The sequence below is a fragment of the Medicago truncatula genome, chromosome 3 (assembly GCF_003473485.1).
Source record: "Medicago truncatula cultivar Jemalong A17 chromosome 3, MtrunA17r5.0-ANR, whole genome shotgun sequence".
NCBI lineage: Eukaryota > Viridiplantae > Streptophyta > Magnoliopsida > Fabales > Fabaceae > Medicago > Medicago truncatula.
Genome location: NC_053044.1, coordinates 46480268 through 46589742, shown reverse-complemented (window position 1 = coordinate 46589742; position 109475 = coordinate 46480268). Strand labels below are relative to the sequence as shown.

At 32.9% G+C, this 109475-nt stretch overlaps 12 protein-coding genes, 1 long non-coding RNA gene and 1 other non-coding gene across 16 annotated transcripts; 6 read left to right on the top strand and 8 right to left on the bottom strand.

Annotated features, from left to right (window-relative positions):
• The first annotated feature begins 10417 nt into the window (after window positions 1-10417).
• LOC25489853 (phosphoglucan phosphatase LSF2, chloroplastic) lies at window positions 10418-13851 on the top strand. Its single transcript, XM_013606084.3, has 5 exons — window positions 10418-10717; window positions 11675-11880; window positions 12355-12525; window positions 13198-13409; window positions 13526-13851. The coding sequence occupies exons 1-4, from the start codon at window positions 10438-10440 to the stop codon at window positions 13399-13401; spliced, it is 861 nt and encodes a 286-aa protein (XP_013461538.1). The 5' UTR covers window positions 10418-10437; the 3' UTR covers window positions 13402-13409; window positions 13526-13851.
• Window positions 13852-26628: 12777 nt separating this feature from the next.
• On the bottom strand, window positions 26629-28800 carry LOC112419991 (uncharacterized). The gene is made up of 3 exons (XR_003010201.2): window positions 27997-28800; window positions 27844-27915; window positions 26629-27692 (listed from the first exon to the last, which is right to left on the bottom strand). It is a non-coding gene; the product is annotated as an uncharacterized lncRNA (long non-coding RNA).
• A 1970-nt stretch (window positions 28801-30770) lies between these two features.
• LOC25489851 (pentatricopeptide repeat-containing protein At1g79540) lies at window positions 30771-31682 on the bottom strand. Its single transcript, XM_024779011.1, has one exon. The coding sequence runs from the start codon at window positions 31680-31682 to the stop codon at window positions 30771-30773; it is 912 nt and encodes a 303-aa protein (XP_024634779.1).
• Window positions 31683-34033: 2351 nt separating this feature from the next.
• LOC25489850 (UDP-xylose transporter 3) lies at window positions 34034-37655 on the top strand. 2 transcript variants are annotated; one of them, XM_039832374.1, is made up of 8 exons: window positions 34034-34352; window positions 34485-34621; window positions 34886-35070; window positions 35172-35239; window positions 35983-36115; window positions 36642-36803; window positions 36887-37159; window positions 37261-37655. In XM_039832374.1, exons 2-8 carry the CDS (start codon window positions 34501-34503, stop codon window positions 37354-37356), a joined length of 1038 nt encoding a protein of 345 aa, XP_039688308.1. In that variant the 5' UTR covers window positions 34034-34352; window positions 34485-34500; the 3' UTR covers window positions 37357-37655. The 2 variants fall into 2 exon arrangements, with proteins under 2 accessions (XP_039688308.1, XP_013461535.1); XM_013606081.3 differs by lacking the exon at window positions 34034-34352 and having other exon boundaries at window positions 34363-34621.
• A 3695-nt stretch (window positions 37656-41350) lies between these two features.
• LOC25489849 (UDP-xylose transporter 3) lies at window positions 41351-45202 on the top strand. 2 transcript variants are annotated; one of them, XM_039831702.1, is made up of 8 exons: window positions 41351-41660; window positions 41799-41936; window positions 42839-43023; window positions 43110-43177; window positions 43521-43653; window positions 44155-44316; window positions 44407-44679; window positions 44792-45202. In XM_039831702.1, exons 2-8 carry the CDS (start codon window positions 41816-41818, stop codon window positions 44897-44899), a joined length of 1050 nt encoding a protein of 349 aa, XP_039687636.1. In that variant the 5' UTR covers window positions 41351-41660; window positions 41799-41815; the 3' UTR covers window positions 44900-45202. The 2 variants fall into 2 exon arrangements, with proteins under 2 accessions (XP_039687636.1, XP_013461534.1); XM_013606080.3 differs by having other exon boundaries at window positions 41351-41697; window positions 41802-41936.
• Window positions 45203-47591: 2389 nt separating this feature from the next.
• On the top strand, window positions 47592-52851 carry LOC25489848 (superoxide dismutase [Mn], mitochondrial). The gene is made up of 6 exons (XM_013606079.3): window positions 47592-48008; window positions 48878-48924; window positions 49008-49133; window positions 49254-49310; window positions 50637-50714; window positions 52425-52851. The coding sequence occupies exons 1-6, from the start codon at window positions 47699-47701 to the stop codon at window positions 52512-52514; spliced, it is 708 nt and encodes a 235-aa protein (XP_013461533.1). The 5' UTR covers window positions 47592-47698; the 3' UTR covers window positions 52515-52851.
• Window positions 52852-57381: 4530 nt separating this feature from the next.
• Window positions 57382-59951, bottom strand: LOC25489847 (60S ribosomal protein L10). The gene is made up of 4 exons (XM_013606078.3): window positions 59798-59951; window positions 58044-58545; window positions 57868-57949; window positions 57382-57637 (listed from the first exon to the last, which is right to left on the bottom strand). Exons 1-4 carry the CDS (start codon window positions 59805-59807, stop codon window positions 57557-57559), a joined length of 675 nt encoding a protein of 224 aa, XP_013461532.1. The 5' UTR covers window positions 59808-59951; the 3' UTR covers window positions 57382-57556.
• LOC112420607 (small nucleolar RNA SNORD18) lies at window positions 59618-59692 on the bottom strand. The gene has a single exon (XR_003010780.1). It is a non-coding gene; the product is annotated as a small nucleolar RNA SNORD18 (small nucleolar RNA).
• A 4609-nt stretch (window positions 59952-64560) lies between the features above and the next one.
• Window positions 64561-66701, top strand: LOC25489846 (40S ribosomal protein S26-2). Its single transcript, XM_013606076.2, has 5 exons — window positions 64561-64719; window positions 64816-64908; window positions 65000-65084; window positions 65172-65305; window positions 66415-66701. Exons 1-5 carry the CDS (start codon window positions 64717-64719, stop codon window positions 66490-66492), a joined length of 393 nt encoding a protein of 130 aa, XP_013461530.1. The 5' UTR covers window positions 64561-64716; the 3' UTR covers window positions 66493-66701.
• Window positions 66702-74154: 7453 nt separating this feature from the next.
• LOC25489845 (uncharacterized) lies at window positions 74155-80527 on the bottom strand. The gene is made up of 9 exons (XM_024777946.2): window positions 80365-80527; window positions 79418-79648; window positions 78557-78721; window positions 77454-77546; window positions 76689-76871; window positions 76458-76560; window positions 76180-76359; window positions 75149-75654; window positions 74155-75058 (listed from the first exon to the last, which is right to left on the bottom strand). Exons 2-9 carry the CDS (start codon window positions 79619-79621, stop codon window positions 74567-74569), a joined length of 1926 nt encoding a protein of 641 aa, XP_024633714.1. The 5' UTR covers window positions 79622-79648; window positions 80365-80527; the 3' UTR covers window positions 74155-74566.
• A 197-nt stretch (window positions 80528-80724) lies between these two features.
• On the top strand, window positions 80725-84499 carry LOC25489844 (tRNA (guanine(26)-N(2)/guanine(27)-N(2))-dimethyltransferase). The gene is made up of 6 exons (XM_013606074.3): window positions 80725-81452; window positions 82018-82218; window positions 82317-82416; window positions 83100-83300; window positions 83397-83459; window positions 84014-84499. The coding sequence occupies exons 1-6, from the start codon at window positions 80878-80880 to the stop codon at window positions 84125-84127; spliced, it is 1254 nt and encodes a 417-aa protein (XP_013461528.1). The 5' UTR covers window positions 80725-80877; the 3' UTR covers window positions 84128-84499.
• A 2448-nt stretch (window positions 84500-86947) lies between these two features.
• LOC25489843 (alpha-galactosidase 3) lies at window positions 86948-90705 on the bottom strand. The gene is made up of 6 exons (XM_039831701.1): window positions 90684-90705; window positions 89921-89955; window positions 89754-89812; window positions 89164-89199; window positions 87686-87744; window positions 86948-87425 (listed from the first exon to the last, which is right to left on the bottom strand). Exons 2-6 carry the CDS (start codon window positions 89923-89925, stop codon window positions 87207-87209), a joined length of 378 nt encoding a protein of 125 aa, XP_039687635.1. The 5' UTR covers window positions 89926-89955; window positions 90684-90705; the 3' UTR covers window positions 86948-87206.
• Window positions 90306-96578, bottom strand: LOC25489842 (uncharacterized). The gene is made up of 9 exons (XM_024779586.2): window positions 96097-96578; window positions 94828-95056; window positions 93921-94097; window positions 93431-93523; window positions 92674-92856; window positions 92474-92576; window positions 92194-92373; window positions 91379-91884; window positions 90306-91289 (listed from the first exon to the last, which is right to left on the bottom strand). The coding sequence occupies exons 2-9, from the start codon at window positions 95029-95031 to the stop codon at window positions 90753-90755; spliced, it is 1983 nt and encodes a 660-aa protein (XP_024635354.1). The 5' UTR covers window positions 95032-95056; window positions 96097-96578; the 3' UTR covers window positions 90306-90752.
• Window positions 96579-99223: 2645 nt separating this feature from the next.
• LOC25489841 (alpha-galactosidase 3) lies at window positions 99224-104057 on the bottom strand. Its single transcript, XM_013606070.3, has 15 exons — window positions 103694-104057; window positions 103452-103510; window positions 102969-103025; window positions 102847-102881; window positions 102291-102394; window positions 102112-102184; window positions 101331-101389; window positions 101178-101243; window positions 101009-101092; window positions 100771-100835; window positions 100600-100682; window positions 100433-100523; window positions 100215-100273; window positions 99814-99954; window positions 99224-99660 (listed from the first exon to the last, which is right to left on the bottom strand). The coding sequence occupies exons 1-15, from the start codon at window positions 103906-103908 to the stop codon at window positions 99550-99552; spliced, it is 1302 nt and encodes a 433-aa protein (XP_013461524.1). The 5' UTR covers window positions 103909-104057; the 3' UTR covers window positions 99224-99549.
• Between the last annotated feature and the right edge of the window lie 5418 nt (window positions 104058-109475).

Genomic DNA, 109475 nt, shown 5'->3' with positions numbered 1-109475 from the left:
CTAAAAGTATGTGTTGGTCCCTCTTAAATTGAAATTTGTTTAATTATACTTAAACTTTTATATTTTTAAATAATTTTTAACAGACATGTTAAGAACATTATAATAATCTCTTTTATAAAAAATTAGAACTTTTTAACATGTAATGAATTAAATATAATTTTTTTAAAACGCCAAAAATTCAAGATAGAACTAACGAAAATTTGGATCTAAAAATAAAATTTTGAGCTAATTTATTGTGGTGGAACCTTTTATAATGTTTTAAACAAGTATGTAAAAAATCATTAAAAAATTTAAAATTTTAAGCATAATTAAAAAAAAAATTAATTTAACATGGATTAAAAACACTAACGGAAAATTTTGTAGGGACTAAAAAATGTGATTTATTTTTATAGGAATTAAAAACAAAACTGCAGATATTTATAAGGACCAAAAACTTAATTAACCCTTTCTAATTTTAATTTTAACCATTTCATTCTTTATTTAAAAAACCTTTCAAAAAAAAATCTTTATTTAGAAAAAATAATTCATTCTTCATTTCTCATTGATGTTAACCATATAATTTTTTTAACAAGAAAAATGATATACATTAAAACTCACAAACAATCTCTTCAACACAAATCCCAATCAGCCAATGTTAACCATATCATGCTTATTGACTAACAAATTTATTTTTTAGACAGTAAAAACAGACAAAAATAAAAGAACTTAACAACAAACTAGTGGTGGACGGCATTTCAAATAAGTTTGGCCACAAGTTAGAATTTAGGGCTATTTTAAATGTATGCAGGAATTTTTTTTATTTATTTACGACCTTTAAGTTAAGTTTTATTTGAAGGAAAACCAATGTTGTCCATTTATTAGCTAGAGCGGTTTTGTTTATACTAATCAGTAATCACCACACATTTGATTACAATTTAGTCCGTACTATAATTACTTTGATGAATGACATGAGTTAAATTTATTTATGTAAAAAAAATGAAAACAGGGAATTAGGCTTTTCCACGATATTAACAATTATAATAAGGATCGAAGTATTAAAAAGTAGTTAATTTTATTCAATTTATTTTGTAAGATGATAAAAAATAATTTTATGTTTAAACTACATACAATTAAAATTTGATTCTTTGTAATTGTTGTATTCGTATAAAACAAAATTGTTATTTATTTTTTATTTTTAAAATTCAATGCAATGTTTATTTTAGTTTTATTAATATTCCGTTTAGTTACTTATTGCATACCAAAAAAATAGATAAAATTATATAATATTGAAAGATTAAGGATACTATAGAAGAAAAAAAAAAAAAATAATTATATTAAAAGTAAAAAAGATTATTGATTATCTTGATACGTATAAAGTATACTAGTTAAATCACGTAAATCGATGAAATTCACATCACAAATGTACAATAATTGAAAATGAATTGATAGAGTATTTGGTATAAATTGGGTATCTTTTAAAATATCTATAATAAAACATGCTTATCTTTTTCAATGACACCTATGATATAAGATATTTAATAAAAATTCTTGTTTTTTTTTCAAAAAAAACATGTGAATCTCAATTTAATTTCTCAAATTTAAGAAAAAGTTTGTCTAAGGATATTTCATAAAGGAAAGAGGCACACCAAAATTTTTTTTTTTTGGTACAAGCACACCAAAAAAGTTTCTATTCCCTTTACATATAGCAAAAGAAAATAAATAATTGAAATAGAAATAAATTAAACGTTTGCAAAAATAACAACATACGAGCTTCTGTTCTGTTTACACATGATGCAAAACGGATAGTGTGCAAAGACCACGTTCCTTGTATGCATAATTTGGATAAATTTGACTTTTTTTGTTTGATTGGATGAATTTGACTTTGAACACATAAATGCACATGTTTTCTATAAGGTGACAACTAGGTACCTATAAAAGAATGGTGGGTAATTTACCCCAACCAATACACATTAGTCACATAAGCACATTTTTAAGTGGTATCCATGAACTATCTTGACCCCACCAATAAATTGCTCATTTTCATTGATTAGTGGGTAAATTACCCACCATTCTTCAAAGGTAATCTAGAAAAAACCTTTCTATAATATTTTTCATTCTTAAAGTTTTTTTTTCCCAATTTGGTCTTTGAATCTCAAAGTCGCACAACATTGCCTTGTTTCGAATTTTTGTTAAACTGTTTAAAATAACTCAAGTGGCTATTATGATGCTGACTTTTTATTGAAATTATAATTAACGATCTTCAAACTCATTTAAATAATGAATTTCTCATTTGAACCTAGAAATTGAAAGAGAACCACTCTTATTCTCATGCAAAAGAATATACTGTATTCGTGAACTTAATATTTCATTTCATATTTCCAAGCTCTCATAATTCGTATGGAAAATTAACACAAAAGCAAAATAGCTTCTATAATGTGTGCGTGAATATAGCACATGTATGATAACTCATGAATATTGCATCAAAATTTCATATGTTGATTTATTGTACCATGTTGATGTTTTACTTCAATAGTTTTGTCTTAACTATTTGATTTAAAAAATCATTAAATAAAGTCAATTAAGGGATATAAGTCATAAACTTCTTGTGGATGTAAATCTTAATTGAAATCTATTAATTATTAATTGAGTTGAATCACGTCATTATTCTACTATAATTTATTTTATAAAGTTAAACTACATGATAGACAAAGATAAATCTAACGAAACGAGATAACTCTTATAACGTGACAGACAAATGTTTGAATCTCGACTGAGAAAAATACTCACATTTAGTATCTGAAATATCTTGATTAAATTATCTCCACTTGAATAAACTTAAGAAAAAAAAAATATTAAAAACTCTAAAATGCTTTAGTTTTTTTTTTTTTTTTAAGGGTCTAAAATGCTTTAGCTAGCTTTGTTTACTTTTGCATAATGCAGCCTGCACTGCATGGCCGCAAAAACATTCTCAAACATAATAATTTATAGTAGTTTAGAGCCGTCTAGTTGGCTTCCTTTTGTTTTGCATTTTTTATACAGCACTAGCAGCTGTTTTGTTTTTCTTTTGTCGCTTACACATACAAACTTTCTATGAAGGTATGAGAGGGCAAGACTTTGAGAAGAAAAAATGACTAAAAAAACGTAAGAAATGATAATCTTCCAATTTTGAATGTGAGAAAAAAAAAAAAAATTAAATTCTTATTATAATTATGATTAATTAATTTATAAATTCCTTAATTTTTACTTGGATGAGTTGGAGCAGGATTGCTTACATTACATTCCTCAACATTTTTCATAATATGGAGTGTGTTGTTTCTTTTGAAATACGATATGTATTAGAAATTCGACACTGACATGGATGCTATATATGGGTTGTTGAAGTTTCGTCAAAAAATATATGGATTGAAGTATTCCAATTTCAACAACTATTGATAGTGAATGGCATTATTACTGCATTGAACAATACTTATGCTAGTATGTCACGATAGTATAGTTTCACACTGAGATTTGTATATTTTTTCGGCTTAAATTTTCACAAGTCAAATTCAGCACCTATATATATTTGGCGGTAGCCTATGGTTTTATATCTCTTCGTCAACTACTCTGACGGCATATAAAACGAAATTAAAGCAGCTAATAAATCATGTGTATACGTTAATTCAAAATTAAATATATTCTTTTGACAATAAATGTTTTGTTTGCTTGTCCAAATGGTAACACGACCATAACATAATTACTTAATTAACTCAAGAGATGAAACTATAATACAATGACCAATTTTAGTTCGCAATGAAAACTGTTAGGAATCCTCACTTTCACATAAAAGTTTGTAATACGTTTTTCAATTTTTTTAATAAACCATTTAATGGAAGTTGGTTTCTTCACGTATTAAGATTGGGTTAGGTTTGTGCACTACATTAGAGCTTCTTGTACGTTTTTGTGGATTCTACCGCCTAACTTTAGGTGCTACAAGATCATATTTTGAGAGACACTGAGATACATGGTAAGGACTTTGATTTTAATGGTGTTTTAGATGGTTATGATTCTAGAGTTTGACTTTAACAATTTTACTAGTAAAGATGCCGTCCCTCCTAAAGTACAACATGTATTGGTGAGTGTCTTTTTTAATAAAAGTGTTCAACATATTGAAATAAAGTTTGACATGACCACAATACCGAAAACATTTTTAGGTGTTTGTAAGCAACACATGCTCAAAACTTTCCTCTAGATACCCCTCCCTGTTGATGGGTTACGTCGGCATATGTCACTAGCAGTGTACCTTACTACATATCCTCATATATCGTCTCATTATTCCATTATTTTCTATTGATGAGGCGTGTCTTGTTTGTCGTAAGGCATGTCTAGATACCACTGGGAAGCAAGCAATTCATTGTAAGAAGCTTTCCAATTTCAAATACATGCATGACTTTGTTAGGGATGTCCTTTTTTATATATTTAGGTGGACGAGAGTATCTGTGTAAAAGGAGACGCCTATGAACTTCTTGTCTGACCCACAAGATGGAAGACCGACACTTAGGCCAACAAATGTTATGGTGTACGGGTGGGCAGAACAAAAACAAACATGTGTGGACTTAATTGGGGTTTCACCTCTTGTGGGATTGAGGATTAGAGCTTTACGGTGGGACATGCAACCATCAAAGTCGCATCAAGCAAAGTGTCTAAACATGATAAAGGATGTTCTGACAATCAACATGTTGTTATACTATTTACGATTGACACTTTTGATTTTCTAGCACCATAGTTTGTTGACTTTCTACAAAAAGTTCAAAGGGTCGTGCATAGAAATATTATGTCTTATAGGTCAATAAATATTGTGTTTAAAACAATTGATTTTTCCATCAAAAAAAAATTAACGAAGTCATTTGTCTTGCATTCTAATTTTCTATAAATATTAATTTATATGAAAAGTTTATGCAAATACAATAATTATTGGTCAAATACCTCCCCCGAGTCCTTTAAGTTTCATGTTTTTTTCAGATAGATCGTTTAAGTTTCTAAGGTTTCAGATAAGTCCTTTAAGTTTGTAGTTTGTTTCGGATAGGTCATTTAAGTTTCTAAGGTTTCAGATAGGTCCTTTAAGTTTCGAGTTTGTTTCATATAGGTCCTTTCTATCAACCTCCGTTAAACCAAAGTTGATTTGATAAAAAGGACCTATCTGAAAAAACTCGAAACTTAAAGGACCTATCTGAAATCTTAGAAACTTAAAGAACATATCCGAAACAAACTCGAAACTTAAAGGGCCTATCTGAAACCTTAAAAACTTAAAGGGTCTATCTGAAACAAACGTGAAACTTAAAGGACCCTGGAAGGTATTTGGCCTACAATAAATTACTTATAATTTTTTTACTTCATAGCATGTCCGAAGAGGTAGTTTTCTTTAAATCAAGATAACTTATATTATAACTAAGAGCATCCGAAAAGGAAGTTTTCCTTAAACCAAGATAACTTATACATGACACACATTAATTTTTTTTATTTTTTAATGTTACTCCTTAATAAGTAAGTATTCAATCTCTTTGACCCGTCATCTTTTTTTTTTCTTTGTTTTTCTTTTTGAACAAGCAAAAATGGAATATATATTAACCACAAAAAGCAACTCCTCTAGCATAAGATGTGCCAAAAGAATTACTAAAGGAACATAGTTTCAATTACACAACCATCAAACAAACCATTATGTGATGCCCAAGCATTGAAACGGGCTCGAACACCACCTATCGGCACCTATCGGTGCCAAACCTAAAGGCAGCCTTCTTGGCTTTCATCTAGGCTAAAGACATATATTTCACTTTATCCAACAACCTAGGAATAGGGGTTACAACATTATTGAAAAACCTATTATTGCGCTCATTTCATAAGACCCAAACGCACAATAGCCAAATAAGCTGAAGGAATGACCGTTTTGCTCTGCCACCACCTGTTAAATGCACGAATTGAAGAAAGTGATCGGCTATAACATTAGTGTCGATACCTGTAATGCCCAACCAATGATGCACTAGGGGCCATAACGATGAATATATATTACAAGATAAAAACAAATGCTATGATGTCTCCACTAAGCCACACTCTAAAACACACAAAGAAGCCTCTGAAGAAATAACCCGTCTATGAACCAGGTTGGACTTAGTTGGTAATCTGTCACGAAGCAACCTCCAGGCAAAGATAGAGACCTTCAACGGCACCTGATTATGCTAAATCAACGATGTTGCAGGATCCGTAAGAGGAGTATCCTTTGTAGTCAGCAAATGATAGGAACCACGAAATGAGTACCCTTCAGAAGGCTCCGGCAACCAAACCCACTTGTCTGAAACATTAGCATGCAGAGAAACATCAAGCAATAAAGTCCTACATTCCTTTAACTCCTCCTCCTCCCACGCCCACAATCCCCGCCTCCACTTCCACGCCTCCCTTCCCTGCTCAACACCAAGAGAGCACAAACTCGCCACTATAATGAATTTGTTCTCGTAAAGATCAAATAGGCGAGGAAACCTCACACACAGAGATGCCGACCCTAACCACTTATCAAACCAAAACAAAGTATCGGAACCATCCCCCAACTTCTTTGACACACACTCCCCAAACCAGCCTCCACCAATATCACAGCCCCATCCCTAATCCTCGCCACCTCCCTCCACCAAGAAGAACAACTCCGGCCCCCAACCTCCTACCTATTTCGCCATAACGGGCGACTAAAACTCGATACCAAAAACCACTCCTATCAACAAGCATCCTCCAACACCATTTTCCTAACAAAGCCTGATTAAACTTCTTCAACTATCTCACCCCCAAACCTCCAAACTCCTTATGGAGGCACACATTATGCCACCCTATCCAAGATATTTTCCTATGATCCTCACTCCCACCCCAAAAAAATTTATTAAACAAAGATTCAATGGAAGAGATTATACCTAATGGAGCTTTGAAGAAGGAAAACGCATAGACAGACAGAGAGGTCAGGACAGATTTTAAAAGAACCAGGCGACCGCCAAAAGATAAGAAACGACTATTCCAACCAGACAGTCTAAATTTAATCTGATTCACAATAGGATCCCAAAAAATCAATCGCCGAGGATTACCTCCGATAGACATACCCAACTACATGAATGACACCTTGCCCACTTTGCAGCTTAAAACAGATGCCGCCTCATTTAACCACGAGGGTGCAATATTGACACCAACCAAATTGCTCTTATGAAAGTTCACCTTCAAACTTGACATAGCCTCAAATAAAACAAGTGCAGCCTTTAGAGCACGGACATTTGCCCAACTTTTAGTTCCCAATAACAATGTGTCATCCGCAAATTGAAGATGAGACACCACCACCAGATTAACCGCTCCAATACTATAACCAGTAAACAACTGAGTCTGAACCATAGAATTCATCAGAATATTAAGACCCTCTGCAGCCAACAAGAAAAGAAACGGTGACAAAGGATCGCCTTGCCGTAGCGGGAACTCGTCTGTCGGACTACCATTAACAAGTACTAAAGCCGTAGCTGTACTAACACACTCACAAATCCACTTTCTCCAAAGAACCGGGAAAGACATACGACCCAACATAGAGTCCAGATAGCCCCAGTCAACAGAGTCATAAGCCTTTTGAAAATCACCTTAAACAACATAAGATCTTTCTTTAACTTTCGAGCTTCATCCATGGCCTCATTAGCTATAAGAATACCATCAAGAATTCGTCTATTTTTAACAAACGCTGACTGAGAATCCGAAATTACAGAACCAATCACCCCACGAAGTCTATTAGCTAATAATTTTGCAAGAATTTTATACAGACCCCCCACCAGAGAGATTGGTCGAAAATCATTAAGGCGTTGTGGGCTATCAACTTTCGAAATGAGAGCAATAAAAGTAGTGTTGATACCTTTGGGTAATTTACCATTGCGGTGGAACTCAGATACAAAACGCCAAATCTCATCCTTCAACTCTAGCCAAAAATCCTTGATAAAACCAAAGTTAATTCCGATAAAATTCATATCGTAATTTTATTGATAAAATTAATAGACTCCATTTTTTTTTTTTTAATAAAATGGATCCCACAAATAATTTAATATCGTTGCATTTTGATAAAAATTCATTTATTATGATACAATTTATTTGATGAGGCCTGCGATAAATGAAATAAATGAAGAGAGAGAGAGAGGGGATGTCTCTATAATCATCATTTTCTATAAGTACCAAATTTTTTTTTTTTTTTTTGTACAAGTACCAAAATATTTTACTCCGTAATAAAAATACTTATTTAGTTTGGTGCTAAATAGGTAAAACATCCTTTAGTATGGATGTTTTAAGAGAATCACAATACAAGGAGAGTGGAAATCACTACAGAGAACATGAGAGAGAAGTCTATGTGTCGCCCAGTGAAAACAACTTGAAAGTTGTTGTACCTAGAAAAAATAGATTTATGACTATGAGTCATATTCCAATAGATTGAATTTTACATATTGAATATCATCAACTACTTGTTTACAATCCAGGTCAAAAATAACATTACTCAAAACTGAAGCTAAAATTTATTGCATAGCTTTATATAAACTCCAAGATTCACATGTAACATCTTAAAAAGTTAAAACTTCATACAATACCAATTCCATCTTGCCATCACAAGTTGGCCTTGGTCATCTCTCACACACATATCAGCACTTGAACATGATGTTGTTGAAAAATAACTCTATCAACATTACATTTGAAGAAGTCAAATGGAGTTGATTCCGAAAAAATGTTAGGAGTGTGTGAATTGGACTTAGTCTAGTGATGATATTGTGATGCGAAGAGTGTAGCAAGTCTTAAGCTCAGATAATAACACCATCAATCGATTTAGTTTTGCAATCTCAAAGATTTTTATTTATTTTTTTCCAAATACTTCATGCTACAATAGCAAACATGCATGGACATTTGACTACCATTCAGAGATGTGAAACCTGCACACACAAAACCTGCAAGTTTGCTCAGTTTGGGAGACAATTACTCCCAAATCTCCAGATAAAATAAATTATCTTTGGACTGAGTCCATTCTCCTTGAATTTTAAGCTCCTTTATATTGGCCAAGATCTTGTACTGTTATCTATCAATTTATCAACAATTTGTAATAGACAGACCACTGTGATTAAAGATTCTAAGTTTCAACTACTACTATAGAATTTTGACAATTTCATGGATCAATCACTACAATTTCAGCAAACTAACATTGGTGATTCATTCTAAAGATAGATATCGCTAAAAACAGAATGTATACATGTGTATTATTTTTGCTTCTGCATTGAATGAGACCTCTAATAAGTGATGGGTGTTCAAAGTTTGGGGTGGGGGCTCCGGAAGTATTGGGGCAAACGTGACACTTACGGTTCAACAGTTATAATGTGAAATTCTAATTATTTTAAGTCTAATTTTTACTTTGCTCATAAAAAAGTCTAATTTTTCCTTTTAGAGTAAAAACTTGTGGCTCAATTAAGTACTCGATAAAAAATAATATAAATTAGTTCCTAAAATTTTAAAAATGGGTACAAATAATCTATTTATTATAATGAGTTTGAAACTAATTCATCTTACGTATAAAAATATTAAAAACTATTTTGAATATTATTTTTTTGTTCGAGAGAAAATTTTCATTGGACAAATTGAGTATTCACTCTTATTTTTATTTTGAAAATGAGAAATAAGCAGTTGTAGCGTGTAAAAATAAAAAAACTAATGGTCCACAACTGAACTACTTTTGGAAAAGTTAATATTAGAAGAACCCAACTTTTAGCAGATACTTTTACAAAATATTCTGTCAAGTATGGATTTCTAAAAGAATAATAACTTACAGTATAAGTTAAAATTATCTATACATCTGAACTTTTCTCCAAACACCAATAAAATTATATAATAATATTCTTCAAAAAAAAATTATATAATAATATTTATAAATAAAAAATAATAAACTTTTCCTAATTAAAAAGTTATTGTAAAAAGTTAGTTCAAACTATCCCAAATTGAACTTTGGAGTCCTCTTCAACTAAACAAAACACACAATTACGCTTTCGCCCATTTCCTATGAACAGTGAACACGTTCTCAATTGCCTTGAGCCATATACTTACTCTCTATTACCTATCAATGTATCATCAGTTCATCACCATTCAACTGTGTTTTAAAGTATGAAGCACTAACATCGACATAGGATACGATACTACTCTAATGCATTGATGCCGGTAATAATTTAATAAAATAAATTATTTAAATGCAATTATATATATTGATGTTTTACATTAACACGTGTTGGACACTATATACGCATTTATTTAGAGGAGTTGGTTCTAGAGAGGTTTTGATTGATATCCAAGGGCTTTTTGGTCAAAACAAGCTCATCATCAATCATGTGTTCTAAAATAATCTAAAACATGTGAGATACAAAAACAAAACAAGATAATCAAACAAGCAAAAGAACAATGGAAAGTGTAAGTAACATTGGTTTCTCTTCAACATTGAGAACTTCTTTGTACACAAAACTACTTTCAAAGCAGAGGAAACAAAAATCGCCATGCAGTTTTATGATTCCTCTCAACTACTCTATTAGGATGAACAAAATTTGCTGTACACTATCAGAAAGTGGGATTGAAGAGAATCCTACCAGCAAAAGGGTATCTAAATCTAATGATTTGATGGAAGAATACAATATAGCTATGAAAAAGATGATGAGGAACCCTTATGAGTATCATCACGATCTGGGTCAGTTTCATCTCTCTCTGCGCCTATTTGTTTTGCCAATTTCTATGTAAATTCAATTGCTACTTTGAATGTTTGATATGATTATCAATATGAATAGTATACTCTTGAGAGATAGGAATGAATGAAATTGTTGGTTACTGTTACATTAGATTTAGGTGGTGCTTGATAAAATAGAAGTATAGAACTATAAAGGTGTCATTTTTTTTCTTTCATTGTATTTGGTTTATGTTGGTTAATCTTCAACTATTGTATTGAGTATGTGCCTTTTAAATTTAAACCGGAAGGGTGTTGTTTTGGCTGTAGGAGTTTCAGTAGAGATCCTCTTCATTTCTGAAAAGCTCCAATTTTGAAAAGAAATGGAGAGATTCAATACTATAGTTTTTCGAGTTTATTATAAAGGATGTAGAAAGACATATTTTGAAATTGGTAACATTTATCGAGTCTTTATACACTAAAATTGTGGTAATGCAAGTATGAATTTCTTTTAAGAAATTGAGAGAATCTCTTCTATACCCCTGTTATGTTCAGTGGTAAAGATTCTATGTCCACTTCCCATTCCAATAGTATCTTGTTTGGATAAACAACTTAATTTAGTGTTTATAGCATAAATGTTTATCATACAAGTGTTTATGTGTAAGCTATTTCTATAACAAAAGATAAAATCAAATCAAACAATTTTCATATAAGCTATAAGTCGTTTTCATAAGCTTATGCAAATAAGTTGAAAAGAACTTAAGAACATGTTATAAGTTGTTTTCATAGCACTCCCTAACAGATCTTAAAATGCAAACTTTATGTTTTATGTTACTTCATAAAGTTTAATTTGAATTACAAAGCACTTCACTTTTACAATTGATGTGAATAGCCAAAAGAAAACCATTTACTTTTCATTAATTGTTGATTTATTTATCCACAGTATGTCATTCAATTGATACTATCAGTGATGCCTAATTTCAGGTATGAATTATACAGTTATAACTGACAATTTGATTGTGGGGTCCCAACCACAGAAACCTGAAGATGTAGATCACCTTAAGAAGGAAGAAGGTGTGGCATATATTCTAAACTTGCAACAGGATAAGGATGCTGAGTTTTGGGGAATAGACTTGCAGTCAATAGTAAAAAAGTGTCGCGAACTTGAAATTAGACACATGAGGAGACCTGTAAGCAAACCCCTTTTTAGTACATTAATTTAGAATATACAAAACGTCCATGCATTATGTGATAACCTAGACAATGCTCATGAAATGTTAGCTCAACAGTAGGAGTCTCTGGCGTTGTAATTTCTAGGGACAGAATCCAAAACTCGTCGAGGATGATTGTAAAATGGCCCTTAGTGCCACTTTAAATAATAATAATTTCCCCTTTCCCCAATTTTTTTAAAAATGTGATAATCTAGACAACATACTAAAATATGTTTGTAGCTTAGATTGTATTAGGAAATAAGGTTTTGAGTTGTCATGTTTACCACTTTATATGCACACTTCAAGGATCAATATACTTTTACTGCAACTTTGACAATATAACATGTCAGAAAAGTTATTCCGACTCTTGAAATAGTTTCAAGTTCGCTGAATCTGTTGCCTACTTGTTTTTGATTGAATTATCATTTACATGTTGTTTATTTACATTATTAGGCAGTAGACTTTGATCCAAACTCTTTGCGAAGTGCACTACCTAAAGCAGTGTCATCCTTAGAATGGGCAATTTCTGAGGGAAAAGGAAGAGTTTATGTGCATTGTACTGCAGGACTTGGAAGAGCTCCAGCAGTGACAATTGCTTATTTGTTCTGGTTTTGTGACATGAATGTAAGTCTTAAACCCTCACCTTGTCTTTGAATCAAAAAACAATTTACATGCAACTTATTTAACATTTCATATGAGTATTATTGTTGCACAAAACCTCTTGGTTTGGTGGGAACAATTAACAAGGTTTTCCTTGAGCTGCTAAGAGTAGAAAAGACACTATAAATCAGGGCCTGTTTTGATTTGCTTATATAAGGTTATCTATTGACATAATCACTTGTGAGATTGTTTGGAAGAGTTTATGGAAACAACTTATGACATGTCCATAACTTGTTTTCAGCTTATTTCCATAAGCTCTCAATGATAGTTCATGAAAACAACTTATAGCTTATATAAAACAGTCAAAATTTATTTTATCTTTTGTTATAGAAAACAGTCAAACTTATAGTTCAAGTCCTGGAAACAGCCTCTTGTGTAAAAAAACAGGGTAAGGGCTACCTACAATACACCAAATGGTGGGACCCTTCCTGGACCCCTGCGTATGCGGGAGCTTTAGTGCATTGGATTGCCTTTATTTTTATGAAAATAAATAGTTTATATATATAAGCACTTATATAGTTTAGTTAGCGCTTATTAAGTTATATATCCATACAGAGCCTCAATCTGACATGGATTCAAATTTCTTTAAGTGCTAAAATTTTCACAAATGAATATGGCCTTTTATTTTTTGCACAGCTAAATGAAGCCTATGATATGCTAACTTCAAAGAGACCTTGTGGACCAAATAAAAGAGCAATACAAGGAGCAACTTATGATTTGGCTAAAAATGATCCATGGAAGGAGCCATTTGAGAGTCTTCCAGACCATGCTTTTGGGGATATAGCAGATTGGGAGAGGAACCTGATTCAAAACCGTGTCCGTGCTCTTCGTGGAACCTGACGAATTAGGTATGTTTCTATTGTGAAAATCAGCTCCAGGATATTGGATTTTGTGTGTGTGTGTGTGTGTGTATATGTGTGCATTATGTGATGTTGAGATGCAATGCTATACTTGTGATTGACAGGTCAGTGCTTATGGAGATTCCTACACAAGTTGTTGTCCTTTTGCAGGATTGGTATGAGATGCCATAGTGCTCAAAACTTGAGAGACATTTTCAAGCATATTTATATAGGTATATTGCCTGTAAATGGTACGAAATATTCCATATAGTATTGATTGGCAAATAATAAATCAACTTTGTGGCTTATGTACCATGATTGTAGAATGTAGATTTAGTAAATAATATCTGAGCATTCCTCTTCCGTTGGATCTAAATTCTGTTCTATACACAGCTTTGCTAGCTATTTCATGTCTCTAATTCAAAGCTGACACATTGTGTTGTGTTAAAAATTGAATTGTCAAGGAAAGTTGTTGCAAATTCTCTTAGACAACTTTTTGGGGCCAAAAAATTTGTTGCAAATTTGCTATTAATTTTTTTTGCTCTTTCTTTATTTTTTTAGAAAATGATCGCATATCTTATTTATATATAAAAGTTCTTAAGACTCTTAGACAACTTTTTGGAAGAAAAAAAAAATTGCAAATTTTCTTCCTAATTTTTTGCTCTTTTTTTATTTAGTTGTTTTTTTTTTTTAAATGATATCATGTCTTATCTTATATATATATATAAGTTCTTAATTATCTTAGACAACTTTTTGGAGGCAAAAAAGTTGTAGCAAATTTCCTATTAATTTTTTTGCTCTTTCTTTATTTATTTTTTTTAAGAAAATGATCGCATATCTTATCTTATTTATATATGAAAGTTCTTAAGACTCTTAGACAACTTTTTGGAAGAAAAAAAAAATTGCAAATTTTCTTCCTAATTTTTTGCTCTTTCTTTATTTAGTTGTTTTTTTTTTTAAATGATATCATGTCTTATCTTATATATATATATATATATATATATATATATATATATATATATATATATATAAGTTCTTAATTATCTTAGACAACTTTTTGGAGGCAAAAAAGTTGTAGCAAATTTCCTATTAATTTTTTTGCTCTTTCTTTATTTATTTTTTTTAAGAAAATGATCGCATATCTTATCTTATATATAAAAGTTTTAAAGTCTTTTAGACAACTTTTTGGAGTAAAAAAAGTTGTAGCAAATTTCCTATTAGTTTTTTTTGCTCTTTCTTTATTTTTTTTCGAAAATGATCGCATATCTTATCTTATGAATAAAAGTTCTTAAGACAACTGTTTGAAGTCAAAAAAAATTGTTGCAAATTTTTTTTCCTAATTTTTTGCTCTTTTCTTAGTTTTTTAAAAATATGATTCTCGTATCTTATATATAAAAGTTTTTAAGTCTCTTTCCTAAAACAAAAAAGAGTTCTTAAGTCTCTTAGACAACTTTAAAAAGTTGTTGCAAATTTTTTCCTAATTTTTTGCTCTTTTTTAAGTTTTTTATAATAAAAAAAAATTGATCTATCTTATATATAAAAGTTCTTAAGTCTCCATATCTATTTTCAGTAATTGAACCTCAATTTACTATCATGCATAAATTTGAAAAATTGTTCTTTAAGAGGTAGTTGATGTATTTGTTTTTTTATTTATCTCCATTTTTGGATCTATTATATTAATTGTGATGGAGTCAATAAGAGATTTTAAATAATGGATTACTAGGCCTTTACCCCCTGTAATATAGGTCACTTTTGGTTGTCTCCTGTAAAAAAAAAAAATTGGATTCGGTCCTTGTAAAATTTTTTTGTTTTGAAAAACCCCCCTAAACCAGCTGACTATGCATTTTTGTTGATGTGGCATGCTGCGTCACCTTTTTTGGTTGACGTGGCGCGCTGACTGTATAATTTTTAAAAAAAAAAATTAAAAAATTTAAAAAAACAAAAAAATATTATATAAAAATGAAATAAGAATAAAAATATTCTTAAAAACGAATAAATTCTAGAAAAATAAAAATATTAATAAAAATGATTAAAAAAACGAAAATAATTATGGAAAAATTAATATATTTCAAAAAATTCATATTTCCATAATATTTTCAATAGAGGAAAAATTTAAAAATTCTGGAAAAATAAAAAAAAAATCATTTTTTTTCGAATATAAGAAGTTTTATTTTATAAAAAAATAAAAATTCAGCAACTTACAATATTTCGAAATTTATGAATCTAATGAGAATAGAATTAAAAATGAAAGTTCAGATTTTTCTTTCGAAATTAAAAAGTTTGTTTTTTTATTTTTTATACAGAAAATCAAAATATTGGAAAGTATATTCATAATTAAAAAAACATAACATTTCAGATTTTTTTTTTAATAATTTTTTTGAAAATTTCGATATATATTAATGTTTTTTTTTTATTAAATTTTCTAGATTTTACTAGAATTTTTATATTTTTCCAGATTTTTTTCATTTTTATTTATTTTTCCGTAATTATTTTCGTTTTTTAATCATTTTTATTAATATTTTTATTTTTCCAGAATTTTTTTTTTTAAATCATAAATGCTACGTGTACCCCATAAAAAATAAAAATAATTATACAGTCAGCACGCCACGTCATCCGAAAAAGGTGATGCAGCATGCCACATCAGCAAAAATGTACAATCAGCTGGTCTAGAGGGGTTTTCCAAAACAAAAAAAAATTATAAGGACCGAATCCCAAAAAAAAAAATTACAGGGGGTAAAACCAAAAGTGATTTATATTACAGGAGGTAAAGGCCTATTAACCCTTAAATAATTCTTATCTACAATCTCGCTGATGGGATAATATAAAGTCTAAATTACGTAGAGGGTTTTATTATTTGTCTTCTGAAACCATTATCAATGATTTTTTCATAACAAGGATTGGACCAAGGGTCGGCCCTAATCCCTTATCTTTTTTCATTGGTTTTGGATGTACTTACGAAACACGTCCAATTGCTAGCACCAAGATATAATCATTTTGCAGATGATATAGTTTTAGTTGGAGAGTCGGGAGATGAATTGAATGGAATTTTGAAGACTTGGAGACAATCCTTATAAGAGTATGACTTTTGTCTGAGTAGAAGTAAGACATAGTATATGTAATGTAATTTCAGCAAAAGAAGAAGTAGTTGTACCTTAGAGGTGACAGTTGGAGATCATATCATATAAGTTACACAATTTAAATAAAAGTATATGTAAATTATCGTATTCAAGTTGAATTTGAAATGGAGAAGAGCCTCATGTGTTTTATGTGATACAAACATATCGTTTAAGTTGAAGTGAAAAAATATCAGACAGTTGTCAGACCAGTGATGTGTTATGGAACAGAGTGTTGACCGATTATGAACCAACACGAGAATAAAGTAAGTGTGCGGGGATGGAGATGTCGCGTTGGATTTGTTGTTGTTGTTGTTGTTGTTGTTGTTGTCTTTTGATCCATGTACTCGACCATAAAACAATATGACGTATTTATGTCCATTGAATCGACCTCACTTAGTGGGATAATGTTTGGGTGTTGTTGTTGTCGTTTTTTGGAAGCATTAATGCGTGTTCAACAACAACTATTATTTCATTTCATGATCAACCACCATATTTATTAGTCAACGAGATATCAACTTCTCGTGCATCGAACAGGTCCAAGTACCGGTTAGACATTAAAAACCTAACGGAGTGGACCAATATGATTAACGACAACTAAGATAAGGGACGAATTTACAAATTTTAATAGTTATAGGACCAATTTAAAACAAAGAATTAAATTAAGAGATCGTGTGATTAATTAATATATACTTGATTGTCATATTCTACAATCCGCAAGAGTCTCTTTTTGTTTTTGAAATAATTTAATTCATTGTTTTTTTGCTGTTAGAATTTAATTCATTGTTTATGACAATACCTTACTTACGTTTTGACTTTTGAGCATAAAAAAAAAAATGTCCATAGTGACCTCAACATTCACATAGATTTAAAATTACATTTAATATCTTGACCAAAAAAAAAATTACATTTAATACATGATAATATGTATGGTTAATAGTGTTTTATCCCCTGTAATATAGGTCATTTTTGATTTTCACCCCTCTAAATTTTTTGCTTAAATTTCATCATTGTAAAAAAAAAAAAAACAAAGTGTATTCATTGAAGATTTAAAGTGTATTCAACTATATTTACTCTTTTTATATTTCTATAATAATTTAATGATTATTATGCTACATGCTTATTTTTCATACATGGATAAAATAAATATTTAGTTTTGGTTCACCAATGTCTATATAAACTTGGTTCTAACAAAAATTATTGTAAGAAAAAGATGGAATCTACAAGAAAAATTTCTCTAACAATGGTATTTTTATTGGCTTTTTTAATCATAGCATCAGGTCTAAAACCGACAGGTGATTTGTGGTATTGTGTAGATATTATAATTTTTGTCACCTTTTATATTTTATCATTCAAATCTTAAATGTTTTGCGAGCAATAATTATTCTTATATTTAAGTATTATTTGTCTACGCAGATATTCGTATGGAATCACGAAGTAGGAGAAAGGTTCATGAGTTCGACCCACCAAATTGTAAATCAGATGAAGATTGTAAGAACTTAAAATGCCCACCCTCATTACCATTCCCATCATGTGAAATAGATAGGTGTCGATGTAGTAACTGATTTAAACTAACCACAACCAATAAAATCACTAGTCCAAGACCCTCTTTTAGCAACTGAGCAGTGGATTATTGGGAAAAATCATTTTGTTTGGACGGTAATAATATATAAAATATGATTTTGAAGAGGTTATCAAATCATATATTATATTGTGTCAAAAAAAAATCATATATTGTACTAAAATCTTACAAAAATGAAATAAAAATGTTGGCTACTTTTAATTTTGATTAGCTTAGTCAACTTTATTTTATATAATACTCCTTCCGTCCTAAATTGTATGACGTTTTGGCCATTTCACACGTATTAAGAAATGTAATTAATATTGTGTGGGGAAGAGAAATTATGAGTTGTTTTACAAAATTATCCTTAATAAATGGTATGGAAAAGATAAATGAAATAATTGAAAGAAGAAAGAGTAATTAATAGTTAAGGATATAATAGGAAGAGTAACATTAATATTTCATTGGTATTGTAAAGCGACGTATAATTTGGGACAAATTTTTTTTCCAAAGCGATATACAATTTAGGACGAAGGGAGTATGTTAACTTTATTCTACACTTTAATTATAATAATGATAGGAAAGAGATTGGGATGTAGGACCAACTTGCTGCTTATCATTGCTTGTCTTAGATTTTAATCTCCTTCAATTACTCCCTTCCTTCAAAAAAAAAATCTCCTTTAATTACTCCCTAAAAAAAAATTCCTTTAATTATTATTTTTTAAAGAAAATTGGTAAGGTTATTTTTTAAGCAATGATCAAATTGATAAAGTGATTCAAATATCTTTCACTTGTGTTACACTATGGTAGTAAATAATTCAGAAACTCATGATAAAGATAGAACTATCAATTATCACCCAAAATTTTTCTCAATGCCTTTTTTTATTAAAATTTACATGCGAGTGATTTGTAAGGGCTGGACAAAAAACTGTTAACCAGCCCAAACCGCCCGGTCCGAATGGCCTGTTGGCGTGCGGATCGGTCTAAACGGGTAAAACAGTTTTGAGTGGATATGTACGGGCGGGTTCGGATTTTTGAAATCCAACCACAGTAACCCACTTCCGACCGTATATACTGCAGTATGCATATATACTCAAGTACTTTGAAATATCCGAAGAAACTGTCCGAATAAACCGTCAACCGACGAGACCGACACCGAAATAAACCACAAGCTTAAACGGACGGAGATGGGTGCTATATTCCCACCCGCAGTTACCTTCGGATTGGGGTTTTTCACCCGAAATCCGACCGAGACCGCCCGATGTCCACCCCTTTTACATTGCATTCTTTGAATGGAATTTTGTGGAAATATAGGTATTAACCAATTTAGATTTATGTGGTCCATACTTTTTGTTTAAGACGGCTCGCACCTGAATCTTCGTCTTGTAGACTCAAGAAATATTGAAAGAATAAAGATAAAGAATGGACCAAATTCCCAAAATACCATCATAATGGAAAGAGAGAAAAAGAAATAAAGCAAAAAACATAAAGACTAAACATGTATTTGCATAAATCAAATAATTGAGATAAATGTTTAATGAATTTCTCTTTGAATTTGATTGCTAAGTAAAATAAATTTTGATGAGACTTTATTTACCTCTCATCCAAACTCAATAACCAAAATAAAAAAAATAAAAATTTTGCATACATAGAGGACCACTAAAAGAATATATATTAAAGGAAAAGAAATTGGGTTGATTTTAAAAAGGTGGTTATGGTGGGTTGATTTATATAAATACCACCATCATTGTAAAATACAAATATTTTCACTAATAACACATGCTAAGCTTCTCAAAAAAAAAATACATGTTAAGTTTAAACTAGCTAGAATCGATCATGTGCACATGTCAGTAGGTGACACAAAAACAAAAGAGAGAGAGAAACCAAAGAGTCTTAATCATTTTTCTAAAACTTGCATAAAGTTACATTAAACATATATTCTTTAATTGGTTCCTCTATACATGGAAACCTCGTCTATAAACAACAAAAAATCATGTCATCTCCTTAAAAAATAAAAATCATGTCATCGTAAACTTAACTCAGTTGATAAGGATAATGTATAATATAAGTAAGATTTAGGGTTCAAATTTCGGACACCACAAAAAAAAATTATGAACCAACATATATTCTTAGTTATTATTAGGGTTGGGAATAGGTCAAGCCGCCCCTCAAAGGCCTATGACTCGGCCTACTTAAAGATCGGCTCGGCCTAACTCGTTTATTAAATAAGTTGAGCTCAAGCTTTTTAAAAAATTCATTAATTTAAATAGGTCAGGATAAAGCTTATAGAAAATCATACTAGACTATCAGATCTGACCATATATGTGTAATTATATAATATATACTTGTATTAACCTCTACAAAATGAATGTGATATAACTCTATAGAATTTTATTGGATATATGCGCGCGCACGCACGGACACATCAATAAATAAAGTGAGGAAAAAATGAATGTGCATACTTTAGTGTGTTCCCACTCAACTTCCTTATTTCTTGTTCTCTTCCATTATCTCAACAACAATGAAACCTTTACTTTTCCTTCTCTTCACATTCTCCTTCTTTTCTCAAACACAGTTGCTAACACTAGTTTCCTCAGCCACAATAACTCGGCACTCTCCTCTCAATAAAATCCACCCTCATTGACCCTCTAAATCATCTCAATGAATGGAAAAACACTTCCTCAAACTCATATATATTTGAAAAACAACACAACATAATTTTAGATAAGAAAAACAGAATTGTAGATTTTAGATATATACAAACATTTATCTGATAAAAAAAAATAAAAAAAAACAGAGAATCCTAATTCATAAATAATAATAAAGTACATTAATTTCACCAATATGTTCAAAAGTGTTATTAATCAAATTTAAATGTAAAGGATAAATTTGTACAAAAAAAAAATGTAAAGGATAAATAGAAAAACCTAAATAAGAGTTTGTAAAGCAAGTTATTAAAAACTGACATTACTTTTCTCTTCCTTTATTATATGCTCCTTCTCTTATTTGTATGTATCTACGTCTCTTTCATTTCAACCCTCCAACTCCACATTACAATGGGGATATTATACTAGGTATAAGATATCCTTAGGTGTGGCACATAGAATCAGTTATCTTCATCATGACTGCAATCCTGTAGTGGCACACATGGATATCAAACCTCGCAACATTTTATTGGACGGTCAGATGGAAGCGAAAGTAGCTGATTTTGGGATTGCCAAGTTAATTCAAATAGATGAGCTTGAGTCTACGATTATTGGTATCCAACTATCCATGGTTACATCGCTCCAAGTCAGCACAACTTTGATTATTTTTATTATTGTTATTTATCAAGAAATGTTCTTTTCTTGTTATTCCATTTTCATTATGTGCATGCATTATTAATTTATCTTATATAAAGAGTGCATAGATATATGAAGTGAGTGAGAGCATGAACTAGAATTTTATTGGATACTACATTATATAATACACGTGTATTAGCTTCTATAAAATGAATGTGATATAACTCTAGAATTTTATTGGATATATATGTGTGTGTGTGTATAGAGGCTAATACACGTGTGTGTGTGTGTGTGTGTGTGTGTATATATGTGTGCGCGCGCGCGCACGCACTAATAAAGTGAGGGAAAAATGGATGTACATGCTTTACAAAATTTTATTGACCTATTAGTCTTTTAAAAAATATATGTTAATTAACTTCTTTTATAAATAAACAAAATGCTATATTTAAAATTGTTAGTACAAAAGTTTTTAGACAGACTTTTGTCAAAAAAAAAATAAAAAAATTTAGACAGGCTAATAGGTGAGGTCCGGACTTTTAAAAAGGTCAGGTCAGACTTAAAATAAAGTCTTTGAGAGACTAATAGACTAGATTTGAGCTTTAATTTTTTCAACTAGATTTGACCTATTTAAGTAAAATCTGGCTCGGCCAGCATATACCCACCCTTAATTATTACCTATGTGTCTCCAAAATTCCATAGCAAATGCATGTAGTGTACTCTCATTCACCAATAAAAAAAATTAATGACAAGAAAGAAAACAACAAACTAATTAGAAGACTTTGGGATTTTTGTTCAGAGCTTACGTAATTATTCAAAATGAAGAAAAGAGAAACACTCCCTCCGATCTTATTTATAAGAAAAAGTCACAACTTTTAAGGTTATTTATTGTTTAAAAGACTTTTCTAACCCTCATTTAAGGGAAAAATACGTTTTTCATCCCTGTAATTATAGGCCGTTTGATTTTTCATCCCTGAACTTACTAATCCTTTCATTTTGCCCCTGTAATTACTAATCATTTGAAAGTTCGTCCCTCTTCTCGGATAATCACTACCACGTCATCAAATTAGCAAAATGGCATAGGAATTGACAAAAATACCCCTGGCTTATTTTTAAAATTCTGAAAATTATTTTTATAAATTAAAAAATCTGAAAATAATTTTAAAAAAATTCTAAAAATATTTTGAAAATAACTTTTTCGAAAAAAAATGAAATAATTTTTCACATAATTTTAAAAAATATATAATCAGATTTTTTCGAAATTAATATTCTGATTTTTAAAAAAATCTTTAAAAAAAATCAGCTTTTTTAATAATTTTCGAAATTATATATTCTGATTTTAAAAAAAATATATAATTTTCCATTTTTTTTCATATTTCAAAAAATATATTTTTAAAAATTATATAATCGTAAATTTTTTCGAAATTATTATTATGATTTTTAAGAAAATCAGATTTTTTAATAATTTTTGAAATTATATATTCAGATTTTAAAAAATTATATAATTTTATATTTTTTTCATATTTCAAAAAATTATATTTTTTTAAATTTTTTTTATTTTTTAAAATTATTTTCAGATTTTTAAATTTTTAAAAATAAGCCAAGGGTATTTTTGTCAATTCCCATGCCATTTTGCTAATTTGATGACATGGCAGTGATTATCCGGGAAGAGAGACGAACTTTCAAAAGATTAGTAATTACAGGGGCAAAATGAAAGGATTAGTAAGTTCAGGGATGAAAAATCAAACGGCCTATAATTACAAGGATGTAAAACATATTTAAGCCCTCATTTAATGTTGATCTTTTCAATATTAGTGGGTATATTTGATACTTCACAAATTTTTATGAGGGTATATTTGTAAAAACATTCAAAAAAATTACAACAATTAATGATTGTCTTAATTTTGATGATTTTTGGTTTTTTTTTCTTATATAAAGGACCGGAGGGAGTAATTACTAATTCTTCTGAAGAGATTTTTTTTTTGAGAAATTAAAATTTCATGTAACCCATTACTAGTGATAGGTTGAATTACTAAAGTGGAACACACTATCCCGAAGGGGTACACATAGCAAATAGAGGAAAAGTTTCACATGCTCTCACTTCATACCCTCATAATTCTTGGTTTATAAAAATAAAATGAAGCAAAGAGAAATAATTCCTCTAGTACTATAAAGTGAAGAGCTAAAAAACAGGTGAAGTTTAGCATGGGAAATGCTAATTTTTCCCATAATGGGAAAGTTAGTTTTTAACCATTAGATCAAACGAAGAACACATCTTTACCATACTCCCTCATCATTAGATTTTGTAATTTTATTATTTTAAAACCATTTTTAAAAACAAAAAATATATTTCGAAATTAAAATAAACATATAAAAATAAAAAATAAATTTAAAAATATGGAAATTAATTTTCCAAAATTTTAAAAAATATAAATAAACTTGTTTTCATATGGGAAAGGTCAATCCTTTCCCATCATGGGAAAGTTGGTATTTAACCATTAGATCAAATCAATAAAATAATTTTATCATACTCTCTCCACACTAGATTTTTGTACACACTTTTACTACCATTCCAAATTAAAAAAGGATCAGATTATTTTTTTTCAAACATTCTAAAAAGTTTTTTTCAAAATAAAACTTTTTTTTAGTATAAAAACAAAAAATTAGATAATATTTTTTGAAAATAAAAAACTTATTTTCCAGAATTTTATTTTATTATAAAAATAAAAAACTTTAATTTAAAAAAAAAGGATTTTTATTTTATTTTTCAGAATATCTCATTTTATTACGAAATTAAAAAAAATTAGAAAAATAAAAACTTATCTTAGTTTCCAGAATTTTAATTTTATTGAAAAATAAATAAATAAATTTTCAATTTTTCAAATTTTTTTCTAACATTCAATAAATGAATTACAGAATTTAAAAAAAATATATTATCTGAATTTTTTTCTATTTTTTAAATTTTTGGAAATTAATTTTAAAATTATTGGGAGATAGTGTGAAGAAAAATATAGTATTGAAAGAGCATGTTAAGAATATGTTATTCACTTAATCCAATCGTTGAATCCAACTTTCCTATGGTGGGAAAGAATTGGCTTTTTCCATGTGAAACGCCAAATGCTTATTATCTGCAAAATGATTGCAAGTGGAACTATGGTTGGAACACAATAACATTAAGTATTTACTTTTACCTCATGTTACTTTCAAGCATAGCTTTCAAACATTTTCAGTGTTCCCTTGAGGTGCTAGCTCTATTCAAGCGAAGAAAATCAATAAATGAGCTGGAGAGGGCCATAATCTTTAACAACAAAAGTTTCTACATCAAAATACAAGAAAAGGGAGCAAATATTCTACAATAAGGGAGGCCTGAACCATCTCTAGAGAGAAAAGGAAGGATGAAACTTGGGGGGATTCCCACCATTGAGAGGAGTAGGTGGACAGACTCTGCGCATTCCTAGCCATAACATCCGCAACAGAATTCCCTTCCTTGAGTATTGTATGAGAAGACACAGTTAATTCTCTGAACCAGCTCCGTGCAATTCTTCCCTATAGTCTTCAACTGTCGATTTATATGAATGGATTGTTACCGATAAAATCAAGGCTTAATATATTATTTGATCCCTTAACTTATTTTTTATTTTTATTTTGATCCCCTAACTACAAAATATCTCAATTTGGTTTCATAAATTTTCTGCCGTTTACTATTTTGGTCCTTTCCGTTAGTATTTTGCAAAATTTGTTAACTCCTTTCCACATGTCAGTTAAGATTCTTGATCGACGGTTGGATTTAAAAAGCACACATAACATATTGTGGACTCCCAACATATGATCATTCTTATTCTTATTCTTATTATTATTATTATTATTATTATTATTTTTATTATTATTATTTTCATTACCAAAAAAAAAAAACACAACGATTTCCTCTTTTCTTCTTCTCCATACGCGCATCAATTTCTCCTTCTTGAACCACCATTACTCCACTGTCTGACATCGTTTTACCACACCACCACCACCACTGAACTACTCTCATCTTCCCCATAATGTCTGCAACAAAACCCCTAAATTTATTTTGGGATCGAAAAACTTTCACCGACGATCACCGCGTCGGAAACTAGTGCGACCTCGCCGGCGACCACTACTTAATTTCTGCAAAAACTTATGAACCATGGAAAAACAACACAGTGTTGCAACAGCGCCGGAAATCATCTACGCAACACAACACAATGCTGTAGAAATTGTTAGGGGATGTTCAATGAGACAATCACTTAAATTGTCAGGGGAGTAGTTTTCATTTTGCCATTCTCATTGATTTTGTGAGAACTTGTGCATTTGATAGCAGGAACCCACTTCTTTGTAATTATTTTTATGATTTGGATATTGAACATTGCTTTATTCATTCACACTGCTAAAGCTACTTGATTTAATGAGTAGTAATTGTGTGATATTTTTTGCAGTTTGCGTAAGTTGTTTGTATTACTAATTGATTTCAGTACTGCGTTGGAAGAACAAGAAAGGGAATTATTAAACCATGGAAGAACAAGAATGAGAAGAAAATATATCAGAAGAAGATGAAGATGGAGTTTTGTATTTTTTTTATTTTTGGGTTTTTATTTCTAGTTTTTCATCTTTTATTGTTATTGCTGTCCGTAGAATTTATTGTTGTTGAAATTGGGATTGGAATGTTTGTGGTTGTTGAAAAGGTTGTTGTTGTTGTTGATGGTAATGAAGAAGTTGTCGTTGATGGTGATGAATAAATTGTTGATGGGGATGAAGAAATTGTTGTTGTTCTGTTTATGGAACTAGATTCATAAAGAAAGAAAGTTGCTGAACAATTGTTTTTTGTTTTGGGTATGAAGTTAGAAGAAAAAGAGGGAAGAAGATGACAATAAAAATTATCGTATGTTGTGAGTCCACGGTATGCTATGTGTGCTTTTTAAATTTATCCGTTGATCAAGAACCTTAACTGGCACGTGGAAAGGAGTTAACATATTTTGCAAAATACAAACGGAGATGATCAAAATAGTAAGCGACAGAAGAATTATGGGACCAAATTGAGACACTTTATAATTAGAGGACCAAAATGAAAACCAAAAATAAGTTAAGGGACCAAATGATGTAAATAATAATAATACAAAATACAAAATACAAAATCCTAATTTGTAAATAATAATAATAATATCCTAATTTGTAAGTAATAATAATAAGTACATTCATTTTATCAATCGATTGAAAAGTGTCATTATCCAAACAGAAAAAAAAAAAAAAAAAAAAAAAATTCAAATGTAAAATATAAAGAGAAAAATCTAAATAAGAGTTTATAAACCAAGTTACTAGAGACTAGCATTACTTTTTCTCTCCTTTATTATTTGCTCCTTCTCTTCCAATGTCAGATATATATTGCATCTTAATCTCTTACTGTGTTCCCACCTGTTGGAAATTCTGCCTTAATTGAGGTCCGTCCCTAGTCGCCTAAATTGCGACCTTTGGTTGGCCTTCATTGCAGCCTCCAACACCTTCATTGTGTTGGCTTTGAGGGGGTGGATTTAGTCCCACATCAGATAGATAGGACTCTTGAGAAGAGTTTATAAAGAGGAGGCACTCCTCACCTTACAAATCGGTTTTGTAAGGATGAGTTTGGCCCCAAATTTCAACACCACCCAACTTCCTTATTTCTTAACAATGAAACCTTTTCCTTTCTCTTCACATTCTCCTTCTTTTCCCAAACACAGTTACCACCACTAGTTTTCTTTGCCACAACAACTCAGCACTCTCCTCTCAATAAAATCCACCCTCATTGACCCTCTAAATCATCTCAATGACTGAAAAATCACCTCCTCAAACTCATATATATTTGAAAAACAATACGTCTGGCTCACGAAACGCATCTTCAAAAGTTAAAGAAAGCTGCAAGCACTGATTCAGTGTCGGTTAATCTCACGCCTGCACCTTCTGCTGGTGACATGTCTGTATCCCAAATTGTGCCTCACTCTTCTGAATCTACTCCTTCAGGTTCTGGTTATCCTAATTCAGGTCGTGGTCGTGGAGGAGGACGTTTTGGCAATATTCAGTGTCAGGTCTGTTTTGAGTTTGGGCACATTGCATCCTATTGTTACCATAGGTTCAATCAACAGTTTCAACCTGCTATACCTCATGAGTGTCATGGTCAAGTTGGCAGACATGGCCTCTATGAGTTTCCAAATCTCAAGTTCCTTCCAATCCATCAGCTCAAGCCAGTCCCGCCTCTTGTTTTAATTCTAGTTCTAATCCTAGCACTGGTATACACTCCTCTACTGATGTACCTAAACATTTATCTTGTACTGCTTAATTCAATCGGCACCTAAGTTTAATCGATAAGAGAAAAATTATCAAATTTGGCACAAAAGTTTGTCTAAATTTGGTTGTACAAAATACTCATTTATCCTTAAATCGATAAGAGAAAGGAAAAAGGAAGAAAAAAATTGTGTTAGATAGAATTTTTTTTTAACTACCTTGTCATGACTTCTTAGACAAGTTATTGTTGTTGGAAAATACTCTGCGGCCTTTTTAACAGCAGCACACATCTGCAGACCTTACCAGATCAGAATAATTATAGGAAGAATAGAAATTAGACAGTAAAATTGAGTAGAATATCACACACATACATTGTCCGACATGAAAGCACAGTAAGGATTAACCACAATTGGTGAAAAAGTTCCATCATAGTCCAAAAGCAGTGCAATTATTTTGCCTTTTGCAAAGTTCCTAATTTGATCAAAAGTTGTAAGTGCTTATATATTTTAGCTGCAAAATGAACAAAAATAAAGGCAAATAAAATAGGAGGCGTTAAACAAAACACCTGCTTTTCCTATTTTTCATCGTAAAGAGAATTCAAGTCATTTATCGACATAAATAACACCATCCTAAAACTGCAGAACTTGGATACGGGATACTAATTGAAATAGGGGGTGATTTCTTGGTTTGAAGTAAAATTCTAAAAGGAAGCATGCAAGGATATACCTCTCAATCGGTCCTTGTACTATTCTACAATAACTCTGGAAACACATTATTTGAAATTTAATATACCCATAAGGACTGCTTCAAGAAAAAACATATACAGAAGGGATAAAGGGCACCTTTGGTTCATCAAAAAGTGTAGTGGTCTCTTGATTCACAACCATTTTCGTAACTGGGGATATTCATTGAAGAACCACATAAAGAAACTCGGTCATCTAATTCAATCAGTGTAATTTAATCTTTTCTGAGTGTTATTTTTCCTCTCTTTCCTTTTCAGTATTGGTGTTAAAAGTGCCAATGTCGTTGCAAATTCTTCTGAATTTAAACGGTATCCCAAAGATTCCATCCCACCAATAAGATCAACAGCACACTCCTTATAAGCTCGGGAAGAAAGAAGACACGTGAGGAGGTAATTACAAATCATTGGCTTCAACATGAAAACCTTCTCAAGATTTTAAGAAAATATTTTTACTGCGTCATTTTTCGGAGATTAAAGCTATTTGATTAGCTTTTGACTCACATATTATTTCACAACTGAACATTTAATTTTCTTTTTTAAGAAAAAGGGGAAAAAAAGTTCAAACTACCCCTATTTGAAAATATTTTTTTATTAGTTTTGAAAAAGGTTTTAAAATGAAAAGTCAAGTGGCAAATGAGTATTCGTTTGTGTTTTTTAATATTGAAAAAAAAAAAAAAGACTTGAAGTAAAGTTAAATTGATTGGAGTTTGATTAAAAAAAGAAAATAAAAATGCGGTCACTTGATTTGGATCAAGGTTTATTATAAAAATATATATTTTTGTAGTTTTGTACTATTTGTATATTTTTGTTGTTTTTGAATAATTGGACAAATTAAACTAACGGAATATAAAAATAAAAACGTAGGTACCTCGTGGTGGCGTTGGACCACCACAACTAAGAGGCATTATAAATCTATGTAATAAAACAAATGACGAAAATAAATATGTAATATGTGGAATAATAAAGAAGCATGAGAATTAAAAAAATAAAATGCTAAAGAAAAGAAAAAATGCATGAAGAAGAAATTAAAAAAAGAAATGCGAAGGGGCCACCGGTTCTCTTTATGATGGAATCTCTTTAACTTTGGAGAGCAGTTACGGCCTTGCAATTGGAATGGAATAGAACAGCCACGGCAAACACCTGTTAATGATGGAAGCTTTAACTAGAAAGAATAGCTGCGGTTAGAAATCAATTCTGAGCAAATTGAATTTAAAATAGAACAGCCTTGCAGCCATAATAATGAGAATAAAGTAAACAACACATCTAACATGTAGCAACGAAAATTATCGCACAACCGCATGTAGCAGCACACAAATAGAGACACAATAGCAACCAAAAAAACACTCAATTGGAATGCTATAGAATACGTGTAACAGAATAATTGGAATTGAACATAATGAAAATAAATGTGTAGTAGCAATAGAATTTAAATGGAATAACAAAACATGAAATTGAAATTGGACTCATGGATTGAATTGCAGCAACACAACTGAACTCAATCAGCAACTAATAATATAACAAATAATATGTAAAAGCACGGCGGCAATGGATTTAATGGGATTGGGAATGAATTAACATGGCAATCAAAACTAATAAGATTTGGAATTAAATAAACGTAAAACAAGAGTTCTCAAGGTTCTAAATGATGCAATAGCTATCGTGAATTAAATGTTAAAAACAAATGAGATTATAAACGTGAATGAGTAATAGCAACGTGAATGAGCAATGACAATGGCAGCATGAATGCAAAGAATAAAGAGACAATTGAAACTGTGAATTAAATTGAAAATAGTTTGGAGAACCTAAATAAATAATAAAAAAATAAAAAAAAAGCAGACTAAGATTTTTCTAATAAAACTGAAACTGAAATTGAAATAAGACTCTGTTCTCCCCCTTTTCTTGATGAATTGGCTTTCTCCCCCCTTTTCTTGATGAATTGACTCTTTCTTTTATAGCATCTTGGGTAGGGTTAGGGTTTGTTAAAGAGAAGCAACAAAATTGCCTTGGCTTGGGGAGGAATGAACTCTGCAGATTGAGTGTGATGCGTGATAGGCTGTTTGGATTTGAACTTGGACCATTTGGATATTATCATTGGACAAAATAATAAAAAAAAAAAAAGAAGGGATAAAGACTAAAAAATAAAATAATAGTAAAAGGGATAAAGACTAAAAAAAAAGGATGAGATTAACATAGAAATAAAGAAATATTTTTTTAAAACAAAATTAAAGTTAATTAATTAACAAGAAAATCTTAAATAAAAGATGGAATTAAAAAATGAAATAAAAAATAAAAATAAAGAGAGAAGAGGGCCCGACTCGGAACCAACTATGAGGTATTTTAAAATACCTCCCTGCCTAATTTTTACTGAAAAGTTAGAGATTGATCATGGTTAAACGACACGTGTCAGTGGGACCTTAAGTCAAAAATTGGGGTATGACACCTTTGTTCCTTACAAAGACTTCTGATCAAATGTACACAACTTGTAGCATTGATTTTGATATTGAACTCATCAAGAACAGAGAATATAATTAATGCTTCAGATACTTTTCCTGCCTGACATAACCCAATAAGTAGAATTGTATATGGAACTAATTTAAAATCTCTGGCCTTGAAGTCCACTTCAAGTAAACTTCGAATCACTTGTTCTAATTTTTCTCCGAATAAATATTTTTCTAGAGTACTGATTGAGTCGTTGTCCCGACTAGGAAGGCTCTTCAAATATTCCAAATAAAGAGTGAATGCCCGTGAGACCTTGCTCTTTCTACATAAACAAGTCATAAGTGTTCTATAAACTGAGAGGGTAGGTTCAGAGCCAGTCTTTTGCATACGCTGAAAAACCTTAAAGGCATCATCTTCTCTGTCAACTATGAACAACCCTTTGATAATTGTCCCATATGTAACACTATCGGGTGAGAGACCCTTCTTTTGCAGTTCCTCAAAAAGATTATAAGCAGCATTAAATTCACGATCCAAGCAAAAGGCATTGATTAGAATGTTGTATGAAATGATGTCAAGCCTAAGGTCGCCAGCATGATCAGTGATTAACTTGTAAGCCTTCAAAATTTGTCCCGCCTCACACATTTCCTTCACCTTTTTCTGGAGACTAGCACCATCAGAAACTTGACAAGAACCTTGAGAAAGACTGAAGCGAAACGAATATTTTCTCCCGACGTCCATCTTGTAAAATAAATTCATTGCTTCCTCAAGATTTTTAGCTTTGCACAGTCCATTTATAAGCGCATTGAAGGTCACAATCGAAAGTTCACATCCAAGCTTCTCCATCCGATTAAATAATTCTTTTGCCTCAACAACCATTCCTCACTTACACATTTCACATATGAGAATTGTGTGCGTGCAAACATTGCGCTCGGAAATTTCAAGATGAAGAGACTGTGCTCGATTCAAAAGACCTACATCACATAAACCTTGAATTACAACATTGTAGCAATAAGCATCATGAGTTAAACCTATTTGATTCATCTCCTCTAACATCTTACCAGCTTCACCAACCCTTCCCTCCTCCGACAAACCACGTATCATAATAGCGTACAAAACAACATCAGGCACAATCCCCTCCTCAAACATCTTGGTATACCACACACGTGCTTCCCTATATCTCCTAGCCTTAAAAAATCCATTAATAAGAGAGGTATAGCTATTTCGATTAAGTGAGAAACCATCTTTCTTTATTAACCACACAAAAGAAAGTGCTTCCTTTAGCCTCCCCGTCTTGCAAAACCCATTAAGAACAACATTACAAGAAATCATATCCGATGGCGGAAACCCTTCTTTTTCTTTCATCATATTATCAAACAACATACATCATATTATCAAACAACATATGCGCCTCATCCACATTGTTCACTTTACAACACGAATAAAGAATCGAAGTCATCGATAGGACACAAGGAACAATACCAACTCTCTTCATTTCATCGAGCAGCTCCTGTGCACCCTTAACTTCACCCCTTTTACAAAGCCCATCAATCAACATATTATAAGTATAAAAATTAGGCTCAACATTGGATTTAAGCATGGTAGTATACAATGCAAGAGCAAGCTCAAGTAACTTTTCATTCAACATCTCTCTCAAAATTGTGTTATACATATGAGCATCAGGTTCAACACCAAATTCGCGCATTCTAACGAATGATTCTATAGCTTTTTTGGTATAACCCATATAGGAATAAGATCTAACCAAAGCTCTAACGGAATCTGAAGTTACTAAAACACCTTTTTTCTTGAGAAGCTCAAGAGCTTCCTAGTAAATGGAATACTAGTTTTTATGGAAAAGGATACGGTTAACCAAGCAATAAGGTTCAAAGCTAAGATTCTCAAATTTGAGAGCTACCCAAATGCAGAAACGAATACCTCGTTGATCGGAACTAACGGAAGAGGTTGTGAGAGAATTGTTGTGGTTGCGGCGGAACCCGAAGAAGCAAGGGGTTTTGAAAACTTTCTTCAACATTGCTTCTGGTAGTGTTAATCAGAATCGAGATTTAAATTCGATAGAAAAGAAACAACGAATGTACATTCGTTGCATTGTGGCTTTTGAGGTTGTGTGGCTATTGAGGTTGTTTGTGTCGCCGAATGTCAGTATGTCACACGATTGTTCTTCGAGGTTTAAGGGTATTGTTTTGGACCTTTGGTGGTGAAGTATGTGTACAGTGTACACCGGTAATTTAATTTTTCTTTGTCTTTGAAAGAGGTAATTTTAATTTTTAACATTGGTATTTGGTAAGTAAATTTTTTTTTATCGCAACTCCAGTAATTTCAACGTGTTGACTCAGACAAATATGTTGACGTACGCGAGTTTATATTTTTTACACAGCTTATCGAGAGTAAGTATTTAATAATATATTGGCTTTGAAGTAACGTCAGAATAAATCTCTCTAAAATAAATATTTTTTTAGACGAACTACACTAATTTTAAAATAAACATTTGCACAGATAAACATTTAAATAATATATAGATATGCATCATTACGGTGAGACAATGTAAAAAAGATTCCGCGTAATTCAATTAGATCGAGCACAAACATCAATTGGAAAGAACAACTAGGTATGATACGTTCAGCTGAGATTACAAAAAGATGACTGCATTCACCAGTCGAATCTATATCAAATAATAATATATTATGACAAAAGAATATACTTCTATTAAATATTAATGAAAATCTCCTTAACAAAATATCTATGTAAATTTGATTTTCAAAAAAAAAAAAATTAATATTCATACATCACCGGTTTAAAAAAATGTTGCATTGTTGATAAACCTCGTACTATGACTTTCAAAAATTTATATATTACAGTCAAACATTTTTAATAATATGACGAGTATGGTTCACTGGCAATATAAAAAATATATGTGTGTGTATTAAATCATAATACATTTCAATTGAATTAATACAAAATTTTAAAATTAAATACATTTGATAAGATAAAATTTAAGATATAATACGATAATTATATGGTACGTGATAGTTGACATACATTGAGTAAAATTGTGCATTAATGTTATTACCACCTATATGAGAAATGCTTAACAAAAGTAGTAGAGCAAATGACATTTTTCACGGATCATTAGTTTTTAGGTAGAAAAACAAAAGGTTGGCATCGCAAAACCATAAGTATTTTAGCAAAGTTTCAATAAAATATATACTTGACGTTGATTTTAATTAGCTTTCATTTGTTTGGAACTAAAATTACGCCTTTTATTCTCTTATTTTCTCTTTTCCTCTTTGCAAAAACTACAACAAACAAGAATGCAGCGCAATCCACCCAATTCATCTGCATTTTTCATTCACCTTGACAAACCTCAACCATTGTCACCTAACTTTAATTTTTGCTTTGTCTGGTTCTGTTTTCATTAACTTTTTTCCCATTTCATTAACCAGCCTGCGTTTTCTCCCTATATAATTTGTGATTTGACCATAAAATTTCATAGCTCAAAACACCCAATTAGTTTCACTTTCTTTTTCTTGTGTGAGTTTGTTCTGTTCTCAATGATTTTTTTTTAAATTGTTATTTTGGTTAATCCTGCATCCATTCACGTTGTTTCTTTCAATATGTATTTTTCATGTTATCAAATTTTTATTAATTTTTGTTTTTGTTTAGAACAACAAAGAACAAGATGGGTGATGGAGAAAAATTTCAATTGGGAACTATCGGTGCACTGAGTCTATCTGTGGTGTCATCTGTGTCGATTGTGATTTGTAACAAGGCGTTGATGAGTACATTGCATTTCATTTTCGGTAAGTTCATAGATGTTTAATAGTTTTTTATTTGTAATTTGATATGGTTGGATACTTATATGAATATGAGTTTTTTTTTCTTTCTTTTTCCGTGGTGATTGTTACTAGCATGTTTCTTCCATGTATCTGTTTCTTCCATGTGACGACATCACATTTTATTAAAACTTCAAAATTCTATATCCTACATAGTTAAAGCTTCCTCATACTTGTCTTAAATATGTAGACGTCTAAAGTTTTAATGGACATCATTGAATTTCTATGCAGCTACAACATTGACAAGTTGGCATCTTCTTGTTACATTTTGTTCTCTTCATGTGGCACTAAAAATGAAATTTTTCGAGCACAAGCCTTTTGAGCAGAAAGCAGTGATGGGATTTGGAATTCTAAATGGAATCTCGATTGGGTTGTTAAATTTGAGTCTGGGTTTCAATTCTGTTGGATTCTATCAGGTGTTTTTTTGTACGTGTTCTATTTTTCAAAGCCTTTATTGTTGTTGTTTGGGCATTTTTATCAATAATTTTTTAACAGACTCTTTTACATATGCATTCAGATGACAAAGTTGGCAATAATTCCGTGTACTATTCTACTGGAGATTCTTTTTCTTGGAAAGAAATTCAGGTCTCATTTAGCCTCTTATCGTTTATATACATATGGTTGATCTCTTGACATATATATCAAACATTTTGAGTTGAGATCCTCCCCATTTAAAATTCTCGAATGATAAAGACACAAAAATTTTTGAAAAGAGTATACAATAATTAATGAAAACATCCACTATATCTTTTTTGTGTTTATCTTTCTCTTGTATACTCCATTTACTTTAACAAATGGAGAGGATCCTTAATCAAACATTTTATAGTTTATATTTGTTTAAAATTTGTAAGACATCGTGTAATCGACAACATGACAAATGTTTGTGTATTGTCCTTTATGATATTCACAGGTCTCAACGAATCTATACAGTTTAGTTTGACATTTTGACCAAAATTATCATTATAATTTTTTCTGGTTTTTTTATTGGCATAGTTATTTTGATTGTGTTTCTTTTGTCTCATTTGCAGAAAAAATATGTTCTTATCTATTCATTAATTTTAAAGTTTAATGAAACATCCATTGTTATTTTATCAATGTTACTTTTAGTTATTCACTGCAGAGATAAATGTATGATACAATATATTAAATTATTAAGGTTATTAATGGAAAAGGACAAATAATTATAACAAAAGTAACAAAGTTGATTGGTTACTTTGGTATGTTTAAAAAGTAAAAAAAAAAAAATACAAAATATTAAAAAGGAACAAAGGAAGGACTTGTAAACAATTTCAATTGTATTGACTGTTCTCTTGTTTTTGTAAATGCAGTAGAAGAACCCAATTTTCTCTTGTAATCCTACTTTTGGGTGTTGGAATTGCAACAATCACTGATTTACAACTCAATGCGTTGGGCTCTTTCTTGTCTTTTCTGGCAGTGATAACAACATGTGTTGCTCAAATTGTATCCTTAAAGAAAATTTCACTCCTGTTAACTGCTATGGTTTTTAAAATGGCCGATATTTTGTCAGTTGTGTTTTCGTGTGTGTGCAGTGATGTTCAATCTTATGAATTTATTTTTAACGATGAATATGTTGCTAACAACACAGGGAAAAGTGTTACATAAATGCATATTCTTATTCCTATAAATTTGTTCTTGAGATAATCATTTCGCCAACTTCATAACAACAAACATTTTACCTAAGCTTCCCTTTGTATGTGAGATGACAAATATCTTCTACATTAATGCAACTTATATTTTCTCTTATTATGGAAAAGTAAAATTCTGCAAACTTTACATGTCTTATATTATCTCCAGTTTTATGTAAAAGTTTGCATGCATATATTCATTTCATTTGAGCATAATTTAGAAATGTATATTTATGTTATTTTGACCACTTGAAAAGGACGATAAGTTTTTTTTTTTTTTTTAGTGTTATAATTGCTTGTGTTTGTTATGTCTTGTTAAGATCTTAATCAGCTGATTTCAGATGACAAATACCATCCAGAAAAAGTTTAAGGTTTCTTCTACTCAACTTCTATATCAATCATGTCCATATCAGGCAGCAACCTTGTTGATAATCGGACCATATTTGGATAAAATTCTCACTGATCTAAATGTTTTTGCTTTCAAGTACACAACACAAGTGACGGTGAGATTTAAAAAAGACATTTGTGCTTATTGTTGAACTTAAACTCTTTCTGTCTACTAATATATTAATTTTATGCATCGTAGTTTGCCATCGTTCTTTCATGTCTTATTTCTATCTCGGTCAACTTTAGTACATTTCTTGTAATTGGAAAGACATCTCCAGTTACCTACCAAGTCCTTGGACATCTTAAGACATGTCTTGTACTGGCTTTTGGTTACGTTATTGTACGTGATCCTTTTAGTTGGAGAAACATACTAGGAATTTTGGTAGCCATGGTTGGGATGCTTATGTATTCCCACTTTTGCATTCTTGAGAATCAACAAAAATCAATTGAAACTGCAGCACAAGCATTACAGGTCTGTTTATTTATAGAGAGCATTTTTATTCCTCGTGTTTTTTTATTGATAAATTGACATGAGAAACTACTTTGTGATTCACTGTTTTCTAATGTTTTCAGGCAAGAGAAGGGGAATCTGATCCCCTCATTAACGTGGAAAATGGAAGTACAATATTGAACAAGAGACCCCCTATTTGGAATAAGGAAAAAGACTAACTCTATAAGAGTACATTCAATCTCCACTAAGAATAGTAAATCCTTAGTGGAATTATATCCTAAGTTAAAAAGTTTGACATACTCAAAATTTAAATACCATGGTGATTTGATTCACTCGTTACAATTAGTTTAGTGTTGTGTGCATTAGTAGTCAACTAACAATATATTATTAGCGGAAAGAAGTTCATGGTATTATTCAAGTTTGGGCCAACAAATTTGGCTCGATTTAACTTGTACTTGTATATTTTAAACATCATATTTCATATGTATATAAATGACAAAACTACATCTTACAATTATGTCGCGAAATTGTAGCAACACACTCTTTAACATTCGCTTCTCAACACACTTCTTTTAGTTTGTTGAAATTTGCACAAGTTCTCTTGAAATTTTTGGAGACTTACGTAATTTGGATTTACCCATTTGAAATTTAACTAATAAAAGGGAGTGTATTGAAAATTTTATGTTAGAAAGTATATTGTCGACACTCCTCGGTATCTATTCTCAATCTTTATCGCATTATTCTTGTTTGTATAGCTACAATCAATGGATTTCTCTTTTGCAGCCAAATTCAGAATCCTTGAATGATGACACATTTTACGACCTTTCTTGAAACTATCATATTGTAAGTTTTGTAGTATTACGTTGTTTTTTTTATCGCACAGTATATGATTCAAATCTCATGTCATCAATTATTATTTTCACTCGATAAAATATTGCCAACTAAGAAAAATGTCCACGTTTTCCTCTTATTTGTCAACATTTCATCAAGGGATATGATTGTAGATAAAAAATGAGGCATGATTTAACACTAGGATTATACAGATGAGTTGCTAGAATATCTCTTAGTTGTTAACATTTTTTTTTCATTTCCTTAGTTTTCGTTTATACTTTATTTTGGAGTTTAGAAGAAAATGTCAGGGAGATGTTTGAGGGAAATGGAGGAAGAAATAAAAGGGGTATGGAGGATTGTTAAACACCTAGCATGTGAGTTTCTATTTTGTCTATATAAGATTGTTAAAGATCACCATGTGTCTTTTTCTTTAAAATCTTATTATGCATCCAAACGTTTTATTTTTTTGTATTTCATAATGATAGTGATGTTTTGGGTCGTCTAATATTATAAACATGTCTCGAAAAAATTGTTTGTTACATTTAATGATGACCACATGCACGTGGATTGGGTTCACCTCGTGGGGAAAAAATCCGAAGTGGAACAAATGTTTAAAGATTTATTTCAAACGATTGAAACCTAATCTCAAACCAAATTAAGCCCATGTTTGGTTACCCGGTGAGAAATCAAAAACGTGCGTTCGTCCAGTCAAAAGTGATTTTTTTGTGTTTGGTTCTCCTCAACCTCTCTACCATCACCGCACGTTTTCCTTTTCATAATCAATTTTAGGTGAAGCTACAATCTCTAGCTTCTTGAAATCGATTCTTTCAACCTGACATATGGAGTCAACCAATTTCCCCTTTTGCCCTTTTACATACGAGTGAAAAGGGTTTGATACAGGGGTTTTAAAAATTGGTCATTCCTTTATTTGATGTTCTCATTTGCAGTTGCAGTGATTCTTTTTTATTGTTACTGTGAATTTTGCAATGAAATTGTACATACTCCATGGATAGATCATAGATGTAGATCGGCCATGTTGAAGATGAACATGTCAATAAATGGATAAGTAACGAAACAGAGAGAAAGAGGGAGAGATACAATACATGTACATCTGACTCAATAAGTGGTATTTTTTTACAAAACAAGTGGGGTTTTAATTAGGGGTGGCAAAACGGGTCTGACCCACCGGCCCGACCCGTTTGGCCAGCTATTTTTGGCGGGCTGAGTCGAAATTTTGAACTCGCTTTCTATAGTTGGCTCGATTCTTCTCGTCTCGTTAAAATACGGGACGGACACGGGGCGGAGCGGGCCGACCCGCTTAACACGTTGGAAACTGGACGGGCACGGGGCGTGGCGGGGCGGCCCACTTAACTCGTGTTTCAATTTGTTATTTTTTAGTTTTATTTTATGTTTTTGGATTTGTTTTAGTTGTTAGGTATATTTTGAGACTTATTTTATGTTTTTGGATTTATCTTGGTTGTTGAGTTTATTTATTTTGAGACTTATTTTATAATTTGGTTGTTGGATTTATTTTATGATTTGTTTTATGTTGCGCATTTGCCTTAATTTGCTATTAGTTATGATGTTGAATTCGACAATTTGATAATTATCTTGTTTTTCACAAATTTACTTGCTACCTTTTCTTTTATATGTTTTTACGATAAAAGCAACATAGTTTTTTTTTTGTAACAATTAAGTTGTAAAAAAAAGTTTGTTTGGCGGGCCGGCCCGCCAACTCGCAAGCCCGCCACTAAACGGGGCGGGGGTAGCGCTGTCAAAACGGACGGCCCGATCCATTTAGGGCCGGGTCTAACGGGCTTCGGGCTTTAGCGGGTCGGACCAAAAAGTTCGGTTGAAAAAGCGGGCTTGAAATATACTACCCGAGCCCGGCCCTACACGGGCCGCGGGCCGGCCCGTATTAAAAATTATATATTTTTTATTTTAAAAAAGTACTATAAAACACTACTATAATTTTTTTATAAATAATATTTTTAATATATTTAAATAATGTCTAGCACAAAAATAAATTGTAAACATTTTCGTACAAACGTCGTAAACTAAAACGACGAGGAAAATGATTTTAAATAAATTAGATACGTTATGGTTATAGATATTTATATATTCGATCTTTAAAACTATAAATAACGAAACGAATAAATATAATTTTAATATTACATTTATATTTGTGTTAATTCACTGAATTTTCACTTTTGTTTTTTACTTTGATAATCAACTAAGTGAAGAATTATTTGAAAAATATATATAATTTATAGAATTTTTTTTTGTTATGCGGACTAACGGGCTACCTGCGGCCCGTTCGGGCTAGCCCTAACGGGTACCGGGCTTTTAAGGGCCGGGCTAAAAAGCCCTATTAAAATTTGGGCTCAATATTTTAGGCCCAAACCCTATATTTATTTGGGCTAAACGAGCCGGCCCATACAACCCGACCCGTTTTGACAGCTCTAGGCGGGGGTGAGATTTTGGACTCGGTCACAAAGTTTGACTCGGCTCGTTTTTAGCGGACTTAGACGGGACAGGTCTAAATGGGGCGGGCCGGCCCGCTTTGTCATCCCTGGTTTTAATCAAAAGTATTTTACTCAAAGACAATAATATCCTCTCATTCTGGCATCTATATATATATGACACATATACTCCTGAAGAAAAAAAGAAAAAAATATGACACATATATTAAAACCCATTTTAGTCATTTAACCACCGTAAAATCAATTTTGATACAAAATATCCAAACAACATAGAGTATTTCATAAAAATCATTTTGTAACAAAAGTATCCAAACATAACTCAATTTACACTAAACTCGCTTTTATGTAACATCAATTTTGCAAAATCAATTCAAATAGAATCAATTATAACCACCGCATAACCAAACACACACTAATATAATAATAGGGCCGAATATTTCAACAAATATTAAAGTACGTTCGTAAAAGAAAAGCAATAATTCATGAATCCATTTGTTGTGATACTCCTCAACGTCACTAAAGCTATTATGTTTGCTATAAACATACCAAAATATATTTTTGAAAAATGCTATATTAACTTTTTGTTATTTTATCATGAAAATGTAATTTTTTTGTTTTAAAATATGATACTCCTTTGCAATCACTACTAATCTTTCCATAGAGTATTCGGTTGTCTTTGTTACATCTACATCCCTAATAGTATATGTTGTCGTGAATATAACTTAATTAATTAATAGAAATATTATCGAGTATTAGATTTTTCACTTGTTCAAATTACAAATCAATAAATTATTTAATTGAATGCACATGTAAGATTATGATGTCGGTCCATAAAATGAAAACGGAAGCCATTTATTATTATGCTAGATTACCAAACCAAACCCATTTCCCATCCCATCACACATCTCATCCCATCCCATGCGTTCATTTTTGTGACCAAAAGCGCGTATACTAAAACAAATAAAAACTGCAGTGTAGTGTATTACAGTACTACTACTAACTAAATCACAAAAAACTCTTTTCTGCAAAAAAATGAATCACAATGCTCTTCTTCACGGTTTTTAAGTGCAACATTCCAAAACCATAATCATCTCAATTCCCCAACTTGCTTACTTAATTATTTACAACTTGATTCGATCTAAATCTCTCGCAAATCACAAACCCCTCTTTTCTCTTCAATTTTCAATATCTACTTCTCTCTCTCTCTCTCTCTCTCTCTCTCTCTCTCTCTCTCTCTCTCTCTCGGTAAATTTCCGATTTTGTTTTATGGGTTTTTCTCTGATTCTGTTTTTCAATGTAATTCATATGTTTTTTAATTCACTTTCTGGATTTTTTATTTTTATTTTTAGGTAATTGAGCAAAGATGGGTGAAGGAGAACGTTTTCAGCTGGGAACAGTGGGAGCTTTATCTCTTTCTGTGGTGTCTTCTGTCTCCATTGTTATTTGCAACAAAGCCCTCATGAGTTCACTCCATTTCATTTTTGGTAATTTATTCTATTTATGCTCTTTTATTTATTCATTCATAATCATAAACATGTTAATTAGTAATTACTAACCCTTTTGTTCAATTAGCTTCAATTCAACCTTTTTTTTGTATTATTTTTTGTTATAATTAAATGTTTTGTATGATTTGTTGCTATCTTATTCTGTGATGATGCTTGATATATGCTATATTTTTTTTTTCCTGTGGAAATTTTGGGATGAAAGTTACGTTATACTTGCTTGGTTCAACAGAAACATGAGAAGGTGGAAAATGAAATGTACTTCATTTTCAATCTTGTTTAACAATCATTTTCCACCAACTCAGCGCGTAGTATAACCAGAACTATTAATTGGATTTTTCGAATTTTACAATTTATCATTTGGCTTTATTTTTTGGAATGTTGTTTCATAGATATGGATTAATCAATTTGTTGGCATGCCTTCCTTTTCAAATTAAATGTTGGCCCTTTGGAAGTATAAATTATTGTCGTTAACCTGTGGCCCTTTGGAAGTATAGACTATTGTCATATTCGTTAACAGGTGGCCTTTTGAAAGTAAAGATTATTGTCGTATTCGTTAGCCGTTACCAAATCTAGGATTATGCCATGCTTCTCAAAATTGACACTGCAATTGAGTAATTGGAATAATATTTAAGTTTCCTCATAAATAATAACGTTATTGATTCAATTTTTATAAGTTCCTGAACATTAATTCCTTGACATTGATCACTAATTCATTTGCCAATTTCTGGACCTACCCGTGAAGTAGGTAAATTTATTGCCTCCTAAATGGGTGTATATGGTGGTGGTTTGGGATATTTCTCAGTTATATGAAAATTTGAGCCTTCCCTTTTATATTCAGTGCATTGCCTGGGATTACAAGTTAAAATTGTCTTTTCATGCAGCTACAACTCTGACAAGCTGGCATCTACTTGTCACATTTTGTTCCCTTCATTTGGCACTCAAAATGAGATTCTTCGAGCACAAGGCTTTTGAGCAGAAAGCCGTAGTTGGATTTGGGATTTTAAATGGAATCTCAATTGGACTTTTAAATTTGAGCCTAGGGTTCAATTCTGTCGGCTTCTACCAAGTATGTTTTTTGTTTTAGTTCTGTTTTTTTCTCACGTGTTGATTGGACTGTTGTTGACTTTGAACGTCTCTGATATTTGTATCCAGATGACAAAGCTTGCAATCATTCCATGTACTGTACTGTTGGAGACCCTTTTTCTCGGGAAGAAATTCAGGTTTTATTTAACTTCCTTTCCATACTATGATTTTTATGTCTGTTTGTCGTTATATACTTAAATATCTTAACGGTGTCGCTTTATACTTAAATAAACATCTTAACGGTAAAGTATGAATCAGTCAATAATTGTTTATCAACCTACCTATTTTGTCGGCTTGCTTTTCTTGTTCTCTATTTTTCCATGCCCTCCCTGGCTCATTGTTTTGACCTGAATTATGGTATCCATTAGCCATCCACTCATTCTCATTTTTAATGCCTAAGCGTTGCTGCCTTTAATAGTTTTTTCCATTAATGTTAATTTGTAAACAATATTAATTGTTCTCTTTTCATTGTCATTGCAGTAAAAGAATTCAATTTTCCCTATCTATCCTCCTCATGGGTGTTGGAATTGCAACAGTCACAGATTTGCAGTTGAATGCTCTGGGATCTTTCTTATCTCTTCTGGCGGTGATTACAACATGTGTTGCTCAGATTGTATCCTTAAAAATAATTAGTTTCACCTATATTTCGTACCAATACTATGAGATAAATTTTTGTGATAGATAGAATACAACTATATATCACAGCACTTAAAGTTTTGAACCTGTTTCTCTGCACCATTTCTTTGCCAGTAAGATGGTTTTTGATGATATAGTCTGCTAACTATATAGGGAAAGAAACATCGTGAAGTTGCCTTTGGGCACTTGAGACGATAACCTGTTCAAGGTACATGAAAGGCAGAAAGGGTTAACATGCAGGCCATCCCTTACCCCTCTTTTTAACCCGCAAGCTCTCTCTTGCGCTCACTCTGATTGGCTTTGAGCGAGTGCCATTTCTTTACCTGGAGACTATCATTGATGTCATTTGAACACAATTAGGAGAAACATATCTCCTTATTGTACTTGAAATGTTTACAAAAAATAGTTGACCGATAATTTTTCATGGTTAATCAGCTCTTGTTCTTTAAGTGTATTGTCCTTAATTAGCCGCTTTCAGATGACAAATACTATCCAGAAGAAGTACAAGGTTTCTTCTACCCAGCTTCTATACCAATCATGTCCATATCAAGCAGCAACCCTGTTAATCTCTGGTCCATATCTGGATAAACTTTTAACCGACCAAAATGTATTTGGTTTCAAGTACACAACGCAAGTGACGGTAAGAGTTAAAAATTATTCTTTAGCTTCCTTTTTTTTCCAGACTTTCTTTTAGTTTTTCAAGTCTTCATTGTTTCTTTTGGCTTTGCAGGTTTTCATTGTTCTTTCCTGCCTGATCTCAATTTCTGTCAATTTTAGTACATTTCTTGTTATTGGAAAGACATCTCCAGTCACTTATCAGGTTCTTGGACACCTGAAGACATGCCTTGTATTGGCATTTGGTTATACTTTGCTCCAAGACCCATTCAGCTGGAGAAACATAATGGGTATTTTGTTGGCCATGGTTGGGATGATTCTCTATTCTTACTATTGTACTCTTGAGAATCAGCAAAAAGCTGTTGAAGCCGCGGCACAAGCATCCCAGGTTGGTTTTACTCGACTGATTTTATGAGTCTATCACTCTACTGTCTTTGCACTTTGCATTATCATTTACCACGGGAACATTCTGTGACACTGTTTCCTCTGAATCTTTCCAGGCAAGAGAAGGTGAATCTGATCCTTTCATTAGTATGGAAAAAGGAAGCGATGCTGTGATTGACCCTGTAGGACATAAGTCCCCTGTCTGGAACAAAGACAAAGACTAGTATGCTTATGTGCTTTGTTAAATCATTGTCGAGAAACAGTTATAGTTTTTATAGAGGGTTAAAACCCATAAACCATATGGAATTTAGGAAGTGCTGCCAAATCCGTCGTATTTTTTAGTCTAGCGTTTTGTGAATCGTTTTCCAACTATCAATATTAGGGAGATGAGCAATTATATGGTCATGTCGCAATTCTCTTGGCCACAAATATGGCTCAGATTAGTAGCAGACATTTCTTGGTGATGTTTTCACATCATGTTACATTCATAATTTTATATACATATCCAAACTTTTTTCTTTTGTTAACGCTTCGGTTTGCTTTAGTTTATATCTTGTCTTGATTGTGCATTTATGATCCCAACTTCCTATACCCAAAAATAATAAGCTGCCAAGAGTTCGTATGCACCTGCTGAAAAAGAGAGTTTCTTCCCCACTATTTCTAATAAACCCACACGTTTTCGAAAATATACTCACATGGAAAAAAACGAGTTCTTGTTCGAAAATAAGTATACTTACGGAGGGCATTTAAACTGTGTTTTCTGGTTTGGCCGCTGTAAATCCAGACTGGGTAAATGTTTTTGGAGTTGCTTCTTGCACCCTTTGTTTTGACATTTTCACATACACTCACTCCTCCTCCGTCCCATGTTTTTCTCAATCACAAAATACCTCTATCTAGAAGTTTATTTCTGGAATGCATACTTTTTATGAACTTCCAACAGTTTGTCTATGGATTGTTTAGCCTAGAAGTTTAATTTCTGCCGCAAAAAAAAACTTTCAAATTCTATTTTCTAGGGGTAAAAACTTAAAAAAAAATAAAAAGTTTATTGTAATATATGTATATTTTTGAACGTAGAGTGAAATTTTCTTTTTGAACAGAACGTAAAATGAACTAAAGTAGGTCATGCTACTAATATAGATATTTTCATGCACAATCATTGGTCATAAACGTGCCATTGAAAAGCAGTAGAAGATAGCAAGCACCAATCTTCCAAAAAGACCTGAAAAATTAATCATAATTTAACAATGTTAGCTATGCATTTTTAACAAAGAATTCATTAAAAGGATTTTACATCATATTTTACCTTTACACAGTGGTAATTCTTGACAAACCCCGATAAAGATATCGAGATGACTTGTCTCAAACATCAATAAACGATCTATGAGCGGCTAAAATACTATCCACAAGTAAAATCCAGCTATATTTTGAATAAGTTACATAATAATTCATACATGGTAAGGTCATCCACTTATATGTGTCATCTTTTTGCTAGGTGGACTCCGTCACTAATCTCCTTTGAGTTTTGTGGTCGGTTGTGGTTCAGAAGCATCATTATCCTCAAAAGTGGTAGCTTCCATCTCTCTGAGTTGAGCTCATGCATTCGTCACTCATCGGTGCAGCCTTTCGAAGGTTCAACACTGCTTCTAAATCTGACTCATTGTAAAAGAGTTATTAGGATCCGCTCACACCAATTTGAGTTACACTAAATTTCAATCATTCAACTAATTAATCTAACAATCAATTAGTGAATTGAAATAAATGTCATGCTAACCGGTGCCTCTAAGACACTGATTAAGAAAGTAAAAAAAAAATAAAGTTAAAAATATCACTTTTATATTTGTGAAGAGTCAGCACTCAGCACACCTTTTGATGTCATATTACTACGTGTTTATATCTACTTTCTTAACTAGTGCCCTAGAAACACGGGTTAACATTTTCCTTTAAATAATTAGTCATTCAATTTCATACCCTCCAAATTGGTGGAGGGGAACCAAAATAAAGGCAAGCAATGGAATATGATGAAATGCATACCATCAAATATCATTTCATTTTTTTTAGGGTTAAATATGTTTTTGGTCCTTATAAATATACCAACTTTTCGTTTTAGTCCCTCTAAATTTTTCCTTCAACTTTTAGTCCCTATAAAATTTTCAATCACTACTTTTGGTCCCTATTTTTAAGTTAATTTTTGTATTTTTTAATGAAATTGTGCAAAAATATGTAGAATATTGTAAAAAATATCAACCCAAAAAATTAGAATTTTTTAACAAAACATAAATTAATTATGAACATTTAACCGTCAAACATATAAAAATTCATATTAAATTCATGTTTTGTTAAAAAATTCTAATTTTTTTTGGGAGAGTTTCTTATAATATTATGCATTTTTCTGCACAATTTTATTCAAAAATATGTATTCTACATATGAGTTTACTTTAAGAGAGGGACCAAAAGTGAAGATGCAAACTTTTTGAGGGACTTAAAGTTGAAAGAAAATTTTAGAGGGACTAAAACGAAAAGTTAGTATATTTATAGGAACCAAAAACATATTTAACCCTTTTTTTTAATATTCAAATAATGCAACACAATTACATTTCTTCACATATAATTTCATTTCATCCTATATCATCAATTCAAACAAAGATTTAATATGAATAAAAAAAATTGTTATCCAAAACCCGACTCCACCATACTACAACATTCTAGCCAATTGAGTCACAAAGACCAAATCTTTATTTGTGATTAAGTTGTTTGTTTATTGAGGTGCTCGTGGTTCAAACTTACATATGTTATATATTGTCTCTACAAACTGAATCAGCGCACGGGACATAAAACTACTTTTTGGACGATTGACCTTATATATATATATATATATATATATATATATTTAATGAAATTTTTGAGAAAATATTCCATTTACAAAGTCCACTCACTCACTTCATCACCGAATTATCGAATCCTCCACACACACACACACACTAGTATATTTACGGAACCTCCGTTCTCAATCATCATCTTCCACCATGGCCGTTCGAACCCTACTGAGCAAAAAAACCCTAACCACCGTCCTCCGCAATGATCCAAAGCCAATCGGAGCAGCCATAACTCAATCCCGTGGCTTACATGTCTTCACACTCCCCGATCTCGCTTACGACTATGGCGCTTTGGAGCCTGTCATCAGCGGCGAAATCATGCAGATTCACCATCAGAAACATCATCAGACTTACATTACCAACTATAACAAAGCGCTTGAACAGCTTCACGATTCTGTTGCCAAAGCTGATTCATTAACCACCGTTAAGCTTCAGAATGCTATCAAGTTCAACGGTGGAGGTTAGTTCCGTCATTTCTCTTTTTTTTTTTTTTTTTTTAATTTTTGATTATCTGGTTAATTAGACGACGGCGAAATCGTCATTTGTTATTGGTAATCGTAGCTTAATTTTTAGGTTATTGTGAATGATAAGTTAGTTCACCTTATAGCATAAGATATTTCTATAAGAAATGATAAAATTAATAAAATTGTTTTTATATATAAGCTATCCTGGGGGAGTTTATGGAAATAAGCTGAAAACAGCTTATAGATGTCATTAGCGGTTTATATAAGCTCTTTCTCAAGCAGTCTCACAAATATTTATGCCACTAAGGCCCGTTTTTGGATTGTCTTATTTTTTAGCTTATGCAAATAAATAAGCTTTTATGTGTTATTCATAAGCTTGTCAAGGTAGTTTATGAAAAAACAGCTTATGAAGATACAATTTTCGTGATTGAGAACTTATGAATTAACTTAAAAGCTTATTTATTTGAATAAGCTATTTTTCATAAGCTCGTAAATAAGTCAATCCAAACGGGCCCTAGATGAAAGACCTGTTTGGATTGACTTATTCTAGCTTAAATACTGGCATAAGCACTAGTGAGATTGTTTAGTTGAAGTTGTGAAAACAGCTTATAACTTATATGAAAACGATTTAACTTCCTTTTATTTTTTGTTATAGAAATAGCTTACACATAAGCTGCAAATTAAGCTGTTTATCCAAACAGGGACAAATTCAAATAAGCCAATCCATATTGCTTGTAAACTGGACGGGGTTTCACATTTACCTTTTGAGAGAAACTATGATAGGTTTTGAAATGAACTAAACAAAATTTTCAAAAGAGTAGCATGCAACGGTTTTCCATATATGATCAATTATCATTTATTGCAGGTCATATCAACCATTCTATTTTCTGGAAAAATCTGGCTCCTGTTCGTGTAAGTTTTTGCCTTGATTCCGTTACATGGAAACCATTCTGTATTCAATGGTTCTTTTATCTGATACTTTACACCTTGTGCAGGAAGGAGGTGGTGAACCACCAAAGGAAGCCCTGGGATGGGCCATCGACACAAATTTTGGTTCTTTAGAAGCGTTGATACAAAAGGTTAATGCAGAAGGTGCGGCTCTTCAAGGGTCTGGATGGGTGGTAAGTTTTGTGGATTTTGAAATTTCCAGCATGTATTCTATGTATATCATTAGAGCTCGATGATTGTTTTTATTTGAAGTGCCCTTGTTTTGTTTTAATCAATTTGTACTGCATTGCCAGTGGCTTGCTCTTGACAAAGAATTGAAGAGGCTTGTGGTTGAAACCACTGCAAACCAGGTAAACTTCCTCTCTTCCCCTTCCACCTCTAACAAACCTTGTCCCTTTTCCAAGATGCTAAGAGGCAACATAGATCAGCCATAGCTTATTTAAGAAAACTGATAGCAAGTTAAATTTGCTTCTCTGTTTTTGTTTGATTACAAATTCTGGTTTTTTTTTAGCTAAATTTGTATTTCTGTTTTATCTCATTTCACACCATTCTAGATCTTTACACCTTACATCGCTATTACCAATAGTTAATATATTAGTTACATTAAATCAATGAGATCAAATTATTGCTATTGTATCTTCTGATTTTTCAAAACAATGGGACAAGCTCTAAATAATGCTCCATTGTTATAATACGGGTTTGATTTTGAGACTTTGATCTTGTCTATAGTGATAAATTCATAATTATACATTCAAACTCTGTAGTTTTGCTATTTGTATTGATTTTCCCATTTCTATACTTTTCTTGTCTGTGGGTCACGACATACATTTCAAAAAATGTACAGTGAAGTCCCTAGCCTACCACCATAAATTCTTCTATATCCAGCTAAAAAATGTCCTTCCCGTGGAGAAGATGCATGTTATGAATACCAAACAATTCGTAGCTGTATACACCAATAAAGTTCATGTATCTTGCCACAATTTATTTTGGCCTCCTTTTTACATTGAACTTTTTTTAGTTTCATCCGAGACAGAGCACCTCTTTGTATGAACTCTTGGTTCTGTGTCTTTTTCATTTCTTTTTATGATCAAACTCTTTAATTGCTGCACTTTTTTTTTTTCTACACCCAACCCCCAGTTAATCAACATTCAACAGGCCTCAAGTGACCAAGTTCTCTCTAACTCTATTTAACCACTATATCTCTGACTCCATTGCTGATTTATAGTGCAATGATGCTGAAGCTATCTGGCATTTTTCTTATTTTTTTCTTACATATGATAGAAGTATTCTTAGTCATATAAGTTCAATTTTGATGATGCTATAATGGTTATTGATTTCAGGGACTTGATTGCATTTTTTCTCTTAAAATGCCAGGATTGAATTCCAATTTCTATTTTCTAGAGAAAAATGGTGCAAGGACCCATTTTAAATTTAGTGATATTGTTGGGACTTGGGATTGAATATATAACTAAACGTTTTCTATATGCAATTTTCTTCGTATCTGGACTCTGCATGTTGATGGGATTTATGTTTAAAAATGGGTACTTGTTAACAGTTTTCCCCTTCCGTCATGCTCATTATTTTTAACTTTTGTAAATAATGTTTATCCTCTATGCATACAACATCATTTCTGGTTTGTTTAATTTCTGTTGTAAATTTGAACATTTTATTTGCAGGACCCATTGGTTACTAAAGGAACAAGTTTGGTTCCATTGCTTGGTATAGATGTTTGGGAACATGCCTACTACTTACAGGTAAAATTTTGGACTTAGGTGTTAATTTGTAACAGCATAATTGCTGTGGTGACATAATATCAAAGCTGATTATTTTCTCAGTGTGTTGATTATAAATTTATAACTCATGAGATTCCAAGAAATGTTGACTGCTCTTTTCCGTGGCAGTGGCACACACTCCTCAGGGGTTATTTTCCTCCTTTCTCCAATTCCTCTCTCGCCTCTCTCTCTGTCCTCCTCTCTTCATACACCTGTAGCTAAACATTTCAATTAGCCCGCTCTTCTTTAGTTCAGCCTTTTCATTCCCTGGCATTAACATGTATTATGGGTCTATTAAAAACCTGAATTAACATAAACTCACATGACCTGAAGACATACAAACACGACGTCTCAAGAAAACAAACCGAGGACAAGGAACTAATCCTAGCTTTTCACAGGGGTTTCTATGGAACAGATACTATCTGGAGAGATAGTAAGATAGTAAGATCAAGACCTCGTGAATTCCGATTGTTAAGACCCATGCCCGCAGTGCGAGAATTTATTAGAGAAAAAATAAGAGGGATGAAAGAGAATGCTGATGTGGTAGGGGGTGGGGAAAGAGTGTTGCCCAACTTATGGGAGTCAGTTATATAGGGATTGAGGAGAGAAAGAATGGGTATCTTATGAAAATTATTCTTGTGTTAGTTATCGGCAGAGAACGTTGTTCTCTGTAGGAGCTTGGCTCTGTGGGCATTAGGATATTCGTTATTGTGCAGTTATCTTTTTATTATTCAAGCAGTCTCATATTTTCAGTGACTTCCTCATTTTTATGCTATGTACTCTTTATATGATTTATGGTTCCTATCAAATTCTTACAAAATCATTAAAGGGGTAGAATATCTTTTTCTTCAAAGTAGAAGTGACTATTCATCATGAAACTTGTCCTTCAAATATTTTTCCACTGCATTGTAGAATTTATTTGCATCTTGATATTCCTGACCGGTTGTACTGCATCAAAATGTGATTGTGAAAATATCTTGCTTTATGAACTCAGTGTAAACCTAAACAATAACGATGGGGCAAAAAGATGCCATAACTTCTTCTGCAGTTTCAGAGCTTCATAACTAAATTAAATTAATTTTGAATAATGGAATAGAAAATAATTGCTAAATTGTATCATATTTTACTTGTAGTGATTACATTTCTTTGCCAGCTTCATTGATACAAGAATAAATAAATCAACAGTTTACTTAAGCTTCAGGTCAATGATTTGTTAAAACTACCGTATAATATTTATTTTTCTCCTCTTATGGTTGCTAGAAGTTAGATTTTTAAAACTCACTTCCTTTTCCTCCCCGTGTCTTTACCCCACCATCTCTGTGTGTGAAATCATAGATTCAGTTGTGCTTTACCTCCCCTTTAGAGTACAATAATCAAGTCTTTCCTCACTAGGCGAAGTTGGTTATATGAATTGATGAAATGAAACAATGTCCAGTCATATATTAGGTTAAAAATATATTTTTTACCTCCTCGCAGCAAAGAAATGTATTCAGCACACTTCAGTTCCTTAAGTGCAAATTTTTTGAAAATATATTTATCTCATTTTGCGTTGCTTATCAATGTAGAAGCTCATATCGTGTTGTTTGACAATCATTAAGAAAGAAATCAAAACATACAGTGTTCTGAGATTTCTAGTGGCACATTAGTTTTCTAAGGATTTTCTTATTTATGCTTTTGTTTTTGTTATTGCAGTACAAGAACGTCAGACCAGACTATTTGAAGAACATTTGGAAAGTTATTAACTGGAAATATGCCAGTGAAGTGTATGAGAACGCTTTCTAAAGTGCTGCTTGGTGTGGAACTTGAGATGACAGGTTTGCAGCGCGGTCAGAGATGGAATAAAATAATGTGAAGTGATAGATAAGACTTTCCTTAGGGCGCAGGTCATTTTCTAAGAAAACAGTTTATGTACTTAACTTTAGAACCTCGAGTGGTATATGGCTGCATTCCTTGTAGTAAAATACCTGTGATTTCCTCGTGCCTTATGGATTTTATATTAAGACAAGACAAGATTTTATTTTTTGCTTCTAGGGTTTACTACTTTGTTTGAATGAGAATCTTGTGCGAAATCCTGCCTCCCTGACCATGTTTCTTTTGTGAGATGAATAAGTCGGAGTTACTGGTGCGTGTTTGGTTGGAATTGTTCATATGCAAATAATCATTTTTTTTCGAGTTTCACTTAAAACTGTGCATAAGTATAAGATCTTTTTCAAATTGTTAGGTGATTTTTTCTTGCAAATATATTTGTAACTAATACCACTAATTATATCGAAAGATGACAAGGTGGAGTTGAATATATTTATATATAACAACGGTGTATGGGGATGATACTATTTGTATGGGGAAAGCAACGATGGAAAATCTTTGGACTTTGAAGGCTTTGCTTAGAGGCTTTGAGATGGCTTCCGGGTTAAAGGTGAATTTTTATAAGAGTTGTTTGATGGGAATCAATGTCAACCCGGATTTTATGAATATGGCGTGCAATTTCTTGAATTGTAGTCAAGGGAGTTTCCCTTTCCGTTATTTGGGGTTGCCGGTAGGAGGTAATCCGGGTAGAGTTGTAACTCGGGATCCGCTTTTGGAACAACTTACTAAGAGGTTATATTCTTGGGGTAACAAATATATTAGCCTTGGTGGGAGAATTGTCCTTAATTCCGTTTTGAACTCTATTCCGATATTTCACTTATCCTTTTTCAAGTTGCCTATTAAGGTTTGGAAAAAGATAGTGAAAATTCAAAGAGAGTTCCTTTGGGGAGGTGTGATGGGAGGAAGGAAAATTAATTGGGTTAAGTGGAGATTGGTGTGCCAACCAAAGGAGAAGGGGGGCCTCGGGGTCAAGGATGTGAGGTTGATGAACTTGAGTTTGTTAGCTAAGTGGAGGTGGAGGTTGTTGAATGGTGAGGAGGCTCTTTGGAAGGAGGTGCTAGTGGAGAAATATGGTAGAGAGGTTTGTACTAAAATGGAAGGTGGGGAATCAATTTGTCCTTATAACGCTTCCAAGTGGTGGAAGGATTTGGTGAACTTAGATAAAAGAGGGGAGGAGTCTTGGTTGAATGAAGAAGTGGTGCGGTGTGTGGGGAATGGGGCGAATACTTTGTTTTGGAAGGAGGTTTGGAGAGGGGAATTTACTTTTAAGGAGAAATATAGTCGACTTTTCTCTATCTCTACTCAACAAGGGGAGACGGTGGAAGCGATGTGGAATGGTGGGATGTGGAGTTTCTTGTGGAGGTGGCGTCTTTTCGTGTGGGAAGAAGCTCTTCTTCATAGTCTACTGGGAGAGTTGGACGGCTTTGTGCGGAGAAATGTAGAGGATAGGTGGAGGTGGAAGTTAGAGGAGGGGGAGGTTTTTACGGTCAAATCAATGTATGTGAAGTTGGAAGAAGGGGAGGTGGGTGGGGGAGCCCACTCCCAAGATGAGAAACGTGTTTTTGGGAATATATGGAAGGTTGGGGTTCCTTCTAAGGTGTCCGCCTTGGTGTGGAAGACACTTTTAGATAGAATTCCAACTAGGGTGAATTTGGAGATTAGACGTTGCTTGCCTCCGGATATTGGTCCGAATTGTGTTTGGTGTACTTCGGTGCTGGAAACTACCTCCCATATTTTCCTTCATTGTGATTTGGCTACGAGTGTTTGGAAGAAGCTTATGGGGTGGCTTGACCTGAACTTTATCATGCCACCAAACTTGTTTATTCATTGGGAATGTTGGAGTGGTGGTGTAATGAACAAGAAAATTAGGAAGGGTTTGCGTATGATTTGGCAAGCGGCAATTTGGTCAATTTGGAAAGCTCGGAATGATTGTGTATTTAATGGAGGGGTGACTAGGTGGGATGAGGTCGATGAAGATATTAAGGTGTTGTCTTGGAGGTGGTTGTTGGGTAGGCTAAATGTTACGGCGTGTATGTTCTACGAGTGGGAATGGAGTCCACGGGATTGTTTGTTGAGATGACTGATGTTTTTACCTTGATTTTCTGCTGCTATTCCTCCTGCTGTGCAGATTTTAGGGTGTTGTCATTCTCCTATTTCTGTTCGGCAGTGGGTTTGCAGGCTGTTCCTGCAATTGTTTTCGTGGTATTTGCGCTTCTAGATGTGGCAGTGGGGTTTTTTTGGAGCTTGACAGTTCGGTTCTGCCTTCGGCTTGGTCGGCTGCAGCTGTGCCAACTTGCTGTCAGTCGGGTCTTGCTGCTGCCAGCAACCTTTGTGGTGTTTTCAGTGGGTGGCTGGGGCTGATGTGGTAGTATGCGGAGGGTCCTTTTGAGCCTTTGTATACATTTGCATCAGACGCTTGCTTGTAATCCTTGGGGTGCTGTTTTTGGTTGAGTGGTGCAGAGGTCAATGGGTTCTGTTCAGAGGAGTGAGTCTAGAGGGAAGCTGGATGGCAGCGCTGCTGCTTCTGCTGCATAATTGCAGCTGCTGTTTTACATTTTTGGGTCATGTGGTTTGTTCTTTGGTTTTTGGGGTGGTTTTTAAGGGGTTTTTGTTCGAGCCGGTGTTTTAAGGCAACCGATTTCCCCTTGTATTCTTTTTTTTCCACCCAAGCTTATTAGTGCATCTTGCACGGGCTTGTTGGTTAATAATATTTTGCCGATTCAAAAAAAAAAATTATATATAACAAGTTATTTTCAAAATGTATACAGAGTAGACAAATTAAATATATTATATTTTTTAATATAAATGTGAAAATTGTTAGAGGAGCTTATATACTATTTTCAATGATTGAATTTGTTTGGGTTATGATAGTTCTTTGTTTAAAAAGAAATAGTTTCTATTATGAATATTTTTTAGGACATCTATTTTCTAATAAGCATTTTCATTTTTTCCAAGCATTTCCATTGTCTATTTTCTAATAAGCATTTTCATTTTTTCCAAGCATTCCCAGTGCTATATGGCACGACAACTTTGTCGCACCATTTGCAAGAATAATGTACCATATGTATATATAACTCACGCCTCATGTTGTTTAGCAATTTTTTGACGGAAGATAAAATATTGTTTTCTGACACAAGTAAAATAATATACAAACTAAATTATTTCTCAATATGAATTGCATTAACTTTGTAATGGATTACCACAATATTCTCCACCAATAGTTTGCAGAGGTGCTTCTGCCACAAAGCATCCTTTGGAAATATTGTAGTGTAAATTCAACACATAACAGCTTAGTGATTCCATTTTTCTTCTATCAAAGGCAAGTGTCCTAACCAAAACAAAAACGTTGAAGTGATAAGTTAAATTAAATGGAGAATAAGAAAGGGAGATATGGCTGGAATTAGACTTTAAAAAGAGATAAAATTGAGAATTGAGGAATTCGTGCAATTGGTGCGACAGCTTTTGTCGTGACACAGAGAATTTTCCTTTCCATTAATAAGCATTTTCATTTTTTCCAAGCATTTCCATTAATTAATGCTTAAGTTGGCGATACGTTATATTAAACCTTTTTTTTTTTTTTGAAGGACGTTATGTTAGACCTTTGATGTGCATGTAATTTACAAGATTAGTAGTTCCTGTAAGACTGGTTGGTATGTCATTGGAATGTGAATTTGAAGAGTATAGTGCAAAAAAAAAAAAATTTCTTTTTTTTATCTCATTCATTTTTTTGGGGACTAATTCTCTATTTATTTCATTCATCTTATCATATATTGCTGTAACTTTGATTTATTTCGTAACAGTTTCGATTGTTCACTAAACTAGAAAAGCAAGATCGATAATGCTAATGACTTGCAGCAATCTGAAACTGAGGGCTTGTTTGTTAAATTAAAAAAAGGATTAATTGCAGTTTTGATCCCATATTTTTATCATTTTGTGAAATTGGTCCATCTATTTTAAAATTCGACAATTTTGGTCCTTCTATCAAATATTGTCTAAAATATTGTGATATGATATGTTTTAAACGAAGTTTTCAAGAGAATTTTGTTACAATTTCATCGATGTTAATCTTTTTCCATCTTCAAATCATATTCCACGACATTTAAAAATTTATCACATCACATTTTTATAGTTCAAAAATACGATCGAGGGGTCAAAACTGTTGAATTTTAAAATAGGGGGCCTAATTATGCAAAATGGTATTGCATTGACACTAGTCTGCCTTTTTGAAATCTCTTGAAGCCATTAATGACTTTGTGACGCATTGCATTGACACTAGTTCCAGCAAGTTCATATATGATAGCTGCATCGTTGTGGCTGTGGCCATAGTCAACGATAATGCATCAGTTTCAGCCAGAAAACACCCTCACTGTAATTGAAAGATGAAGAAACAAATTTGTGAATTGAAAAGTGTATAACACCACCACTGTTTCTGGGCGGTGCTTGTTGTGCCAAGAGTAAACAAATAGGCATTGAGTTTTGAGCATTAAGTAGGGTTGGAATGAACCGAGGACAATCTCTTTGCCCTTGAGGAAAAGAAAGAATCAAGGGCAAAGAGATTGATTGTACTTGTTATGACAAATTAAAACATAACAAAATCTTATCAATCTTGCTGTTCCATCACCAATTTTCAAAGAAACTGAACCCATTTCATGAGAATCACCGAATCAGTGAGATTTGCAAGTGAAGTAAATTTGGATGAGTAAGTAAGAAAAGTTTGGTTCCAAATAAACCAAATCACTATGGAACCTTTTTTTCCTCACACATCAAATACTAAAAGGAGAAATAGAAGTCAACCATAACAAAATATAAGATTAATCATCAACTCAAGGTAGTCTTCGAAACGGAAGCTAACTGAACTCAGTTTAATATGAAGCGCAGACTAAATAATAGCAAATTCAAAGTTGCTCTTGCAAAACAAATGTGATTCAAATACTAAAATTTCAAAATAACAAACAAGCCTAAGCCTCATCATTACAGCTGGCAGTCAGGAAAGCTCTTCCGGGTTGACGGTTGGCCAATGGTCCATGGCATCCAAGAAGCTGCAAAATCACAAAAAGAACTTGTAAGTTGAAAGGCCAATTACTTAAACAAAACTAACTGAAGAAAAGTACCAAATGAGTGTTCAAACAGATTATATTCACAGATCAGATACATGTCCAATATATTCCAAACTAACATGATTCAAGTTAGCAAAAAGTATATGTCTTTAGCAGGAAGAAACAAATATCCAACATGCGGTACAATGAATTCATATGCAGCTTCACATTACCTTGGCATTCACACCATCAGGCATAATTCTGTTCTCAGACTTTAGCTTCAGATAATCAGCTCGGTTAATCTTAGTGAATCCCCTAAAAAAGCATTTAAACAACAATGAATATAGTTAAAACATGGATACAGGGTAATATATCATTATTCAAATCTGCCAATAGAACAAATACTTACCACTTCCTGCTAACAATGATCTTTTGACGGCCAGGGAACTTGAACTTAGCACGACGGAGAGCCTCCTGAGCATGATGGCTGTTGTTGTCCTTGCAACGAACAGAAAGAAGAACCTGCCCAATAGCCACTCTAGCACAAACACCTTGTGGCTTTCCAAAAGCCCCTCTCATACCAGTCTGAAGCCTATCAGCTCCCGCACATGAAAGCATCTTGTTGATCCTAAGAACATGGAATGGATGAACCCTAACTCTCAAGTGGAATGCATCCTTTCCTGCAAACTTTGACATGTATTTGTTGCAGGCAATCCTAGCAGCTTCAAGTGCCTCACTGGACACATTTTCCTTCTCCCAACTGACCAGATGAACACAGAAAGGAAACTCATCAACACCTTTCTTCTTCATGCCAACATCGTAAATCCTGATCTTGGGATCAGGAACACCACGACAGAAACGGGACTTTGGATATGGCTTGTTCTTAATTTGACGGTAACACCTTGCAGGTCCTATAAATAAAACAAACATGATTACAATCACACAAATAGTACCAATAGACAAAAAAATGAATCTGGTCTATCATAGCCTTGTTCCATAATTACAAATGAAAACAAGAGAATTTAAATTCAGATAAAACAATAGACATTAAAAATATCATAGCTTTGTTCCACAAGTATAAATGAATAATGAACACAAATGAAAACAGGAGATTTTAATTTCAGATGAAACCATAGACATTAAAAATAGACTCCATTATGTATTACGGATACTAGAAAGTTTACACATAAACATGACACGATACATATTGGTTCATCGAGTGTACAATCACATAAAACATGACAAACAATGGCTCATACAATATAAGCGTTGAACAAAAGGCAGCCACTACCGTCTACCACAATAAAAAATCAAAAAGGGTTTTAAGAAAACATGTTAAGGTATGAAGAGTGGTTAGGTTCCTGAAATCACCGATGATAAGCAACCTTACAATCCATACACAAGAACTAATAACAAACTACGACTATGGCCACAAAATTATCGTATAAACCTAATGTCAATTTCAAAAGCATCAAACAGAATTTCAAATCTGAAACAAATTATATAGTTAGGATCCGTTTGAATTGGCTTATTTTTTAGGATATGAAAAATAGCTTATGCGAATAAATAAGCTCTTATGTTAAGTGAAAAGTTCTCAAGTTGTATCCTCATAAGCTGTTTTCTCATAAACTATCTTGACAAACTTATGAATAAGTTGTTTTGCATAAGTACAAAATTAAGCTAATCCAAACGGACCCTCAATCAAAACTGATTTGGTTTACAAAATATTTTAACAAATTATGAAACATTGGAAAAAACAAACTTGATTCAAAACAAATCATTCATTCTAATAAACTCATCAAATTCTCAATTAATATAAAACAAATAAAACATCATTTAGATTCAACTTACAGCAACACCAAATCAAAACAGAAAATAAAATTAATGCAATAGCTGTCGTAAATATAATGAAATTTCAGCTCGTGATCTATAAACCCTAAATCATAAATCACGAATACAAAAAAAAAAAAAATGTTTGAAAGAGAGATCAGAAATTGGAAGAGGTTGTCTGTCAAGGTGAATCAGAAACACGGACCAATGTAAACATCATCACATCTCTTTAAAAATGAAATAAGAATTCATGGATTCATCAGAAACTTAAATTATAAAAACGAAAGAAACAGAGATATGAATGAAAAAATGAGAAGGGAATTAGGGTTTTACTTCTTCCCATGGCTGCGTTGGTTATTTGCCCGTCTGCTCTACGAGATAGAATTGAGGAAAGGTATATATACTCGCTGTTACTTTTGCCTCTATGTGTTTCACCGTGTCTTGTTTTCCTCTCCCCAAAATACCCCTTAAATTATATAATCTGAAACTTTTTTTTTTATAATTTTTTTTCTTTTCGATTATATAATTTAAAATATACGAAAATCCAAAAATTGATATTAATGCAAGATATTTTCCTTCTCGAAGTTATCTCAACCACATTGGACCATAATCTGAGTTCTGTTCGGGAAAGTATTTTGCGAGCATGTTTCATTGTTCGAGGTGGTGCATCGGTGCATATGTACTTCTATCCATGTTCTGATGAACCTCGGATGCAAAATGGTTGATGTGTTAATGGTAATATACTTGGGGCCCCTTTGCTTCAAAACTACACGGTTAATAGCATGATTGATATTGCACATCAAAGGTGGAATGCGAGCCTAGTTCGTCAAATTTTTAGTGAGAATATTGCAACGAAAATTTTGAATACATTGTTGATATCTGGGTTGTCAAAAGCGCCCGCTTTGACCCGCATCGCGCCCGCTTTTGCCCCGCAATTGCGCCCGCTTCATCCGCTTTCTCCAAACGCTCCGCGTTGGAGCACAATGTCGCGCTTTGTTGGTTTTGGTCGCGTCGCCTTCGGCCGCTATTGACAACAGAGGTTGATATCTCAAGTCACGGATGCTCGTTTAGTTTGGAAAGCATAAAATAATGGCTTTTATTCTGTTAGGAATGCTTGCATGTTATGTATGGAAGAACTGGTGGACACCTCACATTTACGTCGTCCAAGATTTTGGTCGGATATATGGAAGTTAAAGGCACCACCAAAAATTAAGAAGTTCCTCTGGCGAATGTGTCATGGATGTTTGCCCACTAGAGTATGATTTCAAGACAGAAGTGCAATGTCCGATATTTTATGTTACTTGTGACGGTGATGCAGAGGATCTAGCTCATGTTTTCTTTCATTGTCCTTTTGCAGTTCAAGTATGGCATTTAGTTGGGACAACATCTTTACTGGTCTCTAAACATTATTTATGCGGAGGAAGCCATTTTTGCCTTGATTCATAATTTACATATTGACATGCAGTAAAGACTGGTTGTCGTATTATGAAGCCTCCTTTGGAAGCACTGTAACCTCAAACTCTGGAAAAATGAAAATGAGCTCTGTGTTCATGTCATGGACTAAGCAAGACGCCTTGTTGACAAGTGGCTGGCATCGAATGCTCCTCGCAATAATCCCTGCATGCAATCCGATTCGGCACAAACTATCATTACTTCTCATCAAGTTGATCCTCATAACGTGCAACAGGTTGGTCACACATCAACAACCTCAGATAAGTGACAAAAACTGCAATCGGATAAGATAGAGTAAAACATGAATGCTTCTTTTTCCTCTTTATGAAACCGCCGTACTAACATAGATATATGTTTATATGATGAAAATGGTGTACAGGTGCTTTCTAAAACTTTGAGTTAGTTTCTTAGGCACAGAGTTGAAGCCAGAGAAGCTCTTGGGTTGTTTTTTGCATTATAGTGGTTAGTAGACATGCATTTCGACAGTGTGGATTTTGTGGTAGATTCGAAGCTCACAACAGATGCTTTTACCTCGAATCGACAATATGTAACTCAGTTTGGCCACGTTATAACATGTCATAATAGTTTTTTAAAAAAAAAAAATTGAAATGAAAGGTCTATGTTGATCACATTATTGTCTCCAATAAACTGTATAATGGTTTTACAGATGTTATGAATAGTCAACAAAGACCATGATATCATAATCTACATCCAAAACTAAATTGAAGAAATAATTGTTTTAGAAGGAATGATAATAAAGAATAAATTAAAATGTTGAAGCTGTAGAACTACTTATAGCTTTATAGCATTATAATGTTCATAAACCATAAGTATGCTGAAAGGAAACATGCTTACCTTTAAAACTCAAGTTGCACACCACACACTATCTAAACCTTGGATGTAACGCTACAATCTTGATTTTGAGATGATTCATATTATATTATCAGAATTCATTCCCATAATCTTTCGGAATATATAGTATGAACCATCCCATAACGTGTTAAAGCTTATAAGATGATTAATGATAAAATCAAATGACTTTGATTTCACTTAAAAAACAGTTTTACAACTGGTCAAAATACCAAGCAAAGGCCGATGAAAAATTCAACAAGTTCATAATAATCACTAATTCATGCATGGAAAACTAACGAGTTAAACTTTGAATGAAGATAAAATTGCTAGGTAGTTGAATTAGATTTCCAAAGGTACAAGGATCAAATTAAGTACAACTCAAGATATACATGTTCTAAACACTTTTAAAAGGAATGAAAATAAAGAATAAATTAAAATGTTGAAGTTGTAGAGCTATTTATAGCCATATAACGTTCATAAACTATAAGTATGCTGAAAGGAAGCATGCTTAACCTTTAAAACTCAAGTTGCACACCACGTATGTCTAAACCTTGGATGTAACGCTATAATCTTGATTTTGGGATGATTCATATTATATAATTAGAATTCATTTCCACAATCTTTCGGAATATATAGTCTGAACCATCCCATAATGTGTTAAAACTTATAAGATGAATAATGATGAAAGAAAATCGAATGACTTTGATTTCACTTAAAAAACAGTTTTACAACTGGTCAAAATACTAACCAAAGGCCGATGAAAAAATTCAACAAGTTCATAATAATCACCAATCCAGGCATGGAAAACTAACAAGTTAGACTCTGATTGAAGATAAAATTTGTAGGTAGTTGAATTAGATTTCTAAAGGTACAAGGATCAAATTAAGTACAATTCAAGATACATATGTTATAAACACTAGTTATTGGTTGAACCGCATGTCTAAATCGGATGACTCGGTCGTAAAAATTAGTTTTTTTAAAAAAATTGTACAAGTACTAAATCAAATTGGATCTATTTATATTTAAAATTTTAATAGAAATTCATATTTTTTTTTTTCACAGGAACTACAAAGGATCAATAAACTATTGTCTAAATAGAATAATAAGATACAATTACAAGAAATACATAAATTAAAAATACGCAAGGTTACAAAACTAATATGAAACATAGTCATGAAAAATTGCAGGCACAATTATAATAGCACCCACTACTAGGGCTGGACAAGGACCCGTGGCCCGGTCTAACCCGGAAAAAACCGAAAGAAAAAAACCGATCTGAGTGGGTTCAAGCGGGTCCGCGGGTCAACGGGTCACAATTACGGGTATCTAAGGGTTCAAATGGGCAGAGGCGGGTAAAGGAACTTCACCCGAAGGTACCCGAACCCGCCCGAGATTCATAGTACATAGTGTAGTTTGCTGCTTTACGTGAGTAGATTCTGGCGTTCTAAAAACTAGACATTGAAAATATGCAAAGACTGTCAACAATTAATTAAATAAACATCACTTCCAATACTCTCTCTCTTCTTTTTATCAATTAAACACTTGTTTATTCCCAATGCTATCTTTATGGAGTACTTTTCAGATTCTCTCATCTACAACACACGTTTTCAAGTATACTAGTAGTAACCATAGAAAAAACCTTTAATATTCTCCCTTTTTCTTCAATTATTTTCTTTTCCAATCCTCTCTTCCTAATTTAATATTTTTGGATCAGATCATAAAATTAACCTTTCTAATTTCTTTTACTCAACAACTACAATAGTTCAAAGTTTATGTTTCTTTTAATTTCGTCACAACCCATGCATGTTTACAGTATTGTTAATCATCTGTGAATTAAACTCGTTGTGGATTAAACTCGTTGTGGCATAGTGAAACAAGGAAGACAAGCATGAAAATAGATCTCTTGACAATGATTTCGGCAAGTTGAGAAAAAGTGATTCATGAAGAGATCTAGACAACTGTTGATGAAGAGATCTAGATCTAGATGATTGTTGATGATGTTTCTTATAGATCTATTGATTATATTCACTCTTTCTTTTTTTTGGATTGTTTGATATTTTTTTTAAGAACCGGATTGTTGATCTTTGAAACTAAAGATGACGGCAATTTCACAAAAAAAATACTGATTTTTTTTGTTAAAACCCGTCTAAACCCACCCGAAAATCCGACACCCGTTTCACCCGAAACCCGTCTAAACCGTGTGGAATATTGGGCAGAGATGGGCCACTACATGACACCCGCGAGTTGGGCTGGATTGGGGTTTTGGGCCCGAACCCGCCCGAACCCGCCCGTTGTCCAGCCCTACCCACTACAGGGGTTGGCTATGGGTGCGTGCAACCAGACCTATAGTTTAAGAACTAAGAACCCACGTTAATTAAAATAAAAATTACAACATCAAGTGATTAAATTTTTTTAATGTAAGAAAAGTGATTAATTTTTCCATTTTGTCGTTAGCGCTGCTAGATTTATAATTCAAAAAGCTTTTGTATCAAAAAATATTCGAATTGAAATTGGTTTTTTGTCCATACGACCATGTAAACTAACAAATGTAAATATTGTTAGAATGAACATCTTCATCCGTGTCCAAACTCATAACCTAACATAGTTTCTTTTCCATTTTAAAATGAAATAATGTTATAGTTTTTGTCAAGGAGAAAATAATGTTATAGCTAAACCAAAGCAAGACAAAATAATGATTTTATTTTCTTCAAAAAAAAAAAAAAATTTATATATTCATGAAAATGTGATTTTATTCGAGAAAAAAAAAAAAAGAAACAAAAAAGGGTTGTAAAAGAAATAGCAGGGGTGAAAAGTGGAAAACAAAAAACAATCGGGTCAATTACAAAAATAACATTGATATATATTCACACACATCTCATCTCAGTGCATCAACTCGAACGTAACCCTAGAGGCATTGCGGCTGCTGAAGTGATCGGAGCTTGGCAACAATGGTAGGTTTCGATCAATCGGAATCTCAATCACTCATGTTAATCTTCGTATCTGATATTCTCAATCTCACCATTAAATTTGTTTGTTAATTGTTTCAGACGTTCAAGCGTAGAAATGGAGGTCGTAACAAGCATGGTCGTGGCCATGTCAAATTCATCCGATGCTCCAACTGTGGAAAATGCTGTCCTAAGGTATTTCATCTTTTCTCTTCACTACTTCAAATTTGTGTATTTGCGTGCATCTTTTATTGAATCGATATTTTTTTCTTCTGTTGTTTAATAGGATAAGGCTATCAAGCGTTTTCTCGTGAGGAACATTGTTGAACAGGCTGCTGTTAGAGATGTTCAGGAAGCGTGTGTTTACGATCGTAATGTTCTTTACCCTCTTTTCATTTCTTAATTTATTGAACAAAGTTTCAGATTTGTGTTATTGATTTTGTTATTGTAAATTGTAGAATACACTCTTCCAAAGTTGTACGTGAAGATGCAGTACTGTGTGTCATGTGCTATTCACTCTCATGTTGTGAGGGTCAGATCTCGCACTGACAGGAGGAAGCGTGAGCCTCCACAGCGTTTCATTAGGCGCAGGGTAATTCTCCTTCTTTCCCTTTTTATTTTTGCAGTTTTTGTTTAAGTAAATGTTGTTAAAAATGCGTGGTTAGCTTAAAATGCTGAAACCTTGCTTTTTTATATTATTATAAATGATAGAGTCACACAGTTGCCTTTGAAATCTAATGTTGAGAGGTTTATGACAATAAGAACTGAAATTGGACCCCTAAATTTATCACAATTGTATGTTTCTTTATTGGATCGGATTTTGGGTCTGTTTGGATTGGCTTATTTGAGCATATCAACTGGCTTAAGTTTTGCTTATGAAAACAGTATATGGCAATTTTCACAAGCTTTTTTCAGCTTCTTTTCATAAGTTCTCCAATATACTTGTAAAAACAGCTTGTATCACACAAACATTTAAACGATGTTTTATCTTTTTCTTTAAAAATGGCTTATGCATAAGCACTTATCACGATAAGGGCTTGTGCTATAAGCTGCTAATAGGTCGTTTTTCCAAATATGATATTGGTTTATATAACCAGTAGTATAAAAGTAGTGATCATGTAGCTGCAGATAACTATCTAAATAGGCCCTTGGTTTATATAACCAGTAGAATGAAGTAGTGTAGAATGAAGTAGTGATGATATACTGTGCCACTATGGCCAATTTGTGTAGGATGGTGGTGCAATGCCTTGTTCTACATCAATAGCACATTTGGAACAATGTTTTCCTATCCTTTCTCAAATGCCAACTCAATAGCACATTTGTTTTGTAGACCATTAATGTTATTTTTTTCCATGTTGTTTGAAGGTTATTGTCATTTGATAATGTGATTGTGAATGCCTGTTATCATTTAGGATGGCTTTCTTCAAAATATCCCAATTTAGATTTCATATTTTGATTATCCTCTCTTTTGGTTGAAGATATATCTTGTTGCTTGAGTGGGTAGTAGTGTATATGTATGATATATGATGCATGTTTTACTTTTTGAGGATATGCTATAATTATACCTAGACTTTTGATTCTTTAGCTATGAAATTGTTGGAAGTGCTTTATCAGTAGTTGAGTTTCTTCTATATTTCTTAATTATGCTATTATATATTTTATTTGGTGGTGTCTAATCGGTTTATTTAATTATTTTTCAAGGATGATGCACCCAGGCCCGGCCAGCCCGGTCAAGCCCCACGCCCTGCTGGACCAGGCGCTCCTCCAGCCCGTGCCTAGAAGCTAATATGAAGTTTTTTTTTTCTTTTTTTGTGTTGTTGGATCAGATTTATATCATGAACCTCATTTGATTTGCTTAATTTTAGATTCCAGTTGTGTAGCAACATTATGTTATTGTCTGATGTTTTGCTTGTGTTCTTGGGCAATACCTACATTTTGGATCATTTTAATTTGATGCTTTTGAATGAGTGGACCTTGATATTTAATAATTGTTGAGTATGTGCAAGAGTAGGTGATAGATAACATCAAACCTGTTATTATTGAAAACTATAAATGTTAAGACATACTTAAAGTATAAAAATCCCAAGCTCTTGCAATAGTGTATTTGTTTAACAGGGGAAAATAAGGGGTGGCAAGTATTGTGTTTTCAAGATATTTTAAAAGTTCAATGTTTGCTGAACTCTTGTATACCCGTTAAGGGTGACAGGGCATTCCTTCTGCCCCTTCCTTTACCGTCCTTCCAAGCATAACCCAAGACCATGCTTGTCCAGCAATGCAGTTAGGTTTGAGTTTTTAAGTAGGATTGTTAGGTTGGTTAAGGATGGTAAACACGAGTGTTGCAACCCAAATTGTAAGTAGGATTGGTATGTTGTTGATAGAGTTAGAAACAGGGTAACGACAGAAAAACAGATAAAAACATAGCAAAGAAGAACAAACATGACCCCGGCTAATGTCAAAGCACAGTTGAGGTGTAGTTGATTCATACAATCCTACGTACCAGCACTCGACCCTGACTACAAGCTGTCCGGTCAAACAAAATTGTCTGGAAATTGTGACCATATAATCATTAGGTGTAATTTTATTGGTGAAGGCAGCTGCATCTCTACATTTTGTATAGCTCTATATTTTTGTAGTTACATCATAGGGGGGTGATTAAAATATTTGAGTCTGCCAGGACTACTAACAAAGGAAGAGTCTGTTTGTTGTTGTTGTTTGGTTTCTCACTAAATGCTGATGCTTCTTGCTTTTAACATTTGAAAGATTGCTTCCAGGCCTTGTCCTTCTTTAAGTTAACCAAAAACTCTTATTCAAAACTTTTGTCAATATTTGCTCTTAACATCTCTCACTGCCAATTTCCTTGTCAGTTTATAAACGCATACACATTGACATTGTTGGCTAGCCCAATTTCTCTCTCTTCCCCATTTTAAATTTATTTGATTATGTTTTATGTTTGTTTCAATTTAATAAAATCTTTCAATTTTATGTTTGTTTATTCTTTCATAGATCTCTTCCATTTTACACTTGAAATACAAGGAACCAAATTCAACCCAGCTGCTTTCTTTTTCTATCTGCTTCAGAGGCGATTGTGGTTCATCTGTTGTAGTACTTGAGTAAAAGCAAAAACCAGTCATTTGTTGCCTCCGGTGGGTAGAAATAAAATTTTACAAGAAAATGGGAAAAACAATGGAAATGTCTAAACAGGGGTTGCTAAAATACTATGGCTTGAATGTTATTTACTTTTCATAGAATCATTGGCTGTGTCTCACTCGACTCAAGCCTTTCAAAATTGATTCATTTGGTAATGAATACCTGCCAACACCGGCAAAAACAAATAACAAAATTATAAAATATAGACCGTTTGATCTTGATAAAAAAAGCCATGATTGTTCTAAAGTTTTGGTGCAATTAACTAGAAAAACTGATTGAGTTTGAAATTGGAATTGCTCACCTGTTCCTCATGCTAGAACAAAAACGATTATTGTATCCTGTTTTTGTTTTGATTTGATGATATAGGGTGAAATAAAGTGTACTGTCATTCATTTTTTAAAGTCTCAGCTCTCAGTGGTACCCCTCAAATTTGGATGTGTATGCACCTATCATCAAATTATTAAATGATAGTTATATTTTTGTGTTCATTTATTTAAAATTAAAATAAAAACATATTTTGAATGAATTTTACCAAGAAGAATTTTTACCGTTATCACTTCAGACTACCTAAAAACTTGCTGCTATATTCTCATAATGTCACACTTGAAATGTTATAAATGGCAAAATGTCACACATGTTAAGTGTATCATTTACCCTCAACAAGTGGCCATGAGATGAAGCTCCTTTGGCTTGGCATCGGTGTTACTAGTTGCCGTTGTTCTTTTTTATTTATTTTTTTATTTTGATACTAGTTGATTTTACAACAAAGACAACGATAATGAAACAAAAGTGGTGGCTCTGTTGTGTTGCTGAGGGAAAACGATTGAGGGAGAGAACGGGGGATTCTTTGAAAAATACTTGGGAGACTTTTGAGTTTTGGTGACTTTTGCATATTTTAGATGGGAGAGAATGATAGATCAAAGATAATTATTGATTACAAAAGATATAAACAAAGTCACAAAACTCAAAATCATCCAAGTAAAACCCAAATTCTTTTTATAACTTTCAGAAAATTACAACCTAATCTATTTAATAAAATTAATACTGATACATCTAACTATAAAAATTAACATCTTCCGGTAAAAAGAGACTGTAAAAATTTCTCCACGTAATTCACATTTGTTTACTTGGAATTGCAGAGATTTACACTCTCTAAGAGAAGATTGTCTTTTTGAAACATAGTGATTGAGATAATTCATGAAGTCTTCATTTTTTTTTTTACAGAAACACAGTTAACTAATTTCATTCATAATACAAGCCACAATACATATGATCACAAATTTTCTCTCAAAAACAAAATAGATCATGAATTTGGAAACTAGCGTGTAACAACGACACCTTGTTAATAAATAAGCGACATTATTTGTTTGTCTTATAATGAAACTTATCTTAAAATTTTGAAAAAAAAAACAGCCACACAAGGTCGAGTTTCAATGTCATTCCACAACTTACCATTATTGCACTTCTAGATACCCCACAATGTCATTGAAAACAAATATAGATTATGTTGCGATAAAGAATCAAGGATCTAAAAACTCAAGCACAAAACCATCTGCTATTCGGACACAAACCCACTTCGGTCCAGTCTTCTTCTACTTTAGGACACTCGAAAAACACATGCTAGTCATTTCGTAAGATCTGTCATAATGAATACATTTATCCAGACACTGAACTCCTCTTGTTTATAACCAATCTCTAGCTGGTAGACAACCCGGTGCTGTTCGTCAAAGGAAAACTTTAACTCTCTACGAGATTTTTAATTAAGCTCCACAGTTCCCTTCAACTCCCTTCCACTAGAAGCTACATGTTAGCAATCAGAATTTCCATAATACGACGGTAAGCCGACTTAACGTTGTAGTTATCGTGAGCAGTAAACTTCTAGCTACACTTATCCGTACCCACATCACTAAAAGTGGGTATAGATAGAATGCAATTTGCTTATCTAGCGATGCAAAAAATATCTTACCATTTTCTCCTTCTACGTGCTGCTTGTGTGATCAATTAGGTCTGAAACTTTAATATCTTCCAAACCATTGAAGACCAGACTAGTAATATATATATAAGAGCTATCTTGATCATGTAATGTAATCAAGGATCCCTCCACACTCATATATGTGATCCATCATCTAATCGCCATCTTAGGCCCTCTTTGACTACTACCTATGAACAATGGATACTACGTCAAACAAAACTCGAATTGCAGTTCAAAGATACATCTACAAGATCCTTCCTTGGATAGTGTCTAGTTTTGAAGACCCTTGACCCTTGCTAATATAGTATCTTGGTTGGTAGTTAATCCTCAACCCTACTTCCCTAGCATTGCCAAATCAAAACCATAAAGATATAGAAAACCCATACTATCATGTTCCTTTCTCATAACTAATTTCTGCCATCTCAACCAATTGACGCCCTTAGCGTTTTTCCTATTTCAACCCTACCAGAAAGAATTCATCATTTTCTAAATTTCCTCCCTTAACGTCGTTGGTATTTGGTAATAGAAAACAGCTCATACCCATAACCTACTTTTGACAGATACTTTCTAGACTAACTTGAATTTGTAAGTCAAACCATATATATTATTCTTAGGAGGGTAGTGATAAGGTGTGTAAGGTTCATTGTGTTAAGTGATATTTAGTGTGTCTTGATCATGATAAGGAGTTTAGGTGTACATAAATTACACATGTTTAATTTTGTATTATTAGGAAAATGACGTTGGAGTTTGAAAATTGATATCATAACTATGGTTTAGTAGATAGATATATGGTGAGAGGATTTAATAGGAATTCCATTTGGTAGAATGGTGTGGGTATAGGTTTCATACAACTTGGTTCTCTTGTAAATTGTTTGAAGTTGCCGAGAATAGTAGTGGCACATCTTTTTAACTTGTCTCGTGGGTGAAGTTGTGAGCAATTTAGTAGGTTATTCATCTGATGTCTTATAAACATGTTAGTGCATGAGAGATTAATTATATATAGTTGACATGTATTTCATCTATTTAAAAATAAAAAAAAATAGTGTCATGCTAATCAGTTACTAGTCGTTAAATCTTGTTTTGGTGTTAGAACAGAGAAAAAAAAGGAAAATATCTTAGTTATGACTTAGATAAGTGGTGTTTACAACCCAACTATTCAAAATTCATCAATCCGTGTCTTTTTCACTACTTTCATGCTCACATATTGTTTAGCTATTTTATTTTTCATTTTTAAAAAAGGTCCCTATGATTCTTTTATAAGGAATAAAAAAATACAAACTTTTTTTGTTTGCGTTAACCCTCCGGTTCCCAGGAGAAAGGGATCCTAGTACTGACAAAAAAATGTTCCATCCAGAAATCAGGTTCTTTTGAATAATATAATTTCTGTTGTAATTATAAGAAATATTTATCAATTTTAAAATGCATTAAATATCTTTGATTCTAAAATCCATTAAATATCTTATTTTCATTTATTAATTTATGTGTAAAATAAGATTTGTATCATATACCTATTTTTTATGCAATTAACTTGGTTTAGCCATTTCATAAGAGATATATTTCTAAAAAAACAATAAATTTTCAAAATTTTGAATAATTGTTTATGTCAAAAAAAAATAAAAATAAAAATTTGAATAATTGTTTTTTTATCTTCAATGGTTTTCCCGAGTTTGCATGAATTAAAATTTTGTTATTCATTATAAGATATGATGGAGTAACAATAATTAGGGGTTCAATAGGGTATTGTAATATGAGTGATGCTATTTGTCTTGAAAAAATTAACCACAAACTTATCACGAAGAAAGCACATGGATTAGATCTTGTATTATTTGGAATACATGTGTTGATGGCAATGATAAAAGTCATGTTAATGATACACTTTCAACTATCTAGATGTTCTTGGGATGAAAATTATCGCTACAACTAGCAATATCCTTGTAATATTGAAATAGATTTATTGTAGTAATTGTTTTACCAAAATTTTAATCTCGATTGTTTAGTCTAAATTAATGTTTTTTTTATGTAACAAGAGGAAAGAGAGAAAAAAGAAACAAGAACAACAAGGAACTATTCTCTAGGGAAAACAATTATAATCCTATCGGCAAGTAAGGAAGATTTCAGCTCTACGAGATGCGCAGTAACAATCTTGAGGGGGTCATGATGCAAAGATCCAATCTTGGTGAAGAAATCCACACACTGGTGTATGGCACAATTGAACAATACAATCCAAATTTAGCATGAGTCTGATTTAACGCAAGACAACCACAAATATATGATAAAGTTGAAAGCCGTTCATGTATGTAAACACAAGATAGTTACAATCGATGAGCTGCTTAATGAAATGTCATAGGAGGAATTCTAACAACACTTTAGTCTATTCATTTTGGCATTCTTTTGAAACATTGATACCATTTTAGCTTGTATTCAATGAAATGAATGACATAGTTTTGGTTTAATTTTTTTTCTTTTCAAATAGTCTATTTTTTATTTACATTTTATTGGGACTCATAGTTACAAAGTACAGTGATAATGACAAATTGCATTTCTTAAAAAAGGGTTAAAATCAAACCATTTTTCTTCTTCTCAATTTTGAATAGAAAATCACCAAAGGTTAGACGTTTGTTGTTTAGAAAAATACACCTGTATAGTTTTGCCAAATATATAATTTTTTTTTTTATATCCAAACCATGTCATTCCATTCTATAATGCTTTAATATTTTTATTTTAGGTACAGGCTTGCTACTATAAAGGCATACAGAACGCAAATAGCTTGTCAACTTCATCATCATATTCACATTCTATCTATCTCTCTTCTTTCCTATCATATTTCCAACCTTTTTTCACTTCATCCACTTAATTGATAGTTTGTTGTTGCAGCAGGAGCGGACCCACTGTGAAACATGGTGTGGCAGTTGCCACACCAGATTATTTCCCAAGCATATATATAATATAAGTCATCAATTTATTGAAGTTTCTTCATTAGCCTAGTGGTATATGTTTGATAGTTGGTATGCTGGTCCTGTGTTCAACTCTCAGCGAGTTGCAGTTTTTAATTTTTTCTTTTTTTTAAATTATTAATATTAAAAATGATGTTGTAGGGAATCGAACCTGTAACACCATGCTATAATGCTCTCACCCAAACAACTTTGCTGTAGTTTATAAGTTGTCAAAGATTTAATTTATTAATATATATAGTTTCTTTGCAAATTTTGCCACACCAATATCAACTCTCTAGATCCGCCCCTGTGTTGCAGTAATGTCACATATCAACATCAATATGGAATGACTTGAAAAACCGATAAGCCTAAGGCACAACTTTGTCGACGTTGATTTGATTGATATAAAGAGCAGCCAATTTTAATAGAGTAAGTTGAGTGTGGTCTAAACATATCAATCATACAACTATAAAACGATGCATATATCACAGGGATGATTGGAGGTCTTCTATAGTCGGACACATCAAAAACTCGCGTTCAATGTGCTCAGAAACATGAGACTTCCAATCATTTTCATTTTTCATAGAGGATGCAGATTAGATGTTGTCCAATAAGTTCTCACAAATGGGTTCCCAATTGATATACGATACACTAATGACAACATGACCATCATCAATGCAGTAATGAGATGAAAATCGATTGATAATTGTTCGATTGATAAGTCTAGACCAAACCTAACTTGTTATAAGTAGACGACTCTTGACAAACCACCAACGACAAAGTTATGTTGGGCGAATAATTTTTTCAACATCATTCTATATCGATGTTGATCTGTGATGTTGCAACTGCAACAACGATCCATTGAACGAGTCTACTCAATTTTTCCTATCTATTAATTAAGAGAGAGTTGAACGAATGTGAAGATGAGAGTGAAGTTATCTTATGACAAGCTATATACATGCATATGCCTTTATAGTAGCAACTTGCCCGGAATAAAACATTAAAGATTTATGGTAGGGAATGCATGGGACTGTCTGATAAATTTTTTTTTGAAATATTATGGTATGGAATGCATGTTACTTGATAAAAAAAATTAGGACACAAGTTAAGGAGGTAAAATAAAAATTGAAAGAGAATTTTTGTTTTGAAAAGATAAATTTTTAGCTTTCAAGATAATGAATGAAGTAAAAAAGTTGAAGTTATGTGGCAAAATCATGCATGACACCAACGAACTCATGCCAAACAAATCTACTGAAATTTTTTTCCATAAAAAACGTTGTTGAAGAAGTATAATGCATGAGTGTGACCAAGTTTGATATAATGGAAGAAATGTATAATGCATGAGATTCAGGCATTGAAAAATTCCTATTGAAAAGAAAGAACAAAAAGTATCATAAAAACACCCTTGCTTGTCAAAGATAAATATTCATAGAGGTCTGAAGGTGAAATATCCACATTATTGTACCACATAAATTATAAAACTTAAGAGTCATCTAAAAAAGAAACCAATGTACAACAACATCACCGGACTTCAGACGCAGAAAGGATATGATACTGTTCCAACAGAAATGATAAACTCTTCCTACAGAAAGAGGAGAGCAAGGGGCATGAAGTCTAAAGGCAGAACAAAATTTGTAAACATCCTTACCAAGACTCAATCCCACGAAGTCTATATCAATCAGTAGCAACCGATTATAGTTTCTCCCAAAATCTACATATAGTCAGAGAAGAACCTGCAGTAAAAAGCACAACACTCAATGTTATCCACGATATCTTACAAATGCCTATAAGTTATATACTGTCAACCCATCTTCTTCTCCATCCGAGTACATTTCTCCTTTGTCTGCACTGCCCGACTTGGAACAACTGGTGTAGTAGCGCATTTAGAGGATGAACCACCGGAATCCTTTTTCCGATCCTTTGTTCCCAAAGTCTTAGAGGATGAAACACCAGAATCCTTTTTCTGATCCTTTGTTCCCAAACTCAGTTCTTTCAGGGATTTTGAGGCACTGTAAGTTCCAAACTCGATATATATTTGAGGCGATGAAGAATTCTGGTCCTGCTCAGATTGATGAGATGCTGACAAACTGCTGTTGCCAATGCTTGAAAGAACAGGAAAATCTTCCTTTGAGAGCTCAAAGGACTTGGAATTCTTATCATTCATGACAGTCTCAGGAGGAACCTCTTCTATTTGTTTTCTCTTGGATGAAGCATTATTATTATTATTATTCGCACGGCTGGATCTTCTTGGCCTGGACCCTCTTGCACGGGCGTTCCAGTTGGTAGTAAGAGTCTGAGTCAGAAACATCCAAAAAAATTTAGGATGATATACTGAGTTATCATAATATAATATAAATAAAGTTTGAAAACAAAAGCAATTTACCATGTCAGGTATGTAAGTGCCTGTTCCTCGCGATTTCCTTATTTCGTCAAGGCCATAAGTTGGTTGTGGAGGAACATTTGGATGAAAGAATGTCTGACTCGGCACATAATAATCAGCACTTCTATGATGATACATATACCAGTTTTGTTGTGGTGCAAGCATATCAGCATCAAATTGTGGTCCAAGCATATCAACATCAAATTGTGGTGATGGGGGAATGGGCTGTGCAACGAGCGGCATGGCATAGTTACGATACCACTGTACGTATTTTAAGCCACCATAGTAACTGTCACAGTCTCCAACGAGGACAGGCTCTTCAGATTTTCCAGTACCAAATGCAGGAATAGGAAAATCAATATCTGGCCTTTGTCCTTTACCATTTCTATTCAAGGTGTTCATGAAAAACACCTCAAGTGCTCCACCCATTCTTTGTCCTGGAAGCTTAAGGATCTCCTTAAGCTGTCGAGCACCAAACCTTAGAGCGAATGTAATTCGATGTAAATTCCCTGCAGGAAGAAGGTAAAAGGTTGACAAGTGTATGTAAATGTTAGTGAAGTATTCCTTTTGAAAAAAGTAACCATCACGAACTTCAAGTTGTTATACAACATTAATCTCTGATTTTTTCAGTATCATACATAAAAAATTGAAGTCATGACAGGAGCACATGTCAAATATAAAATGTCTGTTTGGTTCGAGTGGAACTGGACTTGGATCCCCTAAGCAAGGTCTAGGATTCAAACCATGTGGAAGGAAAAAACGTGATTAGGAGGAGAGACCTCACTAAAGGTGGTCATCCAGGTTTCCTAATGGAGTTTTGTCATCGGCAAAGTCAGTGGATACTTCGCACCAATGACATGGTTACCAAATATATATATGTTTGCAGCGAATGATATTGGAGGAAGCCCTGATGCATTTGTCACTAGCAATTAAAGATGTTTTCACAGTAAGGTGTGAAGTTGGCTTATTAAGCAATTAAAATACAGATAAAAATATTCACCGTAATCAATTGATGCTTTAATGTGCAAAATTACCTATGTTGACACTGCGGCCTAGGTTGTTGTCATTTTTTAGAGGATCCAAGATGTTAATGAACTTGATGGAAAATTCACGGGGCGAAGTCACGGATGCCTTTGGAACAAAGCACATATCCTTGTAATGTTTTAGAAGCTCTTTACTGAGCAAGAACTCACCTCCATCACATTCTGGTTTCTCTGCGACAAGCAAGTTGGTATCAAGGACCGAAGATTATAAACAATCTAATTAAATCGTTAATGCATCCAATGACTTGTGCAGCACCAATAACACTTACCAACAATTTCTGGTAGGGAGGATAAGGCTTGTGGACCATATATGGTGACATAATTCTTCTTCCAGTCAAATTTGCTGTAGTAGTCCAAAAATCTGTACAGCACCTGCTAGCAGCAGTAGTTCAGTGGTTTATTTCTTTATGTAGATGTAAATACAAATGCTGCTGACCACCAAGAAATAAAATACAAATGCTGAAAGGGTTCAAAGAATATCAACGGAAGTAATAACTCACCTCTAGAGGACCGCGCACTGATGAATGAAAACAATTGATAATATATAATACCAATATTTCAACTGCATATGTTGAGAGCAGGCCATGGTGTGCACCAAGAATTCGGCTCTCATAATAGCACCAGGCTTTGACTAAGATTATACTGCGTTTGAAGACATGGTTTTTCCCGACAAGTTGGTCAACCTGAGAATTTATTTTTAAATGAAAAAAAGAATTAGCAAAGCCTGAATATGATCAGGACATTTTTTTTTTTAAATTCAATGGAAAAAGAGAGCATAAAGAGGCTAAATAAACAATTAACTCTGATGAGTTGAGACCATTGCAAATCGATCTGACTGAATAGAAGCACACAATTTAATAGACGGTATTCTCTATGTGAATATTACGGAAAATGAGTCAAAAATGACAACAAGAAATTCAAGTAGTAGAAACTGTAGGAATGGAAGGGGAAGCAAAATCAAATAATCAAATATAAAAAACATCACAGGAAAATGAGTCAAAAAATCTAAATGGAGGAAAATGTATATAAAAATTTAATCGGAATCCTAACACGGCATATAATATAATTTCATATATTTACTACTTAGACCAACTAACCACATATTAGTTCTACTCAGCAATCAAGGGCCAACTTTATATAAACTGTACAAACTAACAGTAACACGAGGGATATTTAAGCTATAGATTTTAAGCACATGGTATATTGATCTTGATCTCAGAGAACATAAACTAGTTGTAAAATTAATTAGCAAAAATAATATTGACCTGCTCCAGAAAGCGCAGCGCACAGAGTCCAGCCATCTGATTAAAGGAGATGTCAACTGCAATATTTTTCACTGTGCATTTGACAACCCTTACCTGCAATCCAATTGCCAAACATAAAAAAGGAAGTCTTATAAAGTTGAGAGATATAATTATACTGAAAACATTAAACACAATTTTCCAATCAGGAAAACCAAGAAAAGGAAAAAAAGTAAATATAAAAAGTAAAGCGATAACGGCAGTGGAAACACTTCTTTTTCACTACGATGTAAATGTAACATTCCAAAAATAATATATACGTAGCGTTATAGCACCGCTATAGCCACCATTTAACAACATTGGCTGCACTACACGGGTATCATGGTATCTATCTAACAGGCCAAGACTCTCTTAAATTTTAAATTTTTTCCCTATTCCCTTGTAGGGAAGCAAAACTGTTGCTGTCATGTTCCTCATTTGACAATGCATCTTAAGTCAATCAAATCTAGAGGTTGTATGTACAGGAAAGGGTAAGGGTAAGTTTCTATTAGTTTACAACACATAACCAAACTCCATTGGCAGCATCCGTCAGTACATGAAGTCAATTGAAACAGTTTAATTCGTAGTTTAAAATCATATTTACCCCACAAGATTGAACTGCTTGGCTAGATAGCAGAAACTCAAATGGGGAAAAAATTAAGGCCTCAGCTCGATTGAACCTAGTATGCAGTCCCAAAAGAAATAGAAACCTAATATGGTTGAAGTAGTAGTTGCAAATCTCAATTTTCCAATAATAAATGAAACCTTACTTTCATATAGTTGTCATTTCTTTTAATTATTTCTACTAATTTTCCTATTAAACTCAACAGTAGCATGATCTAGGGTGACTATTCCGAATGTTCTAGAGGCATGGATATACTTAAGATTCTTCTGATTGCAGTGATAAAGGAAAACAAGAAATACATTGTTGATGCTAGATTGCTAGGTAAACAAGATATAGAACTTACAATCCAAAAAAAAGCAAATGAAAAATCTTAAAAGCAATTTCAGAGTTTAGATAAATGAAGATTCTAAGAAATCAGAATTCAATAACTATAGCAGCTTAAATAGAGATGTTGTTTATAAACCTGCGCACGTATTTGTTGTACGTCTTTTACTTCCTCTCTACTTTCAAGTAGATTGCATACAGCTTGTACCAAATCATCCTCAACGCTTTCATGGCTGAGAACTGTCAAGTCAATATCTCCATCTGGAAGATAGGTTTTCAGTGGGACTGATCCAAACACAAATACCTGCAGTTAACCCATAAAAGATAAAATGTTTATTTATGGACACTACTGCAATGGTATACACATGTTGAGACCAATTTGTTTTTGGCACCTTAAAGCTTTTGAAATTTAAAGAGACAAAACATCAATAAATTTGGAATTGAGGCAAGTACTTTTTTTCAAATTAGTGTCAAATTCTTCAAATCAACAAATGTTCACCAGAGTAAACAAATAATTGTGAAACTAAGCTCAATATTATTCAATTCAGGCATTTCAAACATGATAATCAGTAGACAGAATTAAAAACCATATGTGCTGAGAGCCAAAAAAACTATGTAAACATTATTAAGATTTGCACCTTTACAAGGTATGGGGAGGGAGGTGGTTGGGGGCTTTAGGTTTGACATCTTTTGAAGTTCAGCTACAAAGTTTAGGCTGACATGGGACAATATTTGCTGGCATGCTTCATATTATATGAGTTGGAAAAAGGTTGTTTCCCGGTCAAGGTATGAGGAAGTGCATGGTGTAAAGGAAAGGGAAAAGGAGTTTCAACCAATCAATTTTAAACACCAATCAAAGCAAAAAAACATCAAAAAACACCCAACAAAATCCATGGGAAAGATAGCAACTTTGATTAAAAGAAGAGAATACCAAATACATAACCCACTCCTACAACAATCTAAGGTTAAAAGTACGAAAACTGAATCAAAATATTCAAACCTCTCCCCCATAGTAACCTCCAATCAGCCTCTGAACAAAATCAATAATGCGCTTTCTGTTCACCTCAGAAACAACATTAGGTTGAATTGTATATAGTACTTCCTGGGCCCTCTCTTCAGCCATAAACCAAAGCTCTTCATCCATTAAGAACAGTTTTTGGTTAAACAAGGAGAACGGTAACACATTTCGTTGTATAGTACCCATTGTTGCCAATCTCAAAACTCAGATATCCTGCAAACAAAACCAAAATAATTAAACCAAGATTAAATAACACTACAAATACAACAGTGAGTGTGCTAGCTACAAAATGTTGAAGAGTATTGTAGCACTAACACAGAAATGGATACCAAACACTGACATCGACCACGTAGACACCGGAAGGAAAATGTAAGTAATTTAATGTAACCATTTGACACCGAACCGACATATATAAGATACCGGACACAAGTTCGATCTGAAGTGTTGGTAGAACAAAGGGAACTGCCCTTGGTGTTTTCTTTGGCAGTAACTTCAGTTCATAAACCCTAAATTGAATTAACAAGGCTTGTAACATAAACTAATCAATTATCACTAAGTGAATAGATCCAACTACAAAGCAAGCATAGGTACAGGAACAAAGTTGCAAAATCAATTCTAACAAGTTTCAATTTCAGATGTTACAGCATATATCACAAACATGACATAAAAGAGAATAACACCAGAAATCCTAGCTCCAAGCCAAATAAACAAAAACTAGTTTTTTCAAGCAAAAAATCAGTTTTTTTTTACACAATCATCCAAACAATGAGAATGACATAAGAAGCTACATTGAACAACAATTAACAAATTTTTTAATAAAATAAAAAAACAAACTTTTAGGTCAAAAATGAAACTCATTAAGTCCAATCACAAGAATTTTGCCTCTGAAACACAAGTTCATAGAATCATAAAAAAGAGAGTGAATTTACCTCAAAAACCAAAACAAAGGTTTCAGCTTTTGTGCAAAACTCAACTTGGTCAGAAGCACTTAACTTAAAACAAGTGATTACCAACAGCTAATAAGAGAATGATCAAGAAAGAGGAAGAAGAGATCAAAACCCCTAAGCAGAGAGAAACTCTCAAACTTCAAAGTGGGTCCCACAATGCAACAAGGTTTCTAGCTGCTGCTGCTGCTAATTCTCATTAGTCACACAATCAACACAGTTCACTACCTTATATAATCCCAAAAAAGGAAAATCCAAAAAACAAGATAAGAACGAAGAAAAAAATTAATAAAAATAAAAACCAACTTCAATTTTTCAAATTTCATTTCAAAAAACTCATCTTTAATCCTTAAATCCGTAAAAATATCCCTCATTTTAATTAACTCACAAAACACGTGTAACGGTTCACAGCGTTTTCTTTTTCTTTCTTCAACAGTTTAGGGGGAAAAAAAAGACAAGACAAAAATTCAGTTACTTCTTTTCCGTCTTCGCTTTCCGATGTTGTTGTCTTTGTCTTGGTCTTTCACTTTTTCTCCTCATTCTCCGCAAAAGCATTCTCGGTGTCAATGTTGTAATTTTGTTCCTGGAAACGTTTCTCAAAAGGAACGTGGTTTGGAATTCAACACCGGCGGTGCATTTTACCGGCAAGAAAGTGCCACCGGACGTGACCTCGGAGTTCTTGCAGCTTCCTTGCAGAAGAAGGCTAATGGAAGCTTGCGTGTTCTTGATGCACTTTGTGGTTGCGGGATACGGTCGGCGCGGTATTTGAAGGAAGCTGAAGCTGATTTTGTTGTAGCTAACGATGGCAATGATAGCTATGGAAGGATAATTGAGGAGAATTTGAGTCGGGTTTCGGCGAAAGAGGAGGGAAGATGGGTGGTTACTCATTTAGAAGCTAATAGAGTTATGACTGATTATTACATGCAGAAGAATTTGTTTGATTTCATTGATGTTGATTCTTTTGGAAGTGATTCTTCGTTTTTGAGGTCTGCTATCATTACTTTGAAATTTGGTGGTCTGCTTTATGTCACTTCAACTGATGGTTTCTCTTCTGGTGGACACAGGCCTCATCAGTAAGAATGCTGTTCTTTCTCAGTGTTTTGATTATTATGTTTTGTTTTGTGATGTAAATTACAGTAGTTGTCACAGTCATCATCGTGCTAAGGGCATGTTTAGATTGACTTATTTGAACTTATCTATTACATATGTTTTGTGAGACTGTTTGGGAGAACTTATGAAAACAGCTTTTGAAATGTTCATAAGTTCTCCAAGATAGCTTATGTAAGTTTATACATAAGCCCTTATCATGAGAATTGTGATGGAGTATTTTAATTGCTGTAGTGTAATTTGTTTGGTCTGATTATGAGAATTGTGATGGAGTATTTTAATTGCTGGCACAGAATATTGCAGTGAAACAAATGCTGCAGATTTGGCTATTGCATAAAAAAATGTTGATGTTGATGTGGAAGACCGTATTTTAAAACCCTTTTGGTGTACTGTGACTATATTTTTTTTATTGGTGTGCTGTTTGATCTGTGTAGTTTAATAGGTGATGGCATATATGTATCTTGGGTTGTATATTGTAATGATTTGGGACCTTTGGTTGGTGGTTTGTAACTTTGACTTTTTCTTGTGTAGTTCTTTAGCTGCTTATGGAGCTTATGTGCGCCCTATGACATATTCGAACGAGATTGGTTTGCGAATGCTTATAGGCGGGGTTGTCAGGGAGGCTGCATTGTTGGGGTACCATATAACTCCCTTGTTTTCGTACTATGCTTATCATGGACCTGTTTTCCGGGTCTTGCTCAGATTGAATCGCAGGAAGCTTCATGATAGTAGGTGATAAATCCTTATGTTTGTGACATGCCTTGTGTTGTTTTCATTTGATTGTTATGTAGTTAGTCTCTTATTTGTTGCTTCCATTGTGATTTCTGTAGACATTATGGTTTTATTGGCCAATGCGACCAGTGTGGAAATTCCCATGAGTTTTCTTGGGACCAACTCGGTCAGATGAGTTGCTCCTGCAGTGTGTCAAAGGTATGGTGTGGTTTGTTTGAGATTACCTCATCGAGGTTTTTTAGTGTTTATTTACTGGCAATCTATCTTTGTAAGTTGTAACTAGTGTTGGTAAGTAATATTGCTAGATAATAACTTCTCAGATTAATGTGATAACTTGTGTGTGTTTTTAACCCTAAATTCCTATTTAAACTGTTGCTGCATGAAACATGGTCAGTTCCAACTTCCAAGTATGTTAATTGCTTTTCCCTACTGAATTTGCTTTTACTTGGTAATTGTACGTTATTTATATAACATGTTGCTGCATGAAACATGATTAGTTCCAACTTCCAAGCATGTTAATTGTTTTTCCCTGCTGAATTTGCTTTTACTTGGTAATTGTACGTTATTTATATAACCTGTTGCTGCATGAAACATGATTAATTACAACTTCCAAGCATGTTAATTGTTTTTCCCTACTGAATCTGCTTTTACTCGGTAATTATAAGTTAAAGAAGCACCCTTTTGGATTCATATTTTTCATACTTTATTTTTTGCTATTTCTGTCAGTTGTTTTAATGAAATGATTTATGGAACAGGAATGAGGAAAACTATCGAAGCTTGTATGATCTATCTGTGCGATTTATTTTTCCAGAGTTCAAATTACGGAAATATTGTTACTTCCTATGACTGTATAAAATACTCTATTTCTTTTCATTTTCCAGGTTTCAGACTCGCTTAAGGTATCAGGACCTCTTTGGACAGGGCCTCTTCATGATGCTGCATATCTTACGGATATGTTAGATCTGGCCAAACAGTGGGGATGGATTGGTTGTGATGGTAAAGACAGTCTTGAAAAGCTTATAAAACTGATGGTGGATGAAAGTGACCCCAGGTTGCCATTTGGGTATATCAAGTTGGATGAGGTGATTCTTATATCTTTGTTGCATTGTAAGTACTGTTAGCTACTTTGATGAGAATAATGAGTTATGGTACTTTTATGTTTATTTGTACTTATCCAGATGGCAAGCCGTGCAAAAATCAATAGTCCACCTCTCAGGGCCTTGATGAGCGCCATGCATGAGGTACTCTAAAAATTCTTTAATATGGTAAAAGAATCAAGTCATAAATGTGTGCTTCATTGAGTATGTGTTTCATGAGAGCAAATTTAACTTCATTCTATTTTAAAATTGTGTTAAAGGACCGTCGATAATTGCATTTAGATATAGGTAAGGGAGTAAAAGGATATAGCTCATATGCATCACGAAAACTGGCAGTTGGGAGAAACTACTAAAGAATAGGCTGTATTTCGTCGATAGTTGCATTTATATATGATTAGGCTGCATAATTCTATTTTATACCATAATTGCTTTCATGGCATAAACCTTCTTTGCTGCTAAAAAAAATATAGAATTATGTCATGAAAGCAATTATGGTATAAAATACACTTATTCACATTAAGTAGGTATAAAAACGAAGGGAGTTGCCTTTTGTTCTATATCATGTCATCATTGCTGATTTGTTTACCATGTTTAGTTTGATGAGATATTTAGTCATAGATTGTTCATGTACTCATGTTGACTCTAGATGAAGCTTTAGAAACCAACCATTCACTTACCTTGTACTTTGTTTATTGCAGAAGGGTTATGCTGCCAGCAGGTCTCACATAACCGCAAATGCAATTAAAACAAATTGCCCCATGACAGAATTCATTAGTATAGCTAAAGAACTAGTGCTGATATCTGTCTCTTGATGGTTTGGCCTCTAAAGGTTCCTCTGAGCATTTGTTAATGTTCGCATGAGTTGAAGGTCATATCTCAATTTTTTTGTTAAACAATAGTTGTTTTATGATAGTAACATAATGAAAGGTGAGCCACTCCGTGGGGAAATGGAATGACTTTGATATAAATAGGAAGGGGACATACTTCATATTTTGGTTGATGAAGTTGTTGATCTTGCAAGGTTGCAAGTATATTTCCTTTTGACATTCCACTCAGCTGATCATGCATTATCTAATCATTCATTTCTCTGGTGTGATGTTCTGTACTGCTCTAAATTATGCATTTCTAATGGAGGCTTCTTTGGGCTCTTTTGGATTAGTGAATAAACAAAGTTCAGTCACAAAGCAGCTCTACGAATGTTATGTGTCTTTGATTTGCGCAAATTAGCCAAATTTGAAGTTGACTTATATAAGAAAAAGTTGCAAATTTGAAGATGTATTTATTGCTTCTGTAAATAAAAAAATAAAAAAGATGCGTTTAATATTAATGTAACTTTTGGAGTAAAGTTTCACCTTGAAATCTCATTTTAAACAAAAAAATCTTTGAACAATGACATGCATGCCCCATATTTTGCGGATGGATTCTATTTTGATGCTTTAATTAATACAAAATATAATGTTCTTCCTAATCAATTGAGGAATAAAATACCAAACTACCAACAATGATTAGGTCTAGCCAAAAGGACTAAACTCTCACAAAATAACACTTCTCAGGTAAGATTACCTTCAACGGAGGTAAACTATGAAAATCAAAAGTAGTATCTTAGTTATGGTCACTCAAATCACTAAAATAGATTTACATTTTCAATTTTTTTTAGAAAGGGTTAACGATAATATTGTGTTAATAATTGTTATTACTATGTTGAAAATGGAGTTCGAACCCTTGACTTTCATATCACATTGCTTATGAACTCTTCGATTTTGGCCACCAAATCATCGTTATATTTCTCTTTTAAGATTAAAGTATCAAAATGTTGAAATAAACTTAGAATATTATTTGATGTTACCAAATTGTTTTAGATGTTAATTTGTACAGTACTCAAATTTTATGGTGATATATTGTCTTAATCCCCCGAAACATAGAAGACAATGGAAGTCGCATTACAATTAAAATTATACTCTTTAGCAATTAGATTCACTATCCTTAAAAAAAAAACAGAAGTAATTAGATTCAATAGAATATTAATTTTAAAAATTGAACAATAATGTTTTTGAGAACAACGCGGGTTTTAGTATAGCGTTGCCTCAATGTGTTAATTAATTAATTTAGTCAAATGTTGCTTTTATACAATTGAAACCTATTCCAAAAATGCTTTTTGTAATTATTGTGTTGTTGACTTATAATTATTTTTGTATTGACATTGAATTAATATTTATCATAATAAATATATTATTATTTTGGTAGATATCCTTGTATTGTCTTCCAGATTAAACCATTTCTTACCCATATGGAATAAGTTTCATTTTTTTGGTCAAAATTCATGTTTTAATTAAATATATTTTATTCAATTGTTAAAAACATTATTATAATAAATATTACTTCAATGTCAATGAAAAAATAATTGTAAAAGTCAACAACACAATAATTACATAAAACATTTTTGAAATAAGTTTCAAATGTATAAAAGTAACATTTGACTAAATTAATTAACACATCTATAAACTTTGAGGGAAGACCCGCGTTGTTCTAAAAAAAAATTATGCGCAATTTTTAAAATTAATACTTTAGCGAATCTAATTGCTTTTTTTAAGGATATTGAATCTAATTACTAAAGAGTTTAACTTTAATTGTATTTTTTGGATTAATGGTTAAAATTGACCCAATGATATATGTGATTCTTCTTATTTTTGACAATATAATATACGCATAGTCCAAAAAAGTGATCTACATCTTGAATTTTTTTTTTCTCATGATTTTTCTCATGCATGTTTAGGACAATAAAATAAGGTTTTGCACAAAAAAAAAAAGATTTTTCTGACTAGGGATGGAATAATTAACTCGTCACTGGTTTAAAAAATCTAAAATTTCATGGTGAAAGTTTTTACGATGTTCTAACCATGTCTACATAATTAGGGAACACTTTTTGACACGTGAGTATATGCTTACTCGGAACAAAATGACATTTTGCATGATTTGATTTTAAAAAAAATAAAAATTGAAAAGTTCTTGAAATGCTATGAAAGTTTGCATACCTTTTTTTATGTATTTTTATAGATATCTCTACAAACAAGCGGCTCAAAATTCAATTTTTAGGTCGAGATTTCGGTTGTTTTGTTTTTGAGTTTTTGACGCTTTAAAAATTCGACCATAATTAATTCAAATTTTAACGTCTTCAACATGTCTGAAAAAATTATGAAATATTCAACATCTAGATATTTTTTTTGGACTTTGCGTATATTCGAGAGTAAAAAATAATAAAAATCTCAGTTTAAAGGGTTTACATTGTCACTTTTCAAATTTTAAAGAGGACAAAGTCTAGTGTAGGCACAAGCATCTAGACACAAAATTTAAGTTAAAATATGCGTATTTTAGTTTACATCGTCACTTCTCAGATTTCACATAACTTATAGGATCTATTTCAACAACCAACCCTAAATTATTTTATATTGTAAAGAATAACAACCAATTATATATGCGACCCTTTTTTAAGGGAATTAAATATGCAACTTTTTAAAAACAGTTATGATTAATTGACAATCAATAGTACCTTTTAAGAGAAACTAAAAAATCATGCTAAAAAACTCTAATTATCGTGTTCTCTCTTTAGTTTTAGCATAATGTTCATACCATACTTTTTTTTTTTGAGAAAGTTCATACCATACTTTTTTAAAAAAACGTAATAAAACCATTCGGGGCCTCATTTTGGTCATAAATCATGTGATCATGATTCATGAGTAGACACACCATCATATATACAGTACACAATTTATTTGAGATGGAAGACCTAATTTCTAGCAACAACAAAAGACTTGGAAAACAAAATTAAGAATAGACAATAAACAAGCATAGATTCATTGAGTTGATGAACATCCTGCGATGCTCATTTTGGATTTATCGACCAAAACCCATCGATGGGTGAAGTTGATCTACTGTGCAGAGAAAGATGCTGTAGATGGAGTGAAAATGTACAGTCCACAAATTCCTTACGGAAACATGAATTCCAGATTCAAGCCCGAGTGCTGCCCATAATGCTGTTATAGTCGCAACTCTTGAGCATCGATTCCAAAGAGCAACAGCCAAACAATTACCTGATAAAGGACCTGCCCAGACCTGTAAATAAATATGCAAAACTAAGGTCAACATACTTCAAGCTCGTAGTACAATAACTTTAAGCTGGGCAAAGATCCAGTTTGGACTAGCTTCTAACTTCTATACTAGGATATTTTCAATTAAAATAAGTTTATGGCCAGTTGTGGAAAAATAATTTCAGACTTCTAGATATTTATGGAGAAGTCAAATGAGATATTATAAACCAAAAGACCCAAAATTTATCACATAGGTGCACTATGAAGTGATACTTAATAGATTACCTGACTACAACCATCTATTCCAGCAGCTTGAACTTTCCTTCCTTGGACTCCATGTGAGTCTGCAGAGAGACATACAATCAGAAACCTTACTCATCCGACCTTTTTGAATACGATAATTGAAAAAAAATTATACACCAGGTAAAAAAGAATAACACAGAAAAGACTTAAGCATAATATATAGGCTTAAATGCACTTTTCACTTCCTATGTTTCAAAAAGTTGCGATTTTGACCCCCTTATAAAAAAAATGGATATTTCGACCCCCTAACTTTTGGGCCTCTTTTGATTAGCTGATTTTTGATAGAGATTATGCCAATTTCTCAGTATCTGGTGGTGTAAACTGGCATGGGGATAGAAGGATGCTGAAAAATGGAGTCCAAACTGGCATGGTGTAACTTTTGGCCCCCTAAAGAAGGATCCACTTATCAGTTTGGACTCCACTTATGATGCTAGTTTGGACACCATGCAAGTTTGGACTCCACTTATTAGCATTCTTCTATCTCCATGTCAGTTTACACCATCAGAGACTGAGAAATTGGCACAAAATCAGCTCATCAAAAGACGGCCAAAAGTTAGGGGGTCAAAATATCCATTTTTTTTATAAGGGGGCCAAAATCACAACTTTTTGAAACACAGGGGGTGAAAAGTGCATTTATATATATATATATAGGGAGTATATCTGGTGAGAACCAATATCTATTGTGAGAAACGAGAACTATCTATATCAACCATCAGATTTAATTAACGCGTCTGATTTAATTACTAACTTCAAATCTTGCATGTAGTTGACATACACAATTAAAATGTTTTGACACAATTAAATTTTTTGAAATTTTGTTCTCGGTTGTGCTACAATTTCGCACAGATTACTCTACTCCCTCTTAAACATAGAGGTTCTATGCGTCTCTTTTGTTTGTTATTTTTTGACAGCACTAACCGCAACATGCCTCTTCAATACTTTGTTTTTACATCTTAATTTGAGGTTTTTTTTCAACTGAAACATCAAATTGATATATAAAGGAAGCATCACATGATAATTGGCATGAATAGCAAATAGCAATGTTGTTTCATGATCATAAAAGAGACAAAAGGGAGAACGATCAGAAAGAAATGAAGACTGGCTGCAACAGACAAGGAAACAGAGAGTGTAAAACCTAATAATGATTTGGACCAATGCAATTTAATTTAATTAATAAAAAAAAAAAGTAAATGAAAATGAATGGTTTTAATGAATGATGAATTTGGGAAAGTGAAGAAACTAGGGCTGATTGGGTGGTAGCAAACACAATTGATACTATTTTAATCCTCGCCGTTAAATTGAATCATGTGGTTCTAATTAATAGTTCTCATTTCTCACAATAGATAAGAGTTCTCACCGGATACGCTCCCTATATATATATATATATATATATAGAATAGGTGACCTACTGTTACAATTTTAATATTGGACATATGAGATTAGTACCTATATTGACGTACCCAACTTGGCCAACCCTGTTGATACCAGTGCATCAGCTGGAAGGATATAAAAGTTATCAGTACAGTAGATATCAATTGCATAGAAAAAAAAACTGAATTACTGATTGCATTAGCAAACATATATATATCACTCGTAACGGCGAAGATTTCCTTTTGACTTCATAAATAAATTTTTCATTATCCTTCCTCAAGATTTTATTTTGCATTTGAAATTCTTGATGAAGGATAATGAAAAATTTCTTTACAAAGTCAAAAGGAAATCTTCACCGTTAGTCATCATCACAATCCATGTACGCACTTGACACTGTTCGAGTAAACAGCCTAATTAAGCACTTATAGCATACGCTCTTACTACATAAGTGCTTATGTACAAGTTATTTCTATGACAAAAAGTAAAATTAAGTCAAACTATTTCATATAAGCTATAAGTTGTTTTATAAGCTATTTATGGAGAACCTATTGAAATAAGTAGAGAACATATTATGGTGTCCGTAAGACTTCTCAAAAGAGGTTATGTTAATAATAAGCTTGAATAAGTCAATGAAAACATGTGTGAATTAGCTATTAGCAAAGGAGCAAGAAAAGAAAACCTGTTTCCTTAATAACTGTTTCATTGATATTGCATGCAAATAAGTTCCAGCTGTTCCATCTACACAACACCAAATCATTTCACATAAATCATCTTCCTAATTTTCCTATTTCATTAAAAACACCATAAATTTATTTGATAAATTGAAAGAAAAGGAGAGAAACAAACCCCATCTGAGGAGTGAGAGCCAAACCATTACTAAGCTGAAAAACGCATAGTTTGAAGTATCATAAATAGAGTGAATATTTGATCTGAAAAAGGATTTTCCGTAATTTTGCAAGAGAGGTTGTGCAACTCTTGCTGTTACCGAAACAGAGGAAGTACAAAGGAAGATAATCAACAAATGAACCAAAACACTTTTGTTGTGTTTGTTCAAACCCATTAGTAACAGTTTCAAAGCGATGTAAAATGAAAAGTGCAACACGGTCACAGAATATAAATCCAAAACATAATTGAATCTTAGGAATTGTCTGAAATGGAAGACAACAAGTATTCAAACTTGTTTCTCAATGACTTGCCGGTTGCCGCATAAGTATCATAAAAACACCCTTGCTTGTCAAAGATAAATATGCATAGAGGTCTGAAAGTGAAATATCCACATTATTGTACCACATAGATTAAAACTAGAGTCATTTAAAAAAGAAACCAATGTACAACAACATCACCGGACTTTAGAAGCAGAAAGGATATGATACTGTTCCAACAGAAGTGATAAACTCTTCCTACAGAAAGAGGAGAGCAAGGGGTATGGAGTCTAAAGGCAGAACAAAACTTGTAAACATCCTTACCAAGACTTAATCCCACAAAGTCTATATCAATCAGTAGCAACCGACTATAGTTTCTCCCTAAATCTACATAAAAAAAAGAAAAGAAAAAAAAAAGAAAGGAGGAGCTGACTATTATCTTCAAGTTGGTATAGTCAGAGAAGAACCTGCAGTAAAAAGCACAACACTCGATGTTATCCTCGATATCTTACAAAATGACTATAAGTTAGATACTGTCAACCCATCTTCTTCTCCATCCGAGAACACTTCTCCTTTGCCTGCACTGCCCGACTTGGAACAACTGGTGTAGTAGCGCCTTTAGAGGATGAACCACCGGAATCCTTTTTCCGATCCTTTGTTCCCAATGTCTTAGAGGATGAAACACCAGAATCCTTTTTCTGATCCTTTGTTCCCAAACTCAGTTCTTTCAGGGATTTTGAGACACTGTAAGTTCCAAACTCGATATATATTTGAGGCGATGAAGAATTCTGGTCCTGCTCAGATTGATGAGATGCTGACAAACTGCTGTTGCCAATGCTTGAAAGAACAGGAAAATCTTCCTTTGAGAGCTCAAAGGACTTGGAATTCTTATCATTCATGTCAGTCTCAGGAGGAACCTCTTCTATTTGTTTTCTCTTGGATGAAGCATTATTATCATCATTATTATTGTTGTTGTTGTTGTTGTTGTTGTTATTGTTATTATTATTATTCGCACGGCTGGATCTCCTTGGCATGGACCCTCTTGCACGGGTGTTCCAGTAGGTAGTAAGAGTCTGAATCAGAAACATCCAAAAACATTTAGGTTGATATAATCAGTTATTATAATATAATATAAATAAAGTTTGAAAACAAAGCAATTTACCATGTCAGGTATGTAAGTGCCTGTTCCTCGCGATTTCCCTATTTCTTCAAGGCCATAAGTTGGTTGTGGAGGAACATTCGGATGAAAGAATGTCTGACTCGGCACATATAAATCAGCACCTCTATGATAATACATATACCAGCTTTGTTGTGGTGCAAGCATATCAGCATCAAATTGTGGTGCAAGCATATCAGCATCAAATTGTGGTGATGGGGGACTGGGCTGTGCAACGACCGGCATGGCATAGTTACGATACAACTGAACGTATTTTAAGCCACCATAGTAACTGTCACAGTCTCCAACGAGGACAGGATCTTCAGATTTTCCAGTACCAAATGCAGGAATAGGAACATCAATATCTGGCCTTTGTCCTTTCCCATTTCTATTCAAGGTGTTCATGAAAAACACCTCAAGTGCTCCACCCATTCTTTGTCCTGGAAGCTTAAGGATCTCCTTAAGCTTTCGAGCACCAAACCTAAGAGCGAATCCAATTCGATGTAAATTGCCTGCAGGAAGAAAGTAAATGGTTGACAAGTGTATGTAAATGAACTTCAAGTTGTTATACAATATTAATCTCAGATTTTCTCAGTATCATACATAAAAAATTGAAGTCATCACAGGAGCACATATAAAATATAAAATGTCTGTTTGGTTTGTGTGTGTGTTTGTGACGAATGATATTGGAGGAAGCACTGATGCATTTGTCACTAGCAATTAAAGATGTGGTTTTCACTATGAAGTTGGCATATTAAGCAATTAAAATACAAATAAAAATATTCACTGTATTTAATTGATGCTTTAATGTGCAAAATTACCTTTGTTGACACTGCGGCCTAGGTTGTTGTCATTTTTTAGAGGATCCAAGATGTTAATGTACTTGATGGAAAATTCACGAGGCGAAGTCTCGGATGCCTTTGGAACAAAGCACATATCCCTGTAATTTTTCAGAAGCTCTTTACTGAGCAAGAACTCACCTCCATCACATTCTGGTTTCTCTGCGACAAGCAAGTTAGTATCAAGGAGTGAAGATTATAAACAATCAAATTAAAACACATTAATGTATCCAATGACTTAAGCAGTCCCATTAACACTTACCAACAATTTCTGGTAGGGAGGATAAGGCTTGTGGACCATATATGGTGACATAATTCTTCTCCCAGTCAAATGTGCTGTAGTAGTCCAAAAATCTGTACAGCACCTGCTAGCAGCAGTAGTTCAGTGGTTTATGTCTTTATGTAGATGTAAATACAAATGCTGTAAGGGTTCAAAGAATATTAACGGAAGACATAACTCACCTCTAGAGGACCGCGCACTGATGAATGAAAACAGTTGATAATATATAAAACCAATATTTCAACTGCATATGTTGAGAGCAGGCCATGGTGTGCACCAAGAATTCGGCTCTCATAATAGCACCAGGCTTTGACTAAGATTATACTTTGTTTGAAGACATGGTTTTTCCCGACAAGTTGGTCAACCTAAGAATTTATTTTTAAACGAAAAAAAGAATTAGCAAAGCCTGAATATGAGCAGGACATTTTTTAAAAAAAATTCAATGGAAAAAGAGAGCATAAAGAGGCTAAATAAACAATTAACTCAGTGATGAGTTGAGACCGTTGCAACGATCCGACTAAATAGAGGCACACAATTTAATTGACGGTATTCGCTATGTGAATATTACGGAAAATGAGTCAAAAATGACAACAAGAAAGTCAAGTAGTGGAAACTGTAGGAACGGAAAGGGAAGCAAAATCAAATATAAAAAAAATCACAGAAAACTGAGTCAAAAAAGACATCTACTAAATGGAGGAAAATGTATATAAAAATTTAATGTAAATGGGAATCCTAACACGGCATAAAATATATATATATTTACTACTTAGACCAACCAACCACATATTAGTTCTACTAAACAATCAAGTGCCTGCTTTATATAAACTGTACAAACTAACAGGAACACGAGGGAAATTTAAGCTATAGATATTAAGCACATGGTATATTCAACTCAGAACATAAACTAGTTGTAAATTAAATAGCAAAAATAATATTTACCTGCTCCAGAAAGCGCAGAGCATAGAGTCCAGCCATCTGATTAAAGGAGATGTCAACTGCAATATTTTTCACTGTGCATTTGACAACCCTTACCTGCAGTCCAATTGCCAAACATAAAAAGGAAGTCTTATAAAGTCGAGAGATATAATTATATTGAAAACATTAAACACAATTTTCCAATCAGGAGAACCGAGAAAAAGAAAAAAAGTGAATATAAAAAATAAAGCGATAACTGCAGTGGAAACACTTCTTTTTCACATAGGATGTAAATGAACATTTCAAAAATAATATATATAGTGTTATATAGTTGTCATTTCTTTTAATTATTTCTACTAATTTTCCATTTAAACTCAACAGATATAGAACTTACAATCCAAAAAACAGCAAATGAAAAATCTTAAACACAATTTCAGAGTTTAGATAAATGAAGATTCTAAGAAATCAGAATTCAATAACTATAGCAGCTTAAAAAGAAATGTTGTTTATAAACCTGCGCACGTATTTGTTGTATGTCTTTTACTTGGTACTCATGGTCCTCTCCAGTTTCAAGTAGATTGCATACAGCTTGAACCAAATCATCCTCGACACTTTCATGACTGAGAACTGTCAAGTCAATATCTCCATCTGGAAGATAGGTTTTTAGTGGGACTGATCCAAACACGAATACCTGCAGTTAACCCTTAAAAGATAAAATGTTTATTCACGGACACCACTTTAATGGTATACACATAATGAGACCAATTTGTTTTTGGCACCTTAAAGCTTTCGAAATTTAAAGATACAAAACATCAATAAATTTGGAATGGAGGCAAGTACTTTTTTCAAAATACTGTCAAATTCTTCAAATCAACAAATGTTCACCAGAGTAAATAAATAATTGTGAAACTCACCTCAATATTATCAATTGAAGCATTTCAAACTTGATTATCAGTAGACAGAATTAAAAACAGCAAGTGCTGAGAACCAAAAAACTGTAAACATTATTTAGATTTGCACCTTTACAAGGTATGGGAAGGGAGGTGGTTGGGGGCTTTAGGTTTGACATCTTTTGAAATTCAGCTACAAAGTTTAGGCTGACATGGGACAATATTTGCTGGCATGCTTCCAATACTGTCCAGTATCATATTATTTGAGTTGGAAAAAGGTTTTGTTTTCTGGTCAAGGTATGAGGAAGTGCATGGTGTAAAGGAAGGAAACATAGAAAGCAAAAAGGGAAAAGGAATTTCAACCAATCAATTTTAAATTGCAATCAAAGCAAAGAAACATCAAAAAAACACCCAACCAAATCCATGGGAAAGAAAGCAACTTTGATTAAAATAAGAGAATACCAAATACATAACCCACTCCTACAACAATCGAAGGTTAAAAGTATGAAAACTGAATCAAAATATTCAAACCTCTCCCCCATAGTAACCTCCAATCAGCCTCTGAACAAAATCAATAATCCGCTTTCTGTTCACCTCAGAAACAACATTGGGTTGAATTGTACATAGTACTTCCTGGGCCCTCTCTTCGGCCATAAACCAAAGCTCCTCGTCCATTGAGAACAGCTGTTGGTTAAGCAAGGAGTATGGTAACACATTTTGTTGTATAGTACCCATTGCTGCCAATCTCAACTCAGATATCCTACAAACAAAACCAAAATAATTAAACCAAGGTTAAATAATACTACAAATACTTTAGTGAGTGTGCTAGCTGCAAAATGTTAAAGAGTAATGAAGCACTAACACGGAAATGGATACCAAACACTGACATCGACACTGAACGTAGACACTGAAAATAATTTAGGAAAATGTAAGTAATTGAATGTAACCATTTAACACTGAACCAACACAAGTAGGACACCGGACACAAATTCGATCTGAAGGGTTGGTACTGCATAAGTAAAAACAAACCAAAACAAAATGGAAAATGTGTTTGTTCACAACTTGAGTGAGGTTTAGAGGTGGAGCAACAGAGATGGGGGTTAATATCAAGGATGGGTTATTTCCGGAACACACTGAAATCACCTAGTTTGACCCATTCTACAGGAGTTTGTGTAAACAAGTTGACTCAATTTTCATACCTAGAATTATAATTTCATAACAATTGTACAAGTCAGCTCAAGACTTTGACAATCACAATTACAAAATCATTAGGGCATATATTGAACAGAAACCCTGAACCAATTCAATTGAAGAATCTCATAGCTAGCCATACAAACCTATAAAATCAAGCAGTTCATAAACCCTAAAGTGAATTTAACACGGCTTGTAGCATAAACTAATCAATTATCAGTAAGTGAATAGATCCAACTACAAAACAAGTATAGGCACAGGAACAAAGTTGCAGAATCAATTTTAACCAGTTTCAATTTCAGATATTACAGCATATATCACAAACATGTCATAAAAGAGAATAACACCAGAAACCCTAGCTCAAAACCAAATAAACAAAAACTGGTTTTTTCAAGCAAAAAATCAAATTTTTTTACACAATCATCCGCACAATGAGAATGACATAAGAAGCTACATTGAACAACAATCAACAATTTTTTAAATTATTTTTTTAATAAATTAAAAAAACAAACTTTTCGGTCGAAAATGAAACCCATTAAGTCCAATCACAAGAATTTAGCCTCTGATCAACACAAGTTCATCGAATCGTAAAAAAGATAATGAATTTACCTCAAAAACCAAAAAAGGTTTCAGCCAAAGTAGAAAGAATCGCGATCCAACTCGCCGGAATCGTAATTCGGTGGAAGCAGCCGGAATTGCCTCGAAAACGTGTGGGAACGGTGGAATCGAGCGTTTTTCTGTGACTCTTCCTCACAAATTCCGGGTTCGTGCGTCGGGGCCGGTTACTTGAAACCAGAGCAAAAATGTATGTTTTCTTTGATTGATATTATGTATTTGTGTAACGTTTTTGCTGAATAATTATTTCAATTAATTGCCGAAAACTTTCCCAATACTCCCATTAATTGTCAATGTTTTTTTTAACAAATTAATATGTCGTTTTGCTTCTTTTTTTCTTGGTTGTTTTGAGTTTTTTCTATGTCGTTTTGTAGCTAGCACACTCACTGTTGTAATGTATCTGTGGTGTTATTTAATCTTGGTTTTGTTTGCAGGATATCTGAGTTTTGAGATGGGCAGCAATGGATACCATACAAGAAAATGTGTTATCACACTCCTTGCTTGACCAACACCTGTTCTCAATGGATGAGGGAGCTTTGCTTTATGGCTGAAGAGAGGGCCCAGGAAAGGAATTACCATGTACAATTCAACCTAATGTTGTTTCTGAGGTGCTTTGGTTGGGTGTTTTTTGATGTTTTTTTGCTTTGATCGGTGTTTGAAATTGATTGGTTGAAACTCTTTTTCCCTTTCCTTTACACCATGTACTTCCTCATACCTTGACCAGAAAACAAAACTTTTTTCCAACTCATATGATATGATACTGCACAGTATCGGAAGCATGCCACTATGGGACAAAACTTTGTATCAAATTCTTAAATTGGTTTCTGATTCTATTAATAACTTAAAATGATCATTGTCTTTGTCAAATGTTTTTTAGATTGATCCCGTATTAATTGTTTTGTATTTTGAATGTTAATTAATGGATCAGTATCTTTGCGATATTATTTAGTGGTTAATAGCATAATGTCTTTTGAATTTTATTTGATACTTTAATGACTTAAAATGCAAAACAACTAATAGAGTCAAGGACCAATCTGATAAATGTTTGACACAAAGACCATTTTAAGTTATTAATAGAGTCCGTGACCAATTTAAAAATTTGATACAAAGTCATGGATCAATTTAACGATTTACTCGAGCAAATATTGTCCCATGCATTCCATACCATAAATCTTTAATATTTCATTTCATACCAGCAGAGTATCAAAGACTGTCCCATGCATTCCATATAAATCTTTAATATTTTATTTTGGACACAAGTTGCTATAAATAAGGGTGTTCAAAACTGAACCAACCTAATAAAAAATCGCAAACCAAAACCGCAAAAAACCATACTTGATTCGGATGACTTTTGCACTTAACTACGCGGTTCGGTTTGCGGTTTGCATCTCAGCAACCGAACCAAACCAAACCAAAACCGCAAGAATAATGAATACTAGCCAAATTACATAGCTCAAGAATAATCTTTTTCGATTCGATTTTTCCATTGTTGCACCATCAAGTTCGATTCTAATTCCTTTCCATCTCTTTCAATTCATCTCCAGTGATGAATTTTTTCCTTTATTTCCCAATAATTTGTTTCATGCTTATGTTTCTTCTTAATTTTACCTATTTTAATATAAATTTTACCTAATATTTTATCATATAAACAACAAAATAAAAAATGTCTTATGTTTATTTTGTAACAAATTGGCAATATTGTAGTTAATGTAATATTTTTTATCTCGCGATAAACCACACAAACCGAACCAATTCAAACTGCATTGGTTTGGTTTGGTTTGGTTTAGTTTGGATGACTTTTTAAAAATCAACCGAACCAAACCAAACTGCATACTTTTTTATCTTGCGATTCGCATGACTTTTATGCTCAAAACTAAATCAAACCGCACCGCGAACACCCCTAACTATAAAGACATATGCACCTAAATAGCGTGTCATAAGATAACTTCACTCTCATCTTCACATTCGTTCAACTCTCTCTTAATTAGTAGATAGATAGGACAAATTAAGCAGGGCTCGATCAATGTATCGTTGTTGTAGTTGCAACATCACATATCGACATCAATATAGAATGATGTTGAAAAAATTATTAGCCCAAGGCGTAACTTTCTCGATGGTGGTTTTTTTTTTGACAAAATAAAAGATATTCATTCATTCAAATTGATAGAGTACATCGATATAATGCAAATTCGCTAAAAACAAAAAGGATGAATATGTGAACAGGCTCACATCATCCATGTTAATAGCATAAAATGGCAAAGTACAATTGCCTACACATATGACTATATTTAAATCTCCGGAATAACCATGTATCCGGATCTGCAACGTGGATGACTCCAAAGTCATTGATTGGATCTGCACTGGATCGAAGCTGATCTGACAATCTGAACTGATCAAATACCTGAGAGAAACAAGAAAAACAAACAACGTCGCACAAAGACGACGAACAAACCAACGTCGCACGAAGACGACGAAATCACAAAATAAAAAACAAAATAGATGTGAAAATCACTTATTTCAATAAAAGGGAAAAGGAAAAACAAGTTAGAGGGGTGATTTTGGGTCAAAAAATGATCCTAAATCACCCCTCTTTGATGGATGAAGGAGAAGAAACTAGGGTTTTGGTGACGACTCACTAGAGAGAAGAGAGAAGGGGAAGAGAGAGATTTTTTATTTTATTTTTTAGGTCGTACAGACAAGCCTATTCTCGATGGTGGTTTGTTAGATGAAAGAGTCGTCAACTTAATAACGAGTTGGGATCTGTCTAGACTTATCAACTGAACAATTATCAATCAATGTTTATCTCATTAGTGTATCAAACCGATTTGTGAGAACTTATTGAACAACAGTCTAATCCGTATCTTCTATGAAAAGTGAGAGTGATTGGAAATCTCATGTTTCTGAACACACAGGACGCACAAGTTTACTAATATAGAAAAATTACAATTAAAATTAAATGTGCGACCTTTTTTACTTTAAAAATAATTACGATGAAAGTCAAATGTTTTGAATTATCCGACAGTAATGATTAATTGGCAATGTACCAAATCAAAATTACACTCACTGAGCATATGAATTAAATTTATATCAAATACCTTTTAAGAAGAGAAACTAAAAAAAATCATGCTAAAAAACTCTAAATTATCATGTTCTCTCTTTAGTTTTACCATAATCTTCACACCATATACGTTTTAAAAACACCATAAATCCATCCAGGGCCACATTTTGGACATAAATCATGTGATCATGATTCATGAGTAGACACACTTATACACTACACAATTTATTTGAGATGGAAGACTTAATTTCTAGTAACAACAAAAGATTTGGAAAACAAAATTAAGAATCGACAATAAACAAGCGTAGATTCATTGAGTTGATGAACATCCTGCAATGCTCATTTTGGATTTACAGATCGACCAAAACCCATCGGTGGGTTAATTAGATCTACAGTGCAGAGTAAGATGTTGTAGATGGAGTGAAAATGTACAGTTCACAAGCATGAGAATCAACTCGAGCACTGAATGATGACACTGCATCGCCATTTAATACCTTGTGCTGCAAGATAGTGAAGGGACAAAAACTTTTGAGACAACAAGTCCTTAAAATACTAAAAATAATTAGACGGTAGAAAATAAGTAAACTGTTTAGCCTAATAAGAATAAATTGAAAGGCTGGTTAGAGTGGTTTCCCGGAACTAAGCAAGCTTACCTGCCACAAATCCCTCACGGAAACATGAATTCCAGATTCAAGCCCAAGTGCTTCCCATGATGCTGTTATAGTCGCAACTTTTGAGCATCGATTCCAAAGAGCAACAGTCAAACGATTTCCTGATAAAGGACCTGCCCAGACCTGTAAATAAATATGCAAAACTAAGGTCAACATACTTCAAGCTCGTGGTACTGTAACTTTAAGCTGGGGAAAGATCCAGTTTGGACTAGCTTCTAACTTCTATACTAAGATATTTTCAATTAAAATAAGTTTATGGCCAGTTGTGGAAAAATAATTTCAGACTTCCAGATATTTATGGAGAAGTCAAATGAGATATTATAAACCAAAAACCCCAAAATTTATCACATAGATGCACTATGAAGTGATACTTAATAGATTACCTGACTACAACCATCTATTCCAGCAGCTTGAACTTTCCTTCCTTGGACTCCAAGTGAGTCTGCAGAGAGACATACAATCAGAAACCTTACTCGTCTGACCATTTTTAATAAGATAAATGAAGGAAAAAAAAATTATACACCGGGTAACAATATAAACAAGAATAACACAGAGAAAAGCCTTAAGCATCAACTTATATTAAAAAGAAGGGTGGTGTGACCTTGATTTATAGCAATGACTTCTTTATTGCTTAAAATTTCAAATGTTTCGGCGGTCATATTTCTTACATCGCAGCCAATCAAAAGAGGAGCCTGCACACACAAGTTCACAATTTTTAACATAAAAAAATTCAGCCATAGTATTGTTATTATGAACAAAAAACAACACCTTTGCTAAAGCCCATATGCTGAAGTGACCACGGTATTCCTGGTAAGTCATGCCACCATTGCCAACTTCCAACATATCTGGGTCTGTCGAAGAACCATAACATGAGGAATAAGTAAGACTGTTTCTGGTTAGCTCTATTTTTTTAATTAAATTTCAAAAAGATAGGTGTACCATTCCATCCTCCAGGACCGGCATATGCAGCCCACCGATCATTAAGATCGGCAATAGTTGTCATGCTAAACATGCAAAAAAAAAAAAAAAAAAACATCATTTTCAGAATTAGGCTGCATTATAAACAAAATTTGGACAGGAGAGATGTTGATAATTTGTTAGAACTCCCTATTGATATAATTAAACTATAATAAAATGTTGAATGAACCATCTAAAAGTCAAAGTCCAGGATTTTAACCTTGCCCATGTATCATTGATGTCATCGGTTGTGCGCCAACTATTACCAACCGTGCCTGCCCATAAAGCAGGATCGTCAACACCCCTGCAAAAACAATAGTATAATGGAATAATGTATGTCATGTTATCCATAAGTAAACTCATAACAAAAAACAGACACACCTTATTACCATTCACAGATTGAATAGAAAATTTTACGACCAGTTTCATTGAGGGCATCGCGCATAGGTGGATATCTGGAATACATGCAACCACATTGATTCAATTTATATGTACTAGGTATTGTTGCTTTTGCAAAAACTGAGACAGAGACGAGAAAAAACCGTTTTTTTGGAGGGATGCCCAGATTGTAACAATTGTCATACTTCAAATAATCTACGCCCTGATAAAATTATAGAATGGGAGGTGAAAATCTCATTTTTTATATAAAAAAAAAAAAAAAAAATGTGACTCAGATACTTAGGTATTTATGAAGCAGCGGTTCCGAAAAGCGCCTCAAGATAAGTCACTAAGATGAATCTGCTAATTACAGTATAAAAATATCCATCTACATACTACGAAGAGTGCCGATTATAATATTTAGTCAAATTTATCATGCAACGAGACTAAGTTTAGGTATCATTTTACTGTTTCCTTTTGAGTTGTGCTGCTTCTAAGAATCTAACTATGACACAGTGGACATAATATCTATGGAGGCCTGGGTCACAGCAAAAGTGTGAAGTTCCAAGAAGATCATCTTTGCACAAATTTCAACCGTTTCAATGATTGATAACTATTAAGGCATAATTTTCCATTCATTTTCATCTAATAATTCCATTAAACGACTTAACATCGTATCTAGGCCAAATTCAGTTCGGTGTTAATGATGTCTCAAATTAGAACATCATATCCAAAGGTTGGTTTTATTTCCTTAAAAAATCCAACTGAGACCACAGAAAGATATATTAGGCTGCAAAGTTAAATTATTTACATCAGATGTAATTTAAACCTGATGTAACCTTTGCAACACACACATAGAATAAAAGCGAATGAACAGTTCTATTCTTAGGACCTCCACAAAGTCCAGGACAAAGAGTATCTGTCAATGAGATATTAGAATCTAACCCAAGAGGCAAATAAATCTGCATCATCATTTTCGTGGAAAATTGATCCTGGTCGGACTTGACATGTAAAAGCCCTAATAACAGTAGGAAGTGAAAAAGTTAGTCACAATGAACATGGGATTAATATATTTTGAATGAGTAAAAAATCTGCCATGTATAATATTATGAAAAGTATTCTACCCAGCATCAGAATATATGCCAAGCTTGAGTCCCTTCCCATGCACATAATCGGCAAGTGCTTTGATTCCTGATGGAAATGTCTTACGATCAGGGACCAGGTCACCCTACACTTCCAAATCAAATATAGTAAGGAACAACATATATTTACTGAGAGAATGTTCGAATAATTGACTTTTAAGCTTTGCAATAAAACAACTTATTTACGTAGAAAATGAATAGTGCATGTAATCAACAAATCAAATATAAGATTCGGTCTTTCACACTAGATTAAACATTAAAGACAAAAAACACACCAGCACGTTGGAAGCATAAAGTAAGTATTCAAATTGACACGCATAACATTTTATTTCTTAAATATATCAAAGGACTTGCTATTTATATCTATTTTCTGCAATACCACTTGGCCAAAACATAACACATGACAATTGAAAAAGTTTTCCTCGTCCAATTGAAAGTCGAGATAGACAACATTAAATCCGACAAGTATATACGACAAGAGAACATAATAGCCCTAAAGTATATCCAGTGATATCAAATGGAACAGATTTTAGCTGACCTTTAAATTTCTTGTCACAGAAGACCAGCAATCGTCTGCACGTTGTAAATTGTAACATCAAATATATATAGAATAGGTGACCTACAGTTACAATGTTAATGTTGGACATGCGAGATTAGTACCTATATTGACGTACACATAACCCAACTTGGCCAACCCAGTTGATACCAGTGCATCAGCTGCAAGGATATAATAGATATCAGTACAGTAGATATCAATTACATAGAAAAAAAAACTGAATTATGGATTGTATTGGCAAACATATATATCACTCTTAACGGCGCGAAGATTTCCTTTTGACTTCATAAAGAAATTTTTCATTATCCTCCATCAAGATTTTATTCTGCATTTGAAATTTCTTTATGAAGTCAAAAGGAAATCCTCACTGTTAGTCATCATCACAATCCATGTACGCTAAGACATTGTTCTGATAAACAGACCAGTTAAGCACTTATAGCATCAAGCTCTTACTACATAAGTGCTTATGTACAAGTTATTTCTATGACAAAAAGTAAAATTAAGTCAAACTATTTCATATAAGCTATAAATTGTTCTATAAGCTATTATGTTACTAATAAGCTTGAATAAGTCAAAGAAAAGAAAACCTGTTTCCTTAATAACCGTTTCATTGATATTGCATGCAAAGAAGTTCCAGCTGTTCCATCTACACGACACCAAATCATCATGTCACATAAATAATCTTCCTAACCTTTCTATTTAAGAAAACATCATCGCAAACACGTGATTACGAAAAATAAAATAAAATAAAATTCTGGATGAACTGAATTGAATTGAATGAACCGTAAATTTATTTGATGAATTGAAAACAAAAGAAATAGAAACAAACCCCATCTGAGGTGTAAGAGCCAAACCATTACTAAGGTGAAAAACACCATAGTTTGAAGTATCATAAATAGAGTGAAAATTTGATCTGAAAATGGGTTTTCCGTAATTTTGCAAGAGAGGTTGTACAACTCTTGCTGACACAAAAACAGAGGAAACATAGATGAAAAGAATGAACAAGTGAACCAAAACACTCTTGTTGTGTTTCTGGAACCCCATTAGTAACAAAACAGTTTCAAAACGATGTAAAATGAAAAGTGCAGTGCAACACGGTCACAGGATATAAATCCAAAACATAATCGAATCTTAGGAACTGTCTGCAATGGAAGACAACAAGTATTCAAACTTGTTTCTCAATGACTTGCCGGTTGCCACATAAGTATATTCATGTTAATGTTTTTTCTATGTAATTTTTTTTTTTTGACAGACTTACTATTATATTTAGTTGTAGAGGTGAATCATGATATTGTAATTTATTTATCGTCTTGTTAATCGGTGTCCGTTAAAAAATTTATAAATAGAATTTCAATCTTAAGAATATAAACCGTCATTTTTCATCAAGTAATAATTACATTTCTCTCAAAAAAAATAATTATATTACATTTTAATAAAAATTTATTTTTTTGTGCTTAATCAAGGCCCTGAAACACCGGTTAACATTCTTCTTTATTTATTTATGAATTCATTGTGAATAAAAAAAAAACTTTGGTAGTTTAGAAAATGACTATAGAACACGTCTTAATTGATGACATGACGATATGCTTGCGGATAAGAATCCTCTCGTGTAATATTCTCCGATTCTACGATCATTTTGTCAGTAGGTATAACGTGTCAGTGCCTAAATTTATGCAGCATAATTAAATGGATTTTGATGAATACCAAGTTGTCAAACCAAAAAAAAAAATTAAATATCTTGATTTGTCTTCTAATCCACTTAAATTAAACTCACACATAAATGTGAGGTTCCGGATTCGAACCCAGAAAAAAAATTAAATAGCTAACTTATTGTACATGGTATTTCACCCAAAAAAAATAAATTGAAAAATGCTAACTTGTGCCTAAAGATAAGAATTTTAAAACAAGGATCATGCTAACCGGTGTTCCGAGTCCGGAGCGCAGGTTAAGAAGTCAAATATGGGTATTTGCATTAAGTGCTTAAATAATGATCAAAAAGAGTAAATTAAAAGAAGTAAATTATCTCTATTCAAAGTTTTGTAATTAATGCATAAATGTTTCCTCTTTTGCCTAAAAATTTTCTCCTTTAACTTCCTTAACCATTGCCCCGGCACTGGTTAACATTACTATATATATATATATGGGCATATCACATGAGAATGACAATCTTATGTGAAAATGATGAGAATACTTATCACCCATTAGACCATGTGCAATGGTGTTGAATGGTGGTGTTGAAAGTAAGGTTCAACACTTGAATGCAATGCAATGGTGTGTTGAATGAGAGGAGAGAGGAGAGAGGAGTTGAATTGGTTCAACTATGTTGAATTCTGCCATGCGGGACCCGTAGCCGTCACGTGGCAAATTCTGATTGACTGTCTGGATTTTACTCATTTTAATAATTTGAACTCAATTATTTTATTGCAAATTATTATTTTTAATTTTTTTTTTTACCAAAATTCATGATTTTATTTTGTCTATAAATAGAGACTTGGTTCATTTGATTTGGACACAGAAAAAAAAACCAAGTTTTTCACTATCTTATTCTTAAGATTATCTTTCTATTAGTTTTTTTTTTTTTGTCGTGCGCTTAGATTGTTGTATTGCATTTTAAGTTAAGAAAATAAAAATAAATTGTTAAGTGTTTATTATTTTAATTTAATTATAATCGAGAATTGTAATTTTATGTACTCAGAGAAACAAAAATATAAAATTAAATAAGAATATGAAATAAAAAATGGTGGGGTAGAGTGTTGAATGAAAAAACCATTGAAGATAGTAAAAGTTGAATGAGTGTTGAATAAGAGAGAGAAAATGATGTGGAGTGTTGGGAAGAGAAAAAGTGGGTGTTGAGAGTGTGAACCATTGTAAATGGTCTTAGATTAAAATAGATGGTATAAATTAAAAGATTTATTTTAAATGACACATATGTCTTTCCACATCTCATTCAATCTCTTGATCCGTTCATCTTCTTCCCTCTCCAATCCACAAACATCTGTAAAATTTGTTAACGTCAAACAAGAACAAAGTCTACAAAATCACTTGCCATAATCTTTAATGAAAATACAATCACCTAGCCGCCGCTAATATCTTTCACACCATTAACGTTGAAGGTGATTTCAATCAGTTTAATTAATTTAAAAACTTAATTTCTTTCACACCATCAATGTTGAAGAAATAAAAATAAATTTGTTGATTTCCTTAATCACGTAGCAATTTTGTTGATTTAATTAAAAAAAAGTGTTGATTGCAAATTTGAGAGAAGAGAACCGTGACTTGAAATTATAGAATATAGAGAAACTACACGGTGGATCAATTAGCTATGGAGTCTGATGGAGAATTTAATACTGAAAACCCCTTCAATCATGTTTTTTGTAAGTCAGAAAATTGAAGGAGCATCCGTAGATTGGAGAAGAATCAGAGATCAGAAACTCATGGAGAAAGGAGGTGAACACTTCAAGAGATTGGATGAGATGTGGAAAGCACATGTGTCATTTAAAATAAATCTTTTAATCTATACCATCTATTTTAATCTAATGGTTGATAAGTATTCTCACATAAGATTATCATTCTCATGTGATATGCCCCCTATATATATATGTGTGACAACTAGGGTACCTATGAAAGAATGGTGGGTAATTTACCCCAACCAATACATATTAGCTACATAAGCACATTTTTAAGTGGTATTCATGAACTATCTTGACCCCCACCAACAAATTGTTCATTTTCATTGGTTGGTGGGTAAATTACCCACCATTCTTCAAAGGTAATCTAAAAAAAAACTATATATATATATATACTGCTAACTTACTCCCACTTAAAAACATGAAGGAGTAAGTTAGCAAGCCTACACCCACTTACCTTTTACTAAAAACTCCTTTGTGTCTTTAATTGCTACTAGTTTAATGATTGGGTTTAATGATTGGATATAATTGTAATTTGCTTTTTATCATAGTTCTTTTGTTTTAAACATTGTTTTTTTTTTTAATGTTCACCGTTTCAAGATTTTTTTAACGCTAATCACCGTTTCACGACACTGTTTGAAACATGTGTTTTTTTCTAACGTTGTTCGCACAAATTCTTCACAAATCCAATTGATTTTCTCCACCCTGGAAGTTGTACAAAAAAATGTAAAATATTAATAAATAAAATCATGGAAGTTCCACTGAAACATTGACTTGATGCATCTTATATTAAAATGATCCTAAGCATGTTTCAATATTTTCAAGAACAATCAAATTAAGGTCTCACTTTTTAATCAGGCATGAACAACTACCAATGTGAAGAAAGCGACAAACGTTAATTGGGATATAATAAGACAAAACTTGATTTATGCGCAAAAAAAAATTATAAATGAGAGTAAGAACTTGGATATTTAGGGTGTGTTTGGATCAGAAAAGAAAGTGAAAGGAAAGAAAGTAATAGAAAAGAATGTAAAAGAAATGAAAGTGGATAAAAAGTGAGATGATTTGTGTGGTTGTTTGGTTTGAGTGATGCTGAGAAGAAAGTGAAAGAAAAGATAGTTATGTAGATAGTAAATTGACATAACTATCCCTACATAATATATATATATATATAAAAGTACCGTTCTTTAAATTTAAAGCAAGTAATTTATAAGTATATATTTTTTTTGGTGGAAGTAATTTATAAGTATATTATAAATTAAAGAAAAAGCATACTCCCTCTGGTCTCAAATGTAGGAAAAAAAACAAAAAAAATTGTGGTCTCAAATGTAAGAAAAAGTATAGTAAAAGTAACCTAATAAATGCTACTATTCCAATTTTACCCTTGTTAAAAATCACATTCTCATAATTCAAAGCTGCATGCTCCCATACTGTTTCACGTTACCCTATCTTCATGAGTTCAAAAGTCACTTTCTTTTCATACACGTGCACAGTAATTATTACTTAAACCCACTCCATCATTAATTATTACTAAAACATGACAAGGGCAAAATTGAAAAGTTGTATATTTTTTAACATGACTTCAATGTAATCAATTCATTTTCTTAATTGGTGTGCTTTTTTTTTTTGTCTACATTTGAGACCGGAGGGAGTATGAATTAAAGAAAAATAACGTTGATATATGCTTCAATGCAATGGTTATTTGGTAATTTCATCATAATGGCTGCATTCCCTCATGATTCTTGGCTTTGTGGGGAGGAAAAGTTTCAGACCATGGACCCCATCATAATTACACTTTCTTTCCTTTTTGATAATGAACCAAACTATAGAAACACTATGGAAACACGTTTTTCAAGAAATTTTCTATCCCTTGTGTTTTCTTTCCTTAACCTATCAGCTGAACCAAACACACCCTTAGTAAAAGACAAGTAAATTACACTAGTACCCCCATATATAAGTCGTTGTTAAAAAGAAAGACTTGGGATTTTAGTAAAAGACAAGTGGGAGTATGCTTGCTAACTTACTCCTTCATGTTTTTAGGTGGGAGTAAGTTAGCAGCCCCATATATATATATATATATATATATATATATATATATATATATATATATTAAACTCTTTCTGGTGGGGTCATAATTCAGCCAATTCTCGAGGATTGCACTGGCTATCTTGGGAACGCCTCTCAGTTCCTAAGGTGTTTGGAGGTATGGGTTTTAAGGGCCTTAAAGCTTTCAGTATGGCTATGGTTGGCAAGCAGGCTTGGAGGCTAGTTTCTTCTCCAGAGTCTCTAATCACTCGTTTATTCAAAGCTAAATATTTTCCTCGAAGTGACTATTTTGGAGCTAGCATAGGCCATAATCCTAGTTATGTTTGGCGTAGCATATGGAGTGCCAAAGACGTGATTCGTCGTGGTTTTCAGTGGAGTATAGGCACAGGGGAACACATTTCAGTTTGGGATCACCCATGGCTTAGTAATGCTGCACGAATTTTACAGTCTCCTCATCATCATTTGGAGTGGCCATCTATCACTGTTTCTGACTTGTTGGTTACACCCCAAAAACAATGGAATATGGAGTTAATTAATGCTCTTTTTGACAATGCTACTGCTAAGAATATTTTTAATACTCCGTTATTCCCTTTGGTAACTCATGATGTGTCTGTTTGGAAGTTCGAGAAGGATGGTGTCTATTCAGTTAAAAGTACCTACAAGGATATTTTGAATCATGATGTGGTAGTTGTACAACCACGTGTGCCGGGTAACTGAAATTGTATTTGGAGCTTAAAATTGCCCCCGAAGGTCAAGAATTTCATATGGAGAGCTTGTCGTAATTGTTTGCCCACAAGAATTAGATTGCAATCAAAAGGAGTTTAGTGTACTGGTAGGTGTGCAGTGTGTGATGATTTTGGTGAGGATAATACCCATTTGTTCTTTATGTGTAATAAAAGCAAGATTTGTTGACAACGTAGTGGATTATGGAGTCTTTTGATGGCTGTTTTTGATAGTTCTGCAAGCTTTCCAACCAATGTGTTTGCTATCTTACAACACCTGGACCAGCAACAAAAGCAACTATTCAGTGTGACCCTTTGGAGTATATGGAAGCATCGAAACAATAAGGTATGGAACAATGTTACTGAAACAGCTCAAGATATTTGTGCTCGTGCAAGATCTCTTCTTACTAGTTGGAGGAATGCTCAGACTATTCGT

Bases quoted from the DNA above. Each gene is read 5' to 3' on its own strand.
- LOC25489853 (XM_013606084.3), top strand. From the start codon at position 10,438: ATGGAAAGTGTAAGTAACATTGGTTTCTCTTCAACATTGAGAACTTCT. The intron at 10,718-11,674 runs GTCAGTTTCATC...GCCTAATTTCAG, and splicing joins TGAGTATCATCACGATCTGG to GTATGAATTATACAGTTATA. The intron at 12,526-13,197 runs GTAAGTCTTAAA...TTTTTTGCACAG, and splicing joins TCTGGTTTTGTGACATGAAT to CTAAATGAAGCCTATGATAT.
- LOC25489851 (XM_024779011.1), bottom strand. From the start codon at position 31,682: ATGGTTGTTGAGGCAAAAGAATTATTTAATCGGATGGAGAAGCTTGGA.
- LOC25489850 (XM_039832374.1), top strand. From the start codon at position 34,501: ATGGGTGATGGAGAAAAATTTCAATTGGGAACTATCGGTGCACTGAGT. The intron at 36,804-36,886 runs GTGAGATTTAAA...TATGCATCGTAG, and splicing joins AGTACACAACACAAGTGACG to TTTGCCATCGTTCTTTCATG. The intron at 37,160-37,260 runs GTCTGTTTATTT...TAATGTTTTCAG, and splicing joins CTGCAGCACAAGCATTACAG to GCAAGAGAAGGGGAATCTGA.
- LOC25489849 (XM_039831702.1), top strand. From the start codon at position 41,816: ATGGGTGAAGGAGAACGTTTTCAGCTGGGAACAGTGGGAGCTTTATCT. The intron at 43,178-43,520 runs GTTTTATTTAAC...TTGTCATTGCAG, and splicing joins TTTCTCGGGAAGAAATTCAG to TAAAAGAATTCAATTTTCCC. The intron at 44,317-44,406 runs GTAAGAGTTAAA...TTGGCTTTGCAG, and splicing joins AGTACACAACGCAAGTGACG to GTTTTCATTGTTCTTTCCTG.
- LOC25489848 (XM_013606079.3), top strand. From the start codon at position 47,699: ATGGCCGTTCGAACCCTACTGAGCAAAAAAACCCTAACCACCGTCCTC. The intron at 48,925-49,007 runs GTAAGTTTTTGC...CACCTTGTGCAG, and splicing joins AAAATCTGGCTCCTGTTCGT to GAAGGAGGTGGTGAACCACC. The intron at 49,134-49,253 runs GTAAGTTTTGTG...CTGCATTGCCAG, and splicing joins TTCAAGGGTCTGGATGGGTG to TGGCTTGCTCTTGACAAAGA.
- LOC25489847 (XM_013606078.3), bottom strand. The intron at 57,950-58,043 runs GTAAGTATTTGT...ATGCTTTTTTAG, and splicing joins ATCATTGTTAGCAGGAAGTG to GGGATTCACTAAGATTAACC. The intron at 57,638-57,867 runs GTAATGTGAAGC...GTGATTTTGCAG, and splicing joins CTGATGGTGTGAATGCCAAG to CTTCTTGGATGCCATGGACC.
- LOC25489846 (XM_013606076.2), top strand. The intron at 64,909-64,999 runs GTATTTCATCTT...GTTGTTTAATAG, and splicing joins GTGGAAAATGCTGTCCTAAG to GATAAGGCTATCAAGCGTTT. The intron at 65,085-65,171 runs GTAATGTTCTTT...TGTAAATTGTAG, and splicing joins GGAAGCGTGTGTTTACGATC to AATACACTCTTCCAAAGTTG.
- LOC25489845 (XM_024777946.2), bottom strand. From the start codon at position 79,621: ATGGGTACTATACAACGAAATGTGTTACCGTTCTCCTTGTTTAACCAA. The intron at 76,872-77,453 runs GTCAATATTATT...ATAAATTCTCAG, and splicing joins CGCTGCGCTTTCTGGAGCAG to GTTGACCAACTTGTCGGGAA. The intron at 76,360-76,457 runs GTAAGTGTTATT...TGCTTGTCGCAG, and splicing joins CTCCCTACCAGAAATTGTTG to AGAAACCAGAATGTGATGGA.
- LOC25489844 (XM_013606074.3), top strand. From the start codon at position 80,878: ATGTTGTTGTCTTTGTCTTGGTCTTTCACTTTTTCTCCTCATTCTCCG. The intron at 81,453-82,017 runs GTAAGAATGCTG...TTTCTTGTGTAG, and splicing joins GGTGGACACAGGCCTCATCA to TTCTTTAGCTGCTTATGGAG. The intron at 83,301-83,396 runs GTGATTCTTATA...GTACTTATCCAG, and splicing joins GGTATATCAAGTTGGATGAG to ATGGCAAGCCGTGCAAAAAT.
- LOC25489843 (XM_039831701.1), bottom strand. The intron at 89,200-89,753 runs GTTTTCTTTTCT...ATATCCTTCCAG, and splicing joins AACAGTTATTAAGGAAACAG to CTGATGCACTGGTATCAACA. The intron at 87,745-89,163 runs GTACGTCAATAT...GTCTCTCTGCAG, and splicing joins AACAGGGTTGGCCAAGTTGG to ACTCACATGGAGTCCAAGGA.
- LOC25489842 (XM_024779586.2), bottom strand. From the start codon at position 95,031: ATGGGTACTATACAACAAAATGTGTTACCATACTCCTTGCTTAACCAA. The intron at 92,374-92,473 runs GTAAGTGTTAAT...TGCTTGTCGCAG, and splicing joins CTCCCTACCAGAAATTGTTG to AGAAACCAGAATGTGATGGA. The intron at 91,885-92,193 runs GTAATTTTGCAC...TTCTTCCTGCAG, and splicing joins AGGCCGCAGTGTCAACAAAG to GCAATTTACATCGAATTGGA.
- LOC25489841 (XM_013606070.3), bottom strand. From the start codon at position 103,908: ATGGGGTTCCAGAAACACAACAAGAGTGTTTTGGTTCACTTGTTCATT. The intron at 102,882-102,968 runs GTACTAATCTCG...TACAACGTGCAG, and splicing joins TTATGTGTACGTCAATATAG to ACGATTGCTGGTCTTCTGTG. The intron at 101,244-101,330 runs GTTTTTTCTCGT...CATGTATTCCAG, and splicing joins GGCATCCCTCCAAAAAAACG to ATATCCACCTATGCGCGATG.